Genomic DNA, 125,461 nt, shown 5'->3' on the forward strand with positions numbered 1-125,461 from the left:
AAAGAGATTTAATTGCGTAAAGAGCAAAAAAATTGCTACTTGCAAAATATTTGTTGGCTATATATTTTAACACGGCATTACAACAATTCAAAAACTTTAAACAATAAAATCCAAGGTTTGAAGCTTATTAGAAATCGTTGTTAAAGATTGGCCTTGCTGTAATAATCAAATATCTTTGAATACACTCTAGTATGAAAAAAAATTAATTGCGTAAAGAGCAAAAAAAAAATGGTGATTGCATAAATATTTGTATGTGTTTTAGCAAGGGATTGCAACAATTCAAAACCTTGAAAAATACAACCAAAAGTTTGAAGCTTCGTAGAAATCGTTGTTAGAAATTGGACATGTTGTAATAATCAAATATCTTTGAATAGATTCAGTAGGAAAAGACATTCAACTGAGTAAATAGCAAAAAAACTGGTAATTTCAAAAATGTTTGTATGTATTTAAACGAGGGATTACAACAATTTAAAAACTTTAAAAAATAAAACCAAATTTTTCCTAGCTCAGTAGGTTGTGGCACCGGGTGAATTAAATTTACTGGAGATGATCTATAGCATAATTTCAGACTGAGAACGTTCCTCCATACACCTATGGTGACCTTTTCCTACTTCAGGACGCTGGCTTTTCATGAACTAGATAAACAAGGATGAAATGAAAAATGAATGAAGCTCTTAGTAATTAATCTCCAGCCCAAATGAGGACCCGGGTGCTTCAACGGCTTTTGAAACACACCTGCTTCTTAGCAGTGGAGTCTTCCTTGAGGGAGCCCCTCAATAGGCACCCGATAAATACGAGCTGGTCATACCTGATTAGATAAGATAAGATTTATTCATAATCAATTAGTCATACAAGAAAATAAATTGTGCTAATCCCCTAAAGGCTCCTAGGCCTGTAATAGAGGGGGAATGCATATCGTTTAAATCAAACACTAAATCAATAGAAAAACATTAAAATAGGCCTACATTGAATAATCCAATCAATACATACAATCCAACCACAACACCCCTAATCCCCCTCGAAAGGCTCCATGGCCAGGATATATTATTTTAAGATATGAAGTAAAGCTGTATGTTGCACATAACATATTTAACAAAAGAGCATCACAACTTGAAAAATGCGTTTCGTGTTTTTTATTGATAGGCAGTCGTCCGTGGAAGGAAGATTTGTTTGGCATCAAAGATGTGGCAAAAACTATTTCAGTTTCAAAAACATACATTTCTGCTCACCTTGTGAATGTGGTACAGTCATTTATTTCAGGAGGTAGAGATATGCAAATTCTGGAAGAATTTAAATATTTATGAGTGGCCTTAAATGCAAAGGGTAAAATATTTAGTATGCACATAGGAAACAGTGAGGAAGTGGACAAGAGGTGTTCGAATCTAATTTTAAGGATCCAGGCATGTGATATAAGAGACATTATGATACAAGAGGAGATTTTAAAAATAAGAAAGTATCTGTGATGCATTATGGTTCGGAGGTTTGGGGGGTTCTAGAAAAGTGGCAAATTAGGAAGAGTGCCGCTAGGCTATTATAAGAAGTGGTTAGGTGTAAAAATAAACATTAATATTTTAGTAGTTAGAGGGGATTTGGGAATCTTTTCGCAAGGAGGTTGCAGATTAGTGAAAATGGTTAGGTTTTGGGAAGGTATTGTGACGATGCCGAAAGTACGGCTGCTTGAATCAGCCAATTTGGAAGCTCAAAGAGATGATTCGTCAAGTTCATGGACGTACCAAGTAAGAAAGGTTTTACAAGATTACAGAGTGGTGAAAATGTAGAATAGTGGACTGACTATGTATATATAATTGAGGTGGCAAATATGGTAGGAAATATTTTATGCAAATAAGAAGAACAGGTTTGTCAAGAAACCTTTCTGGTTCTCTGTAACTCTATGCTGTTACAAAGGAGACGTGAGGTAAAGGGGTATTTTTAAGGGAAATTTTGAGAATGGAGGAGCTAAAGCACATTATTGAATTGAAGGTGAATAATTTATCACTTGGGACAAGGAAATAAACTTAGGTAGGAGACAAGGGCAGGATGGTCCTTATTTTTACCCCACGCGTGGAGATATGGACGAGACAGTGTTTTATATGATGGGCAAGCGTGGAGAATTGAGTAAGGATTAAAAGGAAAGTGTATGGAGATTGTTGGTTTGATGAAAAATATATGTAGCAAATATATGTAGGGATTAGTGTTTTCTAAGTGTGGAAAGATTAGGACCTTTTCTCAGGCAAGAAATACAGCATATTTTTTTTAATTGATGTAATGTTCTTGTTTATGTTTATGTAGCGTCTACGTTAATTGGAATTGAATTTTTCATTTTGTATTAACACGGTCCTATGGATTTTAGAGTGCTAAAAATATTATTACTATTCCTATTATTATGTGGCATATTTTATTTTCGATCAAACAAGTCAGATATCTAATTGAGATATACACTCAGCCATGCTAATTCAGAAGCGTTATGAGACGTATTTGAAGTACTTAGATTTAAAACTAAATCCCTCAAACAAAATGAACTATATCGAATGTTCCATTTTCTTTTACCATATTTAGCTCCCAAGATATATAGAACCTTTCTCATATACAAGAATAACTATAAATCTGATCTTTTTTTTTTGCTTGGAGTCAAGCTTTTAGCTGAGTTTTGATTTTGACTTTTGCCACATCTCGGGTTTCCTTCAGCCGACCACTGCTTATTAATAACTGTCTAAAATCGAAAATGCATTTTTCAAGTTTTTACACTCTTCTGTTAAATGTGCTTTATGTGCTTATGTGCTAAATGTGATATATCCTTTGATTTGCCCCAATCGTACTGGTTTACACTTTATTGCAACAAAAAATTTACAACAAATCAACAAGCGAATAAATGTTTGAGTTTACTAAAGAATAGGGACAAAAAAAAACGACATGTTATAAGTGCACAAGGCAAGGCCCTATCCAGGGGGGGATTAAGGGAAACTGACCCTTCCCCCGAAATATTTTTCGGGGGACGGAAAGACTCCTTAAAGTCCGAACCGGCGGTGCTGATCTCTGTCTCAAGGCCCTTCAGCCGCTTTATCAAATTTAATCGCTGAAATTCCGCAAGTTTCTTTTTGTCAAAGAACACGTTTCTAGCTTAACTATTTGAGTCAGACTAAAGCATTACTTGTGGTATTTTACATGGTCTGCAATTGACGACAGTGAATGCACTCTGCAGACTTGATAGAAGGCCTTTTGGACTAGATGTTATTTGGTTAAAAATGGTTATTTTGAAAAAAATGAAGAATTTGAATTAGCAAGTAATGAGAAAGAAAATTTGATTGAATTAGCTTATGATTAAACTTTAAAATAAAATTTTCAAAATTTATCGCTAATTCTATTTTGGCTAGATTTCCACACCACCTGGGCCACACCCCCTGGGGGCGGAAAGCTGAAAAGCAAACGGTATGCAATAGCAGCTGCTGCAAAATGATGACGTAACTGATGGTAATGAAGATTATAATTGAGAAATTATAATATTTTTATACTTTTTGAAGTTTTTTTTTTAATTTGAGTTAAATTATCCAGACCGAGTTGGTTTCGATAGTCCACAAATTCAAATCAATCTGAAATTCCGTAGTGACCATGGGGGAGTACTCTTACACCATTCTCGAGCGCATAGACCTTGTCAGATATGCAAGACATGGCATTTTTTTCTACTCTAACTGTGAAGTTCCTGTATTGTAGAGAGTGAATTACCAGCACTTTTGCTCTTGGCACTAGACAGCTGTCTACACAGTTTCTGCAGACACTCATGTCAAAATTATTTTTTACAAAGTTTGTAGTCACCCCTTTGCACTCCTTATTTACATCCTTGCCGTGTCTTTCCACGCAGTAAACTTTGGGACCGGGGAACACCCCATTGGATATTAAATCACTCTCCGTCTCCGATTTTAACATTAATAGTTGATTGGGGGCCTGGCGTTTAACCAACTCGGGGTAGATGCTCTCATTCCAATTCGTGAAATCCATCCATGGGGTAGTGTGCATACCATTTTCCAAATCCTCCAATAAATCCTCAGTTTTGGCTTTTAACACCACAAAATACGTTTCCCCATAGCAAACTCAAACCTCCCCCTCCCTTGGTAAGCGTTTTGTGAGCAAATTTTAAAATAACACCAATTGGTAGTTTTTCAAAAATTCAAGTACTGATCTACCCCCGTCCTTATTCTTATTCAGAACAACATTTCTCTTTTTTCTGTGTAGTAGAACCAGATTCGACTCTATGCTCGTGAATATTTTAAAATTGGGATCGACAATAAATTGTGCACATTCTTAGGGGTATGTTATGACGTCACAACGTGATCTGTTTCGTACGCTTTCACACATTTTTCCAAAAGCTGAATTTAAAATAAGTTTATACATTTCTTTTTCGACTTTAATTTTTGCCTGTGAGCGTTTACTGACAAAGGTGTCAATAAAGGTATTCAAGTAGGGTTTCTGATTGAATTGTAGGTCCCTGTGTATTTTTGTGACCCTGAAGCCATTGCTCATCCTCCATCGCAATAGGACGTGATGAACAACAATATTATGTTCTGGGTCTAAATCTGCAATTAGTTTCTGCTTGGAGGGGGTCCAATGCATGCCCATATCATCAACCAAAGAACAATTGCATGGGCTCAAAGACTCCTTGGTCACAGGTCTATTCACGCACGGAAAAACAAAATCTTTTACAGTGTCGTGAAGTTCCACTGGTATGTGTCCGTCAATTTTAAAGAACCATTCTTGTTGACCATTTTCCTCGACAGTGTGTATGTAGGGGATGTCACAATGATGTTCAAACTATTTGTAATAGGCATTTTGTAGACTTTAGCGATACATCACCGAGGGGGTACAATGAGTTCATGTCAAGAAAAACAGCATTGGACTTTACACCATCAGCAGAGTTCTGCTAAGTTGGATCCGTTGTTTGGACGCGTTCCCCATGAAAAACATATCTCCCCCTCATTGATCTTTCTACAAATAGGTGTTGATCCAAATCGGTGATCAACCCTATTTCCTCCCTACTAATTTTTAGAATTAAGTCCATGACGAGGTGCGGTGTTGAAAAATAATAGCTAATGTCTAGCCCGAACTCCGAATAAATTTGATCTGTGTTTTTGCACAAAATATCCAACAGAGTTAACACATCACTGATCAAGTACATTCTACAATAATCCAAACCATTTTTACAATTACCCTTAGCCCATACCCTCTTAGCAAATTCATAGTCCTCATCAGTGCATTCACTATCGGTAAGTAAATTATAGAATGCATCAATGGGAGGGAGTTTCTCCTCACTTAACCGAGCGCAAGAGCAGTAATAGGCATATGCATATATGCCTTTGCATGTTAGTAAGCGCTTTCCTGTCTTGAAAGCGCTGTTTAAGCAGAGGGAAACTATCAAAATTGGCACTTTTCTGCACTTGAATGAGTTGACAGAGAACCTTGGGGGAAAAACTATAAGAATCTAAAAAACGAATTTTATTCCAACACGTATGCCCATTATCCACTACCTGCCATTTCAACTCTAAAAGCAAGAGCTTCTCAGCAGATTTGGGGATAATATTGTAGGTAAATGAGTTATTTACCCATGGACTATCTGCACCCCTCCTCTCTTTACATACGTGCCAAAGCCGGTAAAATAAATTTCAAATCATAATTTGAATTGTGAATGAAAACCGGTCTAAAAAAAAACTGTTGGCTTACATTAACATTGCACGATTGGTGTGCCACACTACGAAAATTACTACTCCCTGAATAATTCCCTGCCACAGGTGAACGTGATCCCTGACTTTCCCCTTTCCACCCCCTTAGTATTTTTCTCCCTAATGCCTTTCCCCTTAGCCCCCTCTTCAAATTTTCCCTTACAAACCCAACCTATTTTCTTATTTTTAATGACCAGGCGATCCTCTGCTGATATTATAATCGGATATTCGGTATTTCTCAATCAAGAAATAACTTCATTTGCAGTGACAATTAGTTTAGTCAATGCTTTGATCATGCAATCATTCTCATCTAACCTTTTGACTATTTCTAACAATTACATAGTGCTAGAGCTGTCTCGTTGTGCGTGAGCATAAAAAACTGCGATACCTTAATGTTCTTTGATACGATTCAGAAATTGTGGGCCATTCACATCCACCAGCTTGGCTTCACAGTCTAAACTTATTTTATCGCTTTGCATTAGCGTATTCTGAAAATTTTTAAATCGTAAAATTGCACGGACCCCCGAAACTGTTTCCACCGATTGATATCTGCGTCTTTTACAATGTTTCATGTGATTATGTAACTTTAAATCACTAAGAAATTGGGACAAACACATTGGTCAGTAGTAACGAACACTTCCCCCCTGCCCCTTTTTACCCTCCCCCAGAACTCTACTAATATCCGTAATAGGATTGAAATGGCCAATTGAATTGGGTTCACTAGGCGGTGTGTACAACAGCCAAACCCAGTGTTTCACCGATTCAATCGACGGGGCTCTTACTGGGATATTAAACTCTTTTTATTAGAACGCATACCCTCTTTAAATTTCGTTTCGTATTGGAACACAGTAACACCAACATTTAAATGGGCGTTGGCCCGTTCAAAAATATCTATTGCCCTGAGTGTTACAGGAATTTTTTCCGCTAAACAAGAGAAATCTACTGGAGGAAAATCAGATCACTCCTTCCCATGCACGGCCCAGTAGTCCAAATTTTTCTTTGAAGTTTCACGTGTTAGAGGTTCAAAAGGTGATATGAGGAAAGCGTACATGAAATATTTTTGGTCTGTTTCAAAACAGATTCGTTGAACGCCCTTGCATCCTTCTAAATCGGGATTATATTTTAAAAATATATTCGTTCCCTATGTCCCCCTCTTAAAATACATTTTAAATTTATATATATTTACACATAAAGTTTCAATAAATAAAACTATGGAACCACTACCATTCTCATTATAATTTTCGAGATGAGTGATAATATTGTCGACCCATTGGATAAATACAGTCTCGTAATTTTCCAAGTGAGGATACACTACTAATTTCTTGGTGTGTACATAATTCTCATACACCTCCCCATGACTCTCATTTAGAAAAATATTTTTAAAATAATTGAGGCCTTAATGGAGTCCTGACCCCCCACAACTGAATTCGGTTTTCTAAAAGTGTAGGATTTATTCCTACATATTTATGAATAATATAAATGGGGTCAGTTATAAAATTTTCCCCCATAAATATATTAAATGGATCACCAAATTTTGCCGTAAAAATGTCTATTGTATTAAATATCGAATTTGTTTGTTGAAATTCCGGTAGCGACGAGAATTGTGTATCATCATCTAAACCCTCTCCCCCTTGTATATCATCATCACTAGCTAACCCCCCCCCCTTGCATATTTCTATCTAAACCCCCTCTCCCGCTTTGTTCAACAATAGGATGGGTCAGTTTACTAAAATCTCCCAATTCACTTAGCACACCCTCGAGTGTATCTGGGCTGTGAGAATGTGCCCAAGCAAATTTATTTTGTTCTTCAATTATACTTAATTGAACGGGGACTATATCCATTAAATCAGTAGAGGGAGGATTCTCATTTAACTTTTTGGAAAAATTATCTAAAATTTGCATTGTATTCGGACTTAACCACGGAAAATCACCCTCTGAAGTAACTGCATTGTCTTGTTGAACTACACTATTACCAACATTCAAATAATTATTCAATAAAATGTCTGCCCATTCCATGTCATCGATAAAATTATCATTTAAATTTCCACTACCTTCATAGCATTCCCGCACCTGAATGTCACGAAACTCCATTGGAGATTCAATTGAAGCTGTCTCATCAATGCGAAAACATAGTTCATGACTTGTTTCTTCAGATGGAGGAGAAGGTAGTGCGTACGGAACCGTTGTAGTCTATAAAGAAACAGCCACTTATTTTCAGAGTACCTAAATCACCCTTTTTTTAAAGTTGAAAGTTGGATTAATAGTGGACTATATTTTCTAATTGTTATAAACATGTGCTTAAAAAAATAAACACTTAATAGTCGTAGCAATGTCACTATCTGTGTGCGCATAGTGTCATTTGGATAGTTTTTAAGCATTGTAATTGCGTCCATTTCAAAAACTGACATCAGGTATTTATTTCTATGCCAATAACAATAGTGAAACTATTTTTTCAGTTAAAAAATTGAATTTTAATGCACATAAATTTTTAATATTCATTATATTATCTCAGAGAATTATCTAGTAGACAGAAAAATAATAAAAACAGCGCAAGCGCTGCTCAAACACACACAATTAAATAGTGAAAATCATGACATGTGACATAATTAATAGCATCGCTATTTAGCCATAAATTTGTAATATTCATTATACTATCTCAGCGAATTATCTAGTAGACAGAAAAATAATAAAAGCAGCGCATGCGCAGCTCACGCACACACACACACAATAAAAAACTGAAAATCATGACATGTAACATACTTAATAGCATCGCTATTTACCATTGAATTTGCAATACTCATAGTTTTCTCAGTGAATTATCTAGTAGACATAAAAATAAGCAGCGCTTGCGCTGTTTATAATGAAAATGACTTTTTAGTTTCATCTTAATGTACTCAAAATGGAAAACAAATATCATATGAAACTATTTATCATAATCAGCATCTGACCCCACCTCTCTGGCAATTCATAAGATTTACTCTAGACAATATGACGGGAATAAAACGATCTTTTTCAGCGAAACCTTTGCTAAGCTGCTATCCTAATTTATTAGAATTAGCAGGTCGGATGCGTGCACTTGACAGGATTCAATAATTAAAACCTTTTTATTAAGCAGATTAAATAGCTTAAAAAAAGACCGTTATATTTCCTTTTGGGAGAAAAAATCATTATCGGTTACTAACTTTTTTTCGAGAAATATCAATAATTTTAAAAACTTACATTAAGGTCTACAGCTTGCATGTGAAGGACTGAAAGAGGCTCGTTCTCGCCTTGTATAGAGGGCATTGGTCTTGAAGACCCAGGCAACACTTGATAGAGCGTGGACGGAGCAGCAACGTCATAGCCATGTATAGGCGGGTTACACTGAGCAGTGATGTCATGACCTTGCACAGATTGGGCGGCGGCTTGTGCACGCAGAGCTGGTCAGGAAGAAGCTAAAGGTCTTGGACAACGGCCATACTTGACAACTGATGCCCTCACAGGGGTTTTATCAATGGTTCTTGCCCTCTTATTAGGTGGGGGACATGCTCAAAATTTTCATTAAAAGAAATTAAATTATAGTTTTTTTGTAGAGTAAAAGCCATAGTGAAAAAAACTCTCCCTATTACACAGCCCACCCCTCACCCCGCTTCTATATTAATGCAAAAACAAATTTCTACTCTAATGAAAACAAAATTATCAATAGCACATCTGAAGTTCAAAAGGGCGAAATGATTTTAAAAGTTAATCCCTCTCTAACCAAGATATCTGTTCTTAGATTTTGGAGTGTAAAAAATATTTTGACATCTTATACAGTTTAAGCAAAGGCACTTTGTTATTAAGATTCGGTGATGTTTTTAAAAATTTAATGATTATATTTAAACAATTGTTTTCATCTTGTTGAATGAAAACGAGTTTATCAGAGATGAAATAAGCCATTCATATACTGTCGGATAATAGGTGTAAAGCTGAAATAAGTTGAAATAAAGATTTTTTTTACAGTCATTAGCCAAGATGAGATAGTCAATAAACATTAAATAAATTATGTTTCTAAAACAGAATTAAGAGGAGATAAGTTTCATTGTTATTCTAGGCTACGCTATAGACCCCCATTATAAAACCTTCGAAATGTTATAAACTCTAGAAACAAAGACTATATAGTTAAAAAGACTCAATAACACGCTCCCACTATATAGACCTAGAATTAGAAAAAAAGCTCGTTAAAACACATCCTCATCAAATATGCATAAAATTTGCATCGACCGACATTTCACTGCGAAGAAGTCCAAATAAATTAATATGATCAAAGAAAAAGTGCTACCAGAGCTATATTTAATGTATTTTATGCTTTACCCAACCACCCCCCACAATGTGCAAATACATCCTGAGCTTATAGGTCTAAAATTTACATCAGGAATTATTTTCATTGCTAGGCTAGTCTAGGCCCCAAATAAATTAATATCATTAAAGAAAAATGCTACCTGGGTTACATTTAATATATATGCTATGCTTTACCCTTCTGCCCCCGAAAATGTGCAAATATATATACCCCGAATTTGTTTCTAAACTATTATTCATCCATTTTCATTTTATTAACCAAAATTGACTTTTTAAGAAGTCTCCGCATAATGCACTAGTACCGAAACAGCTCAATTGATTATTTATAAAATATACTTACGACACATAATTGGTTAACAATATTGTCAAGGTTTTCCATAGAGCTTATTTTTCATTAGCTTAAAATGAACTGTTACATTAAGCGAGATGTATAATATACTTATAGAAATGTTTCCAGAGAAGTCATATTTAAAAATAGAATTGTCTAACTTGATTTTCATCATAGCCTATATCGTAAATCCAGGCTTGAATTTCTTAGAAATGTGGATTCCCCCTCTATAATCAATACACTTAGAAAAATCTCTGATTGGTCTAGAAAGAGACACGTGATCATGTCCCGTTAGTGGATCAATAACATTGTCATGCTCGTATTCACTGTACATGTTGCGTCACCCTTCTCCACAGTATTCTAAGTCCCTGATTGGGATAGAACAAGACACGTGATCTTGTACAGCTAGACCGGTTATAGATGGCAGCAGAGGTGCGCTGTCACGAGTAATACCTCTCTCCCTACTTATATAATAATTTCTTTTCGTTTTAAGGTTTGATGCTGCTCCTTACTGTCAGTTGAAAAAACTTGCTTTTTTGAAATTTAATTTTTGATCGTTTTTAAATAATACCGGGAAATCCAGCAAGTACCGGAATGAAAAATTCCGGTACTTGAGTAATACACGTCAATCACTCAAGTTTACGATGTGTAAAACTCGAGAACAAACTGGTTTCTTCGTTAGTTTCTTCATTACTTCAGAAACATATTTGGGCTATATATTTGCACATAAGGTTGGGGGGGGGAGGTTTCCCCTACGGAAAAACTCAAATAATATTCTTAAATTTGGAAAGACTTATTTTCTCTAGGTGGGGGGGTATTTTATGGGGGGAGGTATTTACGGAGGGGTTTGCGGGAGGTATTTTTCACGGGGAGTATTTTCCGCGGTGCGTATTTTCCGCGGTGCGTATTTTCCGGGGGGTTGGCAAGCGCCGGAGGGGGGGGGGTATTTTCCCATGGGGGTTTAAATACTAGAATATTTTCCAGCGGGTTAATGCTGGAGGGGGGGGTAACCACCTAGAACCATAATACTCATCTATTGAAGCTAAAGCACACTAGGTCTTTGGTATTGACCCAATAACTTACTGAAGTACTTGTTGTGTTTTGTAATTGTTTGTTCTTGTTTTTATTGTGATTTTATGTCTTTAATATTTTGTTTAAGTCCTGTCTTAATATTTTTGCATAATGGGTTTGCAAATTAATAATCATAATAATAATAATAGTTATATTTAAAGCGAAAAAGATACCTTGAACATGATAACAAGTGAATTAAAGGTTTGATAACTTTCAGCTAATTTGGTTGGCATTTTGCCAAGTAATAACAATCAATTTAGGCTAATAACATACCAATGCCATAAATAAATGGCCATGCTATTCCACCCCGGTATGTCATGTTTAAGTCTCTAATGCATGCCAACACAAGGTCTATGTCCGTCATTTGTCGATGGAAAGCATGTAGAAGATAATTTAAAGTTGATGTTTTGGGGGAAACCAGATATGAAATAAAATAAAATCAATAATTGGCATTTTGGGAAAAAAATACTGTACCTGCATTTAATTAGAAAATAAGCAATACCAATACAGTGTATTTATGCAAGTATATCAGTAAATCAATACAGGTATCCAAACAAATCAGCAGATGACAAAAAATAGAGGAAGACGAAAAAACACATATACTTATCTTTCACATTTATTCTTTTATCTTGAAAAAACAGAAACAAAGAACACAAATCTTTGACGACATTTTTTGCTGCAACAACAAATCCCCGAACCCCCAAAAAAGTACAAATAGAAAAAAGACATTAGGTCACAAAGAGGCAAATAGCTATTTATGTCCTTCAAAAAATATCATGAAATAAAGATCCTGGAATTATAAATACAAACAATTAAAGAAAAATATAAAAAAATATGCTACTGTCATTATAAACGAGCCTTTGCTAGTTCTTGTAAATTTTTTAATAAAACTGCAAAATTAAAATAAAGATATATTCTTACTTTTTGTGACTAATGTCAGAAGCAATTACAAAGTAATAAATTGATTTTTCTGCTGTTTTAATCCCCCCTATCCCCGCAAAAATAAATTTATGTGTCGGTGCCTTTGTACTGGGACGTCCTAACTACCTATTTTCCACACATTTAGTAAATATAACTGCATTAAACTCTAAAATGATAACAAAATGCCTGGAAATAAAAAATTGAGCTGATATTCTTTGTCATCTCAAGATGCAATCAAGTAAAAATAGCGATTTACTTAAAACATAAAGGGCTTTATTGCTATCATTTAGTTATTGTTTTTATAAGAGATGCTCCTAATACATACAGGGTTGTCACCACGGTCAGTTCCTAAAATGCTACATTTGCCCAAATTTGCCAAAAACTACATTAGCAATTTTGAGTACGTGCTACAGTGCTACACAAAATGAAATAGTGCTAAAATAGCACTTTCGCGCTACTTGTGGGAGCTCTGAATACATATGACATATATATCTGCAATGTTGTGATTTCAGTAATTTTGTGTGTTTTGCATAGCAGATCATTACATCGTTTGCGCGAAGCAGCGCTTTCTCCTGCTCCACTTTATTTTTATAATCCTGCAATGCAAACCGAAATTGCCTTGCAGGTTTTCCCACGGGACAATTTTGTCCTTCAGTGTCTCAGCTCTTCTTACCTACACGCTAATGAGTCGCAGTTAAACACAAAACTTTTGATTGTTCCTATTTCGTATCTGCGTCTATTGATCAGCAACCTGTGGCCTTATTTATTGCTTCTTCTTCTAGAATTCTTTTTATGAGTCGGAGTTTTACACTAGCTCCATGGATGCTGTGGCAGCTCCATGATACGACGAAGTGATTATTAGTAGGCTAAATTATGTGCCCTGATTAAACGAGTCATGTTAGTTCTATTGGGTAGACGTTTCTATTAGATAATCTATTCCATTGGACTCGTTCTATCAGATGCTCGACAACGAGTCTATTTAAATTAACTGAATGTGTGTTTAAGGACAAACAGTTTACCACACCTCAGTACAGTCTCTGAGACTAAAGATAATATATAAATACTCTTTCAATAGTACTCAAGATTTTTTATCCATAAAATTTCGACCTTGCTCAAGCCAAAGCTGCTGTCTACAGGGTCAAAATACAAGAACTTGGTATTTTCCTGCGGCCTGATCTCTTCTGTTAATTGAAAATTAATTAACTTACTGAAGGCTCCTACCACGTTGGGGTGACGTAGAGAGCGTCACAACGCTGCTCCTCCAGGCTGACCGGCCTGCTGCTATTGGTGGGGCCTCGTCGACAGCAATGTTAGCTATCTCAAGGAAATGGAAAATTGAAAATTGCACTATATTTTTGAATTTTTCTTCGAAAATACCCACTTTCAATAATTACGGTGTGCTGCCATTTCGACTAACCGTCACAAGCACTAAACGTCATAACATTTGAAAGGAAAATCCGTCAGAACCACTAACCGTCATAACATCTGAAATAATTTTTAAGTTGATATAATAGTAATAAGTATATAATAGTTTATAAACAAGTTTCGGCTATATTTCTGCACATCAGGGGGGGGGGGGTAAAGCATAGCATATATTAAATACGTAACCTAACCTTGGTACCTTTTCCTCCCTAAACCCTAAAAAACTAAATTTTAAAAATTTTAGATGTTATCAAAATGTTATCGAATTTTCATTTGCAATTCGAATTTGATGAGCGACCTTAAAATTGATAGATATTGTATATTTAGAATCAACATAAATAAAAAATTTTGTTGTTACGTATTCTGAAATGAAAACTTCGTTTTTTAAGATTTTTTTTTTCAGGAATCATAATTAAGATCTTTGAGTTATTTAAGGTTTTTGCTACGAACTATTTGATCCAAGCCTCTCATGAGTGTGAGACATACTACCACTCCATACTTCAATACCTGTTTTAAAAATCCAAGTATGATATTCTTAAAACAACGGGCCGAGAATGACAGTAATCCCTGTACACCCTTTTAAATATCTATCTCGCAGGAGTATGTTGAAGGAGGGTGTCAGAAATATCACAATCGAATTTAGGCAAAGAAACCAAGAGGCAATACCAATCTCCCCCCTCCCCCTGGGTAGCAAGAGGAGATTAAAAGATGTATAAAAACATAGGAAAATAAGAAATATTTCGATTGAAATCTTGGCAAAAACAAGCACATGCCTATCCCCTCTCCATTCTCCGGTAAATTTCCTGGCAGTGCTCATGCAGGTAGGCATATGAATATAATCTTTTATGTTACGCTTGGAGTATTTCTGTAACAAGAGAGTAGCTATGACCCAGTAGCATACATATATCAGGCTTTGTCAAAATTTTTTTATTCAGAATGAAAGGAGACTGTAAACTGAATTCTACAGCCCCATCCCAAGTCTCTCCCTGTTCTAATTGTTTAACAGGGCAAGAAGAAGATTTAACGGTGCATCTCTCTTTTGGCGACCAGGTGCCGCAATTTTGTTTCAAGGCAAGTGTTCTGGATGTTTCAATTACTTGGTATGTAGTCGGGATAATAAACAAGTTCAAATAATAATGAAGTCTAATTGAAGTCCCTCGCACCTGTACAATGCGGTCAGCTGGCAAGATTTCAAGCGCAGCCCTCTGACGTCAAGATACGCACCCCTTTTTCCAATAGAATTTCTGTAACAAGCCCTCTGACGTCATGATACACTCTCACTGGTTTCTGTGACAGCCCTGGAAAAATTTCCATGACACCGCTATCCCTTTTTCTGTGACAAGCCCTGTGACGTCACGGTATTCAACCCTTTGTTTTTCTATGACACACCCCTGGTCCCCTGTGTATTTCAAGTGAAGCCCTCTGACGTCACGAAAGCCATAGGTAAATAGTATTGAATTTCTAACGGTACTCTGTGACGTCGTGTGACACACCCCTTTTCCGAGCACGCCTTGATTCTAGGCAAATCATGTCTAGACTTGTTCCCAATAGGCTAAAAGCCATATTGTTTTTCCCCTATGCTAATCGTGTCCAAAAAAATGCACCCCAGGTGCTAGAAGCCATATTTTTTTCCCCTATGGCTGTCCAATCATGTGTCCCCAGGTGCTAGAAGCCATATTGTTTTTCTATTAAAAGCCTAAGAGGGCTTTCCCTTTAAAGATCCGGGTGCGCGGGGGATTGTATAAATACTCTACTGAGGGAACGAAACACCATCAGTCTCTTATAACTACTTGAAGAGAAAAATAGCATCTAAAATAATGGATAGTTCCTACCATAAAGTAAGTCCCCTTCTCTATTAGAATTTTCTCCTGTCTCCGGTTTTTTGCTAACCGAGACCCCCCCCCCCAAAAAAAAAATAAAAAAAAGAAAATATATTCACTACGCTTTGTTTATAGTCGTTTGACAGTATAAAATACGCTCTTTTTTACCGTGTAAAAACCCAACCTCCCTCTATTCATTACCAATCAATCCTATCAAAAAAGAAATTATTCGTTTTTTCAAATGTGTGCAATTTTTATTTTTTCAATGTCCCCTTCTATATTCTAGCTAAAAGGGTAAACTAACACCCGTCAACTGTTTGGCATCGGTATTAATATACCGGCTCCGCTATGACGTTAAGCCGCTAACAGGTCAACCTGGCCTAATCAGTTCAGTAAGCAGGTTAAAACCTTAATTATTGAATCTTGTCAAATACGCATTCGGCTTTCTGAATCTAATCAATTTGCGCTTAAAAATAGCAAATGGTCAGACAAAAAGATGCTTTTTCCCGTCTAGGGTGGCGTGTATTTAAATTTTGTTTTGCTTCTGAGCCTACTTTTTGCTTTCTTGAAAGAGGTAGACCTAACTAAAAGCTGGAAAGGGTTTAGTTATTTATAGCACGAAAAAGGAATAATGTTTTCTATTTCTTTTATGGAGGGTTTCTAGACGGGAGTACAAATTTTTCTTCTGTAAAAGGAAGAAGCTATTTTTATACTAAATCCTGTAAGACTCTTTAAAAGCATCCATCACGTTTAAAATCATTAAAAAAACAAGTTATGGTGTTTTGCGCGAGTATCACACACAAACAAGAATGTAGACGTTGTACCCTATCCTACATAATTGGAGGGTGCCTTTTCAAATTGGGAGGGTGAAATTATTAATAGGATGGAGTGTAATAATAAAAACGAGAGTGGGTTAGTAGTGATATTTATAGAAAAAATAGAGGTTAATATTACTAAATTTAAGAAAGAACTTGCTTTAAGAGGCGGGAAGAGGAGTGAGGTGCAAAATAAAATAGTAATTTAAAAGGTACAAAGGGTGTACAAAGATTCGTTTTCGATACGGGCTTGGAGTGTTTCAAATATTCCGTCCTTGTTGCAGGGCATAAGCCCAAGGCAAATCAGGGAGTTAGTAAGACAATTTTGGACGATCGGGAAGTAAATGGTGGTGAGGAAGGTTCTGAATTTCCAAAAGTAGATTTTAATTGTTTAAAGGGATAATATCTAGTTACGCTTAAGAGAATAGATATTTTTGTGCGGGCAAATGAACACTTGAAAGTCGGGGTTACAGTTTTACAGTTTAATGAAGAATATGAAGACGGGGAACTTAGTGATAAGAAACGGATAATTTTTTTCTATAAGGGCATCGTCTATTGAATCGGTGAAACATTGGGTATGGCTTCTCTACGAACCTGCCAAAGATCCTGAATCAATTGGAAATTTTTTTCCTATTCCAAATATTAGCAGGGTTTTAAGTGAGGGTATGAAGGGGCATGGGGGGAGGGTACGTTGGCCTCCTTCCCTACGGACCTTCGCTCGCTGGTTGCTACGGTTTTGATAAAGTGCTTATTGTAAATGTATAATTTAAAATTTGTAGTGCACTTATGAATTAAATAAACTATGTATATTCTATTTCCTTTTGACTTTTTATTCAACAGATTAAGGTTAGGTTTGGTTAGTTACATTTTGACATTGGACGAGTATGTATCAGTTTAAAACACCATTCAGATCTTTTTTTTGCGGACCGTCCATGCCCGGTACCGTCTGAAATACTAGCATTGCACATAACTCGTGGTTGATTACTGACGATTTAGCTGAATCTATTGAAAAATGGTCGCAGGAAATGTTGCAATTATTCACGGTCTGGTCCCACTACGAAAAATTTCTGTAACTATTGTGCTCAATACAATGAAACAATTGCCGATGATGAAAAATTAATTTTGCTTCAAAATGCCCTTCGTAGTGTCAACAAACATAAACCTTATTGTGAAAAACCACTCAAAGTCAATGTCATTGATCAACCTTCTGAAAGTAGTGAAACACCGAAACATTTTTTTATTAACAAGTGTTGAAGACTTGTGGTCTCCATCCTATCGTGAACAAGGTAAACGAATATTGACGTATCTCACTGAAAATGAACAAATTGATGAGAAAAAGAACGAACTTATAATCCAGGGCTAGCCTTTCAATTGAAATAATTTTTTATCAGATTTGATTGGAAATCGAAAAAGAGTCAAATCCTTTAACGGACATTTATATGATTTTTTAAAGTCGTCAAATTTTCCTAAAAGTCTTATTACCAATAAGCAAATCCTAAAGCAATTAAAGGAACATAGTTATTCAACTACATTAAAAGTAGAAAATGATGATTTTTAATATTTCTTAGAAAATACTAGTACGCCCAGTGGCAATTTGACAACGGTATCTAGACAAAAGCGAAGACATATTGATTCAAACATTAGTATGCAAAAGAGTAGCGGACGGTTCACAACACGTTTACGGTCAAAATGGATCAAATTTTGAAAGGTGTTTATGAAAATATTGGAGAACCAGGAAGTTTAAGTTGTCCCAATCCACTTGCTAGGTGGAATTAAAAAGAAGGAATTAAAAAGAAGCTAGCAAAGGAGCATTTTCAAAAGAAACCCAGTCATACTCTACATCGAAATCATAAGTCTCGAGGTCGTGACTATCGAAAAACTAAAGCGTTTTACACTCTACATATATTACAAGCAGATCTTTTGACTCTAGACACGATTCAAAAACGTCATAATAAACCCTACAAGTATATTTTATCTGCAATAAGTGTTTTAGTAGGTATGCGTATGCAGTTCCATTGCAGTCAAAGAGAGGCAAAGAAATTGTTAAAGCTCTTGAATCCATCTTAGAACATGATTCATATAAAAAATTCCAACAGACCGTGGAAGTGAAATTTTTTATCCACATATAAAGAAGGTTTTATTGAAATATAATACAATACTGTATCATAGTCATAGTCATATAAAGGCGGAATTGGCTGAACGTTTAATACGGACCATTCCACTTTTAATTTCAAGATATTCTATATTAAAAAATACGTCTGTATTTATTCATGATTTTGATAAAATCATGTTGATTTATAATCAACGTCTTCATCGTTCCTTGTTCAATGCTAGCCCTCAGGAAGTTCATCATAGTGACAATACACATTTCCTGAAACAATATTCTTGAGAAAAGGCGGGGAAGAAAAATTTAATCCTGGTGATACTGTTTGAATCAATCGCACAAGAAATATTTTTGAAAAGGAAAATTATTTGTGGTCCATTGAGCTTTTTAAAGTGTCAAAAGTCCTAGATACTAAACCTATAACGTATCGTTTTCGTGATATAAAAGATGAAGAGATTCTTGGGGGTTTTTATGATTATGAATTACAACTAGTTGGAAATAGTGAAATTTAACAAATTGAAAAGGTATTAAAGACTCGTAATGTCCAGGGTAAGCGACAGTTGATTTTTCGCTGGCTAGGATACAACTCTGATTTTGATTCCTGGATACCCACTGAAGACGTTTATATTTTCTGAAGGTTTTTATGTGAAATTCATGTCCAATATTTCCGATCCTCTCTAAGGTGATTTGAATAAAACGAGTGATTTCTAGACAAAACTCTCCCCTGCCATTAAATTTGAGGGAAGGTATGAAGTTGCTCTTGTAGATTGTATTCTTAAAAATACATATGTTATTCTTAGAAAGGATCGTACATATGATATAAAAATTAGACCCCATGTTTGGCCAATCGTTAAAGATCGATATGTAATTGAAAATATGAATTCATTTGAATACCCCCTTGCCAAATGATTATATAGAGAGTTTGGGTCTATGAATGAATTGCGTCGTGCTATTAATAAAAAATTTCATATCGTAAAAATGGGGCCTTTCAATTCAATTATTCAAAGGTAGAGGGTAAAATCTACATTAGTCTACCCATTGAAAATGAAAAGGTTATTCTCAACAATAATCAAAAAGAAGTGCTTGGTTTTAAACATAATATAATCAATGGTAAAAGGGCAGGAAGCGCTAGTGGCATGAATCGCGTCATTTTCGCAGAGTATCCACCCGCCTTCTCCTCTGACAGTTGTATATTTCTCTACGCATACTTTGTCGAGAGATCAAGAGTTGGTAATACCAAAGTACCGGTCCTACGTGTTCTTGAACGAAAAAACTCTAAAGAAAACATTCATCACTACAATATAAAAACATCTCCAATACGTTTCAGTCAACATTTCGTACTTGGAGCTCTGTCAGTTAACATTAAGAAGTGAATTGGGTGATCAACTAGCAACAACAAAAGATTTGACTGTTATTACATGTCATTTTTGACCCATTCAGTGAAATGGCTAATAGAACTCAGTTTGTATTTCCTGATATTGATTGCTATGTTGCAATCAGTTGCTATGTTGCAATTCAGTTTGCTATATTGCAATACAGCTGTTATGTTGCAATACTACGTTGCAATACAGATTGCTATGTTGCAATACAGTTGGGACATCGAATGAAATATTCTAGGGATCATTTGTCAGTGTCCGGGTACGGTCTCGGCAGTTGATTTGCTAAGCTGTTTCGTTCTGCACTACTCTTGGGTAAAAAATATATTGCACCGGTTGCAGCGAATTTTGCGTCCTCTACATTACATGATTATGGCTCTGGGAAAAATATTCAAGAAAGTGTTTCGCAAAATCCAAGGTTGAGTGCACGATCCCTCGGCAAGCGATTGAAACAACGTGGAAAAGGTTTAAAAAGGAGGAGAAAGACTCCATCAATCATCAGTCTCAAGTCAGCCCGGAAGCATAAAGCATAAAAAAAATAAAAAGATCCAAAAAGGATTTCTTTTCCTCGAAAAATGGCTAACCTACCCCATTAAAATTCTCGTGCCTCAAACTACTTGTGCCTCATACAATCATGAATCATCGTCATAATGCTACAGGTACACGTACCTATACCGGTTTGTCATTTATCAATGGCGAAATTCCTTCAAAATTGGCATTGGCTTTTGTAAAAAGTACTAGCGCTGTTGGCTCATGGACAGATTCCCTGCATAAATTTGAACTGTTTGGACTTTCATCGGTTGTATGTAAAGTGAATGAGATTCCACTCTATAATTTATCCTTTGATAAATCCTACAGGGCCCTCTATGAATTGACAGTGCAATACCTAGATCGAGATTCTCAATTATTTGCAAATGGTATAAGTGAAGAAATGTTTGCGAAAACACATAGCATCATTGTATTGGATTTGTCCGGTTCTCAAGATATGAGCATTGTCCGGACGGAAAATTTGCATTTAGAGTGTACCTTTGCCAAAGCATTGGAGGAAAGTATTGCATTAATCTCGCTAAATCAATTTGAAACCTATTGGGAAATTTCCCCTGATGGTTGAGTTGTATTAGACTTGGCGCCACGAACATGAATCAAATAATCGATGTATTTAACATGGACTCCTACATGTTGGAATATAAATCCTATTGCATACCTTCATATTTCCTGGAGCATATTCAACAAGTTGCTAATATCCTAATTATTGTTATTAGCAGTCCATCCAGTGTAAAGACAGGGCATTGGTTATGCATCCTTCAAACAACAAGCAATATGGAATTCTTTGATCCGCTTGGCTTACCGTATAAATTCTACACACTTCATATTAAAAATTTCCTTGAGCAGAGTGGAAAATCTATTATTCAAAATTGGAAGCGGGTACAAGATTTATCAACCAAAAGCTGTAGCTTTCATGCCCTATTATCTTTGTTTTTCGATGTCTTGGACATACTTACATGGAATTCCTTAAGATTTATGGCAAGAATCCTCGATTGAACAACTTTCTAGTACTCTTTCCTACCCCTATAATATAAATTTTGATGTCCTAAGAGTGAAATTCTTTAAAAATATATTTAAATTTGTTTATTTTCTTAAAACTACCAGACTGTTGTTTCATTGTTGATTAATAAAACTTGTATATATAAAAAATCTTAGTCCTTTAGATTTCTTCTTCTACGTATAGATAATCATCAGAAACGATAAGCGGTAACAACTCGTCAGGATTTGACTTGTATTCATCTTGACGAGCAAAGTCAGGGTCACATTTTTTACAATATAGTGTAAATCAAGTTTTATTAAATCTCTTTGTAAAGTCAATACTACTACTCTGATTCATAATATAAAATTCACGTGTTTCAATTTGCTTATTTGAAGCAATGTCACATACAAAATTCTCGTATGAAGAATCACTTTCTGTAACGGCCAAATATTAGTCTGTAGGCTTATAATGAAAGTCGCTAGTATGTTCACAGGGATGTCATAAGAACCAGACTCTTTTATTATTCCAACAACTGAAGCGTAGACCAGGTTCTTCTTCCCAAAACAATTTAAACCTTGACGATGCCAGTCTCTTAAAAATAAACTGAATTCACACTTAGGGTTTTTCTAATCAGGGCAGGGTAAGTATTTTCCCATTAATCGCATTTATCATAGTGACAACTGGAGCATAATAGTCCTCTATTATGAGAGTCACAAATCTCTTCAAGACAGGAATTACAGTCTTTTATTTGCACTGCATATCCTCTATGTAATTGGAATGGATTGCATAATTTAAACTTTTCATTATAGTCATCAGCAAAAGTGCAATTCTCACAGAGTGACCAGCTGCCCAAAGTATACAAGCATGATGGGCATGTGTAAAACATTTTTCGATGTTGACACTCTCACTTCCAGAAGGAAACTGACTCTCGAACAACCAAAATGTCTCCTAGAAGTGTTACAAAATGGCCGTCTAAGTAGTGGCTAAGAGCAAAATTACAATATCATTTTGTTTTGTCTCGATTAAAACATCTATAAATTGAGTAAAACTTGGGGTCTACGACGACAAAGTTTCATAGTCCAAAGATAGGGAATCAGTTCATATTTTATCGTTAAGTTTATCTCAAGAAGATTTCTTTGAAGAGATTCTCAAGTGTATCCATTTTAACACTTTCACTACCAAATACAGACTAACCACTTTCTATAAATTGTCCTCCTCAATATATTTTGCCAGAACATTGAATCCATCTTGTAGTCTCTGTATTTGCACTATATTCACCTTAGCCGCAAAGCATAATTGTTCGTCTGACTTGAATTTGCTTAATTTTATAACATGTCTGCCATACATCTTATCCCATTTTAGAGCTAGTCGAGAACCCCTTGTAATTTCCACCGCCATCTTAGGTGCTCTAGGTCCCGTTTCATCAACACTTTCAATATTCAATAGTGTATAAGCATCCATTTGATGTTGACACTCTTACTTCCAGAAATAAACTGATTCTCGATCAATAAAAATAGCTTCTAGCACTTGGAGATGCGTCTAGACATGAGTTGCCTAGAAACGAAGCGTGCTTGGAAAAGAAGTATGTCACATGACGTCACATGCGCTAGAAACCCAATAATATTTTTCCTATGGCTTCCGTGACGTCAGAAGGCTTGTCACCGAAATTAAAAGCGGTGTATCGCATGACGTAACAGGCGCTTTAAATCCAATAATATTTTTCCCATGGGTTCTGTGACGTCAGAGGACTGCGCTTGAAATACAGAGGGGTGTGTCATAGAAAAACGAAAGGGTGTATACCGTGACGTCAGAGGGTTCGTCATAGGAAAAGGGATAGCGCTATTACGGGAATTTCACCAGAGCTGTCACAGAAACCAGTGAGGGTGTGTCAAGACGTCAGAGGGCTTTTCTTAGTAATTCTATGGGAAAAGGGGTGTGTATCGTGACATCAGAGGGCTGCGCTTGAAATCTTGCCAGCTAACCGCACTGTACAGCTACGAAGGACTCCATTTAGAATTCCCTATTATTTCTACTTGTGTATTATCCCGACCACATTCCAAGTAATTTAAACATCCAGGACTCTTGCCTAGAAACAAGTTTGTGGCACCTGGTTTCCAAAAGAGGGACGTGCCGTTAAATCTTCTTCTTGTACCGTTAAACAATTGGAAGAAAGGAGTAGCGCCTATGGGTCTCACAGAAGTAATCATGGCCCCACTACTGACTTGCCAGTCAGTAAAACCCATTGTCCCCCCTCCAAATATTTTTCGCTAGTACTCCTCTGCCTTTGACATGTTAAAACAAGTTCTCTTAGAATAGGCTTGCGCAAAATTTTATATTATCACAACAATCATTGTTTAAAATTCTCACGCTCATCACAATTATTTACACTGCCCAGATACTAGTTGAACCTTAAAGCTGAATTTGATATTAATTAATTAGTTAATCACTAGTAATATTAATTAATTAACTGTCGAGGCCAAAATTAATATTAATTAGTCTATCAATTAATTAATTCATCGCAGTTATTAACACGAGCAAGTTCAATCTCAAGGCCATAAAATATGAATGACTGTATTTAATTCGAAAATAAATAAGGTTCAGTGGAGATGGACATTGAAGGTCTATGTTTATCTTATGATTGGTGCAAGAGGATGACTTGGGCTGTAACGACGGTATGAAAGGCTTTCTAGAAAAAGCTTATTAATTTTCTTTAAAACTTATTAATTTCTCGTCCAGAAGTTCCATTTGGTGGTACTATGACAAGATAAGATTTATTGCAAAAAGCCCATGGGCCATAGCATCACATAATTCTGCCTACAAAAAAAGCTCAGGAAAAAAATACAACTTTGGATAACAAAAATCGAAAAAAAAAGAACAACAAAACGACAAAAAAAAAAACACACCAAGGTTCAACATTTTAACCAACAAACACTAATCATAGTAAAATTAAAATCCTAAAAAAAAAAAAAAACAGTAACAGGCTATCCCCTCAAACATAATTCCCTATGTTTAATCCCCAAACGAAGAAACTTACGCAACTGTTTAATAGCCCATGCGTTCCTCTCAGCCATCTGCTCAATTAACCAGCATTCACTCCCAAACACTCGTCTAAAACATTCATTCCGCAACTCAGACAGCTCTTCACACTCGGATACAAAATGAAATAGGTTATCATTCTCACATCCACACATTGGGCAAAAGTAAGGGCCATCCGCCAGCCCAAACTTTACAAAAAATTTCCTTCTCTCACCTAAATCCAAACTGTCCCCTCATATCAACAACAAATTCTTTAAATCCTCTTTATTCAACCAACATTTAAAATAAACCTCTTCCCCCCAACCGTCTTTGGCTTGGGAGTGAAACCTCAAAGACATGTTCCGTAACCTAACGTAATTCATTTGACTGCTCCGTAGCGCAATGCAGACCTCCATAATGTAAAATTCGATGTAGGGGTTTAGTCTATTTAATACTGCCATGTTACGGACAAAAACTTGCTCCAAAAAGTTACACAACATAGCGTAGTCTCAAGTAATGCTAGGGGGAAATGTCAAATGGTGTAGTGTGAAAGCACCGTAAGAACCGAAAAGGAGACCAAACCAGTTGAGACATCACACATAAATAAGAAATAATTTTAATAGGTGACAGGAAAAGAATGTCAGATGAGACTTGGGTTCTACTTATGCCCGTGCCACATCATAGTCGCATCTATCGATTAAAGAAAGCCAAATATCATGAGTGACATGGTAATTTTCTTGATTTTAGCGGCATGCTTGTATTTAAATAGCAAAAAATAAAAATTGCAAGAAATTAGTTTAAAGAGTTTGCTCCAACAGTAATTTGTGTCCAACTGTTCTCTAATAATACTAAGTCTTTTCAACTTCTGCCAGATTCCTCTCCCATATAGAAAAACCACTGTTCTAAGTTTCCATCTTTTCTATGTTCAAAAAGTATGTCTTAAGCGTTGATTCTGATTGGTCAGTCAAGAAATTTATCCTTGAAAGTTGAACGATGTTCAACTCGAGAAATTACGAACGGCGAACGTAATTGGCGCTGTAGTCGTGCGTAATTTTGATTTTATCGACAAGTGTGGCTATAATGTGGCACGGGCATTAGGCTTCTACTGAATTCAGCACAGCGTACAAATCTTTTATAAGTATCATTTCTTTTATTTATTATTTTTTACTTTTATATTTCTGAAACTTAAACCAGAGCTTTTGAAACTTTAACCAGAAAACTTTACTCGTAATTGCAAAATTAACATGTTCGTTTAATTTTATATACTAGCCTTAAGCTTAAAATATTATATTTTGTTGAGCCCCATTTGATTTTCGAAAACACTGAAACACAAGAACTTATGAATTTCAACTAGGAGTAGTCAACCCCTCAATTAGTGCATTAATTTATTGATTCTTTCTTTGGAAATCCTTTACTTAGTTTTTGTTCATTGTCTTAATAAAATATTTTTATGATTAAAAATTTACAATAAATATACATCAAATTAAATTTTAAACTTTGAAAATTTGTTATTGTTTATGTTATATAACAAAAGAATAAAAATATTCTATTTAGTTTTTAAAAATTTGATAATAATACCGGCATTTTAACCATAAGTGAAGAAAGGTGTATGCAATTAATACATTTAAATAATTCTTGAAGGGTTTTACCTTTTGTAAAGTTAAAGAAGAAACTATACAATTAGCCAACCCGAAAGAACTTTCAGCTTCTCCACCTCCACTGTTGCTATATAGCAAAGTATAAATACATACAACAATTACTGACAAAACCTATCCTCTCCACACAAAAAAAGTGACCCTTTGTCCGCGTCTGCGGAGACGATTCCATATCTATGCAAATCTGGGGGATAATATCCTAAGTTCCATAGGTGATTATACTTGTTCCGTAAAAGCTGTATTAAATTTAATTTATTGGCTTGGAGCGATTAAGTAGTACAGCACTTTGCGTCTAGAGGTACGTGGGGTCACTTTTGGAGAGTTTTGTCAGTACTTGATGCGTATACGGAACACGTACTACAAAACAAGTACTGACAAAACTCTTCAAAAGTGACCCCGCGTACCTCAGCGCCTCTAGACGCAAAGTGCTGCACTACTTAATCGCTCCGAGCCAATAAATTAAATTTAATACAGCTTCATGCGACGAGTGACCGGGAAATTATCGAATATTAGCAGCTTGAAATTAAAGAGTAAATCGTGAGATATGCATATGAAGAAGAAGTATTGCGCTTAGAAAACTGATTATTATTAAGTGCTGCCGGCTAACAACCAGAATGGGAGTTCGATGCTTTTTCGAAGGGTGTGATATTAGTCGAAAAAATGCAAAAGAAAAAGGAGTCAAATTACTTGCTGTGCCAAATAACAGGTAGGCTATGAAACTTTGGAAATGTTTTTTTTTTCAAAATTCAGAAAAGTTCTATTCTAGTACCATAATGAGATAGCTAAGAAATAAACATACCATGATCTACTTAGAATTCAATGTTGTAGGCTATCAAAATATAAATTTAGAATTCCAGAATGGCGGGATTCCTTTCATCCCCTAGATTCTATAAAACAAAGTTTTCGAGGAGACGGAGGGAATCGGGATAGGGCCCTAGGGTCTAGACCAAAACTACGAGAGAGCTGAAAACTAGAAAATACCGACCTAGTCTAGGCTATAGGTTATAGGCTAATGAGAAATCTGGAAATGGATCGTAGTTATACATGTTTTAGTGGGTTAATTCAAGGCTGTAGCCTAATCAGTGAGAAATATGCACGAGGCATTTCAAGGAAGAGCATTTTATGGCAGCAGATATTACTAAGCTAAAAAAAAAAGTCTGCTTGAAGCCAAACGCCATCCCGTTTATTTTAGTCGGTGGCGGTCAAAGTAAGACTTTATGTCTGTTCATTAGCTATCAGTGGTGTAGTTGGGTGAGAAAGTCGGAGGAATGTGATCCAGGCGGAAAGTAATCCACTTGTTTTCCTGCGAAAAAAAAGGCTCTTAGTTGTATCTGCTCAATTTTTAAACTTTGGTACATCAGCTACTATGAAATAGTTGCATTATGACGATGAAAAAGTGCAGCGGTCCCAACTCTTTTTTAAGGACAGTACGTCAAGGATAACCCATTACTTGAGATTCGCCAACATAAATTCACGACCGAATCAGATAAATGTTTTTTGAAGGTTTAACAAGCTAGGTTTGGAGAGTTCAGGCAATAGGATTATGCGCCAACTATTATCCGACTTCTTGAGGACAAGGTATTTATTTCAGTTGGTGACTCCCTGCACTAGTGACATTGCCTTTACCGGCATCAATAGCAACCAGTACAACCCAATTTCGGTGGAAGTTGTGAATGTTAGTGGTAAGTGCTTAATTAGTTCGTTAACTTAGTAAATCAAAAAGTATCACTTTTGCTCATTAAAAGCTTGTTTTTTTCCTTTCTCTCCTTATTTTTGTAAAAAAGCGTCACTGACGTAGCATTATGTAGAATCCAATTAATCATAAGAATTCCTACCTAACGTAGAATGGTTATTTGTGTTCAATGCATCTTGCAAAAAAATGTGCGTTTGCATCTTTGACATTGAATCCGGACCTTACGTTTATATTTAGTTTTTGTTTCTAACATACTTGTATAATTCTTTATTTATCCAAATATTTCAGCCTATCTCAGCATTTAGAGCGCGGCTCTGTGCTGCACTGCGCCCGCCTGTATATTCAGTCGAGCTTTTATGCGATATAACTTCTACACACCTCACCACTCCCCCTCTCTTCTCTACTTCTCTTCTCTCCTCTTCGTACATCGTTTTTTCCTTTCTTCTTTCTTATAAAAGTAGATTAGAGTAGATAAGATATGTCGCAGTAATAACAATAAGTTTTTTCCACTCTTACAGGGGACATTGCCTTCACTAACATCGGTAGCAGCTCACTCATCCTGAATTCCGTTGGATTTGTTAACCCTAGTGGTAAGTCTTGTTCAGTAAATTAGTTAATAAATCTAATAATGCTCGTTATTGCTCAGGCTCATTTACAGCCAGTTATTTACTCTTTCTCCCTACTTTATGAAAAAGACATAATTAATACTTAGAAACAAAAAAAAAAGCTATTTTGAATATAACCACTCATGATTTTGCCATTATTTTTTTTCTGTGATTTGATGGAGGGAAGGTCCCTGGGTTTTATATGCATCGAAGGAGTAATTAAAGCTTCCTTGGAAAGAAAGTAAGTTAATGGTTATAGGCTAGGTTTTTTTTGGCTTTTGCTGTTCTGATTGGGGAATAAGCTTGTCCACATAAGCTATAGTTTTGAACATTATTGAGATTTTTGCCTATATTGTATACTCATTGTTAAAAGAATAGTGAACAAATTCGCGCGCGTCTTTGCTACGCACTATGAAAAGAACAGCTTTCGACATTCCCCTCGTTGTGTTTCTCCGTCACTGGAGTACGATAATTAGCAATGACCAATTGTAATTTTTTAAGTAGGATGCTGGCTGAGCCTTAACCTTGAATGCAAACTTTTCAATACTCAGGATGATATTCCAGTATTTCATTTTTATTTTCAAGGTGATGCTGTATTTGAATTGGAAGACTGGGTGAACATGACCACTGATCTAATAAAGCTCTTGCCAATCTTGAGCCCCCAAGTGCTATCTCGTGTTCGGTTCTTGACATCTGAACTAGCTGCTGCTATCGGTTCTGACAACGAAAATGGTAAGATTGAGGCCCGTAAATTGTTGTTATATTTGTACCCCCTCCCCCTAATTTACCCCCTGGTTTCATAGAGTATTCCTTTTAGTCTTGTTCATGTGCCCAAATGTGTTGCCTTTCCCAATTCGCTTACAGAAATACCCTAATGTTAGGTGTTTTCTTTGACTATTCACTCACTAATTTAGGGCTAAGTCCCTTCTATCAGTCTTAGTTTTTAGATTTCATTTTTTAGCCGCATTAGTATTGCAGCGATCCTACAATATCCATCCATCTCATATATATATATATATATATATATATATATATATATATATATTTATATATATATATATATATATATATATAAATAAGAGCTGAGATAGGTACGCCAAAAACTAGTCACAAAATAAACGGACCAACATTAAGCACACCCAGAAATGCAAGAAATGCAAAAATTGATATGACCGACCATGCAATATTTTCATCTCCAACATCAACCAATACAAATCAGTCAACCAGCGGGAGGAAATATACCCCACGAAAGCTGGCATTAAGTCGGACAATAAAGTGCCAAGAAAAGAAAAGAAAATCTTTACGTTAATGATCTACTTTCATTCCAAATAAAGCACACTTTTATTCGTCTGTTTCGTATTACTCGTATATAGGACTACTCTGGTTTCAAATAAGCTCTGAAAAAGCGAGCTAAATTTGTGCGAAACGGAAAAAAAATCTGAATCAGTTGACGAGTGCTCCGTACTATAATTAATTTTGTAGCACACAACAATAAAAATACATGTAAAAGCTGCTCATGAAACAAAGCATCCCATATGTGTGTGCTTTCCTTCCGAAGAATATAGTGGGCCTATATCAGCATATCCCGGCCTCCAATCAAGGAGCTTAGGGGACACACAAGAAGTAAATTTCGTACGGTTCTGAACCAAATTAAATAAAAGTGGATTCTATCAAATACTATCAATACAATTTAGGCGGCTAATTTATTTAATCCAGTTGCCATGCAATGACAGGAAAAATGAATACTTTCGAAATAAATTATCATATTTTCAAGTTTTGACGTCAATAACATTGAGAAAAAGGGATAGATTAGAGGAAGATGAATACAATTATATTAATCAAAGCAATTTTCCATTCGATATGCGAGTAATTACGCGTAGCACTCTCAAATCGTAAATATAGGCGTGATAAATGGGTGTCGATAAACATCACATAAAATCTAATAGGGTAGGATGAAACTATTTCAAAATAGAAGGCATTAATTTAAATATGCTCCGCAATAAAGCACCCTCATTTTTTCATTGTCCTAATTCTAATCACAAGCTTTATGTCAGGATCCGTCTCTTTAATTCAGACCACATCTGATCAAAGCATAATCACCTACGGAACCGGTTCCGTAGGTGATTATACTTTGCATCATTCTGATCGAGACGCTATCTATTCTCCTAAGTTGTATTGAATTGTGTAACTAGGGTATTTATGTGCCAGGTTCGCATAGGTATGGAATCGTCTCCGGAGACGCGGACAAAGGGTCACTTTTTCGTGCGGAGAGGAAAGGTTTTGTCAGTACTTGTTCCGTAGGTGATTATACTTTGCTATATAGCAGTGTTTCCTCTTCTACTTATTTGGTTGTTTAATACTTATTTTAGGCTTTTCTACTTCTAAATAGTTAATCTACTTATTTTCGGGCACTTAAGTTTTTGTGCCAGTTAATTATTTTGATTCTGTTGAAATACAATGCTATAATATTTTATAAATGGAAGGGTGCAATTGTTTTTAGCAGTGGCATCTCTGTCAGGAGTGGAATCTTTTCATATCTCAAAGGTGGTTCTAGGCGTTTACCCTCCGCGAAAAATACCCCCCCCGGTGGAAAATAAGAGCTTCCAAATTTGAGATATTTATTTGAGTTTCATTTTTTCAATTTTTGTAGGGGGAAGAAATTTTGGTACTTGTGTATTATGCGCCGCTCACTCAAGTTTATGCTGTGTAAAATTCAAGAACACACCTTTTTTTGTTAGTTTCTTTGCTACTTTAGAAATAAATTTGGACTATGGATTTGCACATTAGGGGGAGGGGGGATAAAGTATAGCGGGTCTGCATGGAAAATGTGTTTGGCACAATTATTTTGCACTTTGATTATCCATCAAAATCCAAATAGAGATCATTGAAATGTTGATAGTTTTTCCTGCGCTACCAAAAGTAGCCTATTATATTCATAAAACTTTAAAGTTTCATGAATTGTAATTAAACAAATAGAAAATGTTTTTCAACTAAAGTAAGTAGCTAGTTTAAAACTTAGTGTATTATGAGTAGAATGCATCTAATGAATTCTACGGGACGCATAGGAAAACATTTCTACGAGACCTATACACCTTTTCAAAGAGACTGAGTAGTCCCATGCATATAGGTAATACTTCGATGGAAGCTCTACACCTTTTCAAAGAGCAAACGGACATGCATCAATTGATATGAATGGTACAAGACTTGGCAGACATATTTTTTTAAGTTCAATAATCAAATTAAACTTCCGATGGTTAAGAATGCATCATGGAATAATTATAGAACTGTGGATGATGAAAAGTTGAAAATTGTACCATTTTGCGTAAAAAATAACTCTATTTGCGAAAAAAGGGTATAGTATTTGCGAATTGAACTGTATGAACGATATTAATTGAATAATAGGGAAAAAACACAAAGCTAGATAACATTTACGAATTGGATCGTATGAAGGTGGTAAAAAAGGGTCAAACTGATTAGCAGCTAAGGTAACCCCGAAGGGGTTGTTAACACATAGCTTATTTATTATAAATTTGGGATATCATCAATCTATGGGAATGGTTAACGATAATAAAATGCTCTTGTGAGTTGACCTACCTTTACTTCCCCGATGTGCTCTGTATAATACACAAGTACCGTTTGAACAGTGTTGTCAATATAAAATATGGTCTAACGTTATAGTATACTAAAAAGTGGATACTAATACAGATCTAGATGTCAAGATAAGAATTTTAATAAAGAAATTCAGAACAATCCATAGAAATCCTTACAAATCAAGTAGTGAGGTGTATACGAGTATGAGCCGTCAAGGATCATAAGGACCAATGACCCTATCCACCAGGGACCTCAACCCCCAGAGGTCCCCTATCCCCAAACTCCAAAGGACTCCTCCCTCAACTTTTTGGCCCCCCTTCCCCCCACCATTTTTTTTAATTTTCTTTTGAAGTTTTTGTTTTAACTTTTTTTATTTATTTTTTTTAAATGATATATTTTTTCAACTTTTTTTGTACATCTCCAAATCATATCAGAAAAATAGAATGATACTTTTGATTTAAATTTTAAAACATATTCTTGTGCAAACCCATACTCCTCTTGGTGAGGACTGATGGTTCTCATTCAATATTTTTTCATGAAAAACAAAATATTTTTTAACTACATTTTTTTGGACTTCGAAATTATTAAACTTTTTTTTACTTCTCTAAATCATATCAGAAAAATAAGAATGACACTTTTGGTGGTGATCTCCACCGCAATGTTTGGTGCTCTTGTATCATTGCTACCAACTCCACTATAAACTTTTAATAAAGTAAACATTCCACTCATTATTACAAATATATCCTAATGAGTGAAGTCAAACTGTTCTCACTCCTTGAATTCTATTCACACACTAATAAAAACTATAGCAAAAATCCTTTCCTTATATTCTTTACAATCGTGTCCCGTCAATATTTCCGACTCCCTGATTGGCTTAGAAAGAGACATGTGATCTTGTCCCGTTAGAGTCAATCTATACGCTTAGAAACAACAAATAACTTGACCTTGAATGAGGTGGACCCCCTCCTCAAAAAGGAAATTTAAGTAGATTAGAACTTCGATAAATACAAATTAAAATTAGTTTAAGCCTGTTTCGACACACACACACACACACACATACACACACACACACACACACACACACATACATATATATATATATATATATATATATATATATATATATATATATATATATATATATATATATATATATATATATATATATATATATATATATATATATATATATATATATGTATATATATATATATATATATATATATATATATATATATATATATATATATATATATATATATATATATATATATATATATATATATATATATATATATATATATATATATATATATATATATATATATATATATATATATATATATATATATTTATGTTTGTGTCGGATTAAGCTTAAACTAATTTTAATTGGTATTTATCGAAGTTCTAATCTAATTAAATTTCCTTTTTGAGGAGGGGGTTCATCACAAAACCTTGCTATAGTAGGTAGATCTGTGGAAACTATTGTCTCTAGTTACGTTTTTAGAACGCAGTTTAATTTAAAACATGCACACAAACCACAATTTATTTGTTACTTAATAAACTAAGATACTGGTCTTAGTTTGGGAACAAAAGAAATGAAAATACGATATACAAGAAAATAATCACGGCAAATGTTTTAAATTTGGTTAATTTATTTACTAAACTTTAGACTCATTTTTCCTTCTATTTCACTTTATTTTTTTGTGATTTAAGAAAAGTGAGGCTTCTAAGGGTTTGCCGACTTGGTATATTGTTTGGGAACGCTGTCCTCTGAAACTTCATTATTTGCGTTAATCTCCAATTTGTTTTTGTTTTTTTTTTTTTGGGGGGGGGGGAGAAGGCTTCTTGAAACACACATTTTTAGGGTTTTTCTAGATAGATAACCTTCATGGTGTAATAACTGTTTTTCATAACTTGTTCTCCTTTAAATCAGTGTTTTCCGATAAACATAAACTCCAATTAATAAATAAATTAATGTTTGTCAACTTTGAACCTAATTTCTCAGGGGTCAACCCTGTCAAAAGCATGTGATAATTAGGTTTAAATGAAGCACCAAAATGAGCTTATTTTTCAACACATTATGATGTGGTTAGTAGGAACCTATCATGAGTTCTGATCAGTACATAATTTATGCATGTTTTTATGGTTTTTCTCACTGAGGATGTTTTTTCATGGTTTTTCTCACTGTTTGATGTTATGAGTGTTAGTTAATTTGTTTGTTGTTTTCTTGGATGTCAACATAAGTTCTAATCAACAATTGCTGGATTATTGATCGACTCTAACGGGACAGGGTCAATAACACCTAATTCAATGTCAATTTGTTTGTTGTTTCTAAGCGTATTGATCGAGTCTAACGGGACAAGATCAAATGTCTCTTTCTAAGCCAATCAGGGAGTCGGAATTGACGGGACAGGATAGTAGAGAATATAAGGAAAGGATTTTTGCTATAGTTTTTATTAGTGTGTGAATAGAATTCAAGGGGTGAGAACAGTTTGACTTTACTCATTAGGATACATTTGTAATAATGAGTGGAATGTTTACACTGTTAGAAGTTGATAGTGGAGTTGGTAGCAATGATACAAGAGCACTAAACATTGCGGTGGAGATCACGAGAGGATCACGGCTTTGTCTGGAATGGGATGAAGTATATGCAAGATATGTTATTGCCTTGAGCGAATTTAAAATGGAGGATCACTTATGCTTCGCTGCAAAAGTTGATATAGCGCATATGAATAGACTTCAAAGTGCTTTAAAGGCAATAGTGAAGCATATCGAAGACAATGAGCTATATCGCTAATTGTACATGTGTAGTTCTATTGTTGTAATTATACAATAAAATCGTTTCTAAATCGAAAATGTCTCTTTCTTTTTGCTAGAATGTTAGGCTAACAAATCATGGTCAGTCTAGAGTCAGCAGTGAGAGTGATAGGATTAAAAAATGAATAAATTTGAGAAAGAGAGAATTAGATTGAATCTGCTGATTATGGAAAAACATTTGATTATGGATGATGATTTTCTCGAGTTATCCCTTCAACGGAAGATATTCTCACAGGGAACACTTGACAATATAATGAAAACTGATTCTTCCCCATTGGACTATTGTATGAAACTTTTACGATTTGACTCAAATGCTTATACTCAATTTATTGATATATTAATTGGAACAAAGCAGAATTATATCGTGGATATACTTTTGAAATAATTTTCGTGGATATACTTTTCGGAGGTAATGATGCTCATCTGGAGTTAGTTCCCATGCAAATTGGCGCATGAAGAACAACCTCCATGTGCCTTTGGATACCTGGCTAGCCAACAGAGAACCAAATGCATCAAGGGATGGTTGAGTTGGCAGCCCTCCTCCTGAAACTTCTATTGCTACGAATGGAACCAGAAATTCAGCCTCGGATATATCATCTCAAACCCCGATCGACCTCGGACCGCCCAAGGAAAATCCCGTCTGAACATCGTTGACCAAGGTGGCACCAATGTGGCCACCTGCAACGTCCTGACGCTGAACCAACCCGGTTCGAAGCTTCTTTTAGCAAAAGAACTAAAAAAATATAAAGTCACAATAGCTGGAGTCACCGAAACGCACCTCCCTGGACATGGTGAAGAGGACATAGGTGAAGAACGCACATTGCTGTGGTCTGGCGGTAGCCAAAGAAGAGGAGGCGTTGGCCTAGTACTGAACAGTGCTGCACGTAGGACCCTCCTGTCATTCAAACCAGTATCTCCTAGACTCCTGAACGCAAGACTGGATGGGAAGCACGGCAAAATAACTGTCATTACGTGCTATGCCCCCACAAACGACGCTGATGAAGAAGACAAAGACGATTTCTATAACCTGCTTAGTTCTGAACTATATTCTGTACCTCCCCACGACTACCTCCTCCTCCTAGGAGACTTGAATGTAAGTGTTTCAAACGAATCAGGCCTGTGGGATCTCGCTGTTGGACCTGTTAAAGTGGATAGCCTAAACAATAATGGAGAGAGGCTGCTGAATTGTTGTCTGGCCCACAATCTAAGGATTGCGAACACATGGTTCCAGACACCAAATATAGCCAAGTACACCTGGTATAGCAATGATGGATCAACAAAGAAGATGCTCGACTACATCATCTTACGTCAACGATGGCTGTCGTCTGTCCAGAATTGCCGCACCTACCGTGGCGCCGAGCTCGGGAACACCGACCACCGGCTGGTAGCACCCAAAATTAAGCTCCGCCTCAAAGCTATGAAGAACAGCCAGTCTTCTCGGAAAATTGATGCCGGTCACATCGAACAGGACCCCGCTCTGGCTGAGCGGTACCATGTGGAGATATCCAACAGATTTGAGGTCCTTGGCCAATGCGATGATAGTGAAGTTGCATGGAAGTCCTTCAAAGAGAACACTCTTGCGGCAGCAACTGACGTTGTTGGAATGAGGCAACGGAAGAAAAAGGACTGGATCAGTAATCACTCCCTTGCCATCATAGAGCTCAGGCGAGAAGCATGTCTTGGCGGGGACATGGCTACATACAGACTGCTAAACAAAGAGCGCAATTCCATGTTGCGTAAAGACCGCAAGGCTTTTATTGACAGACAGGCATCCGAACTGCAAGAGGCCGCCAAGAAAAAGGACAGTGGAGCCACCTACAAGATTCTTCGTGAGCTGTCAGGTCAGCACACTCAAACTACGCCATACCTTCGAAGCGATAGCGGTGAGAATATCTACGACCAATCACAATGCCTCCGCCAGTGGGAGGACCACTTTGAGAAACTGCTCAACTCAGATCCACCAGACCAGACGGACCATGAGCTAGCAGCTGCTGCGGCTACTACCATACCTGCTCCTGATGGTCCTGAATTTACAGCGGAGGAGATAAAAGCTGCCACCCGCAAGCTAAAGAATAATAAAGCGCCAGGAATATGTGGCCTAACATCGGAATTCCTTAAAAATGGGGGTCCAGCCATGATCCTCTGGCTACAAATGCTGTTTAACCTTGTGTGGCACTCTGAAAAAATCCCCTCAGACTGGAAGAAGGGCCTACTTATGCCAACCTACAAGAGGAAGGGGAGCAAAGCAGAATGTATCAATTATCGTGGCATAACTTTACTCTCAGTTCCTGGAAAGCTCTTCGCTATGCTGCTTCTCAAACGGGCAACAAGATACCTCCATGCCCTGCGTCACCCCCAGCAAGCTGGCTTCATGCCAGGCAGGTCCACCACCGAGCAAATCCATACGATTAGACAGCTAGTAGAGAAAACTCTTGAATATAAGAGGAAGGCGTACATTGCCTTTGTAGATTTTCGATCTGCCTTCGACACTGTCGATAGGCAGTCACTATGGCTAATCCTCCAGTCTGCTGGCGTACCTACGAAAATCGTCCGTCTCCTCAAAGAGCTGTACAATAACACTGAAAGTGCGGTGATCGTAAATGGACGGCCTGCTGGATATTTCAAAATAAAAAATGGTGTCCGGCAAGGATGTGCCGCTGCACCTGAGCTCTTTAACTGTGTAATAGACCACATCCTGAATAAAACACAGCAGGTGCAGCCGTTTGGCATAGACTTTGCTGGAAGAGTTCTTTCAGACGTCGACTTTGCCGACGACGTGGCGCGAATATGCGAAAACATTAGTGACCTCAAAACTACACTGGAAACACTGGCCTCTGCCGCTGAGAAATTCGGTCTGAAAATAAATTGGTCGAAGACCAAGATAATGCCCGTTGAGAAAACGCCGTCCAACCCCCTGTCATCCGTGGAAATTTGTGGCCAGACTGTAGAGGTAGTCAAGCAGTTTACCTACCTTGGTTCAATTTTCTGCTCAAACGGAAGACTAGATGCCGAAATATCAGCAAGAGCGGCAAAAGCAAACTCTGTCTTCGGTCGCCTTCTAGAAACAGTCTTCCATAAACCCCAGATCAGCCGTCTCACCAAAGCACGAATATATTCTGCTTCGGTTGCCAGCGTTATGCTCTATTCTGCTGAGACTTCGTCGCTGACTCAGACACAGACGCTAAAGGTAGATGCCATCCAGACGAAACACCTCCGAAAAATCGAACGCTCCCGATGGCCCGACAGGGTACGAAATCCGGAAATCCTCAGGTCCTTCAAACTCCCACCCCTGTCCGAGCAGCTTGAGTCTCGCTCACTGCGTTGGTATGGTCATCTGCTCCGTCTGCCTGCCCAAACACCTGCCCGACTCATTTTCGATTTCGACCCAGCTGCAAATCGCTGGAGGCGTCCTAGGGGAAGACCACGCACCAGATGGGCGGACGTCATCCGTGATCGGTTCGCCTCCAGAAACATCAACCCGGCTGAAGCGACAACCCTCGCCCTGAACCGACCACTCTGGAGAAGACTGACGGCACTGACGACTGGTTCCCTCTACGCTGGCAACGCTGCCGAGCAAGAGCTTTAAGTAAAGTAAAGTATACTTTTGAAAAGATTGTCATAGATTCATTTTAGATGGCTTCCCCATTCGAAAGAGGTGGTGTCACAGAGTTACTCGTGTCCTATTCCTCCCTTTGAATTTATCAAACGAGGATGAGTTTCGTTTTAGCTGTTAGAGAGTTGACATCGGAAACCAAAAAATGTTCTATACATGTCCACTATGCATGAACACTCTTGGCAGTTGGACATCATGTGAGAATTGTACAATTATTGATGAATATAATGAAAAGTGCAAATTATGCAATCCTGTGGGTATTATGCAACGTATGAAATTCATTTTGCCGCTCGAAGCTATGCGTTCTATTTATTTCGCTCTTGTTCATTCTTATCTAAATTATTGCCCACTTATTTACTTGAATACTTTCAGATCCCATTTAATTCCGCTTCAGAGGCAACAAAATAAGGCGCTTCGTATTTTAAAAAGTTATCTTCCTTCCCCAGCGTCTTTCCCCAGTAAGTCTTCTACAAAGAGTTTATATTGTTTATTGAATATTCTTCCTGTTGAACTTGCAGTTACTTTTAACTCGATATTATTCAAGGTTAATCATAATCTCCTGTCACTACCCAGTTATTTCTATTCTTTTGATTTGTTCCCAGTTGCTCCGCCATCTTCTCATCTAGCTCGCAGCATACGCAAACTACGCCAGCCGTTGATAATTTCAGAGAGGTCCCGGTTTTCTCTACGAAATAGTGTGGTTGCCGCGAGGAACCAATATGAATCTATTTTTGATTTTAATGTGTCGATCAGAATTTTAAAAAATAGAATAAAATCATTCCTTTTGGACATTTATTAGTAAAATAATATTTTCATTTTTTTTTTTTTTTTTTTTTTTTTTTTCTCTCTTCTTATTTTTCGATCTCTCTCGGATCTTAATATCCTTCTTCTTGTCCCATTGCTGGTTGAGAGTTGTTTATGTATCGTCAGGTGGGTGTCTGCCGTGATGTGGTGAGTAATTAACCTTACATTTATTGATTTATTTATATTTGTTTGTGAAGTCTACCATTTTGAATGAAAATCCGTATATTTCTTTATTGTTTTTCTTTTTTTATCTGTGCAAAACGATCTTGTCTCACTGCCAGATATCTGTATATATTTAGTGTCATTATGTAAGATTGAATAATAAATGAACCTGAACCTGAACCTAAATGAACCTGAACCTTGTAAATTACATAGAGGATATGCAGTACAAATTAAAGAATTTAATTCATGTCTTGAAGAGATTTGTAACTCTCACCCTATAAGAAATCTGTGCTCCAATAGCCACTATGACAAATGTGATCAGTGGGAGAATGCTTATCCCGGTATGATTGGAAAGAACCCCAAACGTGATTTTAGTTTATTTCTACGAGAGTTGTATGGTCGTGGATTTAAATTATTTTGGGAGGAAGAATCTGGTCTGCGATTCAACTGTTGGGGTAACAAGACAATTTGGTTTATACGTCATCGTTGTGACAACACTGCCTATTATGACTATAAACATAGTGATTTTTATTTGGCAGTTATCGAATGTGATTCACCAATTGAAAACACTGTATGTGATATTGCTTCAAATATACAAATTGAAACACGTGAATTTCATAATATGAACGCAAATAGTATCATTGACTATACAAAGAGATATGACAAGAGTGAATTTACATTATACTGTACAAAATGTGACCCTGGCTTTGAATTCACATACATTTTTTAATCACTTTACTCGTAGGGCACTAAAGCCATTATTATACAGGTCTGATAGGATATTTTCCACCATATAGTCGTTCAGACGTGGATTGTCAACAGAAATGCTGAGAAACTGCTAGTAAGCATAGCCTTGACATCTGAACACGAAATATAGTAGTGCAAAGAAGCTATAGCTTTTAGTCGTCAGATCCTGCACTCTCTTCTGATTTTGAATAATAGTTTTCCCACAGCTCTCAATATAGTTACTGATGTGAGGAGTGTAAAATGTATAGGGTAGGCCAAGAGGATCCAAAAATTCTATATTCTTTGCTGTTTGAAAGATGCATAACCAATAGCCAGTATTCACAGTCGATAGACTGCTATTAACAATAATTAGAGTATTGTTGTCACTTTGAATTTTTCCAAGAAAGTCCGAGGGCAGACAATAGGATCTGTATTTGGACATGTATGAATCCATATTTAATACATTGATTATTTGACTGGTGTTCATGGTGCCAAGTCTAATAGAACACTGCCTTCGGGGGTGATTTCTCAATAGGTTTCAAATTGATTTAGCAAGATTAGTGCAATACTCTCAGCTAATGGGTCGGAAAATGTGCACTCTAAACGCACACTCCCCGTACGTACTATACTCATATCCTGGGTACCAAAAAAATCCAATACAATGATACCATGTATTTTAGCAAACATTTCTTCGGTTATACCATTTTCAAATAGTTGTGAATCATGATTTAAGGTTTGCATGGTCAACTCATACAATATTCTATAGGATTCATCAAAAGATAGATTGTAGAGTAGGATTCCATTTACTTTGCAGACAAGAGATGAAAGCCCATGCATTTCAAATTTATGTGGGCATCCAGTCCACGATCCTATAGCACTAGCAATTTTAACAAATGCCAAGGCTAGTTTTGAAAGAATTTCGCCATGATAAAGGATGAGTCGGTGAAGGTGCGTGAGCCTGTGGTAATATCACGCTGATTGGTGATTGCTTGAGTAACAAGTAGTTTAATATTATTTCCACTGAGTCTCAGTTTTTCCACTGTCAAAGCAAAAGAACTCATAACCTGTTGTTTGCGTAAATGTAGTATTGCCGAGGTGAGGGAGAGAGTTACATCAGGGTTGACAGCAAGTTCCTTTCGTAAAATGAAATTGGATGGAGCAAGCGTAAACTTTATATCCATTTTAATATTGGGTGGTAGCCATTGAGGTATATTAAATATTTCATGATATATTTTTCCAACTAGATGTAACTCACTAGTTGTAGCATTTTTAAGTGTATCTTTACTATCAGTATTAGTGATATATTCATATCCATTGGAGGTGCCTCTCAATTCCTTGTATAACTTGGGTGTCATCAGCATGAATTGCATATAGCTCATATAATTCGAGAGATTGTTGCTTGTGCTCACCAGTGTGCTATCTATGTAGACACTGTTTTGACGAAATAAATTATGTAATACACAATTTTCATAGGATATTCTCTCGGCAAGAATTGGCAATGTATTATTGGATTTCTGGACTTTCATTCGTAAATCTATATATGTCGAAGACATATTTATAAAGTAGTCTTCATTGGAATAAATTTGAAAGTGGATATTATCGGAGAGGGGTTGTTGTGGGTAAAATTGTTCATAGTATCCATGTTTTACACTCACATCAAAATTTTCTGCATTGAATAGATTCAATGAAGAGGTGATTGATGGTTGGGAATCCTTATGCGGTAGATAAGACATCTTAGGAAAAGAAATCTAGTTTCGATCTAACAATTCTCTTCCTGGGGCTTCTTCTTCTAGTGCTTTTTGTACGTCTTGCCTTTTTCCTTCTTTTCTTTGACTTGGGTGATGTCTTTCGTTTCTGACCTGAGTAGAGACTGATGAGTGATGCACTGTTTCTAGACCTTTTTAAACCTTTTCCATTTTATTTTAATCTCTCACCAAGGGTTCGCGCACTGGAGCTAAGATTTTCCGAAGTACTTTTTTTAAATCATTGCCAGAGCTCCAATCGCATAGTATAGAGGATGCAAAATCTGTCGCAGCGGTACAATATATTTTCTAGCCAGAGGTAGTGCAGAGCAAAACAGCTTTGCAAACCGACTGCCAGACATTTACGAGCAACCTTTGTAATAGTTCATTCCATTGCCCAGACCTCTTAGACCAAGATTATTAACATATCAGTCAATATCAGGACAAATAAATACCACTTTTTTATTAGACATATTGTTGTTTAATTGGTCAAAAATGGCATGTAATCACAACCAAACGTTTTGATATTGCTAGGGGATCCTAATTCAGTTCTTAGTGTTAACTGACAGAGTTCCAAATAGGAAGTCTTTACGGGAATATACTGAAGATGCTTTATATTGTAGTGGTGAATATGTTCTTGATTGGGTTTCCGTTCAAGAACTCGTAGGAGGGGAACATTGCTATTGCCGACCCGGGATATTTCCACAAATGAAGCGTAGAGAAATATAAAAGTGTCCGTGGAGAAGGCAGGCGGATAGTCATCAAAAATAAAATTGGTGTTTCCAGCACTTTTACCATTGATTATATTGAGCTTAAGGCCAAGAACATCTTTTAGATTATCATTGAGAATAACCTTTTCATTGGCAATGGGCGAACTAATGTAGATCTTGCCCTCCTCCTTTGAATAGTTAAAATGAAAGGCTTTTTCACGAGCGGAAATGATTTTCTTGCTAGAGCAACATAAATCATTCATACAGGTGAGTTCTTCGTAGGATAATTCAATATATTGATAATTCATCCAATTGATCTTTTTAATTTGTTCTTGATCACCTGAGGGTGGTGGCCAATCTTAGGGTCTAATATATATATATATATATATACATATATATATATATATATATATATATATATATATATATATATATATATATATATATATATATATATATATATATATATATATATATATATATATATATATATATATATATATATATATATATATAATGATAAATGACTTTTATCATTTAACAATAATCTATACACCTTCTAAATGCATCTAACTTCCCAAAAGTCTTATTGGCAATAAGCAAATTCTAAAGAAACTAAGAGAATATAGTCCTCAAACAACGTCAACACCACCATTTAAAAAAGAAGAAGATTCAATCTTGGAAAATACTAGCGGCAGCAGCAGCAGCAGCAATGGTTTTATAACACCAGTGACTGCTAGTCAAAAGCAAAGACGTATTGATTCACCCTCCAATGTGCAAAAGGGTAGTGGACATAACACTACGTGTTTGCATTCAAAATGGATGAAGTTCTGAAACATGTTTATGTTTAAGTTCCCCCACAAGGCTTTCTAAAGTTGCCTCTGACATAGATGGCAGCACATTATAAAAAGCAAGAGTATCTAGAAAATGAACCGAGTTACAGACTGCATCGGAATCGCAGGCTTCGTGGTAAACAATATCGACAAACTAAGGCCTTTTTCCCTCTGCAAATCATGCAAGCTGATCTTTTAACTTTCGACGCGATTCAATGACGTCACAATGCACCCTACAAATACATTCTAGTGGCAATCAGTGTCTTTAGTCGCTGTGCCTATGCCATTCCATTGCAGTCAAAGAGAGGTGTTGAAGTTGCTCATGCTTTAGAAAGTATTCTTGAACAGGATTGCTATAGAAAAAATTCATTTGGATCGTGGTAGTGAATTTGTTAATCCTCATGTGCAAAAGGTTCTATTGAAATATAATACAACACTCTATCATAGTCAGACCCCGATAAAGGCTGCCTTGGCTGAACGATTGATAAGAACTATTCGTCTATTAATTTCAAGATATTGCAAGCTGAAAAGTACTGCTGCTTTTATTCATGATTTAGATAAAAATCGTGCAAATATACAACCAGCGACCGCATCGATCCGTGTCCAACTCAAGCCCTCGGGACGTTCATTGCAGTGAAAATACATTTGATGCTTTTCTAAAGCAATAAACAAATTGACCTTGAAAGAGGTGTCATTGACCCTGTCCCGTTAGACTCGATAATCCAGCAGATGTTGATGTGAACTTATGTTGACATCCAAGAAAACAACAAACAAATTGATCAACAAACATAACCATCAAACAATCATCCAATAACCAGATGTCTACATTCAGCAACTTTTGTTGTTGAACTTGTGTTGACATCCAAGAAAACAACAAATAAATTGACCAACACACATAACCATCAAACAATCATCCAATAACCAGATGTTTACATTCAGCAATGTTGTTGAACTTATGTTAAAATTCAGCAACAGTGAGAAAAACCATGAAAAAACATCCACAGTGAGAAAAACCATGAAAAAAAATCCTCAGTGAGAAAAACCATAAAACATATTATAGATGGCATCAGTTGTGTTCGCCCAGGAACTCATGATAGGGCCCTACTCATGCGGACCCGCTCTACTTTACCCACTTCCCTAATGTGCAAATATATAGCCCAAATTTGTTTCTAAAATATTATATTTTCATCATACTTAGGTATATTTTATTAGGATTAACCTAACTTCACTTCTTGAGCGGTAGGGGTTACATCATAAAAGTACCAATTATAATTAAGAGCTACTATTTTTCAACAGTTTATATTGGTTTAACCCAGCTTGTACAAGAAGACAAGGATTTTCGGCATGGTGAACTATAATCAGATTTTTGACCTCTTATAGTTAATTTCTATCCCCGCTAAAGCACTATTCCAAAAGCATTCCAGCTCCTGGCAAACAAAGAAAAATAAATATGCAATGTTCACTCCAAAATTGGATATAGGATCGAACAAAAGGGGTTTCGAATATGGAATATTGGTTATGGACATTGCTAAGACATGTATATAAGCTAAAAAAAGCTTAGCTTTGGACACTCACTCACTTTGGGGCCTCAAAAATAGGCAGCTTATAGAAAGTACATAAATAATTTTCTATATTTTAAGTCAAAATAATAGTAGATTTTGCATTATCCCAATTTTTGTAAATAAATATTGGCCGTACTTTCTAAGGAGCTGCCAAAATATAAAACTTAATGAAATTAGAAAACCTTCAATTTAGCGCAACAGCAAACTTTGGAAAAAAAAAAATCACCACCACCACCATTCACCAATCACCACCACAAAAAAAAAATCAGTCAACACCACCATTTAAAAAAGAAGAAGATTCAAGCTTGGAAAACACTAGCGGCAGCAGCAGCAGCAGCAATGGTTTTATAACACCAGTGACTGCTAGTCAAAAGCAAAGACGTATTGATTCACCCTCCACTGTGCAAAAGGGTAGTGGACATAACACTACGTGTTTGCATTCAAAATGGATGAAGTTCTGAAACATGTTTATGTTTAAGTTCCCCCACAAGGCTTTCTAAAGTTGCCTCGGACATAGATGGCAGCACATTATAAAAAGCAAGAGTATCTAGAAAATGAACCGAGTTACACACTGCATCGGAATCACAGGCTTCGTGGTAAACAATATCGACAAACTAAGGCCCTTTTCTCTCTGCAAATCTTGCAAGCTGATCTTTTAACTTTAGACGCGATTCAATGGCGTCACAAAGCACCCTACAAATACATTCTAGTGGCAATCAGTGTCTTTAGTCGCTATGCCTATGCCATTCCATTGCAGTCAAAGAGAGGTGTTGAAGTTGCTCATGCTTTAGAAAGTATTCTTGAACAGGATTGCTATAGAAAAAATTCATTTGGATCGTGGTAGCGAATTTATTAATCCTCATGTGCAAAAGGTTCTATTGAAATATAATACAACACTCTATCATAATCACAGCCCGATAAATGCTGCGTTGGCTGAACGAATGATAAGAACGATTCGTCTATTAATTTCAAAATATTGTACGCTGAAAAATAGTGCGGCTTTTATTCATGATTTAGATGAAATCACGGAAATATATAACCAACGACCATATCGATCCCTGTCCAACTCAGGCCCTCGGGACGTTTATTGTAGTGAAAATACATTTGATGCTTTTCTAAAGCAATAAACAAATTGACCTTGAAAGAGGTGTCACTGAGCCTGTCCTGTTAGACTCGATAATCCAGCAGATGTTGATGTGAACTTATGTTGACATCCAAGAAAACAACAAATAAATTGATCAACAAACATAACCATCAAACAATCATCCAATAACCAGATGTCTACATCCAGAAATTTTTGTTGTTGAACTTATGTTGACATCGAAGAAAACAACATATAAATTGACCAACACACATAACCATCAAACAATCATCCAATAACCAGATGTTTACATTCAGCAATGTTGTTGAACTTATGTTAAAATTCAGCAACAGTGAGAAAAACCATGAAAAAACATCCACAGTGAGAAAAACCATGAAAAAACATCCTCAGTGAGAAAAACCATAAAACATATTATAGATGGCATCAGTTGTGTTCGCCCAGGAACTCATGATAGGTCCCTACTCATGCGGACCCGCTCTACTTTACCCAACCCCCTAATGTGCAAATATATAGCCCAAATTTGTTTCTAAAGTATTATATTTTTATCATGCTTAGGCATATTTTATTAGGATTAACCTAACTTCACTTCTTGACCGGTAGGGGGTATATTATACAAGTACCAATTATAATTAAGAGCTACTATTTTTCAACAATTTATATTCGTTTAACCCAGCTTGTACAAGAAGACAAGGATTTTCGGCATGGTGAACTATAATCAGATTTTTGACCTCTTCTAGTTAATTTCTATCCCCACTAAAGCACTATTCCAAAAGCATTCCAGCTCCTGGCAAACAAAGAAAAATAAATATGCAATGTTCACTCGAAAATTGGATATAGGATCGAACAAAAGGGGTTTCGAATATGGAATATTGGTTATGGACATTGCTAAGACATGTATATAAGCTAAAAAAAGCTTAGCTTCGGACACTCACTCACTTTGGGCCTCAAAAACAGGCAGCTTATAGAAAGTACATAAATATTTTCAATATTTTAAGTCAAAATAGTAGTAGATTTTGCATGATCCCAATTTTTGTAAATAAATATTGGCCGTACTTTCTATGAAGCTGCCAAAACATAAAACTTAACGAAATTAGAAAACCTTCAATTTAGCGCAACAGCAAACTTTGGAAAAAAAAAAATTGTAGATAAGAGATGAGCGGGACTTTCTTGGAAGCCCTTCAGAATCATGGACCTACTGAAAATAGAGAACCGATTTTCTATATTTCAGAGTCGAAATAACAGATTACATTGCATGTTTTTGTATATAAATATTGGCTCCTATTTTCTTTGGGGCCTCCCAAAACTAACAATCTATACGAAAGACGCTTTTTATGTTCAATTCAATGCTTCCATGGAAAGCAACTATAATTTGTAAATGTAAAAAATAATTAAGGCAATCAAATCATCATCAAATCATTTTGTTCAAAAAACCAATTGAATGGGCATCGTCAAGTTACACTTTGCGGCAATAAGTACTATTAGTCAGTATAACAAATAAGTTAAAAATGAAAACAGAAAACATATCATTTAATAAAAGGTACCATTCAATACTTACACAAAACTCGGAACGAGCGTTCTTTCATACCACATATGTTTTGCATTGTTTCTGTCCCCTTTGAGACTGGCTCCAAAACATCCCTTAGCACTGGCGGATCCATGGGGGAAACCACGGGCCCCCCAAGATTTTTTCTGACGCGCTCTTTCTCTATTTTTTTCTTTTTTTTCACTCTTTTTTTAGCCTCCTGAGTCCTGGGTATGTTCCTGAGTAGGGGCGAATATGGAATTTGGAATTTACCGATAAAAAATAGCACAAGATGATGTAAGGAAAGTCTTATTTTTTTTACGTCCTGGGGGCCTGGGGGGGATGTAAAACATGTTGGACATTGGAACTTAACTTTATATAATTTTCAAATACAAGTTACAAAATGCCATGAGAAATCTCACGATCAGCTTACATAACACACAAAATTATCCTTTATCATTCATGGAAATCCGAAAAACATTCTCGAACTTGCTTGCCAACCTGAAAGCAGAAATAGACCTGACATGCTTCGCAGAACACTTTCGTTCGCATTTCGCATCCAGGCGTCCGGCATCGAGCCGAATTCTTCAGTGTCGCGTCGAAGCGAGGAAGATGCTTTGCATTCAATTTCCTTTCCGGTCCGGATGGCAAAGAGCATCTTTTTTTCGTTTAGCCGACTGCTCGAGTTTATCTTCATCATTATCGTTTTCACATTTGCCAAAGTCGCCCTCGGTTGATCGCCGAAGATCTTCAACGAAATATTCAGCTACCTGAAATCTGAAGTCAATCAACTGATTGTTGGGTTTGTTTCCTTTGATTGAATCCTGCCTTTAGAGTAGCCAGGCATTCGAAAGAGCCAAATCAATGAAATGGTGAAGAACTCTAACTGGCCACTTCTTTGTCCTGCTGCTGAATCTGTAATAACTCACCATGCGGTCACAGAGATCGACTCTGCCCATGTTCTAGTTGTACTATCTTACCACAAGAGGACTGGGAATATCCATATATTTTCTTTCAGACTTGTTGTATCTTGACACAGGTAGCTCGGGTTCTTCGCCATAGCAGCTTGGAGCTAGAAAAATGGGCTTGTTGTCGTACCACTGCGTAACGGCTACAACTCGATCTTCTGGCGTGAATGTAATGGACATCCTACGTCCATTTCTCGGTAGTTCACGATCGGTCTTCATTGATGAACTTTAAAATTAATTATTAACTATTTTGCCGGTTCTAGTTATCCGCTGTTCAGATGATTGTTCAAGCAAAGACATGCTAGTGAAGTCCCTGTAGAAGAAAAGATATGAACCTTCAATTAGATCTTGGTATAGGTGTAGCACAGCAGCACTACTTAGACCTTTAGCTTGTAATTCTGGCACAAAGGTTGTCTTTCCTTGATAGATTACGAAATCATACACCGGACCTGATAAGCCTGCTAAAACAAAGTTCTTCAAGCCAAGAGGATTTGGCTTATTTGGTACGTACTGCTTCAAGCTGCATCACCCAGCAAAAGGAATCATTTGCTCGTCAATACAAGCGAATTGTTCTCGCTCAAGCTTGAGACACTCATCTCGCACAAAACTCAGCAAGGGGCACACTTTCCAAAGACGATAATTTCGTTTTGTATCCTCGTCAACCTCGTCATACAAAAGGAACTTCACATTCTGTCTAAGCTTGAAAAACCGATCTCGAGGCATTTTCTCGCAGATGATAGGGACTCGAAATTTCTTGCTCCAAAACATTCGAAGACGAGCAAACTTCAGGTTACTCATGATAATCAAAATGCCAAAGAATGCCTTCAGTTCGGAGGCACTAGCGAGCAAATATTTGTTTGTGGCCTTCTAGTAATGATAATTCATTGCGAAAGTCATTGTCTAAAAAAATGAGTCGGGGAAGTACTTCAAAAAGTATTCATGTGGCTTCCAGCTTTCCCGTTGACTTGAATATGAGTACAAGGGAATGTATGAATGATGCTCGTTCAAGGTACCTGAACTGGTCCACATTTTGTTGGGGCGGCGATTTTTTCCTGAGCGACTTGTTGATACGGAATCAGTTTTGAATGCTGGAATATGCTGCGCTAGTGGAATGTCGTCATTTTCTTCGTCAAATAGGACTGAGAAATCATTGAGATTAGCCAGATCTAGAAAGCCTTGAGACTCTTCTTCACTATCAGAAGACACTTGGTCTGCATCTGTTGCACATGTGTTGCCAGGTAAACACCACTCAGGGTCGTTTCAGTCTACGCTATATTACATGTCGCGGATATAGCTGTTTTAAATCAAAGACAAGGCTTTTTACAAGGATAATGCAAAAGAAAAAAAAACTGTTAGCGCTTTAGACCTCACAGTATGAAACTTTAGACATACAACAACTCCATTTAAATGGCCTCACTGAAGAAAAAAATGTTGGGATTAAACCGAAAAAGTGGCAAAAATAAATCCCGAAACGGTGGAAAGCTGTATAAAAAGAGTTCTTAATACGAATAGAATGTTGAGAAAAAAAGGTGTAGAGAAAACAGAATGTAGAGAGTATAGATACAAATAATTAAAATATATAGATAGATAATTAATTAATATATTATTTATTTATTTATTAAATGAAAAACCATAGAACTGACTGAGCAAAATATGAAAAAAAGCTAAAGAAAAGAAAACGATAGCACGAGATAAATATCGACAAAACCAATAAAAATCAAATAAGAACGCAAAATTATAAGTAGATCAAGGACAAAATAAGAACTAAATCAAATGAAGCAAAAGCCAATTCAAACATACAACATCAACATATTCATACATATATAAACAAAAAATAGATCTCCGCAATAAATACACGCCATAAACACAAATCACTTAAATATTATTGAACTAAAACGGGGTACCAGTCATTCTGTGATAACTGACTGCTACTAATAACTGACCACAACACCAAGCCAAAAAAATAACGTTATTTCATTGTTATATTTGGCTATAAGGAGCAGCAAAAAAAAAATTACTTAAAAACTATGTTTAAAATTGCATAGGTTAAAAAGTAAAAATAACAGACATCTTAAATAAAATTGAAAAAATAAAATTAAATCTTCCAACCCGTTGGACTTCAAAGGGAAGACCGAATGTACAACCCATTGTACAAGACTGAAAGTTCTTCTGCCAGATGGCAGCAATAACAATAAATTCGTTAAAAATCAAACCTGTCAATACTTCGGTCTTAGGGTATATCGACTGATTTTTTCTATTGTCTAGCCTATCTCTTTATATTTTTTGTCTAATTTCTTACCTTTTGACCTTTTTCGTAAGTTGATTTCCTTTATTTCACTTGCTCCTGGTTCGGCCTCCATTACTGTTACTGGACTGAAAAAAATCACAGATGGCAGCAAACGCCTCTTGCAGAAAAGGAGGCAATCTTTAAGTCCCGATTTGTAGTAGGTTGGATGATAAAAATTCGTAAACGAAGATACAACCGGTTGGACATCAGGTCCCAGGAGGTTAGAATACATTTGTCAATTCAGTCAATTATTGGCACCTTATTCACATCCCCCCAATATTTTGCTCATTAGTGAGCTTGTCATATTATACTTCAACCAATGTTTTGCTCTAGATCTGCCCTTGTCCCTTAAAGGTCCTTTAGGGGGGAAATCTGAGGGATCATCACAGTGTTTATAAATATCTAAGCAGTTTCTTTTTCAAAATCCATGCTCAGGTTCAGCCCTCTTTAATCCAAAGAAACTAAATCAAACTTAGCTAACATTTAAGATTTTTGATCTTTCAGGGTACACGAAATAATTAAAAGAACACGTTTCTGTTTTTTTTTCTTTTTTTATACCTCCGTATTAAACACGACACTCGAGAAAATTGCTCTGTTGTATCTGAGATAAGCAGTTTATAGCTGTCTGTATTCGGAGACAATTACACGTATTAGGCTGAAGGGAAAAACTACTTTGTAATGCTTTCTGGACGGTCTGCTTTCCATAATAATTTGTTGTATTTAACATAATTTTGTTACTAAAGTATTATATTTTCATCATATTTTGGTAGATTTCCTTATGATTAACCTAACTTCACTTTTTGAGGTTGTTCTGTATAATACGGAAGTAACTTTTTTTCAATGCGTTTTTTTTTCAATGCGGTTCACCTTTAAACAAGATAAAGCAAATTATTAAAAGGTGGGATTATGGAACACGAAATTGTATAATTAATTTTAACATTAGTGATCTAGCGTTTCTCCTTTTAGCAATTTTGCAGTGAGCACCTCCCATTTAAGATCAGGAGTGATCAGCACCTCCCATTTAAGATCATTTAAGGTCAGCACCTCCCATTTAAGATCAAGAGTGATCAGCCCTTCTCATTTAAGATCATTTAAGATCAGCCCCTCCCATTCAAGATCAGGCTATTCCTAGTAGTTTAGTTTTGTTTACAATTAGTTTTTCAGGACAGGAGGATTAAATGTGGGGTTAAGATTCTTAAGACATGAAATGGTAATATATTAATCTTAGTTTGATTTAGTCATTGGTGAAGACGTTGACTCCTGTCTCACTCTTTCAATGGCTGCTGCAGCTCTGCTGAGGTTACATTTATCAAATATTCACACTAAGCTTCAGTCATCAACATGCTTCTATTACTGTAAAAATCATTGGTAAAATTGCTGATCATGGCTAGGAACAAAATAGGGCCTAAAATATTCCCTTGAGGAACTCCAGGAGTAACAGGCTTAGGATCTGAGAAAACTTCCTTAACTTTATTATTTGAAATCGATTTCATAAAAAAAAACTTCGAATAGAAGACATAAAATTAGGATGTAAGGAGAATTCTGCGAGTAGTTTTTCAATTAAAATATTAAACTTTGTTGGACCGGAACTTTTTATAAAATCTATTGTTGTGAGGTTAAGCTTTTTACCTGGTTCATCCACTAGTTTGTAGAAAAAATCCAGTAGACAGATTAGGTAATGTCGTGTAGACATCTATCACATATTGTCAGACTACTAAGGATCAATAAGTGGTTCAGTTATTATTTTTACCAATTTTGCTAAAAAAGTCTCATAAATTAGCTAGAAGGGGGTGTCAAAGTTATCAGTCTTTCTCCATTAAAATCCAGCTCGAGTCTTTTTTGGGAATACGAGTAATGTAACTGGTTTTCCAAATGGGACGGTAATTATGGGGGGATGTAGGACGGTCTAGCTCCCCCCAATTACATTTGGCTCTTAAGAAGAGCACTAGAACTTATCAGTTTCCAAATGAATGAGGCCCTCTTAGTTGTATACGACCACCCTTTCCATCTAAGGGGTATTTAAAAAAATATATAGTATATTGCAAGCCTTATGGCTCTTTACTTCAGGTAGCGCTAGAGCATTGTCTCTGATTTTCCCTCATGTTCCTAGTAATTGCGATAATCCCACTCTCTTAGGCCCAATTCCCAATAAACTGTCTTTTCTGGCTGGGTATTTAATTTTATGTTCAAGCAGGGATAGTGTTTGTTTGCGTCATTTTGTATTGAAGCGAACTAAAGGCTGCTGAGTTTCACAAAATAGCCTCAGGAACAATTGGTTCCATCTATAAATTTGGATGAGCTTGCCAATTTTCTCACTATCATCAATGGTGTAAAAGTTTTACTCAGAAAAAATCAGAAAAAATTGTAAAACTCAGAAAAATTGTATTGGAGCGAACTAAAGGCTGCTGAGTTTCACAAAATAGTTTAAAAAAATTGATTCCATAGTTTGCAGATTTTCTCAGTATCATCAATGGTGTAAAAGTTCTGAATGAGGTTTGGAATACAAGGGAAACACTGGAACAAAATGCAGTTTTCGCTACGGAAACTCGTTTTTTGCATAAAATCTATCTATGGGAATATGAACTGATAATGAAAGTTATATAACTTAGACGTTATTGCATTCTCTCTATTCTTATTTCTGTTTAATTAATCTAATTTTCTTGAACTTATGTCCCCTTCTTCCTCACATAGATTTGTTTGTTTTTACCCGAATAGTTAGTTTAATAATTGAGAAATAGCAACATACTGCAAAAACTGCAAGCTTAAGAAGACTTTACTATAGTTCCACAGGAGAAGTACATAGATACATTTCTTTTGGTAAAAATGTGAGTATAGGTCTATCTAAATTGAAAGCCTGCTTGAAAAACTACTATTTTAATCCTTATTTGAAGTTCTGAGCGGTTATTTTATTCATAAAGCAGGGTTAGTCTGGTATGGAATCTTTCCTTGCAAGATTTGTGGTCCTTGTCCCATCGTGAATGACATTCGACCAGATTGAGTAATTGATAAAAGAAATAAGATTCAAGGATACCTTGTTAAATTGGCCCCATTGTCTATTATTTAAGTATACTTCAATTGTAAATTTAATAGCGTTTCATTCAAGGATCCATTTTCATTTCATTTTTCTTTCGCCTTCCATTTAAAATTGAAGCGATTGTGGATGAAATTAGAAACTTTGGTGTTAGTCAACGTGCACCAGATCTACACAACGATGTAAAACTTAAAACTTTTAGTTTATGTTCTGTTGTTATGTCTAACAAGCTAGACATTAATGTCTAGACAAAATCCTTCTGAATCATTTGGAAGGTCTCAAGAAAACGGACACAAATCATGACTGTTCAAAAATGAGTTTTACCCAGATATTGATGTCTAGCGAAGCAAGTGTGTGAGATCAGCCTTAGAGACTGGAAAGAAAATATGTTTACTTTAATAACATTAAAATTCAACAAACCCAAATAATAAAACATAACTGGGAAACGAATATCACTTTGTCAACACCGCGCAAAACAGCAAAATATACAACAGCAACAACAACCGTTAAAAAGTCCGTATCTTAATTTAAAAGCAGCGGATTGAAATTAAGAATTATAATCACTAAAGTACTTAGTTTCTCAGTAGATATTTAATCTGAATCACTAAATCTTCAAATATTAGCTGATAAGAAATCACTGTAAATCTTTAGTACTGAATTTCGATCCACATTCCGCCGTTTTCAAGTTTCCTATAAAATTTTGGTCGGCCATCTGGAAACACGGTTATTGCTGGAAACTGGTGCTTTCTAATAAAGTTCAATGCAGCACGAATTTTTTGGGAAAAATTTGGCGGTTCTACTTCTGGGGACGGGGATAAATGAGAAACGATTAGATCATCTGATTGTTGTAACCATAAATCTACGCCTCTGAGAGGTGGATATGTAAATGGACCTAGCCTCATGAGACCAAGTCCACAGTCATATATGTCCATTAATTGCTGTTGGCCGTTGGTGAATATTCTAGCTGTGCGAAGAGACATGTCTGGCCCTTTGTCAGGAAAAATTGCTGGGAAAATCTCGCCAGTTTTAATATAAACACCTGAAAAATATACAAAAAAAAGATAAGTCTGTTCCCTCTTTTGTAGCTCACAGAATTTCATTGTTTGAACATTTAAGTCAACATGTTTAGTGAACTGGTCATTTACTTTTGCCAGTCAACTTTCCCAAACAGAGGTTTTATTTTTGGCTTTCCAGGAGTTTGGGGGTGCGTGCTTCCCAGTTGACTTTTTTCAGTGAACGTCCGAATGTGATACATTACTTCTACACAAAGAATTGATTTTTTTTTTGGCAGGCTAACATTCTTTCTGGATAATAGAAAATGTTGCACATTTTTGGTCTTTTTGAAACCTACGTTATTCCATCGTGAAAAAAAATACAGGTCACCTCATTAGAACATAAAAAACAAACAAATGACGAAGAACGAAGTAAAAGCTACCACTGACTGAGTGTATTAGCTGTTACTAGCAATCATTGGTGGAAAGATACAATGTCTTGAATTATAGTTATTACCCTCAAGCACTTTTAGTCAGAGGACAGGGCTTTACTAAACAAATCGACTTATCAAAAACACGTGACAATAAGCCATTGATGGTAAAAAAGAAACTAGTATTGTATTGTAATAAACACCTCACACAAGAGCAAGGAAGAGGTCGCATAGTTTTTAAAGTTCTGATTCAGGTGGACTATGAATAAAATAAAAAACAAATTTTGGCGATGGAATTAAATAACCAAACTGAAGCTTAAACCGAACAAAATTATTGCTTCGGAGTTATTCGCAAGACCATTCAAACAAACTGACTCGTGATACTCCCTATATTTTATAATTCTGTAAAACTAGCGCTTTACTGAAAACACAAAACTGACACAAAAACAGGGAAAGGAGCGGAAAAGTTCTGAAGTAGGCTGTCGATCTAAAAAAAACTCGAGCAAACTCAGTTTTAAGAAAATTGCTGGTTTTACAGAATTCTAAAAATTCTAAACTTGGAAGAACTAGTTTTATTCTTTTAAGTTTCAACTTTACTCTTTACTTGCATCTGAAAAACACTGTTTTATCGACCTGAAAAAGTTGAAAAGTCGCAGATAAAAAACTGAATTGTTTATAAGATATTGTCCTATATAAAATATATAGAGAGTTTAGAAAATAGAAGGTCATCAAAACAATTTTAGGTTAACGGCTAATATAATTTACGGCAATCCATGTGATCATCGTTGCAATTTTTCTGCTGGAATGCTGCGAAGAATTTTGTACTTCTCATAGGAAAGTATACTTTCGTTATTTTTGCTACTTGAACTTAAACATTTTAAGAGACCTGATTTTTAAAATCATTGGATCTATCACTCCCTAATAGGGTTATTTGAAGTTTAAACATTGTTTTGCAGCAGTTAATTTATGATGAATATTAATCATTTAATTTCAAGAAATAATATTTTAAGGAATGAGGTAATGGAGTTGCTTAAATATGAAATTATACCCTAAAGCTCTGAATCAGCTTCAAATAGCGATATCTTCTACTTTTCGCCCCAGAGACCCGGAACTCTTACCTCATCGTAAAATTCAACTTAGCTGACCCTGTTATCTCTGTAGAATAATAAGTGTCTGTATATAATACTCGATGGCCAGCGTTTACCCCCCAGGCGTTTACCCCCCCCCACACGTAAAATACCCCTGCGAAAAATAACCCCCCCCGTGGAAAATAAGGCTTTCAAAATTTGAGAATTTTATTTGACTTTTTTCCGTAGGGGGAAAGAATTTTGGTACTTGTGTATTATACGCCACTCACTCAAGTTTACGCAGTGTAAAACTCGAGAACAAACCGGTTTCTTCGTTAGTTTCTTTCAGCTTAGCGTGAGACAAGACAAAGACTATTGGCAGATTATATAGTAAATATATAATTTGGCCTCTATTTTTACACATTAGGGGGGAGGGTAAAGTATTCGAACAGTTTCAAGTCAGAAAACAACTTTTACTTCATAATATGCAGAATCATTGTATCTAACACATTTTGCATGCAGACCCACTATTCTTTACCCCCCCCCCCCTAATGTGTAAATATATAGCTCGAACATGTTTCTAAAGTAAAGTACAGGTTTGTTCTCGAGTTTAATACATCGTAAACTTGAGTGAGTGGCGTATAATACACAAGTACCGGCTTTTTTAATTTAGAGAGAGCCGGATTTCCCTGTATTATTTAAAAACGGTCAGAAATTAATTTTAAAAAAAAACAAGTTTTTTTCAGCTGAAAGTAAGGAGCAACACCTAAACTTAAAACGAACCGAAATTGCTACATAAATTACAGAAGTTGCCCCTTGCACAAGCCCCTGCTCTTTACGCTAAAGTTTTGACCTTTTGTCCTAATTCCTTAAGAACAATTCCTGAAACACAATGGCCGTTTAATTACAATGATAAACTGTGTTTCAAAATTCTAAAAAAAAAACTTTAGCGTAGAGAGCGAGGTCTTGAAGAGGAGGCAACCCCTTTCATATACGTTATAATTTCTGTTCGTTTTAAGGTTTGATGCTGCTCCTTACTGTCAGTTGAAAAAACTTGATTTTTTAAAATTTAATTTCTGGTCGTTTTTAAATAATACTGGGAAATCCAGCAAGTACCGGAATGAAAAATTCCGGGGTAAAGCATAGCGGGTCTGCATGTAAAATGTGTTAGATACAATTATTCTGCATATTATGAAGTTAGAATTGTTTTCTGAATTCAAACTGTCCAAATACTTTATCCCCCTCCCCTTTATGTGCAAATATATAGCCCAAATTTGTTTCTAAAGTATCATAAAAACTAACGAAGAAACCAGTTTGTTCTCGAGTTTTACACAGCGTAAACTTGAGTGAGTGGCGTATAATACACAAGTACCAAAATTCCTTCCCCCTACGGAAATAACTCAAATAATATTCTCAAATTTGGAAAGTCTTATTTTCCACGGGGGGGTCGGTATTTTCTGAGACGGAGGTATTTACGGAGGGGTTCGCAGGGGGTATTTTCCACGGGGAGTATTTTCCGCGGTGCGTATTTTTCGGGGGGTTGGTAAACGCCGGGGGGAGTATTTCCCACGGGGGTTTATACGCCAGGAGAGTATTTTCCGGCGGGTTAATGCCGGAGGGGGGGGGTAAACGCCTAGAACCATAATACTCATCTATCGAAGCTAAAGCACACTAGGTCTTTGGTATTGATCCAATAACTTACTGAAGTACTTGTTGTGTTTTGTAATTATTTGTTCTTGTTTCTATTGTGATTTTTATTTCTTTTTTTTAAGTCCTGTCTTCATATTTTTTGCATGACGGGTTTGCAAATTAATAATCATAATAATAATAATGGTTATATTTAAAGCGAAAAAGATACCTTGAACATGATAACAAGTGAATTAAAGGTTTGATAACTTTCAGCTAATTTTCTTGGAATTTTGCCAAGTAATAACAATCAATTTAGCCTAATAACTTACCAACGCCATAAATAAATGGCCATGCTATTCCACCCCGGTATGTCGTGTTTAAGTCTCCAATGCATGCCAACACAAGATCTATGTCCGTTATTTGTCGATGGAAAGCATCTAGAAGATAATTTAAAGTTTAGAAAATAAGCAATACCAATAGAGTGTATTTATGCAAGTATATCAGTAAATCAATACAGGTATCAGCAGAAGACAAAAAATAAAGGAAGACGAAAAAACGCATATACTTATCTTTCACATTTATTCTTTTATCTTGAGAAAACAGAAACAAAGAACACGCATCTTTGACGAGATTTTTTTGCTGTGACAACAAAGCCCCCCCCCCAAAAAAAAACTAAAAATTGAAAAAAGACATTAGGTCACAAAGAGGCAAATAGCTATTTATTTTTTTCAGTCACGGTTTTTTCCCATCTATGTGACCATTTTTCAGATAATTCACTATTTCTATTTTTGCAAAAGAGATGCACAAGCAATTATTTTTTAAACTTGTCAAGTGTTTTGATTCAAAAGGGAATAGAGGTAATCCAGCGCATGGTTTGCAACTACATCCTTGGTAGATCACTAGATCCATATTCCAACCAGTGGTGTAATTTTGTCAAAATTCTGGTGGGGGGGGCAAAGTTGGAGTCGAATTTCCCAAATCAAGTGAAAATGTCAGAGAAAACTGAACCATACAGTAATAAAAAAGGAAAAGATGTACTAAAGAAAACTGACCCGTTTCTGTGGATGTTTAAATTATGTAAGTTTTCTTATTTTTGACAATATTTTTGGAAAAACTAAATTTCAGCTAGGAAGAGAGGGGAAGTTCTACTGTAATTGCTGCAAGAAAGACTAAAGCTGTTCTCAGGGTAAGGCAACCTCGCGGAAGCATGCCACAACGTCAGCGTACCTTACTAGTGAGAAAACCTGGATCTAAGCACGAAGACAAATCAGTTGAAGATCGTTCGTTGGAGATTGAAAGTAAAATTGCATGCTTCCTAGTAGAGCATGATTTGCCTTACAGCCTGTGCAACAGCCTCACAAAGTTAGCAAAGTCATTACCAGGGCCAGACCTACTGAATAGGCTTGCTATGGGCAAACAGAAAGTGACAAACGTGGTGCGTCAGGTACTTGAGCGACACTACAATGAAGAACTAGTGGGTATGTTGAAACAGTTCTGTTTTTCTATAATTGTAGATGAAACCACGGACGTGTCTGCTGATAAACAGCTGATGATTTGCGTCACTTTTGCTTATAGTGGCATAGAGACGAAATTTGATATGCTTGATATATTCTCTTACCCAGACAGTACTGCAGATGGGGTTTTTGACAAATTAAGCCAGTGTTTGCAAGCTCTGGAAAGGGAAGGTTTTGACTTACGGAACTGGGTTGGCTTTTGTACAGACAATACTAACTCTATGATAGGCTGTTGCTATAGTCGGTCATCACTCATCACAACCAAGTATCATTGGGTTGTGGCATTGAAGTGCCCGTGTCATCTTTTCAATTTGTGTGCTCAATATTCCTGCAAAAGGCTGCCTAAGGGACTTGAGGATCTTTGTTAAACTGTAATTTTAAATTTTAGGCATAGTACAGAGCGAATACATGCATACAAGCAACTTCAAATATTCACCCAAGTTCCAGAAAGAAATTTTGTTGCTCTTGCTCCTACATGATGGCTTTCTTTTCAACAAACTGTAAGAGGCTGTTGGAGCAATGAGACGCTGTGATACTTTACTGGCCGGATTTAGCAGTAGAAGACTTATCGCATGGTAACGAACAGTTTTATTGACACTAAGGAACCCCTATCAGCAGGTACTGATGGAGTTTGTAAAATATGCTTTTGAAATATTCAATGAATTCAATACGCTTTTCCAGAGAGAGGCGACCATTTTTTTTTCCAAGTTGGAATAGTACGTAGAATCTGTAGTGAAGAAATTCTGCATGAATTTCTTTGCTGTTTCCTACCTCCAGAAACACAAAAATGCAAGGATGTAAACTTGGTTAACGAAGACAATTACCTTAAGCTTTACCAGGTGTATCTTGGTTTGAACGCTGAATACTGCCTGTCGGATTTGATGTCTGATCCCCAATTCATCGAAATCAGAAAAACATCAAGAGTATGGTCAGAGAACTCTACAAAAAAGCAGAAACAAGTTTGTTGGGCTTGTGAATCTGTCTTTCACAATTTCAGGAGAAGCTAGACCCTGCAATCTTTTTTCACGTCCTCTGGACTTCCTTCGTGAAAAAAAAGCAAGCACTGAAAGGGAGTGCCCAGAATTGGCTTTAGTTTCCCCCCCCCCCCCAGATGACATGGACTGTCAAAGTGTTGACCCAGTTTTGTTCTGGAAATGTGTCGCAATTGTAAAAACGCCTACTGGACGTAAGAAGTTTGGAAACGTCTTGAAAGCAGTCAAATTTATCTTCTGTTTGCAACTTTCAAATGATGCAGTAAAAAGACTGTTTAGTTTCTTAAAATCGATCAAGACTGAAAAGCACAGTCGGCTACCCAGTGCAACCCTTTGCACCACTCTTCAAAAGAAGTGCCGACTAATGACGATTCGCTTAACAGCGTTTGAAGTGGGTCAAGTCTGACGCGACAGCTTTAGAATCTTAGAGCAGATATTTCCTCTTAAGATTTGAAATGTGAAGTAGTGTTTTGAACTTAATTCCGCCTTTATAGTGGGAAGTGTTTGAAACGTTTTTTGGTCTGATCACATTTAGGTTAGCTAGCCTGTATTTTATCTGATATTATCCGTTTCTAGTTTTGTGCCGGTTTTACAATAGGGCCGTTTTTTAGCACTAGGATCTTACATCTAAGATCTTTCATCTTTCTGCAAAGATTATTGGTTTTTCAACTCATCTTTGTTTTAAGATCTTACAGCTCACTGATGTAAGCAAAAAGCGTGAAAGACGCCATCTTTCTGCCATATAGAACAATGATGAGAGAACTTTGATGATATACTCATCATTGTTGTCCAACTGCAACTGGTGTATTTCGATGGTGACTGGCGGGAAAGTTTTTAGTCACCCCGCCAAGAAAAAATCTTGGCGTAATTTTGGTGTGAAAGGTTTTATCTGAAATAAAGTATTTTCCTCATTTGGATCAGGGTTACCAACTGTCGCACTTTAGCGGCCACTTTGTCGCACTTTTCGCACTTTATCGGTGCCCTTTTCCATGAAAAGCCAAAAAGTGTCACACTAAAGTGCTACGGTTTCTTTGTCCATTATAAAATTGACTTCAACATGTGAAAGAAAAAAAATTGCTAACAGCGACCTTTCTGTGTTCATAGTGTGACTAGAATATAGCGTCACCTCTAATTTGTTGACAGTATTCCAGTTCAAGCAATTCGGTAAAGAATAAAGCACTCTGATAAGATTGTTCTAAGAAAAATGCAGTAATGTGAAAATGATAAAGAATAAGAAAAAAGCAATCTGATAGAGAATAAAGAACCTTCGCCGCGACGAAAATAGGCTGAAAGTTTGAAATTGAAATTAATTAGTTCACAGCAAATTTGATTCAATTCAATCTTGTGTTTAATCACGGAACGAAGTAAGAGCCAACAAAAAGAAGAGAAACAAGAAAGAACAAGAGAGAAAGCAAAGTTTATTAAGCCTCAATATCAAAATTCTAGTAGCCTGCAAATGCTAGTGTTATGAGTTAGCTAGGTTAGCTTTAGTAGTTAGTTGACGTTAAACTTTAAGCATTACGCATTAATCAAGATTGTGGGGAGTGTCGTTCTTTTTACTAGGCTAACATACCAACAAAAGGCTGATTATTCTCGTAAGTATGCAGTTTTCAACATAAATTAGCTAGAATGAGACTGAATACATAATTTGATGCTGTTTTTTTATGCTCTTTTTTACTTCAATCATTGCTGGTTTTTTTTTTGAGGATATTACATTGTGAGCCCTTAAAGGGACTAAGAGGGTTCATATAGCGCATGGTAACCAAAAGTCTAAAAACATGTTTCTAAAAAAACTGTCTTGGGACAAAAATGGCCATCTCGGTAAACTTGTAGTTTCCAAGATAATTAGCAAGTCTGAAAATGAATAAATCACTTGATACCTTTTCTATCAAACAGTTCGTGGTAACAAACTGTAAGTAAGGAGTTACACAATACAATATTAGCCAAAACTCTAATAAACGGTATTTTGATATCAATAGATATATCAAAAGAATTGGCTTATTATGCTGATTCCAAATAAATGAGATTAATTAAGCTTAGTTTTACCCATCAAATGCTGCAAGTCTGAAAAAATTTGCCTAGTTTTCGAAAATGGGGTATATACTCCTTGAAAGTCAAAGAACCTTAAAAGAAACTACACCGCCAGATTCATCGTATCAGAGAACCCTACTGTAGAGGTTTCGAGCTCCTATCTGCAACAATGGGGAATTTAGTAATTTTTGCAAGACGAAATATCACAAATGCTTGTTTATTTTGTTGAGTTTTTTTTCCAGGTGCGATCGTATTGAACTAATTATTCTATAACATCGGAAGAAGGATCATTTGAACGGAAATTAAAAGTTCTAATGCCCTTTTAAGTGACCAAAAAGAAAAGACTGGAGAGCAGCTAGCCCCCCTCCCAATCCCTTTTTTCCCCAAAATCGTTTGATAAAAATTTTGAGATAGTAATTTGGTTCAGCATAGTTGAAATGTCAAAAAAAAATACCTTTGGAGATAACATGACCCTCATAGCCCTTGGGGAAAGGACCTTAAGTTATAAATTTTGCCCATTGTTTACCTATAATATTTGTTATTTGGAAGTTTGCATACATTTTTCGGATAGGGGAGGGGTGGTGAACTCTCTACTGGGAGGGATAGGGGAATTTCTTATGGGGAAGGAAGTTTCCGGGAACTGAACTTTTCAGAGCAAATTTTACACTCGGGGAATATACCAGAATTCCTATACGAGATTCTTTTTATTTGCCTTACTTTCTCTTTGCCGACTCAATTTTACGTGTGGAGATATTAAGGGTAGTTGTCTTGGATAAATTTTCACCGGGATTGAATTGTCTAGAGACTTCTATGTGTGTGGGGGGGCGGGGCATTTTTTATGTTTTGACGGAGCAAGATTTCTCAGTATTAGTCAAAAAACATCAAAAATTAAATTAAAAAAAACAAGTTTTTTCAACTAAAAGTAAGGAGAAACATTAAACCTTAAAACACAGAGATTTTTACGTATACGATGGGGGCTACCCCCTCTTCATCACCTCGCTCTTTACGCTAATGTCTGAATTTTGTCCCGATACTTTAATAACGACTCCTGAAACACAAGAGTCGTTTAATTAGAACAGTTACAAGATTTTTTTTAAAGTACTAAAAAAATTTAGTCTGACGAGCGAGGTGTTGAGGAGAGGGGGGTTTTAGTGTGAAGAGTAAGGTGTTGAGGAGAGGGTTACCCCCTTCATATACCAGAAAGGGCTGTAAGTTTTGAAATTTACCCATATTGTTTACAAATAGTATTTGTTATTGAAATGTACTGCAGATCGAGAGATCTTCGGTTCAAACGCGGTTGTTCTCCGATTTTAGTCAAAAGTGAAGTCAAAAGCTATGACTATGACATTGAATTTTACCATAAAATAATTAATTTTAACATAAATGCCCATATGAAATTTACCCATATTGTTTACAAATAGTATTTGTTATTGAAATGTACTGCAGATCGAGAAATCTTCGTTTCAAACGCGGTTGTTCCCCGATTTTAGTCAGAAGTGAAGTCAAGATCTATGACTATGACATTGAATTTTACCATAAAATAATTAATTTTAACATAAATTAATTAAAATTTTTATCAAAAAGTTCTAAAAACAGTTTATCAAACAGTTGTATGTATTTTGGTAATATTTGAAATACAATCAGAAATTAAACAAAAAACAAGTTTTTTTTTACTGAAAGTAAGAAGCGATATTAAAACTTAAAACGAACAGAAATTATTCCGGAAATGAAAGGGGATGTCGAGTACTTAACGCCTCGCTCTTAGTCATCCTCTATCTTTTTTTACTTTTAAAAAGAACACTAGGACTCCAGATTTCCAATTGAATGTACCGCATCCGAAGTTTGTACGATATACGACCACCCTTTCTAGAAAAAACCTTAAATGTTAATAATGGGCAACTACTAAAGCTGGTATCCCTTGCCCTGAGGGCCGTGAGGGGGGATGTAATCCCCAAAGATATAATTACCAGATCTTTCAAATATGCTTAACAAAATGGCTATCTCAGAAGTCTCAATTGTTGTAATTTGGGAAATGATGGGTGTGGATGGGGGGGGGGGGGCTGGAGAAGCTCTTGTGAAGCCAGGGATCAAAGATCTTATCAGAGAATGAAAAGTTTCCGTTTTGTTTAAACTAGTGATTTTTCTTGTCTGCTTAATGTATGATCTATTTAATATATGGTTTAATATATTATGTTTAATATTTAATGGATTGATTTTAATCACTGGGTTCCAAAAACTCTGATTAAAGATATCAGTGAATACAGAAATCAGGCTTGCACTTTTGTCGCTCTTTTGTACGACAAAAGCCCGACTTGTCGCACTTTTTATGTAGAAAAAACACTTTTTAGGCCCGCTTTGTCGTACGTTGACAACGTCGTCAGTGGGCAACCCTGCTTTGCCATCCACTTATGTCGTAAACACTTAAAAATATTGAAAATCTTTAGTGATTTAACAAGTACCCAAAATAAGTTGTGGTTGATAGAAAGAAGGTACTTAGATTTATCAACGTTTTAAATAGATTGTGCAGCAGCTTAAGGCTACTTTTTTGGAGCCAGATTCCTTGGTTACAAGTAAATATTTTACAAATCTTAGTTTTAGCACTGTCTAACTTAAAGATATTTTCTTTATATCTTTTAAATGAAATTATTCTGATTGATAGCGCTGATTTAATGTATTGAAAGTTTGTGAATTTTTTATTAATGTAATTTCTGCTTTTCTGATGCCGCATAATTTCTTGGTGGATCCAGTGGCCACGTTCACGTCTATCTTGTAAAGTGACTAGCCACAGTACTGTGATTGTTGCTTCAGAAGGCTAGTGGAGATAAAAGAGAACTAGTTCCTCCTCGTAAAACACGCTCAGACAGTGAATTTAAGTTCTCTGAAGAGAGTATAGAAAAGCAGATTATAATAATCACTAACCACCTGAATGCGTTAAAAGAGAAGTCTGATCTTTGGTTCGCACGCATTGAAAAAGATATGGAATTGAGAATCAGCGATGCAATTTCAAAAGCTATCTCTTTGCAGTCTCCCCCAGTCAGTCCAAGTGATGAAGTCACGGAAAGTATAAAGAATGATACCTATAACAGCCTGTCTCTGGATTTAGAAAAAATGGTTGAAACAAAATTAGCTGAAATGAAAAGCAGGCTCAAAAGTCTTGAGCAGCTAGTGCTTAACATAAACACGGTGAGTAAAGAAATTCAGACTACAATGCTGAACATAGAGGACAAACTAAATTGCCAGAACGACGTGATTGAAACAGAGATCTCTATATAATCAGATTTTGGTTTTTCGAGCATGGAAAATACAGAAAACAAATTTTTCGCGTTTTGTAGGTCGAAATTCCTGGGAATGAAAGCTGATGGCATTATATCAGCTTGGAGGATTGATTCAAAAACTAACACTGCCGTTCTTCTGATCGTCGTTCCTTTCTCCAACCCGAAGCTTCGATCGGCCATTTTAAAAACAAAAAGTATTTGAAAGGCACACGAATTTCAGTGAATGAATCACTGACTAAGAACACACTAACTCTCTTTTCCTGTACAAGGACTAAGCTGGGCTTAAGAAAGGCTTGAACTTTAGATGATATTATATTTATCAAAACTGATTAAACAGGTCCCCGTAAGATAGCGACTAAAGGTGATATTGACCGTGCTGCAGCATCTGTTCCTACCAGTCTCAACGTTAAATATGCTTAGTGTAGTTCTCGGTTTGTTTAGGATTTATTTTACTCTCAGTACGTTTTATTATTGGTATATTTATGGCTACTTTTCTGATACGTTTTGGCCTTATCTTTTTATATGCTGATTCTTCTTCTTGGAACAATTTGCAGAACCACAAAACCATACTTCTTTGACAACTTGTGCACAGTGCGTGCCGGTTTCCGTATATTCGTTGGCCTGTCCATTTGTCCTATTGGTTTGTTGATTTGGTTTGTCAACCACCAGTATTCAGGCGTGTAAGTTGACTATTTACACTCATTACACTCTACCACTGTAATTCGACTCTACACTTTACTGTCTAAACTCTGTCTTTGATTCCTCAGATATCTGATAGGTCGCAAGAATTCTCTTTTCTTAAGGGTAGATCTCTACTGCTAAACCAAATCTTCGCGGACCCTGAAATGGAAATACCTCTTTTGATCCTCTCTTAGAAGCTGTTCGCAACTTACCTTGCTCTTACCCACCTCCTGCCTCATATTCTGACCAGTTATTTCCACCTCTTCACTCCACTACATTTTTTCGTATCTACTGTCAGAACATACAGCGCCTTCATAATCGACGGGAGCCCTTGATAGATCATCTTAGTGAACATACATACCATACATACCCTACATCTCGGTGAACATTACATACCATTAGTTTTAGTCGGCCTTACTCAAACATGGTTTTGTGATTCTGATTAGTATTCTCAATATGACCTTTCTCGATTTGACGCAATACACGTTCACCGCCGAGTAACCAAATTTCCTGGCGGTATCACACTATGTGTCAGTATTAAAATTACATATAAAAGGAGGACTGATTTGAAAATAAAATTGATGTAATTCTCCAGTCACGATCTGTATATACGATTATTCACAAAATTTCATCTGACTCTGCCCCGCTTTTTAACCCTCCCTCCTTCGATTTCCTATGAATATATTCTGCCAACTGATTGAAAATCTTTTTATCAGTGTTGGTCACCCTTGGAAACAAAAGCGGATATGCCTAATGGGAGACTCTAATGTTAAAATACTGTCTACGGAAAATGATGCCCAAAACCCACAATTTTTGGTGCGTGAAATCAACCCCCTCACACACTTTGTAATTTTCGCTGATTAAACTAACAGTTTTATAGCTGCTAAATCCACTTCAGTATTTGAAACTAAAACAAATGACATGTTAAAGGATGTGCAAAAATGGTGCAACGTTAATTGCATGGTATTGAATGCCCATAAAAGTTCGTTCATTCTCTTTCCGAACAATCGCAAGAAAATTCAACTGGACCTTAATTTGTTTGTCGACAATAAACAACTTCCTCAAACACAGATTAAACAATTTCTTTGCGTTTGCTTTGACTCTGGACTAACGTTCAAAAAACACGTCAATTATCTCAACTCTGTTCTCTCTCGACAAAAAGCTATCCTCGACAAAGCCAATAGCTTTTCTTCATTATAAGACTCTGCTAATGATATATAGCGCGTTTATTCTACTGTGTAGTGTTTCAATGTTCGGGGCAACACGAGCATGTCCAATCAAAAATCACTAACAATAGCACAGAATAAAGCCGTTAAAGTTGGACGAATGTGTGATCATTTTCCTAGTCTGGGAGTCAACTTGGCGTCGTTGCTTGTAAAACGTGCTAGTGATGGTTATTTCACCCAATTATTGTCTGAAAGTAGTGACGTATCAATTTATTTGCGACTGGCTACTAAAAAAATAATTGAACGATGTGGCACAAGTATATAGCATATACTATATACTATATCCTGTATATAGAATGTAAAGTTTTGCTGCAGGGTCTGATTTTATGTCAGTGAAGGTATTTAAGGCATTTTTTCTGTCATATCGCATTATATTTCGTTTTATGGCCGCTTTTATTCCTAGTATACATTCATGACTTAAGGTTTTTTGTTATGAGTTTGATAAATAATACTCGAGATCTATGTACTAATTCTAGGGTTATTCTTTCAAGTTTTGCTGATGATGCCCATTTTACTTTGGCAGCGAAGAGTTTAGTTGACTTTAGTTGATTTTATCATGAATTATTCGTGTGTGAGTATTATTCCATATTAGTTTCTAAGGGTCTCCTAAATTTCTTTCTTTCTGTTGATGAAGTACACAATTATCCTACAAGATATGCTAATTACGTAAAGACATCTCAAGTTGTTAGAACTAGACATTTATTTTCAATACGTCATATTGGGCCATATGTTTGGAAAACATTCCCGGAATCTTCGAAAAGGTCAGCGAATGTGTGTGATTTCCGTAGAGGTCTTATAACAATTTGTCTCGCGTTGTATGGGTTTTGAAGAATAGCTCAAAGGAATTTAATTCGCTCTGAATAAAAAAGAAAAAAGGGAAAAATATTGTTTAAATTTTTGGTTGGATGGAAACAGGGATTTTTGGCTGTGTTGGTGGGTGAGATGAGTTGCTGTTAGGAAGAGTTGTTGGGACCAGGAGCGGCGCAAATATATTTTTTTCTATTTATTTCTTTTCTTTGTCTCTCGCTTTTAAATTTTATTCCTATGTTTAAGGGCAAGCAAACAAAAGCTAAAGGAGGGTTAAGTAATTTGTTGTACCGATTATTTTTGTATTTTTTCTTTTTTTTGAAATAAACCCAGTGTATGAGTAAGTAAGTAAGTATCAAAAACCCCTTTTTCTTAGAGTTTAGATTAGTATTACTACGAGTAGCTGCTTATTTACTGCTCGTTACCTCGAACGGTTTGCTGTAATTGCGTTTATAAAGAATTTGTTTTAAACATAACGTTTAAATATAAACAAAGAAATATTAATAGGTACTTTTGGCCTGATAAGCTTCAAGATCTCACAAAGACTTAGGAAAAGGTATTATAAATAAACCAAGAGGGTTTTGACGCCACCTAATCCACAAAGAAAGATTGATACCCAAAATATGGTGCATATAAAAGTGTTTTTGGGGTTTGCAGTTTGATAGAACTTACGTAGTATAGATATTGATAATCTTTCCGAATGTGCCCTTGGATCAGCAAAGCCTCCAATTAAATTAAGCTCTAATCTTCCTTCATATCCAACCGACATTTCTTGAATCCTGTTGACCAATATATGAACGCTTCCGTCAACGTCCGCACCATCTATATGGGCTAAAACAATAGCACCAGAACCTAGAAAGCAAACAAATAATACAAAACGGATAAGAAAAATTCATTAAAGCACCCTCTTCAATTTCTTTACTGGTAAAGCTGAATGAAGTCAAAATAAATCCTGGATAAAAAAAAAACACAAGTTTTTTCAAAAAAGAAAATTATAACACGTGGCGTGTTATAATGTTATAGAATACATAAAAAGATCCTTTTTTTGTCTTTCTAACGATCGTTAAATATGTTAAGAAGAGAGAAAAAAAAAAGATATACTACTCAATAGATACATTATGAAATTAAGATTAAGCAATGGAGTATAATGCCAATTAAGGCTATCCTGGCACGTATTTTACATGGAGGGATGTAGAGTCTGACCTCAACACAAAATCTCACGCACTTGCCTTCGGCTATCACAAATGATTTAAACGGTGGAATTAATGCAATCTTTACTATACTATACTTTACTATAACGCGATTTTTTTTTCGCTTTTTTAGTATTATGTCCCTCGCATAATTAGTAACTATTTCATATCAAGCAGTTCGTGGTAATGAACTGTAAGCATGGAGCGACTCAGCCCAGTTGTAACCATAACTTTAAGAAACAGAAGTTTTTATAACATTGAATGCATCAAAAGAATTAAATTTTTATTCTGATTCAAACTATTAGTGGAGGAAAGATACGGAAAAAAAAATTGTCAAACCTCGGGGAAATTACAGCAGAATTTTTTTTTTACACCAAAATGTTCAGAAAAATTAGCTTAATCGCAAAAAAAAATCCCCCCGAATCCCCCCTGCACAAGTATCCCAAATTCGCCCTTGAAGGGGGAAAATGAGGGGGGAAATCGATTTTTGTGGTTATAAATATTTTGGGGTTTAAATAGTTGTTTCCTATCAAATCAAGCATACTTAATCCAAATATGGATTCAGATTGTCCGAACCCTAATGCTCATTTCCACCCATAAGGGGCAGAGGGATGGGGGGGGGGGTAAATTTGAAATTAAGAGGCCCCTGGATTATTTGGTAATTTCCTATGAAATCAATGGCGGCGAATTCGAAAATGAAGTTAAAAACTTGATTTGACGTGGTCAAGTACCTCATCTTACCTAAGACAGCTGTGGAAGTTGACCAGCATGAACCAGTTATTTTAATCACTTGTCGGTTGATTCACCATTTCCAATCAAGCTAGGAATGGCACCTTAGAATACGAGTCTCGAACAGTTTAATTTCAAACCAGTATTTCAGACTCCCCTCCCCCCCAGTTTGCGGTTTCCATTCCATAGTGTCATTCTTTATGACACTACGGCGTGTTCAAGGCTATATACAAGGTTTGTGCCGTTTTTTTTTTACTTCCACAAAAAAAGACAAAAGAATAAACTGGGATCCGCGAGCGTTGAGTAGAAGTATTTTGTGAGATAGTGTTTAGGATTATGCTTCTGATTTTTGAAAAGAGCGGATATTCAATTCTGCTTTAAACTTCATTTGTGCAATGCCATCTACTGTGTATCACTCAAGCTGAGTTTGTTCTTCTAGGTGGCGATGGGTTGAATTCTGATTTGATTGTGCCTGGATTGACTGAACAAACAAGTGGTATGAATTAATGAAAAAACCGTTTGTTTCGGGATTATACCGAATTCCTTTTGTTTGGATCCACGGTGGGACGGTCTCCCACGCCCCTCTTGCCCAGAATTTCTTTCCTGTCAAGCATTTCTGTTCTTCCTTCTTTTCTTTTATTCCTTGTTTTCTAAGTTTTCGTTGTTATTGTTTTGTTTGTTAATTAAGTTAATTTTGCTATTATTATTATGACGAGAAGTTTTGTTTTGCGTATATCCCATTATTTACACACCCAACCTTACGAGCTCTGCTCTCTGTTGGGGATTATTTTTTTTTTTGTATTTTTGTGTATATTAAATAAATAAAATAAATAAATTAAGAAGTCTCTTTTTCTTCTAGAAACGTCAATAAAGAAAACATGGTCTGCCCGATATGCCAAAGAAGCATCAATCCCGGTGAAAACACTGCCATATTATCCAAGAAAGGAGCCGATGCCGTGAATAACGCAAGCAAAGAAAAAGGTAATAGCATGACTGTGACGACCGGAAATGAAGTCCACACCGCGGGGCGTCGTTACTTCTATGACAGACGAGTTCAGAAGAAATTTGACCAGAAAGAATCCATTGCAGCTTCCCCGACCAGATCTTCAGCTCCAAGCTTTGATTTTTCGAAGAACTGCCTATTCTGTGGTCAAGCAGTGAAATTATGCAAGATCACAAGTCGCAAATTCGCTGAAACTTATACAGTACGAACTCATAGCTTCGACTGCTCGATTAGTGAAATGTGTAAAAGCAGGAGCAATCAGTGAACCACGACAGTGCTTGGTCAGGTAAATTCAAAGACTTCTGACCTTAATGCAGAGGATGCCGTTTATCATCAAATATGCTAAGAAAAATTCAGGACAGGAAAAGAGATTCCACAAAATTCTGTGGTCAAGAAGAAGTGAGTGACGTACCTCCACCAAAGAAATGGATGGGAAGACCATGCGATAGTGCAAGGAAAGCCGCTCTCGAAGAGGCGCTTTGGTATTATGCCAACAGTGAAGAACCTGTACCTCTGACGATCATTTTAAGAAAGATGGCTCATATTCTCTCTAAAACGGACTGTGATAATTTGGCCTACAGCTTTCGTCAAGCCAAGGATTTGCTAGTCACTGAGTATGGCGAACGAGTGGTTGTGTCCGATTCAAACGGGAAAGAGACACTCGTAACATTTAGAAATACGGTTGACAAGATATTGCGAGAATATCATCAAGAGGTGAAAGCAGATAGTGAAAACGGAGAAATGGATCAGACCATCAAAGTCGTTGGAAGAATAATAAGAAGTGAAATCAAATCCATTATGACAAGGAAGGATTCCTATGAATTTCTTAACGAAATATCGCCAGTAGAGAAATGTTTGAACTTCGTGTGCCCATCTCTTTGTCTACTACTTTCATCGATAGGTGTTAACACGCCTCGTCTAATATCTTCTATCGGACAGGCTATAATGCAGGCATGCAGACCACGGAGTTTAATGTATCCTCTACATATAGGACTGGCTTCGCAGCTGCATCACTATTTTTCATCCCGATTTTTAATTAACACACTGCACAATCTCGGCTTCTGCTGTTCGTATTCAGAGGTAAAAAAAAAATTTGTGAGATGTGCAGCAGTAAATCAAACATTGTTGGAAGAGTCGAAAGAGAAAGCACATTTTTTTTTCAGTATGTAGGAGACAACGTCGATTATGATATTGCTACTATCGACGGCCTGAATACCTTTCATGGAATGGGTCTTATTAAAGTGTCTACACCTGAGTTGCCGGCAACGGAGCTTTCAGTGCCAAGAAAAGAAGTAGGGGGAGATGAGATGAAGTCAATCGGCACCGTGCCATTCTACACTTACCAAAAATCCTCCACGTCGCAACCGAGTACTTTTGTTTGCTTGACAAAAATAGTGACACTTATGACAATGATTGGGAGGTTGAAACGCTCTGGCGCTTCTCTGGCTTTTTCAAAAGTTCATACAGGAGCTGGTCGGCCTTTATGTGGTCAATACACCAAAAGCTACCTCATCCGGAAAAATCGAATATTCGTTTTTTACCAATTCTCCAATTCTATATTTGCCAAAACTAAAACCCAAGCGATATCTCTTGTGTTTATTCTAAACTTATGCATGCTAACGAGCGCGCTAATCGAGCTGGAAAAACTATAGTCATTACCTTTGACCAACCGCTTTACTGGAAGGCGAAGTGTATCATTGATGCAGAGCGCTTTATGAAATGCTATTGTTGTCCCGGGTGGATTTCACACACGCATGAGTTTCCTAGGAGCCATTGGCTTCCTTATAGCTGACTCGGGACTTTTGGAAATCCTAATTGAAGAATACGCACCTAACACTGGGCGTAGTATGTTACAAGGCAAAGCTGTCTCTCGTGCAGTGCGAGGTCATGGTCTGTTGGAGGTAGCCCTTTATGCGAATCTTTTATTATCAGAACTGGGTAACAGAGCGTTTGATGGAAATGACATGCTACCAGAGCCCCTTGAAAAGGCAAAGCAGCTGTACGAGTTGCTCCTTGAAGGAGATGCCATCGACGAAGCGCAGGTGTCGGAAGCAGCAGAGCTTATCTATGAATTAGTTCAAAGTGCAAAAGAACTATTGTCCGAGTGCAGAGATGCCCGTCTTTGTTTTCAGTATCCGGACCTACTTGGAATCCTGAGAAAGAACATGAGAGCTGACGAAGTGCCAACCTTGAGCTTTATCTACAGTCGTTGTTGGAAATACTTCATTACTTTGCTGCTTCCGGCCACAATATTTACATGAAGTCTACTTGGCTGTTCGTGCAGTCGATGTTTCAGTTGAGGAAAGACAACCCAGAGCAGTACAGAACGTTACAGGAGTACCTGTTCATCCGAAGAACTGACAACTACTGGGCAGCACTTTCTCCTGATTTGGTGATCGAACAGACATTAATGAGAAGTATGAAAACGAGTGGCGGTCTGACGAGATGTAGAGGCATGACTGAATTACAGCGGACAATTTGGACATCTGCTATGCCTACTTTGGTTCTAGTTAACGAACGCATGCAGAAACTGACTGGCCTCACGGAGTTGACTATTGAAAATCAAGCAGAATCTACATCTTCGAGGAGAGCTAGAGACATGGCAGACATCGAAAAGATAGTTCGATACATTGAGCACCTAGAACCCTTCAAGCAAGAATCATAGCTGTTGAACATGGTTACTGGTGTCCGCGCTTCATCATCTCTAAGCGCATGCGATGCCAAACCTGTGGGAGAAAACGATTCTGAAGGATATGGAAGCGAAAGACATTGACAAATTTGTTTTCAGGAGAAAGCAGAAAGCTGTAACTATGGCTGGAAAGTCATCTGTGGGGATAGATAGTGAGATAGTAATGGTCGACCCTGCTCTAATCTTTCAACGTCTAGCTGCAGTGGCTAGCACCAGTGTTCTGACTTGAATGAGGTTCTGTCTTTCGAGCTCTGTAATTTTCCACCATCGCTCTTTAATTCGTTTAAGTTGATGAGGATAGCTGACATAGCCTCTCTAACAAATGCACTGATGAAAATTGAGGGGCTCGATGGTCCAATGACATTGCCATCCTCCCAGAGAGTTTTGGACGGAGGCTGGCTTGTCCATAAAATTCCGTGGACTGCCAGATCCACATATTCTGAAGAGGCAGGATCTTACGTAGATTATGTAACAAGACATGTCGGCCAGGCAGCGGTAGTTTTTTACTCTTACACTGATACACTGACGACGAAAAATTGCACACAGTTGAAGAGAACCAAAGGTTTGTCGTGTGCAACGATTGAATTCTCTCCTAACATGAAGATCGTCAAAAGTAAGGAGGAAAAACTGAGAAATGCCAAAAATAAACAACGCTTCATCAACCTACTTACTGAGAGGCTGGCGAACTCAGGATACAAAGTTCTACATGCTCAGGATGATGCCGATGTCTTAGTTGTACAAACTGCAGTCAGTTGCACTGAAGCTTCATCGACCACTTTGATTGGGAATGATACCGACCTATTAGTCCTTCTGCTGTACCATGCCAAGCTTGATGAATGTGATATCTTTATGCAGACAGACATACATGGAAATAATGGACGAGTGTACGACATCAAATGGATCAAGAACAAAATAGGAACCAAAGCAGCAGAAAATCTACTCGTCTGCCACGCAATGTCTGGCTGCGATACAACATCTAGACTTCACGGCGCAAGGAAACCAGCAGTGATTTCCTTGTCACCTAAAGATGGGATTTTTAAGGATGCTTGCAAGATCTTCATGACACCAGGATCCAACCACCAGAAGATTGCCGAAGATGGAGAGAAAGCTTTGCTCTGCATATGCAAAGGGAAAAGCAATGAGAAGACCCTGAAGGATTTCCGAGTGCGAGCATTTATAATGCGGGTTGCAAGTGCAAATGCTTTTGTTCAGGCACAGCGGCTTTCACCGACTTTGGCTGCCGTACAGTACCACTTTTACAGTTGCCCTTTGCAAATAAGGAAATGACAAGACACGTCAAATTTGCTAAAGCCCGAAGAATGGGGTTGGTGCCTGTCTTCGTTACGGAATATGTATCTTTCTATTATGATAGATGCTTCAGTAGCAACGGAAAACCTATTGAAGATGGTGCGGTGCCGATGCACCAGCGGGTGTGAGTCGCTCAGATGCAGCTGCCGTCGGAACGGTTTGCCTTGGACCTTTGCCTGCGGGGAATGTAATGAGGCGTTATGCAATAGCGCTGCAGCAAGACAGGATGAGGACGATAACGAAGACGAGTAGGAAGAAGAATTAACTTTAGGTTGTGCTTTAAAATCAAAATATTCTTGTGATCAATTTACTTGAGTTCTAAACGTTTTTTTTATATAACTGATTAATCTGAAGCTTTGATATCGATTAAAGAAGTGGTTTTTCAAGATATTATACTTAGCAACCCCTCATATTACAGGCCCCTTAGAGGTGGAAATGAGGTAAATAGTAAAAAAACTGCTTTTTGACCTCATTTTTGGCAATACAGTATTTTATTTGATATAAAATGATCCTTTAGCCGCAGGAATCCGACAAATAATGATCTGCGTACTTTACCCGCCCCCCCCCCGTTCCGTGAAGGTGAAAATTGATACTGGGGTACGGAAAACTTGATTTCTGACGTCGGATTCGGATTATTCATGCTTGATTTGATAGAAAACGACCAATTAAACCCAAAAATACATCCAAATAGAAATTCCGATTTTTAGCCCTTCAAGGGAGATTTCGGGTAGTTGTGCAAGGGGGATTCAAGGAGATTTTTTAGTGTGATAAAGCTGATTTTTCTGAACATTTTGATGTAAAAAAAAAATTCTATTGCAATTTCCCCGAGGTCAAACCGTATTTTTCCTCCACTATATCTAAAAATCATAAAGTTTAATGTTATCCGGAAGAAGCTGAAGGTATGAGGAAATTTGCCTGATTTTCTAAAAACAGGAAACACCCCCAAAAAGTCAAGTGACATTTATGGAAATCACACAATCAGATTCAGTATATCAGAGAACCTTACCGTAAGCTTTCAAGCTCCTATCTAAAAAAAAAAGTGAAATCTGATTCGAACAAAATCTGATCCGAATGGAAATTAAAGGTTATTGTGCCCTTTTTAAGTGATCGAAAAGATTCTGCCACGGGAAAGTAGTATTTCCTTTCATTTTATGGCACCTAACTACAATTTCAGAGGCAACACTATAGCGTTGCCAGTAATAAAGGCCATACGGCTCCAATGTGTTATTATTCATTTATTTCCCCAGAGGCACTTCATATGGAGGGGGTCGTCGTAAAAACTTCAAAGGGGGCTCATTCGATTGGAAATCGAAAGTTCTAGTGCCCTTTTTAAGGATCAAAAGTGATTGGAAGGCAACTAACACCCCTTCCATGCCCACCAGTTCCCCAAACATATCCAATCAAAATTTAGAGATAAATATTTTGTTCAGCGTAGTTGATTTCCAGAAAGAAATTATGTTTTTGAGGAGGACACTCGCCCACAGCCCTCAGAGCAACGGTTGTAAGTTATGCCCTGGGGGCATATACTGTTTTTTATAGAAAGCTTTGTCGTAGAAACTTCAAAAAGGACTCATTCGATTGGAAATTGAAAGGGCTAGTGCCCTTTTTAATAGTCGAAAGCGGTTGGAAGGCAACTAACCCACTCTCACGCCCACCTTTCCCGAAACACATCCAATCAAAATTTTGAGATAGTCATTTTGTTCAACGTAGTTGAAAATTTAGGAAATTAGGTTTTTGAGGATAACACCCCCCCCCCCGCCCCGACAGTCCTCTGGCCAAGGGTTGTAAGTTATGCCCTGGGGGAATATAAGGTTTTTATAGAAAGTGTTGTTGTAGACACTTCAGAAAGAGCTCATTCGATTGGAAATTTAAATGGCTAGTTCCCTTTTTAATAGTCAAAAGTGATTGGAAGGAAACTAATACCCCTTCCACGCCTAGTATTTCCCCAAACACATCCAATCAAAATTTTGATATAGCCATTTTGTTCAACGTAGTTGAAAGTTCTGGAAATAATATGTTTGAGTAGGACACTCCTCCCACAGTCGTCAACGAAATGATTATGAGTTATGCCCTGGGGGCATATATGGTTCTTATGAAAGGAATGCTCGTAAAAACTTCAGAGAGGGTTCATTTGATTGGAAATTGAAAGTTCTAGTTCACTTTTTAAGCGTCAAAAGATATCGGAGGATAACCAGCTTTCCCCCCAAAACCCTTTTTTCCCAAATAAATCCGATAAAAATTTTGAGAAGGCCATTTTGTTAAGAATAGTTCAAAGATCATATAACAAAAATTTTAGTATCGAAACAACCACCCAGGGCCCGGGGGAAGGCGTTGTAAGTCTTTTCCTTTGGGCATATATGGGTCTTATGGAAGAGATGCTCGTATTAGCTTCAAAGAGGGTTCATTTAATTGGGAATTGAAAGTTCTAGTTCACTTTTTCAGAGTCAAAAGAGATTAGAGGGCATCTAGCCCCCCCCAATCCCTTTTTTCCTCAAACCCTTCCGATAAGAACTTTGAGATAGTCTTTTTTCTAAAAATAGTTCAAAGACCATATAACGAAAATTACCGGGTCGACACAGACCCCCAGGACCCGAGGACAGGTGTTTCAAGTTATGCACTGGGGGTATATATGGTTCATATGGAAGGCGTGCTCGTATAAACCTTAGAGGCCGTTAATTTGGTTAGAAGTTATCCTTTTTAATTCAGTTTTTGAGAGTCAATAAAAATTGAAGGACAGATGGCCCCCCACGCCCCTTTGCCCTCATATGTATATGCTAAAAAATTGTAGATAATCATTAAATTAAAAGTTTCTAAGAATTCAGGTAACAAAAACTCATGAGTCGACACAACCACCAAGTGCCCGAGGGCAGGTGTTGTAAGTTATGCCCTGGGGTATATATGTTTGTTAGGAAAGGGATGCTCATATAAACTTCAGAGAGGGCTCATTTGATTGGAAATTGAAAGTTTGAGCTCACTTTTTCATAGTCAAAAGAGATCCAAGGGCAGTTAGCCTCCCCCCCACGCCTTCTTTTTCCAAACCCATCTGATAAAAATTTGAGAGAGACTTTTTGTTAAAAATAGTTGAAAGGTCGGATAAGAAAAACTTTGGTGTCAATACAATCACTCCGAGCACGGGAGCCGGTTTTCTAAGCTATTCCGTAAAGGCATATATGGCTCTAATCGAAGGAATAGTTGTATAAATTTCACAGATGGTTAATTTTATTGGAAATCTGCTATTCTAGTTCACTTTTTAAGAGTCAAAAGATTGAAAGGTAACTAGCCCCCCCCCTCGCCCTCTTCACCCCAAACCCATCTGCTACAAATTTTGAGACAGTCAGTTTTTTGGAAATTGTTCAAAAATCAGATAAAAAAAACTCCCCCCAGGGCCTAGGGGATAGGTTTTGTAAGTGTTGTCCTGGGGGCGTATATGGTTCTTATGAAAGGAATGCTCGTATAAACTTCAGAGAGGGCTCATTTGATTGGAAATTGAAAGTTCTAGTTCAATTTTAATAGTTAAAAGATACCCGAGGACAACTAGCCCCCCCCCCAACCCCGCTCCACACACTCTTTTTTCCCAAGTCCATCCGATAAAATTTTTATAATAGCCATTTCATTAAAAATAGTTCAAAGATCAGATAAGGAAAAATTTTGTGTCAATAGAACCCCCCAGGTCCCGAAGGCAGGCGTTATGAGTAATGCTTTAGGGTCATATATAGTTCTTATGAAAGGGATGCTCGTATAAACTTCGGAGGGGGCTCATTTGATTGGAAATTGAAAGTTCTTGTTCACTTTTTAAGAGTCAAAAGAGATCAGAGGGCTACTAGCCCCTCCCCTCCACGCCCTAAAAGTATCAGATAAAAATTTTGAGATAGATATTTTTTTTAAAGTAGTTCAAAGTTCATATAACAAAAAACTCCGTTGTCGACACAGCCCCCAGGGCCCGGGGGTAGGCGTTGTAAGTTATGCCTTGGGGGCATATATGGTTTTTATGGAAGGGATGCTCGTATAAACTTCATAGAGGGCTCATTTGATTGGAAATTGAAAGTTGTAATTCACTTCTTAAGAGTCAAACGTGATTGGAGGGCAGCTACCCTCCCCCCACACTCCATTTATTTTTTTTCCCAGAGGCACATCATATTGAAGGGGTTGTCGTAAAAACTTCAAAAGGGGCTCATTCGATATGAAATCGAGAATTCTACTACCCTTTTTAAGATTCAAAAGTAATAGGAGGGCAACTAGCTCCCCCCCCCCAAGCCCCTTTTCCACAAATACATCTGATAAAAAATTTGAGGTAGCCATTTTGTTAAAAATAGTTCAAAGATCATATAGCAAAAACTCCTTTACGCATGACCATTCCGTTAAAAATAGTTCAAAGGTCAGATAAGAAAAACTCCCTTGTCGACACAACCCCCTCCCCCGCAGGGCCAGGGGTAGGCGTTGTAAGTATTGCTCTGGGGGCATATACCGTTCTTATGGAAAGGATACTATTACACACTACAGAGAGTGCTTATTTTATTGGAAATCAAACGTTCTCGCTCTTTTTTTAAGAGTTAAAACCGGTCGGAAGGGAGCAAACTCCCCTCTCCACGCCCTTTTTTCCTCAAACCCATCCGATAAGAACTTCTAGAGAGCCATTTTTTTCAAAATAGTTCAAAGGTCTGATAACAAAAACTCCGATGTCGACACTACCCCCCCCCCCAGGACACAGAGGGCAGGCATTGTAAGCTATGTCCTGGGGCCGTATGTGGTTCGTTTGAGAGGGATGCTCGTATAGACTTCAGAGAGGGTTCAGTTGAATGGGAATTAAAAGTTGTAGTTCATTTTCTCAGAGTGAAAAAAATCAGAGGGGAACTAGCCCCTCCCGCCCTCCTCGCCTTTGGGTTTGTCGGATGGATAAACCCATCCGATAAAATTTGAGGTGACCATTTTGTTAAAAATAGTTCAACGATCAGATATTAGAACTCCGGGGTCAACACAACCCCCCAGGGCCCAGGGACAGACGTTGTAAGTTATACTCTTGGATTTATATGGTTCTTATAAAAGGGATGCTCGTATAAACTTCAGAGAGGGCTCAGTTGATTGAAATAGAAAGTTCTAGTTCACTTTTAAAGAGTAAAAAGAGACCGAAGGTTAATAACCCTCCCCCCCCCACCACGCCCTTTTCCCCAAAACCATCCGATAAAAATTTGAGATAGCCATTTTGTTAGGAATAGTTCAAACATCAGATAACAAAAACTCCGAGGTTGACACAAACTCATTTTTTCACTTTTTGATATTGTCACTTTGATACCAGTTTTGATACTTGATGAAAATTTGATTTAAAAAAAAGAGTTTGATTTTGAAATAAGGAATTTTAAAGAACTTGAAATTTTTTGCAATAAAAAAAGAACAAAAATTAATTTAAAAAAAACTTCACGAAAATTAAGTTTTTCAAATAAAAGTAATGATCATTTTAAAATTAAGATTAGCAGATACAAATACCTGTTAAAATTAAAACTAAAGACGACCAGAAATGATTACAATAAAGAATAAATGAAACCCAAAACGAACAGAAATTAAATAAACAATCATAGCAAAAAACATGCAACAAGTAATAATATAAATGAATAAATAGATCTTAAAGCGAATAATGATTATATTGAATATGAAAATCAAGCTTAAAACGAAAAAAAAATTTTTATTGAAGTATAAATGAAACTTAAAACGAACAGAAATTTAATAAACAATCAATGCAAACAAACATACAATAGATATTAATGTAAATGAATAAATAAATCTTAAAACGAGTGAAACTTAAATTGAATATGCAAATCAAGCTTGAAACAAACAAAAGTCACTACAAACAAGAGTTTGGGTGTCACCTCCGTCTCTCACTGTAGAAGTCTAAAACCTATTGCGTCATTGGCGCTTTACTGAAAACTATATGTGTCTTGAACAGTCTGGGAAAGTACAAACAACATCAAATTGAATATTTGATGTATAATGATATTGATTGTTGAAAGATCCATCAGTTCGAGAAATTATTTCACTGTAATTTTATTTTTATTTTCAGTGCTGTAAGAACTGAAAAAAAAATATATATTTGTAAAATAAATCGTTTTCAGTTAAGTGCCTTCGACGCAGTAGGCTTTTGGTTTTTATTTACAGTTAAGGAAGGAGGCAGTATCCAAACACTTGTTTGTAGGGAAACTATATTCGTCTTATAGACTTTAAAAAAAGAGCTAATAAATTAAACTGAATATTTGATGTAGGTCTATAATGATAGTAATTGCTGAAAGCTCATCAGTTCAAAATGTTACTATAATTTTAATGTTTATTTTCAATATTAAGTACAAACGAAAATATTTGTCATAAAATTGATTTTCAGCAAAGCGCCAATGACGAATTAGGCTTTCAGCTTTTACTTTGATCAAACTGGGTCGTACTCGAACTCATGTTTGTAGAGACTTTTGGGCATTTTAAGTTTTATTTTTATGATCAATTTAAGCTTCGCTTACTTTAATTTATATTTACTAACTTAGATTAACGGGCATTACATTCTTCTTTGCATTGATTCTTTATTTAATTTCAGTTCTTTTTTAGTTTAATTTGTGCTTCAATAGACACGTATTTTTTTTCGTTTTAAGCTTGATATTCATATTCAATCTTATCATTACTCGCTTTAAGATCTATTTATTCATTTATATTAATACTTGTTGTATGTTTTTTGCTATGATTGTTTATTTAATTTCTGTTCGTTTTGGGTTTCATTTATTCTTTAATAGTAATTTCTGGTCGTTTTGAGTTTGAATTTTAAAAGGTATTTTTATCTGCTTAGCTTAAGTTTAAAATTGCCTTTACTTTACTTTGAAAAACTTATTTTTCGGAAAGTTTTTTTTTAATTAATTACCCAAAGAGAAGCAAGTTGCAATTGATTCAAAATTCTGAGATTGGCAATCCATTGAAACTATCAAAAAACTATGTATAGAGCTTCCCATTTGCAGGAGATGTAATACGGCATGGTAGTGTATTCGTTCCTGGATAGCACGTAGTTCATACAAGATAAATGGTTAATATGGACATCTATCTTAATGCTTAATTTAACTAAGTTGATTCAGTTGATTCTTCATGAAAGCCCAAGTCGTCTAACTCTCCATGAACCTTCAGATAAATATTATGGGGTATGAGGGGGGGGGGCTAGGAATTAAGCATTCATCTCCCTTGATTTAGACTAAGCCTGAATAAGGGTGCTGCGGGTGATGTCTCCATCCTTGCTGAAAAAAAAATTCTGACATTTGTTTTAAACCTTCATTTAACTAAACTTATTTGTTCTTATTTCATGAACAAAATTATACACAGTGATGTGTTAGCACACATCAACAATTATAAAGGGAGGAGGTCCTTTTATAGGCAGGGGGATCAGATGACTCAAAGAATATGTCTTAATGGCTGAATATCCTAACTCTCATTGAGCCTTCAGATAGATATAGAATGAGTTTTGAGGAAGACGGGGGAGGTGAGGGGTTGATATATAATTCCTTATGGTTTCTGGACAAATTTTGGTCGGTACCTTCATTGCTGGTGCTAGTGCAGAGTGGGGTTATAGTACCCCCTCCCATTACAACCTTTTTTTCTTATGTAGCATAAAACATAAAATTTACGTACCTAACGACACTGAGGTGGAAAAGGTGAGGTGGGTATCATGAGCCTCGCTAAAAAATTTCTTGAGGACGGGGTAGGCAAGTACTACCAGGAGCATGAGATCCTGTATGTATCCGAACATGAGAGAATCCTATTTTAGAGGTTACGATAGCTTCAGCCGCGTAGAAGATCATAATTCACGCAGAATTTCTATTCATCTGGACAATAATACGCCTTTCCTTCTGCCCAAACTTCTGTAGTGAAAATATTATTGAGGACTTATCCATCAAAACTACCTGTTCATCAAAAATTTCGACTAAATATTTTTATTTTGTAAAAAAATTTTATTATAATTCAAGATTTTAATTATCAAGCAAAAAAACTGAAATAGTCGAACGCTACCGAACTACTTAAAAGTATTAATGCAATACAATTTAACAGCAAGAAGTCGGGATTGGGTCTATGGGTCATATACGGCAGCTTATATCATACATTGGTTAGGCCTAGGCATGATTTGAAAAACGATCAGAAATTAAATAAATAAAAAAAAATTCAACTGAAAGCAAGGAGCAACATTGAAACTCAAAAGAAACAGAAATTAATCTGTATATGAAGGGGGCTGCCCCCTCTTTAATCTCTTGCTCTTTACCCTACAGTATGACCTCTTCTCTCATTTAAAAAAAAAAAAAAAAAAAAAAACAACTGCTGAAACACAAGGGCTGTAGAATCAAAATATGAAGCTTTTTTTATAGCACTGAAACCTTTAGCGTGAAGAGCAAGGGATTGAGGAAGGATTACCCCCCCCCCTCACATACAGAATAATTTCTGTTTGTTTTTAAGTTCTAACAATTCTCCTTACTTTCAGTTGAAAAAGCTTGTTTTTTTTTCAAACTTAATTCTGGTCAAGCGTAATCAAGCTTAATTCTGGTCAATTCTGGTCATTTGTCTTTCATTTATAGAGATTAGCGTCTAACGAGACGTAATGGAAACTAAAATGGGAATGAATAAAATTATTATACTGGGGATAAGATGATGAAATTTTATTTTCGCTTCAAACTTTTTTAGACAGGGGGGGGGGTGATAGCCAAGATCGAATATATCCCAAAATGGTGTTTCTCAACATGGCAAAATTCTAGCGCTAATTAATAATATTCGGAAATTCATATTAATTCCTTAAGAAGCTACAACTTTCAGAATCAATGAATTATCATATTGGTTTTCAACCCTAATATTAAACAACAACTTTAATAGGCGCGTTCACATGATCATTATGTTCAATAAATGAAATACGCTCTATAGAACAATGGGTTTACATTTCTCCGAAACAGTAACAATTATAGTACGGAAGATCACATTTATTCTTAATTGAATTTCAGGATGACATCAACGAGCTATGAAAATGGTAGGCTACCCACAGCATACGACCCAATAACGTGGGAATCCATGTGTGTCCATCATAAATCAGCAGCAGTCCTTGGTGAAAGGAGTTGCCAACTTTGGGATTTTGCAGTTCATTCCTTCCAATCGTTATAGCTAAAATAGTTGCCTTTACTATTTCTATATTTACAATTTATATCTTGTAACTTAGTTACTGTTTTCTATAATTTAGTTTTAGTTACTTTTACAATTCAGGCGGGTCACAGTGGGCCTTTAAGGGTGTCAGATTGTCTCTGACTTCTTTCAACCCTTAAACGGACCCTAGAACAGGATTTTAATGTCCAAACTGAAATTTTGGCCAAACGTGCCAAAATGCTATCGAGTGAAAATTTTAGAATGCAAAATAACCTGATATTTTTTTCCATGTATGTGTATAGCCTACAAGTGTCAGACTTCACCATAGCAAAGTGCCGATTTCTGCATTGCTGCAAAACAGAAGTTTTGGCCCAAACAGGGCCATAACGCTATTGAGCGAAAAGTCTGAGGCAGCCGATCGTTCTAGAACTATCAAAAAGCTATAAAAGCATCTTCCTGGTTCAATAAGTCATTGTGGCACATGGTGCCGTATTTGTCCCTGAACATGCATATACACAGTTCATACAAAATGAGTTGTTTTCATATTATATGTTGTCTTCATTAATACATACTAGTGAACGGAGAAGGGTGGAAGGTCAGTGGGTCTTTTGTGGCTAGAAGGAGTTGCCTAAATTGTCTAAAAGTGATTTTTTGTGGAAAATCCTCCAGCTTTTCGTGAGACGTTCTTCTGGTCAATATGGGGAAGGAATTTAATCTCGAGCATGCCCTCACTTGTAATGATATGTTTGGATTGAGCGCGTAATGCAGGTGCTAAGAGGAAATGGCTCCTTTATTAATGTAGAAGAATATTTAGCTTGAAGTAAAAATTAATTTATATGATACTATTTGGCAGCTTGGGAGAGTCATCTTGAAAATTGAGGGAATTACAGACAAGTTTTTATGTAGGCTAAATCTATTTATATGATAAGGTATTCATTTTTTGGTTATTTTCACTATTTTGTTTTTTTGCAGTAGCCCAATGGCTGTTTTTGGTTGTAACTTTAATCTCGCACGCTTGTCTGCACAAAGGCGAAAGAGGGGATGGGAGCAACATTTTTCTAACGTATCTTCTCCTTTAAATTTAAATATCAATTCCAGAGCAGATATTTCTGTATTTTAGCCCGCTTTTAAACCAAGCTTAATGGGTTGTGCTTTTCAAGGGGGTTTTCCTTTCAAAGGCAGATTTTTATGCAAAAAATTTAACTGCAGCATAAAGGCCACGGTAAGTTGGGTTGGTAATTCCTCTCATATTTATATTGCACGAAATATAATATTAAAAACGAACAGAAATTAAAAAAAAAAGAACAAGTTTGTCAAATGAAAGTAAGAAGAACGTTACAACCCAAAACGGAGAAAAGGTATCCTGCATAGGAGGTCTTCTGCCGCTCCCTCAATCCTCACTTTATACGCTAAAATTAGATTTTTTTTTTCCACCGATGTTTCTAGAACAAAAAATAGAATACAAGATTAATGTAATAAGAAAATTTCTACAGTGCCTCAAAAATGAAAGGGTTTATTTATTAACATTCGCTTTAAATCGTAACGCTTTTAGTTTAAATCTTTTGAAAAGCAATTGATGAATAAAATGCCTAAAATTACCAACAGATAATTTTGTTGCACTCTCACATGCTTTCTGTCAAAGTCTAGTTGAACTTCAGCGCAAATAGAAGGAGGAGGGTTGAGGTAGCAGCATCCTTCCTCATATGCCCGGTATTTCTGATGGCTTTGAGCTTTAATGCCGCTCCTTATTTTGATTTGTAAAATTATTTTTTGTTTAATTACAACCCGTCCAGTTGGTTTACGACCCTCACAAGAGAGTTAACCTTCTTTGTCTCACGACTGGTGGATCGAGTTGAAATTTCTGGGAAATCTTTCTTTTGTCAGGGAGGGGGCAAAAAGAATTATTTTTCATGCTGAGGGGAAGGGGGCAGTATATATTGTCTCTGGTTTTCACAAAGAGAGCACACGCAAGATTATATTCCTTCCTATTTATGCCAATCTTTCGAAAGGCTCTGTAGGTACTTTCTTAGAAGTGCCCAAGTTTTGTAAGTATCCATCTCCTGAACTAAATATGGTAATCAGCAAATATGAGTGAAAGATCGCGACTCTTATTAAATGGAATAAAACGGGTGGTAATCCCAAGAGAATGGACGGTTATTAACAGTCATGTTCGATATAAAGATGGTCTAAACATTTTAAAATTTAATGATACCTTTATAAACAGACAAAATGCCGTGTAATAACATCAAGTCTACAAGCTGTTTTACTTAAAAGCTTGGTGATACAAATTACAGTTATTTAGCTGCAATTAAAAGAGAAAATAAGAAGTTTAGCTGCTATTAATTTAGTACGTTCTTGACTTTGACTTTTAATTTGATATTTAAAAATATAGGTGTTGTTCTACGCTAGAACTACATACTTTTTAAACATTCAATATTTATTTCCTCCTACACTGAATGGCCAGCCAAAGAATTACAAAGTAAATCTGCTTTTTTTTAAAGGTTTTTGCCCAGATGCAAGATATAGGCTTATACTACTACTACTAATACTACTAACAAGTCACTGCAGCACCAGATCCGTCCCCGTTGAAAACAAAATGCTGGCCGCTGTCAGAAGCCAAAGCACTCCCTAACAAAAAATAAAACTTTGAGCAGTTGGTACATCCTGCTCAAAACTTTAAGCAGGATGAATATATAATAATTTATAAACAAATTTGGGCTATATATTTGCATATTCGGGGGGTGGGAGGGGGGGTAAAGCATTGCATATAATAAATACGTAACCTAACCTAGGTACCTTTTTCTCCCCCTAGACCCCCAAAAACAACAGTTTAAATATCGTCAACGCATTGAAAACCACGCTAAGCATTCATTACTGCATAGCAGTGTCTTGAATTAACCCGTAAAAAACGGGTTTTCTGTCGCGTCTCCAGTTTGATATATATAAAAGAGTGCGTTTAATATAAAAGTACCGAGCAGTTTTAATGTCGAAAAATGTCAAATATCAAAAACTAAAAAAAGTTATAAAAAAGAAAAGCTATAATTTGAATAGACACCTCTTCAACATTTTATGTATGTTTGATTCTTACATCACTGTTTACCATTCAAGCCATCAAAGTTAATTTTTAATTTTCCATTGTGCATTTATATAGTTTTCCACCCAAGGTTCATGGGAAAGTTTTGACTATGAAGGTGGGTCTGTAGGCAAGTTTCGACAAAGAAAATTGTGTTCGGGCCGTTAGAGCTTGGATAACAGCTGAGCAAGAGTATTCCCTACGAGTTAACTTAAGCCATAGAATAGAATAATACAATTTAGAACAACCTTCTACAAGCGTAGATAGATGGCTTAGTCATCTACAGCGATTTCTGCAGCTTTAATTTGTGGATCTAATGCAATCTACAGTAAATATCAATAAACCACTGATGATGGTTTCTACTGCTATCTGAAAAGACAAAACAAAAGACGCAGTCAAAAGAAGCTGACAAAACAAAGTAATAAATGTCTGATTGCACCTATTGTTAATTTAGACAGACACAGAAGTGGTGGTTCCTTCAAAGAGTGCAGAATGTTCGAATCCCCCCATTCTTATAATATTTTGAGATTGGCGTACAGTTCATTGAGTCTATCCACGTTTAATGAGTAAAAACGTGCAGCGTCATCCTCACACTGCAGCGTTCGGAAAATTCTCATACAGGGTTCTTTAATTGTAGAAGGTGGAGATGTTGTTTTTCGATGACTCGGTTGAGTTTGCCTCAAAAGAACTATATAACAATTATTTAGTGTGTGTAATTGGAGCGCCTGAAGCTGAAACGTCGGTCTCAAGCATCTCTTCTTGACCTCGCATGTACAGGCGTCCTCCACCTCGTTGTATTTATGACTATTTAGGAAGTATAATTAAAGGACTCGAAGCAGGAATATTTCTGTTCATTTTCAGTTTTAATGTTACTCCTTACTTTCTGATGAAAAACTTATTTCTTACATTTAATTTCTGACCTTTTTTTCAAATAATACTGGGAAATCCGTCTCTCCCCTCCATGGCACATTTTCTCCAAAAAGTCCTCTATGGAAGGTTCCCTCGCTTAAAATCCACCTCCCTGGAATAATTCTATCCTCGCTGAAAACCCCTCCTAAAAAATTTTCAATTCCACCTGGAAAATCTTCCTTAGGCTACTTTCATTTGAAAAAAAGAGACTTGTTTTTCATTTAATTTCTAATGGTTTTTCAAATCATACCGGAAATTCCTCTCCGTGGAAAACCCTGTGCATTCCCTCTCGCGTGTTTCTTTCTCGGAAAATTACCACCTGAAGAATTTCTCCCGCTGGAAATTCCCCTATGGAGAATTTCTCCCGCTGGAAATTCTCCTATGCAGAATTTCTCCCGCAGAAAATTTCCCCACGGAGAATTTCTCTCACACAAAATTCCCACGGACAATTCGAACCACTTTCAAAATTTTCCACGGAACATGCCCGTTAAAATTTTGATGGTAAAGAGAAAGTAAAACATATAAAAAGAAACTTTGTATATAGATTACTGCAAATTCCCCCGTTAAAAATTTTTTCTTAAAAGTTCATCCCCAGAAACTTCCCTCCCCACGGAAAATTCTCCGTGTGGAAAATATCCTCTGGAAACATTAGGCCAGTTTCATAAATTACAGTCTTTTCGCCAATGACTATGGGGGTCATGTCATCCCCAGAGGCGTGGTAATTTGACCTTTCAACTATGCCGAACAAAACAGACATGCAAATGTTGATCGAATGACTTTGGGGAAAAGGGGGCGTGGAAGGGGGGCTAGATGCCCTCCCATTTTTTTGACTACTTTAAAAGGGCACTAGAACTTTTAGTTTCCATTCAAATGAGCCCTCTCCCGACCTTCCAAAACTATTGGTTCGATACGACCGCCTTGGTGAAAAAAACGCATCTGTGATCTTCTTCTGGCAAATATGCAAAATTCCACATTTTTGTAGATGGGAGCTTGGAACCTCTAAAGTAGGGCTCTCTGATATGCTGAATCTGATGGTGCGATTTTCATTAAGATATCTTTACTTTCTAGGGGTGTTTTCCCCCTTTTCCGAAAAACACTCAAATTTTTTCAGGGTCGTAGCTTTTGATGGGTAACATTAAACTCAATGTATTTTTTATATCTAGAATCAGCATAAAAGACAATTCTTTTATTGCGTCTATTGCTATTAAAATTCCGTTTTTTTTTGTTTCGGTTATTATTTGGCCGAGTCGCTCCATACTTGCAGCTCGTTACCATGAACTGTTTCATCTTGGCTTATATTCCAATGTAGAAATCCGAAATCAAAGCTATTAAGCACAATACTACTACTACTGCTACTAACAAATCACTGCGCCACTAAGCCGCCTGAGGCCAACATAGCTACACATACTCCTCCTTCATCCCAATCTATTCATATCTCCTCTCTTTACACCCTCCCAAGAAGTTCCTATTTCACTTAAATTTTTCCTTACGACATCCACCAACCCCCTTCGGGGACGCTTTTCGTTTGGCCCTAAACGTTTGACCGACGAGGACAATCTTTGACAATTATTTAGCAATTAACACAATACACAAGCAGTATATTTCTGTACATCCTGCATACTATTTAATTATACGTGTTGTTATGCATGGTATACATGTAATTATACGAATAAATCTAATATGTTGCTATACTTTACTAAAATAAATCGGTTGAAATATAACCCCTTTGATAAACTGCTTTTTCTGATGGTGGTTCAGTTTATCAAGCAATAGTCGTAATCTAATTTCTCGGTTTTCAGTTATTAATCACTTAACAGCCAACTATTATCACGCATGCGGAGGGAGAGAGCAAAAGCATAGAGCCACAATATGTTAGATTATTCTGTCAGACTGACATCATTTCCCTGGGTACAATTAATTATCCATGAAGCAAACTAATTAAATCCGGCAAACTCAAAGTTGGGGCTAATATGTCACTTTTATATGTTCGAAATACGTACTTCCATAGTTCTTTAAAAAAAAAAACCTCTGCTGGCCAAATCGGTGGCCGGTGTTTACCCCCCCCCGGAAAATACCCCCACGTGGATACCCCCCCCCCCGGAAAATACCCCGCGTAAAATATCCCCGCGGAGAATACGCCCCCGGAAAATACCCCCACGCGGAAAATACCCCCACGCAGAAAATACACCCCCCCCCGGAAAATACCCCCGCGGAGAATACCCCCCCCCCCAAATACATCCCCCCGAAAATATGCCCCGGAAAATGTCCCCCCCCCCCAGAAAATACCCCCATGGAAAATAAGGCTTTCCAAATTTAAGACTTTTATTTAATTTTTTTTTATTTCCGTAGGGGAAGGAGTTTTGATACTTGTGTATAATGCGCCACTCACTCGAGTTTTTTCGTTACTTTAGAAAGAAGTTTTAAACGCATATAGCGACGAAGACCACACTGCCTTTCCATCATGAACAAATAAGTAGAACAACAGGGAAATTTTTATACAAGACAGTGGAACGCAACTTTAAATGAATATTTCGACCATATATCCAAGGGCCGTCCTCAGCAAAACAGACGAAGAGAATAAAAACAATATAAAAGAAACTTACATTAAAATTCAATCATTAAAACTGAAAGGTTTTTTAAAAAAATGTTTTAAAACAGCCCCAATATCATTACTTCAAGGAAGTTCAACCAGGACTGGTACTCCAAACGAAATGGACAGAGAACAATTCATTCAGATGAAATTAAAATACTTACAGACAAGCTTTTAAAGCTAATCTCGCCTTCTTCGCAGCCAACCTAGATGGTCTATTCGTAATAGGTTGATTGGAGTTATTTACTGGTTTTTTAATATAATTAGTTAAATCATTTTTAATTAAATTTGTGTATAGGACATTAAGCGAATATTCCCCCAAATCTCAATTTAAATAAATATTACTATTTATTTTGATTTTAATTTCAATTGCCTCTCGAACAACCTGTTTTATGCCTAAATCATTGCTAATAAGGCAAGTTTCTTCAAAAAGCAATTTATGACTAGGGTTATCATATATGTGACTGCTTAAAGCAGAATCAAAGGAAATATTTGTACTATTAGAATTTAAAGCTTTAGTTATGTCATCCTTGTGTTGTCGCAGGCGTTTTTCTAAATTTTGATGGGTTCTACCAACATAAAAATGGCCACAGTCACATAGTATTTGATAAACCCCTCTCTGGCGAGTAACTGGGGTTATATATTTACCAGAATTTAAGAAATTCATGATTTTAAAATTATTTGTAAATACGAAATAAAAATTATTGTGTGTGCAAACTTTTTTTAAACTTGTAGTGACTTCTGGAATATATGGAAGGTAAATTATATTTGAGGGCTTGACGGGAACTTCACATTGCAAAAGACCCTTAATTTTACGGGAGTGTCTTGCCAATCTTCGGCTAATTGTATTGTTAATAAAGACAATAGGATAACCGTTTCCAAAAAGTATGTCTCTAGTAAAATTTAGTTCATCTGTGATGTAAGATTCAGAGCAAATGTTTAGGGACCGGTCAACAAGAGATGTAACAACACATCTTTTAACTTATGGGGGGTGATTGGATTTAAAATGTAGATATCTGTTATTTTGTGTGGGTTTTCTGTAAATTGTAAAATCCAGTTTATCAATGTTACGAATAATTAAAACATCCAGAAACGGTAATTTATTTGCATTTTCATTTAAATATATATATATATATATATATATATATATATATATATATATATATATATATATATATATATATATATATATATATATATATATATATATATATATATATATATATATATATATATACATTTGATTACTTCAAACAATTTAGCAATAATCTTTGCTTTAGCTGCCCGTATTGGTGTTGTGGCAATTGATTAAACTATATAAATAACTATTGCGTTGGAAACTCAACAATTTCATTTATGGCTATGCATGACATCATATAATAAAATTCTTATACGATGCTATATATAATGTCATTAGAAATGCTTATATGATGTAATAACGTAGTACATGACGTCATTTGCAAAAACCAAAATTAAGGATCGTAACGATTTTTCTCAGACTTCTGACCTATCTAGATCGTTTTTTATGCGAGAATATCCAAAATACCAATTTTCCTGAAAAAATATGGAGCCGTTTTCGAGAAAAAGTTCATACATATACAATTATTACTCACATATACAGATAGTAAATTGACTGATTGGATATTGAAAATTGATATAACTGAAATTTGTTGAAACTATACCAGAAACAGAGGCATCGATTGGGAGGGGAGGCAGCAGGGCTACTGTCATATAGACATATTTTAAAAGGCATTCTTCGTTGTTCCATTGAAAAAACCGAAAACACATCCTGTGTTTTCACATCCCCTACATTTAAAAATATTTTTTTTTGCATCTTCAGTAAAAAAAATACTGAAAAAAATCCATCCCCCCTCCTTTCCCACCTTACATTTTCGTGATATGTTGCCCCTGATCAGAAATACTATATTACGTTTCGCTTGAGACAGCCCCCGATTCTAACTAATTTTTTTTTTACACTGAATGGTTTTCTTCATTACACTGATTTAGAAGAGTCTCGAGAAGAAATCCCAAACACCAGAAATTCGAAATTCCCAGAAATTCCGGAAATTTCGGAAAAGAAAATTCAGAAATTCCCAATCACCAGAAATTCTGTGTTTTCACATCCCCTACATTAATTTTTTTTTTTTTTGTATCTTCAGTAAAAATAAAATACTGAAAAAAATCCATCCCCCCTCCTTTCCCACCTTATATTTTCGTGATATGTTGCCCCTGATCAGAAATACTATATTACGTTTCCCTTGAGACGGGAATTCAGAGAATTTATTAAGCCCCCGATTCTAACTATTTTTTTTTACACTGAATGGTTTTCTTCATTACACTGATTTAGAAGAGTCTCGAGAAGAAATCCCAATCACCAGAAATTCGAATCGCAAACGGGTTAAAATCTCTACCTGTATGTCGAAGAATCACAATCAAGCAAGTGGTACAATCATCCGAGCCAATGATCGATACATTCTCTACAAAGGAAAAAATAAGTTAATTTATTGGCAATTGTATACAAATTTTTGAAATAAATCTACCGACGAATGAAGACATAAAATAGAACATTGCTATGGTAAATCAACCAGGGTATTGTGCTACAGCCAATAAATCAAATGTATTTTGTTGAAGGAAATTCCAGTTTCAGTTTTATTCATTGCATAATAAAGCTTTAGTTCAATAACTAATGCTACATGATATAAAACTAACTTTTATTGATTAAGATAGAAACAAAACAGCACTTTCATGTTTAATATTATGATATAAAATAAATCGTAAATGATTTTATTACCTTACCTGAAAATGGAGGGAAAATATACAAATTGGTACGTAATATAAAAACCAGCAGTAGAGCCCGTCGGACGAAAGGCATACAAAAACCGATGGATAAACTATTTTATGGGAAACTAAGAAATATACCTTGGCCCCTTCACCCCAGCAGAAGGTCTCCTTACTATCCCCCTCTAAAAAAAGTAACGTAAGTTTCAACCGGATCCCCCAGCCGTGAGACAAAGCAGGGTACACTTGCCTAATCTAAGCGTAAAATTCGTCGCAGATTTAATGGATCTTACCGACTGTTTAGTGAATGTTTAGGAGTTTACCCACTTAGACAATTATAGGTCTCCGGCAGTTATAAACTTCCGAGAGTTTTTGCAGTCCAAGTTTCTAATCTTCCTGGGTTAAAATTGGCTATATATTTTAACACGGCATTACAACAATTCAAAAACTTTAAACAATAAAATCCAAGGTTTGAAGCTTAGTAGAAATCGTTGTTAAAAATGGGCCTTGCTGAAATAATCAAATATCTTTGAATACACTCTAGTATGAAAAAAAATTAATTGCGTAAAGAGCAAAAAAAAAAAATGGTGATTGCATAAATATTTGTATGTGTTTTAGCAAGGGATTGCAACAATTCAAAACCTTGAAAAATACAACCAAAAGTTTGAAGCTTAGTAGAAATTGTTGTTATAAATCTGACTTGTTGTAATAATCAAATATCTTTTAATCGATTCAGGATGAAAAGACATTTAATTGCGTAAAGAGCAAAAAAACTGGTAATTGCACAACTATTGGTGTATTTTTTCACAAGGGATTACAACGATTCAAAAATTTTAAAAAATAAAACCCAATTTTTCCTAGCTCAGTAGGTTGTGGCACCGGGTGAATTAAATTTACTGGAGATGATCTATAGCATAATTTCTGACTGAGAACGTTCCTCCATACACCTATGGTGACCTTTTCCTACTTCAGGACGCTGGCTTTTCATGAACTAGATAAACAAGGATGAAATGAAAAATGAATGAAGCTCTTAGTAATTGATCTCCAGCCCAAATGAGGACCCGGGTGCTTCAACGGCTTTTGAAACACACCTGCTTCTTAGCAGTGGAGTCTTCCTTGAGGGAGCCCCTCAATAGGCTCCCGATAAATACGAGCTGGTCATACCTGATTATTTTAAGATATGAAGTAAAGCTGTATGTTGCACAATACATATTTAACAAAAGAGTGTCACAACTTGAAAAATGCGTTTCGGGCTTTTTATTGATAGGCAGTCGTCCGTAGAAGGAAGATTTTTTTGGCATCAAAGATGTGGCAAAAACTATTTAAATTTCAAAAACTTACATTTCTGCTCACCTTGTGAATGAGGTAAGTCATTTATTTCAGGAGGTAGAGATATGTAAATTCTGGAAGAATTTAAACATTTAGGAGTGGCCTTAAATGCAAAGGGTAAAATATTTAGTATGCACATAGGAAACAGTGAGGAAGTGGACAAGAGGTGTTCGAATCTAATTTTAAGGATCCAGGCATGTGATATAAGAGACATTATGATACAAGAGGAGATTTTAAATAAGGAAGTATCTGTGATGCATTATGGTTCGGAAGTTTGGGGGTTCTAGAAAAGTGGCAAATTAGGAAGGGTGCCGCTAGGCTATTATAAGAAGTGGTTAGGTGTAAAAAGAAACATTAATATTTTAGTAGTTAGAGGGGATTTGGGAATCTTTTCGCAAGAGGTTGCAGATTAGTGAAAATGGTTAGGTTTTGGGAAGGTATTGTGACGATGCCGAAAGTACGGCTGCTTGAATCAGCCAATTTGGAAGCTCAAAGAGAGGATTCTTCAAGTTCATGGACGTACCAAGTAAGAAAGATTTTACAAGATTACAGAGTGGTGAAAATGTAGAATAGTGGACTGACTGAGTATAGATAATTGAGGTGGCAAATATGGTAGGAAATATTTTATGCGATCAAGAAGAACCGGTTTGTCAAGAAACCTTTCTAGTTTTCTGTAACTCTATGCTGTTACAAAGGAGACGTGAGATAAAGGGGTATTTTTAAGGGAAATTTTGAGAATGGAGGAGCCAAAGCACATTATTGAATTGAAGGTGAATAATTTACCACTTGGGACAAGGAAATAAACTTAGGTAGGAGGCAAGGGCAGGACGGTCCTTATTTTTACCCCACGCGTGGAGATATGGACGAGACAATGTTTTATATGATGGGCAAGCGTGGAGAATTGAGTAAGGATTAAAAGGAAAGTGTATGGAGATTGTAGGTTTGATGAAAAATATATGTAGCAAATATATGTAGCAAATATAAATACAGCATATTTTTTTGTAATTGATGTAATGTTCTTATTTATGTTTATGTAGCGTCTACGTTAATTGGAATTGAATTTTTCATTTTGTATTACGGTCCTATGGTTTTTAGAGTGCTAAAAATATTATTACTATTCCTATTATTATGTTGCATATTTTATTTTCGATCAAACAAGCCAGATATCTAATTGAGATATACACTCAGCCAAGCTAATTCAGAAGCGTTATGAGACGTATTTGAAGTGCTTAGATTTAAAACTAAATCCCTCGAACAAAATGAACTATATCGAATATTCCATTTTCTTTTACCATATTTAGCTCCCAAGATATAAAGAACCTTCCTCATATACAAGAATAGCTATAAATCTGATCTTTTTTTTACTTGGAGTCAAACTTTTAGCTGAGTTTTGATTTTGACTTTTGCCACATCTCGGGTTTCCTTCAGCCGACCACTGCTTATTAATAACAGTCTAAAATCAGAAATGCCTTTTTCAAGTTTTTACACTCTTCTGTTAAATGTGCTTTATGTAAGATATATCCTTTGATTTGCCCCAATCGTACTGGTTTAAACTTTATTGCAACAAAAAATTTAAAACAAAACAAAAAGCTATTAAATTTTTGAGTTTACTAAAGAATAGGGACAAAAAAAAACGACATGTTATAAGTGCACAAGGCAAGGCCCTATCCAGGGGGGATTAGGGGAAACTGACCCTTCCCCCGAAATATTTTTTCTACTCGTAAAACTCAACTAAAATGCATATAAACAAATTTTGATGCGTTTTTTCCAGTTTTTTTGTGCCCCTTCCCAAACAAAATTCCTGGATACGACCTTGGCGTAAGGATGAAATTCGTTTATAGGAACCTTAACATTAGTATTTGACTCAATTCCTTCCCTTCATTTCTTATTTGGTAATGTTTAATAATTCTACGTGAGTTCTTAAGTCATTAAACCGTATGACAAGTGAAATGCAAGACGGTTGACCAAAGAAGTTAAGCAAATTTCAATTTTTACTTACATTAATGCTCAAAAAATTAATATATTTGATTAAAACTAATTAAATTTATGGAAGCTACGTATTATTTGTATTTATTTATTTCAGAATAAAAGTCTTTATAGAAGAAGGTTGCAATCATAGTCAATGAAGATGATGAACTTACGTCAGAATTGAAAAGGACAGCTGTGTGAAAGGACTCGATTAGGGAATTAGACCAAAGAAGCAAAATATGAAACTTAATAACTTTGGGATTAGCCACAATGGAAAGTCTTGCATTTTCAATGGGAAGGGTCCTTCATTGGAAAAGACCGAATAACTGCTATTATCTAACATGTTTTTGAGCATGATTTTGCCATCGTGGTCCTGAGAATAAGCAAATTGTCATCTGCCGAGCCACGAATACCAATAAAATGACGACATTTTATGGGAGAATCCAGGAAAACTACTGAGTCTGGGCTCCCCGAAGTCCTAAATTGTCCCTGAATACTTGTCTATCCTAATTGTCCAATTTAAATTTATTTTTTTAATTACACCCCCCCCCCAAGAAAAATCCTGCGTCCGTACCTAATCATGGGTCAAAGCTAAAAGCTAGGCTTTTTGAACAGGTAAAGAATAGAAATATTTAACCAATATTCCTTACCAGAAAAAACTTGCGTTTGTGGAGAAAATAAATTCTTATTAGACCAAAATGTGTGCGCTAATGGATGAAAAATGTGATTAAATACCCGATAAGTGTATAATTTCTCTTTGTAAATAAGCATCCCCACAGTTATTTAATTTTATGTCGACAACCACCATCTGTTCAATGAACAGTTCCAGTCAAATCATTGATTTTGTCTTCAAAGTACAGAGGAAAATGATAGAAGTGATTGTACGCGTACACAGGATAGCTTCAAACAACGCTATGTTTAGCTCAGTGGTTTCCAAACTTTATTTTGCCACGGCTCCCTTAAAAATGTTTGATCATATGGTACCACCTTCCCCTTTTAGAAAAATAATACAGACACGAAAATTTTTAGTACTACAAAATTTATTAAGTCAAACTTTTACAAACGAGGGAAACGAATAACAATTTTATATTGTTGTCTTTTAATGAGATGGATCTGCTTGCCCATAATTAGCACAAAGTTTGTGTAATTTTGATGTCAATAATGAGAAGACTGCATGAACCTCCTTTCTTATAACCAAACGAACATGATTTTTGGGTTTCATTTCAGCCAATACAGAAAATCTTGTTTCGTATAAATAAAATTTTGCGAACGGTATCAATGCTTTTTAAGCTTTATTTGACAAAATTTTATATTGCCTTTTAATGTTTAGCCAAAATTTAATTAGAGCTACACTTTAAAAATATCATATTAAAAAAGATCATAATCTAATTAAATCAAATTTTCTTTCTCATTACTTGTGAATTTAAATTCGTCATTTTCTTCGTTGATAAATGGATCCTGTATCCATGCATATTTCGTAAAATCAAGATCATGAAAAAAATTTGATAAAATAATTAACAGAGCCTCCAAGTGTTCAACAAATGGATTTTTGTTTGCTTCTATGTTATCTTGGGTGCACAAAGTTAAAAGTAGAAGCATGTCAAACTTATTTTCTTCCAAATTTGCCTTTCATACCATTTACTCAAAAATCTTAATTTTCCTAAAACATCCACTAGACATGTCAGTTTTAATAATTAAATTACCATCCCTAAACATACTTGTGTCCTCGTTTTTATTTTTTTCGATAAGAATTGCAATTTCTACTTTAAGTTCATGTATCCTCTGAATCACTTTGGCACGAGGTAGCCAGCATTCTTCACAATCAAACAGTTCGTGGTAACGACCTGTAAGTAAGGAGCGACCCGGATCAATAGTAACCGAAACTCTAAAAAACGGGATCAATAGATACATCAAAAGAATCAAATTTTAATACTGATTTCAAATATATAAGTTTTATCACGTTTAGTCCTACCCATCAAAAGTAACTCGCCTGAGAAAATTTGGGTGATTTTCGAAAAAAGGGGGAAAGACCCCCTAAAAGTTATAGAACGAAAGCTAACGCCTCACTCTTTACGCTAAAGTTAGACTATTTCTCACAACTCTATTTTTAAAACAATAAAAAACTTTAGCGTAAAGAGCGAGGCGTTGAAGAGGGGACGGCCCCTTTCATATACGGAATAATTTCTGTTTGTTTTAAGTTTTAATGTTGCTCCTTACTTTCAGGTAAAAAAAACTTGTTTCTTTATTTAATAATACAAAAGAGATGTGTAAATAGTTCCCATGTTGTTACACAGCTTTGTAAATAATCTCACTTGTAATAAACTGTTTTTTATGCAGTTAAAGTTATGCTTTTATAGAGACGTCTTTAAGTTCCTCACTCATATTACTGGATGTGATGTGGATTTTACTGGATGTGGCTTTGCCAGGAATAAGTTTACAAAAAAAAAAAAAATCTTCGGTTATCTTATTTTCTTCAACACATCGAAAATATCCAATAAAATGTGCGGTTTTAGCTACTTCAGTTCCTTCTTCTACTTGTAATGTGAATTTTGTAGTGCGTATTTGAGAAACTAATTAGTCACAAAGATCGTCTAATTGATCGTCCTGAAAGGAGTGTTTAGTAGCATCGCGAAAGGGTTAAGCTATTTTGTGCGACTGCGTAGTTTTAATTTTCATTTGATTTTTTGTCAATCCTGACTAATGTTCGCGCCTCCAGTCCATGCGTCCCTAGTTTGAAAATGCTGCCCCAAGTTCCCCTTTTGGCAAATAGTAAATGTCAAATTAAATGTCTAGCGCTTGTAAAACATCGGTGGACACTTTGTGGGCAACAAAAATGTATTTTTCTACTAAACTATTTTTCCCTAAAAACAATTTACAGGCTTGCCTCAGCCTAGGAGAAGTTCATGTAAATGTCTAGCTAAGATTGCTGGTTAGCAGTATGTTAGTATTCTAGATGTTTTATTGATGGGGCAAAAACAAGCCATCAATCTTATTGGCCGGAATTATGTCTTCTTGATTCTATTGAACTTACTGTCATGAGAAACGGTTGAAGCAAATTCCCTCTGTCCAACGTAGAGCAACCCATGGGAGCCAACCATTTTGCTCGGTATAACAGTAAACTGGGCAGCAGCATCTTTCAAGTTTGGTGCGCCAAGGAACAGAGACCTCGTATCGGGTGGTGCTTCTTCAACAGGCACGCCACTTATGACTATGGGCATCTTCTTAAAAAAAAACAAGAAAAGATGATTAATTGGTTTATTATTTTCTGGGCATCATAGGCTGCGTAATAGTGCTGCCTTAGTAAATAGTGATGAGGATCAGATGCAATATTTTTTTTTTTTTTTTTTTATTTCTTCTTACTTTTTTTCCACCATGGCACTTCGTATAGAAGAAGTTGTCGTAAAAACTTTGAAAGGAACCCATTCGATTGGACATTAAAAGTTCTAGTTCCCTTTTGAAAAGTCAAAAGTGATTGGAGGGCAATCAGCCCCCCCTAACGCCCATCATTTCCCCAAATACATCGAATCCAAATTTTGAGACAGCCATTTTGTTCAGCGTAGTTGAAAGATCCAGAAATTATGTCTGAGGATGACGACCCCTTCCCCCGCAGGCCTGAGGGTAAGGGTTTTATGTTATACCCTCGGGGCATATATGGTTATATGGAATGGGTGGTCGTATAAGACAGGTTGTCCCGGGACAGAACAACCTGGAGAAGACTGATGGTGCTGTCAACTAGTTCCCTCTAGCTGGCAACCCTGCTGAGCAAAAGCGTTAAAAAATGGTCATATTAACTTCGTAGGAGGCTCATTGTATTTGAAATCAGAAGTTGTATTGCCCATTTTAAAAGTCAGAGTGATCGGAGTCCAACTAGTTTCCCCCTTACTCACGTCCTATTTTCCCCAAATGCATCCGATAGAAATTTTGGAATAGCTATTCATTCAAAACAGTCCAAAGATCACACAACATGGCTTCTGAGGTTGACACAACCCCCAGAATCTGGCAGCAAGGGTTGCAATTAATGGACCAGGGGCATATAAGGTTTTTATGGAAGGGGTGGTGTATGAACTTTCGAGGAGGCTCGTTTGATTGGAAATTGAATGTTATGGTTCCCTTTTAAGAGTCAAAAGTGATTGAGTGCTTCTAGCCCCCCTCCTTCCTGACGCCCTATTTTTCCCAAACGCATCTAATCGAAATTATTCCGTATATGAAAGGGACTGTCCCCTCCTCATCGCCTCGCTCTTTACGCTAAAGTTTGACTCTTTCTCGAAACTCTATTTTTTAAAACAATAAAAAACTTTAGCGCAAAGAGCGAGGAGTTGAGGAGGGGAAAGCCCCTTTCATATACGGAATAATTTCTGTTCGTCTTAAGTTTTAATGTCGCTCCTTACTTTCAGTTAAAAAAAGCTTTTTTTCAATTCAATTTTTGAACTTTTTTGAATTAATGCAGGTTTCTATTTTGTCTCACCGTACATGAACAATTAAAACAAAATTTGCATATTCATTTTACTTTTATTTGGTTCAATGGCTTTCTCGAAAGTTGTTTAATTTTATTTACGAACGTTTTTATTACTAATATATATACATAAGTTACGAATTAACTTACGTAACGAACTTCTATATTCATATATTTTTAATACGTCTATTAGGGTGTTCGCCCACTAATCAATACCTCGCTCTTTACGCTAAAGTTTGAATTTTGCTCCAATTCTCTAAAAATTACCGCTTAATCACAAAGGCCGTTAATTAGAATAAATAGTTCTTATGAAAGTGCTAACAATTCTTTGGCTTAAAGAGCGAGGCAATGACTAAGGGGCGAGCCCAATTGTATGAATTATACATTTTGGTCGTATCAAACTTTGATGTTGCTACCTACTTTTAGTTGAAATATTTTTTTTTTTATTTAATTTCTGATTGTTTTTTTAGATAATGTTGGAATATCTGGTGCCCCCATCATAGCAATGTCCATTCCCCCATGAAACCTTCCTCCATGGAAAGATCCTCCCATATAAACCCCGAACCACCCTACCCCCCACAACCAGAAAAAAATCCCCCTGAAAACGTATATTAGGGGGTTCGCCCCCGAGTCAATACCTCGATCTTTACGCTAAAGCTCGAATTTTGTTCCAATTCTGTAAAAATGACCCCTTAATCACAAAGACCGTTAATTAGAATAAATATTTTTTTATGAAAGTGCTAAAAAATATTTGGCTTAAAGAGCAAGGTATTGACTAGGGGGCGGACCCAATCATATACGTAACAATTTCTGTTCGTTTTAATTTTTGATGTTACTCCTTAATTTCAGTTGAAAAACTTTTTTTTTATTTAATTTCTGATCGTTTTTTTAAATAATGCTAGGAAATCCGGTGCCCCCTTCAGAGCAATGTCCCTTCCCCCATGAAACCTTCCTCCATGGAAAGATCCTCCCATATAAACCCCGAACCACCCTACCCCCCACAACCAGAAAAAAATCCCCCTGAAAACGTCTGTATACTTCCCAGTAACCAATACTAAATGTAAACATTGGGTAAAGTTCATAACTTTGAACCCTTTCCCCGGGGACTTTGGGGGATTAAGTCATCCAAAAAGACATAGTTTTTATATTTACGACCATGCTGAACAAAATGGCTATCTCAAAATTTTTACCGGGTGACTTTGGAAGAAAAATGAGCGTGGGAGGGGGCCTATTTGCCCTCCATTTTTTTGGTCACTTAAAAAGGGCACTAGAACTTTTAATTTCCGTTCGAATGATTCCGCTCACGATATTCTAGCACCACTGGGTCGATACGATCACCCCTGGAGAAAAAAAACAAAAACAAATTAACACGTATCCGTGATCTTTCTTCTGGCAAAAAATACAAATTTCCACATTTTTGCAGATGGGAGCTTGGAACCTCCACAGTAGGGTTCTCTGATACGCTGAATTTGATGATGTTATATTCATTAAGGTTCTATTGCTTTTAGGGGGTGTTTCCCTCTTTTTTCGAAAATCAGGCAAAGTTTCTCAGGCGCATTACTTTTGATAAGTGGGACTACACTTGATGAAAATTATATATTTCAAATTAGCATTAAAATCTGATTCTGTTTATGTATCTATTGGTATCAAAATTCTGTTTTTTAGAGTTTCAGTTACTTTTGAGCCGGGTAGCTCCTTACTTACAGATCGTTACCACGAACTGTTTGAAAAAAAAGACACAAGGTATTATTATTTTCCACGAAAATATTATATCAATAAAAAACGAACATAAATGAATTTAATTTTTTTCACAAAACAAGTTTTTAAAGAAATTAAAGAGAAAATTTTGACTAAAATTAAATTTAAAAATGAGGAGAAATAAAATCAAATAATCTTCCAAGCATAAAACTACCACAAATCACCATCAATAAATAAATAAAACCCCAAACGAACAGACATTACAATAGATAACCGAGTCAAACTCAAAACGAGCAAAAATTAACTTGAGTAGGACTGACAACCTCCATGCCTACTCAAGAATAGAAAAAAATTGCACTTTACAGAAAACAGAATATATTTTAGATGTTTTCACTTTTTTAATTTTAATAAATAAAAATTATTGAAAACTTAAGGAACAAATATCAGTATATTTACACAAAATTGACAATCCACGGTCATTTTTTTTTTTTCAGTAAATGCAAATACATAAGTAAACTGCATTATAGTGCCTAACTTATTAGCATAGAGACAATAAATTATCCTTGTATTTTGGTGTCAATTTAGGAGAGTGTCGATTCACTCCTAGGTTTTCAATGTATTAGATCATAAATACCGACAGCCTCAGAGGGAAATTTATTCAAAAGGTTCAATCAATCAGATGCAGTTTGGAACAAAACAAATAAAACGACATAATCAAATTTTCTCAATGGTTTTCCACCCAAGTGGTGCCCTTCAAAATGCAAAACATTCAGCCTATTTTGATCTATTTCAGATTAAAATAAACAAGGTGCCACATACTTACAACTTTGGAACAGTCCTATAATACAGTAGTTTTATAAGTTGAAGTGAATAAGTTTTACAGTCCTCCCCAAGCCCTGCCTCCATTAAGTGGTAGTTACCATTACTGTTTCCTTTTATTCCCTTCCTCGTCTTCCCTACATTCGTTCACAACCACAAGCGGATCTTATAGTCTTCTCAGTGATTCTGGTATTTTTTCATTTGTCTCTTGGTTGTCTAAAAAATGTCGGTCCGACATTTATGATCTAAATAATCTTGATGACAAAATCCTTACTTTCCACAAAAACACTGAATGACAATTATGTGGCTCAATTTCCCGAAAAAAAAGTTAAAAATATGCTCTAATGATAAATCCGATATAGGCTAAATGATTACATTCAAATACTAATCCGGAAAAAAATGAAATTTTTCAAAAGAGGTAAACTAGAGGAAACAAATAAGTTAAGAAAAGTATTTAAAAACAAATTAGAAAATCTGCCAGAACTTATTATAAAAATAAAGTTAAAGACCGATGCCAGGATAAACCCAAAAATTGGTATTCCCAAATCAAAATACTTGCCGTCAAGAGGCCAAAACCACTAAACTTTAATTTAGATGAGCCTCCAAAGACAACAGCAAATAATTTTTCCAAAGCCTCCCTCCCCTATCCTATGTAACTCCTGGTGTTGCAACCCCTTTTAACTTCCCTAAGATTTCCCCATTTGACGTGGTAAAAAAAATGAAAAATTAAGAAAAGCAAACACTTGCCCATTGGATATTCCTGTCCCACTTATTAAAGCCTTTAGTGATAACCTCTCAAAGCCCGTTTCTATTCTCTTCAACCAATGCACTCAATCTGGACTGTTCCCTTCCCTTTGGAAATAAGGTTTCATAACTCCAATAAAAAAGAAAAACGGTAAGCCTGGCTTTGATGGCATTCGTCTTATCTCTCTGACTTCTAATTTTTCAAAATTATATGAAAGCTTTCTTACTGACTGGCTCAGGGACCAAGTCCATCCCCTCGTTGATCCTAGGTAGTTTGGAAATCTTAAATCTACATCAACCTCACATTAGCTTACCCACCTCGTTGCTTCCATAGGGAAACTACTTGAGAGACCAAACACCTGGCTAAATCTAATTTCTGTTGACCTACAAAAGGCTTGGAGGCGGATGGAGTTCGTCCGAAATGAGGCAGACTATGTCTGCTGACCAAGTGCCTCTGGATATGGGGTTTTCCCTAACTAAACGCTCCATGTTAATGGGTAGGCTCAACCTGATGAGGTGGGTGAAGCCCACCCCAGGGACTCTCAGTATCTAGGCAAATTCTAGCTCTAATTAGATCCCAGGCCTAGGGTCGGTTGGGCCTGCAACCCTCCACCCGAAAATTTTACTGCAACGAAAAAACGATGATACTGCCTCGGATGACCTACCCCCCCTTCACCTTCCACGACCCCAGCATGTCCCTGGACCGATTTCAGACCATCGAATGAATCTTATTGACGAAGGTGGAATACGTCTCGCCACCTGGAACGTACTCACACTCAACTTTCATGGAGCTAAATCAATGCTTGCCATGGAACTAAAACACTTCAATATAGCTGTGGTTGGTCTTACGGAAACCCGCCATGTCGGAAGAGAGTCCGAGGATATTGGTGAAGGATATCATCTGATCTGGTCTGATGACCCAAAAAGCAAGACAAATGGTGTAGGCCTCGTGCTGAACGCTAGAACCTAGATATGCTTTCTTTCTTAAAAAAAATTTTCAGACAGAAAACCACTGGCCCAACTCCAGAACAAGCATGGAAAGTGATAAATTATGTTATGTTATGTTCCCACCAATCTGATTTCTGCAGAATTGCATGATCAGCTATACGCAGAGCTTTCAGCTACCCTGTCTACGAATCCCACCCCACGACATCGTCACTCTTCTGGGAGACCCTAACGCGACGGTAAATGACAGGGAGGGCGTGTGGAGAAGTGTTTTCGGCCCTTTGACTCCAGATTCACTGAATGACAACGGACAAAGACTCCTCCAGCTCTGCAATATGCATAATCTGGTCATATCAAACACGCTCTTTCAGAGACGAGATATACACAAATACACTTGGTATAGTAACGACGGCCAGACAAAGAAGATGATCGACTATGTTATGATCTCGGGTCACTGGCGCTCGTCAATAACAAATTGCCGGACTTATAGGTCGGCCGAGCTTGGAAACACAGACCATAGGATTGTAGTCGCCACACTGAGGCTACGCCTGAGAGCACAAGGACAAGAAAGACGGCCTCCCAAGCTCAATCTGAGTAGTCTGGCTACATCTGAGATGCAACGGAAGTAAGTTGTCGATATCTCTAACCGGTTTAGCTGCCTCCAAGTTCTGGAGGACCCTGAAGTAGCATGGAAGTCTTTCAAAGATAATATACTCGATTCTGCTGGCAGTACCATTAGCCGCAGCAGACATAAGAATAAACTCTGAATATCCCAGGAGACTCTGTCTGTAATCGAGCTGCGCCGGAAGGTCCAGTTGGCAAAGAATATGCCAGAGTACAGACGACTGAATGGCCTGCGCAATAGCCTACTGCACACTGATAGGAAGACCTTTGTCGACAAGAAAGCCAGCGATCTCGAAGATGACTCAAGAAAAGGAGACACCTGCTCCCTGTACAAACACCTCTGTGAGCTGACAGAAGTGAAGACTTCCACCATGAGCTGTGTTTTGTCTTCTGACGGAAGCATGCCGGATGACGATGCAGGCCAACTCTCTGCCTGGAGGAGTCACTTCTCAACGCTTCAGAATGCCGAGGTAGTTGCTCATCCTGACCCTGATCTGATTCAAGCAGCCATGACCACACCCGAGGCTAATTCCGACCTCGTATCGCAACCGTTTACCACCTACGAGATCCAAAATGCTTTAAAACGGTTAAATAATAATCGAGCCCCCGGCGTCAGTGGTATTTCTGCAGAACTCCTCAAGTACGGGGGTGCAGCAATTATTCTGTGGCTCCAGCTAATCTTCTCAGCTGTATGGACGACGGAAAGCATACCGAATGACTGGCGTACTGGCATCATACTGCCGCTCTGGAAACGTAAGGGCAGCCGTAAAATCTGCTCCAACTATCGTGGGATCACGCTTCTCTCCGTTCCTGGTAAACTCTTCGCCATGTCACTCCTGGACAGGTGTTCCACCTTTTTGCGGAGAAAAAGAAGAGTCCAGCAAGCCAGATTTATGCCCGGCAGGTCGACGACGAAGCAAATGTCTACTGTGCGCCATTTGATCGAGAAGACGCGAGAGTTCCACCAAAAAGCGTACATCGCATTCGTGGACTTTAAGGCGATTCTGTTGATTGCCGTTCACATTGGCTGATACTAAGAACTACGGGTCTACCCAAGAAATATTACTCACTTTTTGAAAAGCTGTATGAGGATACGGAAAGCTGCGTGCAAGTCAATGGAAGACGCAGTCCCACATTCTTGGTGAAGACTGGCGTCCGGCAAGGTTGCACCGCTGCTCCCGAGCTTTTCAACTGCGTCATAGAACATGTTATGACCAGCACGACAAATCGCCTTCAGTTCGGTCTTCAGTTCGGAGACCGGATACTTTCTAATTCTGACTTCAGCGACGACATAGCGTTTGCTACAGGCACAGTTGAAAAGGTCACCAAAGCTCTCCAGGTGCTATCAGAAGAAACCTTGATAGTTGGACCGAATATCAACTTGCAGAAATCCAAAATTAGGCTCCTTGAGCTCCCCACGTCGCGTTCTATTGTAAAGGAAGTCAACATCGGAAGCAACCGAGTAGATGTGGTTGAAGACTTCACTTACCTGAGATCTTTTCTGTCAAATGATGGCTTGATCACAAAAGAGCTTACATCTCGAATTGCCAAAGCTTCGGCACTGGCTGGGAGGCTTAGTAGTATCTGGTAAAAGCCAGAAATAAGACGCTTTACCAAAATGAATATTATAATGTTTTATTAAGCACTATCTTGATGTATGGAGCGGAGACGTGGCCCGCTGCAAAATCTATCCTCAGTACCGTCAATGTCGCACAGAGAAAACATCTTCAAAGAATTAAAAGACTTCACTGGACTGACTTCGTTAGCAACCAGACTCTCCTGCCACGTACCGCTCAAACTCCTTTCTCGACGCAGCTCTCCCAGCGTACTGTTCGGTGGTACTGCCACCTCCTTCGCATGCCACACGACGCCCCAGCACGGGTCGCATTTGACTTAAACCCCACCCTACACGGATGGAAGCGACCCAGAGGACGCCCACCCACTAGGTTGAAAGACAAAGCCGATGGATGCCTCGCCCAAGCCCACATCCCGGTGGAAGAAGCTAAGAGCCTGGCAAGCGATAGGTCAACCTGGAGGCGCCTAGTCTCATCGTTCTCTACGCCAAACCCTCGGCAGGAGCCTTAAGTCAAGTCAAGACAAAAGGCTTTCGATCTGGTTAACCATAATATTATGATGGAAAAACTTATTGAAGAATTCTAGGTCAAAACATTTTTAGTTAAGCTCGTTACCTTATTTCCTGCAAACAGATCACAGGCAGTCAAATATCAAGATGGCTACTCCAGCCACCTTCGCATTCAAAATCGTATTCCCCAGGGTACTATTCTTGGCTACCTCTTGTTTTCCGTCATGATCAACAGCCTTTCAATGAATTACCCTTACAGGTGGAAATTTGTCGACGACCTAACAGTTGTAGAGACATTTTACAAAAATATTTATAGCAATCCAATCGGTATCCTCCATGGAATTGCAGGCGACGCTTTTTCTCTTGATATGACTGTTAATCCTTGTAAATCCACCATAGTATCTGTCAGTTTCCTCAAGTTCCCTCCTCTTTTCATTCATCCTATTCCTCCTGAGGTTTCATCAACTTCCTTTAAACTCCTAGGTATTTCAATATCTTTTTATTTGAATTGCGTCTCCTACATAAATAATATCTTCCGTCAAGAAAACTTCTTACTTTCTCTTCTGAAACTTCTGAATAAACTTAGTTGCCCCCTATCTCAGTTACTAAAGGTATATATTTCTTTTGTACGTCCTTTGGTCGTGTACAATTGTCCTTTCTGGCATCCGGGCCTCTCAATGGTAGCAACCAAAACATAGAAAATGTTCAACGAAGAGCCCTGAGGATTATTTATATAGAAGGCAAGGTCCCATATTTCTACCTCCTTGATACCCTCAAACTTGATACCCTCGAGTTCAGAAGAAAAATTTGTGCCTCCATTTTGGGAAGTCAGCACAAATAAACCCCCATACTGAAAACCTCTTTTCTAGCCGCCACTCACCCATAAGAAATCGTCATCCCCGTATTCTATCCCAACCCATCCCCATCCTTTCTTCAAAACCCTTTTCTACTTACAATATAAAAAAACTTTTATTCCCTTTTTTTCCAATAAAATCAAACAAAATCAGGACCCGTAAGTTTGCTAAAAATTTAAATTGTTTTGTATATATTATTTTTTTAATTTTTGAAAATTTGGTTATTTATTTGTTATTCTTTTCAGCTTTTTATATCATGACCTGTAAAATACTTTATAATTATGACCTTCTTCTTCTTCATCTTAAAAAAAGCACCTGGAATCCTAAACGGGATCCTTTCCGCTTAGGGGCCCGACCTGTATTTGTGACCTTTGTATTTTGTATTTTCTGACTGTTACCTGTTGTGTTTTGTTACAGTGGTAACTATATGTTGTTATTGTATTTGTTATTTTATTTTTTTATATTGACTAAGAAATGTGAATTCGGCCCACTAGGGATTGTAATAGTCTTTTTGCCAATAAATATCTATCTATCTACCTATAAAGTGCTTTATGTAAATACTGTATATCAAGCGACCACTAAATAGCCTTTAATACCACCATTACAGTCTAGTAAAATATTATCTTGCATTTGAATCGAAAGGTCTCCCAACCAGTGGTTTCACTACCCCAAAATTTTAAGGGGTTCCCCAAATTTTTCAGGACTTTAGGAAATTTTTCCAAAGAAAAATGCATTGATCTCGAAAAATTGACGTCAGCGAAAACCAATAGGTTGTATTTCAGGTTATGATCGTGTATCCACAATCATTAAGTTTTAGGAAAATTCTGGAGAACGCAATTCCTTTTGGGGAAATCAGGGAAACTTTGAAAATAGGTGAGAGTGGGACCTTAATTCCTGAAATGTATCATGCAAATCAACATTAGCAGTGCCTCCAAGGCTGTATCCTGGGGTTTGAGGACTTAACCCCCCCCCCCCGAAATTTTTTGGTCCGACTTATAAAAACGTAACAAAAATGGGCACCACAACTTTTGGTTCTTGGGAAATCCAGACCTTTTTGATTAATCCAAAATGCAAAATCTAAAATTATGTCCACTTTTGTCGCTTATAGAAATAGTGAAAAAAGTAGAACTTATTATATACAAAGGGATTTTACCGTATTTTTGAGGCATAGAAAAATCCTTCGAACCTGAAACTTATTCTCTGGTTTTTCGTTCTCGTATGAAACTTTTAATGTTGAAGATAACTTCTTTTGAGTTAGCATACAATGTAAGAATGTAAGTTGTCCGGCTTGGAGTACCTGGAGGGCAGTATAATGCTTGTTAATGCTACATTTGTAACAACAAATTTGAAAATGCTGCCTAAAAGGGTGTTCATTTAAATATTCTTACGATTTACCCCACTTATATAATATAGTACCAGGGGATCGGACTTTGCTCGGTAAAGTGGATTTTAAAAATAAAACGATGTCCTGTGACCCCCCCCCCCCCCTGCAAAAATGCGTACGCCCCTTACACTGATTCACAGAAGAAAAAAAACTTGTTTGTGCATTTTTTTTAGATTTGTTTTTTTTAACAAAGATACAAAGCAGAAGGCATTTTTTCAAACTCTATCGACCTTTCCAATTGGCATCACTGGCAAGTACAGAGGCTGGAAGATCTTATTCTAATTCTTGGTTGCTTATAATAAATGCCACGGGGTTTTACAAACGACAGAAATAGAACCAAACCCAAAATTTTGGAAAACTAAGGACATTTAAAGAATTTAAGATGTTCTAAGGTGTTAATTCAATCCAAAGATTAATAATTTATAGAAATTCATGTTATTATTATTGCAATTTTTCTCACGTAATTCCGGAAAAAATTTTGAGCTGCTCATAAAAAAATATACTTTAATTATTTTTGTTTCTTAAATTTGAATATTTTAGGGGAACTGGTCATTAAAATCATATTATTATAAAAATACACGGTTAAAAAAAAAAGTCACTGCACCTTCAGGGTGCAGTGACCGATTCATGCTTTGCCTTAAAAAAAAACCTACAATTTTGTCATATGAAGGGTGCACGTGGTATATTACCCTTGGCATCTTTGAGAAGTTGTAGATAAAAAAAAATCGATTATTTACTAAGTATTGCGTTACATGAAATTCATAAAGATTTTAGAAAACTGAAGGAAATTAAAAAAAAGTTTCGTATACGTAGCTAATATGATATATAGGAATTTGTGCTATTATTATTGCAATTTTTCTCCCGTACTGCTGAAAAGAATTTTGAACTTGTCATACGACAGAATGCTTTCATCTCTTTTTATTCTTGAATTCTAACACTATAGAAGGGCTAATCATTAGGAATGAGAATTGTGCTACTGGAATCACCATGGTCGAAAACCCTATACTGGATAATTACAGTCCCACCTTGAAGCATTGAAGTGCCTTATTTTTGTATTCTTCTTTTTCTTCAGCACTAGAGGGGCGCTGGAAACTTCAAATTCAATTTCAAGTTCACTCACTATATGAATTCTAACTAATGTCACTCACTATAACACTATAATACACTATACAACAGAAAAGAAGAATATTTAAAGAGGGTGCCTACAAAGTGAGTTATACTCGAAAACCGGCACCCTTAGAAAAAAAAAATAATAAACAAAAACATAATTCTTTGCAGCTTTGGAGGAAAAAAATTGCAATAATAATATAAAAAAAATTTATGTTTATTATTTTAGCAAAATAACTTAAATTTTCTATTGTCTTTCAATTTTCTAAAATGTGCATGTATTTCAAACAGGACAATGTTTAATAAATAATTGATTTTTTTTATCTTTAACTTCTCAAAGATACCAAGGATAATATACCCTATGGACTATTTATATGATAAAATTACAGTTTTTTAGGTAAAGTAAAGAAATGTGAAAAGTAAAACCTACATTCGATGCCCTATTTAGAAAAGTCAGGTTGACTTATATAGTTTCTTTGCCTAAGTTGGACTAAGATCTTTTTCCATCGTTTATTACGTGTAATTTGAAAGCCTAAAATCGAACAAGATTAATTAAAACATATTGTTCTAATGAAGGGAAAATTGAAACTTTAGAAATGAACAAAATTACTGCTTCGTGCTTTATGTAACATATTTCTGAAGAACGTTATTCAAATATACTGGTTCGTAAAAACATTCCCCTATATTTGTAGAATTCTGAAGAACTAACACTTCGCTGAAAACTAAACTTATCTAACTATTTTATAGATAATTGAAATTGTTTGGTAAAATGTATTGATCTTATAGCCGGTAAAAGTCTATTGAGAACTTTATAAATTTGTCGTTTATTTTTTAAAGGCCACTTAAGAATTTTTCTATTCATAATCTGTTGTTTTTTTTTGCCTAGATTTGTGTTTCCAGTAAATTAAGCACTGAACATCTTGAAAAACATATTTGGTGATACTGTTTAATTATACGGAACACACTCAAGAATTTTGCTCTGTAAGATCTGATAAAAATCGGCTTGCCTCACTGCAATCACTTATGTTTTGTTTATTTTGACCAAAAAAAAAAAAAAACTGCGATATAATATATTTTAATAAAATATTTAATATAAAGAGGTGGTTAGGGTAGGTTGCGTTAGGTATTTAATATAATGCGTTCTGCACGGCCTGCTTTCAATAATTCTTTGTCGTATTTTAAAGGCCGTACCCAGAGGGGGTTTCGGGGTTTGACCCTTCCCCCCTCCCACAAAAAATGTTTTTCCGACTCGTAAAAACCTGACAAAGATGAATATAATTACATTTTTGATGCGTTTTCTGACGTTTTTTGTGAGCCCCCCCCCCCAAAAAATAAAAATTCTTTGTAACACACCTCCCCCCCAACCGCCGGAAAAATCCTGGATACGAATTTGCGTAGTTTCCATAATCTTGTTTTTAAATTATCATATTTTCATCCTATTTTGGTATATGTCATTAGGATTAACCTAACTTCACTTCTAAGGTGTGTTAGGTATAATTAGCAAGAACCTATTAGGTACACATTAAATTTTAATCTTTTTCATGCATTGACAGGAGGCACAAATAGAGTGTGGGAAGGGATAGGGCAATTACCACCGAGATATTGAAAAATACATCTTATATCCATTAAAAAATAGAAGAAACAACAAAATTGCCCGCTTTGAGAATTGCGTCTCCCAGAATTGGCCTCTGGTTTGAAAATACGTCTTGCCTCCTTAAATTTTCGTAAATTGCCACCCTTGACTAGTAATACTTTAGAGTAAAAAAAAAAAAATCAAAAGGATACCATCCCTTTAATGCCGAATTTATATTTTTGAATTCTTATTTGGATCTCACACAGGCTAGTGAGGGACGGGGGAGGGGCAGGTTAAAAAGATAAATCTTCTTTAGCATTTTCAATAAAAAATTGAACAAACAAAAAACTCCCCTCCAAGATTTTGACAAATACATTTTTCGTATCGTTATTCTTTTTTCTCGTTGAAAAATTCTCCCCTTTTCCCTTCATTTTGAAGAATTGACACAACTGATTCCACATCCATCCAAGATTTTTTTGTTCTACACAATTAAAACTCCCTGAATTTTAAGACATTAAACTGGAACAGGTTTCCAAATTACTGATTTTTAACTCTATAGTCAATACACTTTAAAAATAAAGTCTTCCTAGCATGCAATCCATAATTACGAGAAGCTCCAAAACTGATAATCAAAGCAAGAAAGAAGCGCCGAGATTAAAAATTGAATTCTCTGTGAAAATTACAACCATAGGGTATAGACATTAATTTCCCAAGAACAGAACCGACCAGCCTCCTGGCATAACTGACTTCCTTTTGTCCAATTCCCACAGAATGGCCCCCCAATAATTTATCTACAATGGACATTACGTTTGCAAAGGGGATTCTCGCTTGACTGACATTTTGGATAAGCTGATTATATTATTTAGTTGGGTTTTAAAAATAAGTAAAGGATTGATTCTGGGATAAAATTACTTTGAATCCTTTGAAAATACAAAAAATAAGATTCTCGGTGGGTACAACGAAGTTGAAGCTTGGTCATCTACAATTTGGTCTTATTTGTAATTGAAAAAAAAGAATTAAAGGGGCGAGGTAGGTTGCAACTAGTAGAAATTTAACCAATTTAATTCATTTTTCAATTCATTTATCTAATACTAAAAAGTCTAACTCTAATGCAGATATATAAAATAATTGACGTTAAAAATAAATATTAAATTTTCTTTATCAAATGGAGGATCTAGTAACTCTTTCCATTTAAGTTTGTAAGAGTTTTTTTTTATTATGGAATGCCATCCTAATATGAAGGGACAGGAGCAATATCTTTAGGCATAAAAATAGTCGGTACTGATGCATTATATGGGCACCTCAAAAAAGTCAAGTTTGGTTAATGCTAATGAAATAAAATAAAATATGATGAATATATAATAGTTTATAAACAAATTTTGGCTATATATTTTCACATTAGGGGGGGGGGGGGTTAAAGTATGGAATATATTAAATACGTAACCTAACCTAGGTACCTTCCCCCCCTAAACCCCAAAAAACAACAATTTAAATATCGGAAACGCAATGAATATCACGCTTTGCATTGCATTTCTCTAATGCGGTCTCTTGCAATTAACCCATCTGGTGGGTTTTTCGTGACTGGTTTCCCTGTACAATATATAAAAGTGACCATATAACGCACCAGTACCAAATAGTTTATTGACGCATCTTTTTTTAAAAGAATATTACAAGTTTAAGTTTTCAAAAAAATCTTATCTTCCTCAAAAATGCATTGTTTCTCTCCAAAAATTAATTAGAAACATGTTTTATTCATTTCTTTTGCTTTCCGTTTATAATTAAAATGAAAAAAAAAATGTAATAATGGGTATAACTATTGATTAAAACTGTTAAAAATATTGAAAAAGTATACACATTAACAAACTCCCGGATAATTTGGTTTCACGTCTGGAAACCTTTATCGACGAATAAAAAGGAAAAACTTGTTTAAACAATCAACACATACAAGAATATACCATAAAGAGATGGAAAAACGCTTACACGTCAGAAGTTTCTTTCTCTTTTTGTTTTTGTTGAGTGACGTTTTTCATCTCTTTGCCACTTTCATGTATGTCTTAATTCATTAGTCTAGTTTTTTCTTCTTATAGGGCTTTCATGTGTGAAGTAAAAATTTGAGATTTTATCGGTCCATATATTGTTTCACCATCAACGACTCCTCACCCGCAATATCAACCCAAACGAGGCCCCGTCACTAGCCCGGAACCTGAGAACCTGGAGAAGACTGACGGCACTGTCAACTAGTTCCCTGTACGCTGGCGACCCTGCTGAGCAGAGTCGCCCCTAAGTCAAGTAAGTCAAAGTAAGTCATCTTGATTAAACGTTTTACCATCACTGTATATTTTCATTTCATTATGATCTTGAATTGATAGCATTTGCTTGCTATTAATTTGCTTACTCGTTTGACCTATTCTAAGAACCGCAAGAAAATCGAACTCAGATTGTCTGATATCCAAGAAGATGGAACTACTTCCTGTCGCTGAATTGTATTTGATTATTGATTAGTAAGTACTGTTTTTTTTTTTATTCAACAGCAAAATCCACCCCACATGTAAAGCTGTCCAATTTGAAATTACGGCCCTGAATTATATTTTACAATATATTTGCGTCGTCGGAACAACCATTATTTTTGGTACTTGTTTAGTATCCAGTAAACACGCGAGAAGTGAAGTTTCGTTAATGCCAATGAAATAAAACGAAGTATGATAAAATTATAATAGTTCAGAAGCAAATTTGGGCTATATATTTGCACATTAGGGGGGTGGGTAAAGCATACCTAACCTAACCTAGGTACCTTTTTTGGCCCCTTCAGCCCCCAAAAACTAAAGTTTAAATCTTTGTCACAGAGTGAGTAATACTTCACTAGGCAGCAAAGACCTGTTTTTCATATAGTATCTTTGAGTTTTCGATGCGGTCTTTCTCGCGTGTTTACTAGATTTTAAACAAGTACCTTATTGTTTTTGCAATTCTAAGTCGAGGGCGTATAATTTAATCACCATTAAATGTTTGTGCGTAGGTTTATATATTTACTTCTTTACAGTTTGACGTAAAAACAAAACTAACAAGAGAAATAGTAATCAGTTTGACGACAAAATTTCACAAAGAAGGCTATTAAGCCCTTTTTGGTATTCAAAGTGCCCTTTTGTGGTAATCCTGGACCCCATTCTATCCCTTCGCTAAAGTTCGCGCTAATCTTGATAATGAATCTTTTGGAAGGGGTTTAGCTCCGTCAGAATTTCAAGATATTTACAGTGTTCCTCATCATTCCCTTAATTTTGACGGATATTTCCCATAATTCCCTAGTTCAAAAATCTTTATTAAGAATGAAGGAATGCAATTTCTAATTAAATCGAAAAATTATGGCACCTCATAAATTGTATTTCTAGGACTGGATACTATTGCTGAATTTAGGGTCGGATAAGGTATTTCAAATTTCTTGCCTAAACTCTTCCCTATTTTCAAGGCAAGACAGATTTTGCTAAGAACACCCTAAATTTTGAAACATTAAATAAAAATCTCAATTTTCACTTAATATCTACTTATCTCAGACTGTAGACTCTGGAAAGTTGCTTTGTTAATTAATAATTAACGACAAGAAAAAACGAGTCAGCAAGAAAATCCTAATATTTATTTTCATCCCCCTGTTTTAATGAAATGCCCCTCTCCAAGAATTAATTCATGCGCATCTGCCTATCCCAGATCCACCCAACCCGAAACACAAAATTAACACTATTTTGAGCATTAAGATAACCACTAACCTTTAGCTGAAGAAGATCCTTGCTTGAATATTTACCTTCTCCCCCTTTTTGCCACTTTATAAATAATTTTCCTTAGCCTTCTAAAAATCGACATAACATCAAGAACTGCACTATCTTTCAGCAATTGAAACACGATCGTTTTCTGTCAAGCAATTGAGTTCTTCATCTCTTATTGGCGCTCTTCAGATGAAGCAGGAGGATGCGCTAACAATCCGCTACAACTTCTCCCAATCATCGTCACCTGCGTTTCAACAAGTAATCTTACGAAAACAGTGCAAAATCAATCATTTAAAGAAATGGTACTTGTCAATCGTACTGAACATACTCAAGAAATGCAGTTAGTTTAATTACAATGAAACATACCAAAATCTGAGGAAAATATAATACTTTAGTAACAAAATTATGGAAACTACAACAGAGAATTATGGAAAGCAGGTCACCCAGAACGCATTGTATTAACCCTAGAAGGATAAGCATTCATAAAATTAACGACATCAAAACGCAGTTACCATGGAAACGGTCGCATTGCACAAACTGACCTCCCCAATATGCTAATATTAAGATTAGCCAGTTTTGTGCCGTCACTGAGTTTTAATTATCTGAACCGATTGGAGAAATATTAAGGGTGAGTTGAGAAATTTACGAAAGCTTATCATCTACGTAACTTTTTCACCTATTCAGGAAAACTCATTTTTGTTTATTAAAACTGTGTAATTCTTACGCTTTTCCAGTCTATAAGGTAAGATCTGTTTTCTATCGTCGTCTATAAGCTTCTTAGCAAATTTCTTCGGTTATAGCATATGAAAATACTCAATTTGGCCATTTTCTTATTTAACCTGTTTGTTCCCCTATCCAGGGGCGAATATCCAGCATTATTATTGTGGGTGGGGGGGGGGCAAGAGAGGTCCATATCCGGATAGTCAAAGGGCATGGGATATATAATATTTTTTTCTCCGTATTATTGATTGGAGTGCAACCCCCCCCCCCCAATAATGTGGAGAAAAAATTGAGGCAACTACCTCAGCTTTGCAGTATTCGATCAGACTCAAAATCAGTCAAACAACGGAAGTGACAGGTGAAATACATTAAATGGCATCTATAGAAGGAAAAGAACGACCCGTAGCCTTTGTCCAGCGTGCATTCGTTGAATGCCTACCAATTTTTGCAACCACTGAAAAAAGCCATTCAGCGGTGAACACCATGTGAAGTCATGCTTATCATGTCCTGTTTAATACACTGTTTGGAGATCTGTTTTTGATAAATCTCACTTGCTTTTAAAATATACTTTTATGATGAGTTTTAGAAGTCAATATTTCTTCAAGTAGTAAATTTTACGAAATCTTTTCATCTACGTAACTTTTTGGGAAGCTTACCTTTCTAGGGTTAAATACTTAACCAACACTATGTATTAAATATTAAATTAAAACATACCTGGATAGTAGTTTATCTCACTCAGGTTAAGCTGATTATCTCTGAGTGCGCACAGAGAAACCAGTTTTAAACAGATCAAGGACAACAGTGTCGTCGGTATAATACACAAGCACCTAAGAAATGAACCAATCAAATGAAACTCGAAAAAAATACGCGTAATATATGAAAGCTTACCGAAAATTTTCAAGACGCAGTCAGATGTGAAGTATTGTTTCACAAGGGGAGGGGGGATACCAAAGATTGAAAAACAACTTCCTGTCCGAAAAGTATCACATATTTTATAACTTATTGCGAAATATATTTTGGGTCTTCATTTAAGAGGGTGTGTGAGGCGGTAGGAGAACCTCATGGCTGCCCTGTGCGACCCATGTGTTTGTAACACATTTGTGGATATGTCGAGCCATTGACAAAGTCATATTATAAAGCATAAGCAAAACCAAATGGTATATACAGCAAGGACCTAACTCGAGTCTTAACAGAAAAAAGTACTTTTTAAATAAATAATTATCTGATAAGTTTGTGCTTGCATCCACATAATAAAATTTGCGCAATCTCGTTGCAGTAATAATGGAAACTACCGCTTTGATTACATATTAATTTGAAATCAGATATGTTACTGCCATATCCAAAATGCAATTGACACGCTGTAATGCTTTTGAAGTACCTAAATTTCGAGGGTTTATGCGTGCCAGAAGTGCTTTAAATTGCCTTGCACAATGAGTAGCAACTTCTAGGAATCAAGTAAAGCGTTTTTTTGCAGGGTGCATATTTTTAGCTTAAAACCATCTAAACTTCCCAGTACGAGGAATCTTGGTCAATATCAGTCTGTAATATGTTCAACATAAATACACCCAATTTTGGAGAAAATCAATAAAGCATAACCTGACGGATATGAAAACTACAGCCCTTATAATTGCTGTAAACAGCAATTATGAAAGTTTATAATACCCAAACAAAATTACATCCACGGGAGATTACATTCATAGAAAAATTCTACCTACGATACGAAATGATGATACGAAATGAGGAAGGACAGGCTCTATAAAAACATAGCATACATTATATGTGCAAAGAAAGTATCAATTGGTAAACCCAGCTGAGGTTATTGAGAAGCGTATTTGTGATTTCTCTACTGAATGCCAGAAGTCTTCATACCTTTGGTCAGCTCTGTTTATCCCTTGTTTGTAGTTGTGTGTGTTTTTATTTCCGTTGTTTCTTTTTTGTTTTTCTTGATTTTTACTGTCTTTTTCTGGCCTCTGCCCAAATGATATTGATACTGATATTGCTTGTGAGATGAGATGATGATTGATATTGCTTGTGAGGATTGGAAACTTACTGATTGTGTAAAGGGAAATATTTAGCTTTCAGAGCTGAGTTGCGGACATAGTCGATTGTATAGTTGGCTAATATCCAATTATTAGGTTTAAGGTCACATTAATTTTATATAAGAATCTCCACCACTTCTACCTTACTTTGAAGGAGTGACACAGAGTTTAGACAAGCGGGTCAGTAAACAGAGGTATAAAACCTTATTGTTCTTGGCTGCATTGTTTCCTAATACTTAAGATGTGATCCTAAATTTCTGGGTATTCTGACATTCAACACCTTGGTGTTGAAAACTAAAGACCTCTTTTGAAGAGGACAAGAACTGGAAGAAAGTCACTTGTTCGTGCGAGCCTGTTTTTTCGTGCCTGATTCGTTCAACGGTACTTGTATGATATACGCCCTACCTAGTGTTCTTTTAACATGTTTCTCTGACACTCAATCCTAATGAAATATACTAAAGTAAGATAAAAATATAACACTGAAGAAAAAATGGGCTATATGTTTGCATATTAGGGGGTGGGGATGGGGGTAAAGTAAAGCGGGTCTGCATACTTAATGTGTTAGGTACAATTATTCTGCGTATTATGTAATAAGGATTGTTTTTGTAACATAACATTGTCCAAATACTTTACCCCCCCCCCCAATGTACAAATATATACCCCAAACTATATATTTTCCATCTATTCTGTCACTCCTCTTTGCCTTGTCTCACGCTAAGCTGAACAAAACTAACGAAAAAACCTGTTTTCTAATCCGTCAATGAATGAACAGCTTGAAGGGTAGGGCATTTATCATTCGTGTACCCATTCAACTAAAGCATGTTTTTCTTTTGTCCTTCTCTCGTTGAACTAGTCGAAGCACTCTAACTTTGCTTTAGGGCTCAGCTTCTATAGAATTTCCGGGACGTAAAAAGTAATTTTTCTTCTATAAAAAAATTACATATAATAAAGCAATAAAAGGTGGAACCTGGATCAAAAGTTTTGGGCATCCCTTTTTCTTCCTTTTTTGCTTGTGTATACTTAGAGATGGACAATAAAATTACAATGGGATATATCCAAATAGATCTCTTTCATTTTCTAGCCTATTCTCTTGCCCTGATTTCTTAAACTTTCAAAAAATCTTTAAAACATTTTCATCCCTGAAAGTTTCATATTTCCTGAAACTTTCAGTGTAATACCCTTAGCTTTAGTAGTACTACTAGTAGTAGTTGTAGTAGTAGTGGTAGCAATCGCAGCAGTAGTTTCAGCAGCAGTCATAGTAGTAAAACCAGTTGTAGAAGTAGTAATAGTACTATGTACATAGTGCCTTTTGGCTATTTGCACATCCCCCTTAACATGCCCTGAAAATTTCTTTTTCAAACCCTTAGTATCAGTAGTAGTAGTAGTTGCAGTATTAGAAGTAGTAACAGTAACATACAAATATTACCCATTGGTTTGATTGATTGTTCAAAGGCAACGCTATGCCGCTGCCTATAGTAAAGGCCATACGGCTCCAATGTTTAATTATTTATTATTTATGGGTTTTTTCCAGAGGTGCTTCATACGGAAGGAGTCGTCGCATAAACTTCAAAGAGGGCTCATTCGATTGGAAATCGAGGGTTCTAGTGCCATTTTTAAAAGTCCAAAGTGATTGAAGGGCAAATACCCCCCTCCCTTCTTTTACCAAATGCATCCGATAAAATTTTTGAGATAGCCATTTTGTTAAAAATAGTTCAAAGATCATATAACAAAAACTCCGGTGTCGATACAAACCCCAGGACCCGGGGGTAGGTGTTGTAAGTTATACCCTGGTGGTATATATGGGTCTTATGAAAGGGATGCTCATATAAACTTCAAAGAGGGTTAATTTGATTGGAAATTGAAAGTTGTAATTCACTTTTTAAGAGTCAAAAGAGGTCAGAGGGCAACTAGGCCCCCCTCCTCCAAGCCCTTTTTTCCTCAAACCCATCCGCTATCAACTTTGAGATAGCTATTTTTTAAAAATAGTTCAAAGATCATATAACGAAAACTGGGGGTTTTCGACACAACCCTCAGTGCCCGAGGGCAGGTGTTGTAAGTTATGCCCTGGGGGAATATATAGTTCTTATGGAAGTAATGCTGGTAAAAACTTCAGAGAGGGCTTATTTGAATGGAAATTGAAAACTTTAGTTCAGTTTTTGAGAATCAAAAGAGATTGAAGGGCAACTACCCCCACCCCCCTCCGCCCCTTTTTGCCAAATGAATCCGATGAAAATTTGAGGTATGCAATTTGTTAAAAAACAGTTCAAAAGTCAGATAACAAAAGTTCAGATGTCAACACAGCCATCCAGGGCCCGGGGGCAGGCGTTGTAAGTTAAGCCCTGGGGTCATTTATGGTTCTTATGGCAGGGATGCTCGTATAAACTTCAGAAAGGGCTCATTTTATTGGAAATTGAACGTTTGAGTTCACTTTTAAGAGTCTAAAGAGATCTGAGGGAAACTGTCCCCCTCCTCCGCACCCTATTTTCCTCAAACCCATCCAATAAGAACTTTGAGAGAGCCATTTTTTTTTCAAAATGGTTCAAAGATCATATAACGAAAAGTCCGGGGTCAACAAAATCCTTCAGTGTTTGGGGTAGGCGTTGTAAGTTATACCTGAGGAACATATACAGCTGTTATTGAAGGGATGTTCGTATAAACTTCTGAGAGGGCTCATTTGATTCGAAATTGAAATTTCTAGTTCAGTTTTTAAGAGTCAAAAAAGATCATAGGGCAACTATCCCCCCACGCCCCGTTTCCCCCAAATGCATCCCAGGTAAATTTTGAGATAGCCATATTGTTTAAAATAGTTCAAAGGCCATATAAAAACTTCCGTGTTAACACAACTCACCCGGTGCCAGGGGAAGGCGTTGCAATTTATGCCCTGGGGGCATATATGGTTCTTATGGAAGGGATGCTCGTATAAAACTTCAGAGAGGGCTCATTTGATTGGAAATTGAAAGTTCGAGTTCACTTTTAAAGATTTAAAAGATGTCTGAGGGCAACTAGCTCCCCGCCCTCCATGCCCTGTTTTCTTCAAACCCATCCGATAAGAACTTTGAGATAGCCTTTTTTTTTTAATAATTCAAAGATCATATAATGATGGGGTTGTTTCGACTCCGTTGTCAGAACAACCTCCCAGGCTCAAAGGGCAAGCGCTGTAAGTTATGCCCTGGAGATATATATTGTTCTTATGGAGGGTATACAAGTAAAAACTTTAGAGTAGGCTCATTTGATTAAAAATTGAAAGTTCTATTTCAGTTTTTAAGATTCAAAGAAGATTGGAGGGCAACTAGTCGCCTACCGCAACCTCTTTTCTCCAAATGCATCTGATAAAAATTTTGAGATAGCGATTTTGTTAAAAACTGTTCAAAAGTCAGATAACAAGAACTCAGGTGACAACACAACCCCCAGGGCCCGCGGGCAGGCGTTGTAAGTTATGCCCTAGGGGTATATATGATTCTTATGAAAGAGGTGCTCGCATAAACTTCAGAGAGGGCTCATTTGACTGAAATTAAAAGTTGGAGTTCACTTTTTGAAACTCAAAAGAGATCCGACGGCAACTAGCCCCCCTCTTCACGCCTTGTTTCTCAAACCCATCCGATGAAAACTTTGAGATAGCCATTTTGTTAAAAATAGGTCAAAGGTCAGATAAGAAAAACTCCTGTGTCGGAGCAACCCCTAGGGCCTGGGGACAGGCTTTGTAAGTAATTCTCTGGGGGCATATATGGTTCTTATGGAAGGGATGCTCGTATAAACTTCAGAGAGGACTCATATGATTGAAAATTGAAGTTCTTGTTCACTTTTTAAGAGTCAAAAGAGATCAGAGGGCAACTAGTCCTTCTTTCCACGCCCTATTTTCCTCAAACTCATCCAATAAGATCTTTGAAAGAGCCTTTTTTTCAAAATGGTTCAAAGATCATATAACACAACTCCGGGGTCGACACAATCCTTCAGGGATCGGGGTAGGTACTGTAAGTTATGCCTGGGGAACATTAGCTGTTATGGAAGGGATGCTCGTATAATCTTCAGAGACGGCTCATTTGATTGGCAATTGAAAGTTCTAGTTCAGTTTTCAAGAGTCAAAAGAGATCAGATGGCAACTATCTCCCCATGCCCATTTTCCCCTAAAAGTATCCGATAAAAATTTTGAGATTGCCATTTTGTTAAAAATAGTTCAAAGGTCAAATGAAAAAACGGTGTCGACACAACTCCCAAGGGCCCGGGGGCAGTCACTGCAGGTTGTGCCCTGTTGTCATATATGGTTCTTATGGAAGGGGTGCTCGTATAAACTTCCGATAGAGCTGATTTGAATAGAAATTGAAAGTTCTAGTTCAATTTCTAATAGTTAAAAGAGATCCGAGGGTCGCTAGCCCCCCAATGCTTTTTTCCCCAATCTTCCGATACAAATTTTTAGAAAGCCATTCTTTTTTAATAGTTTTAAAGTCAGATAACAAAAACTCCGGTGTCATCACAACCCAAAGGGATCAGGGGGCAGGCAGTGTAAGCTAGGTCATGGGGCCGTATATGGTTCTTATGAAAGGGATGCTATTATAAACTTCAGAGAGGGCTCATTTGAATGGAAATTAAAAGTTAATTAAAATTCCTAGTTAATTTTCTCAGAGTAGAAAAATTGATAAGAACACATATATGCCTCCAAAGGATGCTCGTATAAATTTCACAGAGGGCTCATTTGATTGAAAATGCAAAGTTCTAGTTCACTTTTAAGGAGTCAAGAGATCCGAAGGGAAATTATCCCCCCCCCACGCCTGTTATTCCCCAAACCCATCCGATAAAAAATTTGAGATAGTCATTTTATTAAAAATAGTTCAAACACCGGATAATAAAAATTGCGAGGTTGACACAATCCCATTTTTTCACTTGGATATTGTCACTTTCGCACCAGCTTTGATACTTTGATGAACATTTTGATTTTTTTTTAAAGTTTGATTTTAAAATGAAGAATTTTTAAAAACTTGAAACTTTTTGCAATCAAAAACAAAAAAAAATTAATTAAAAAAAACTTTCCGAAAAATAAGTTGTTCAAAGAAAAGTGTAGGCCATTTTAACTTAAGCTTAGCAGATACAAATACCTGTACAAAATTCAAACTCAAAACGACCAGATATTACTATTAAAGAATAAATGAAACCCAAAACGAACAGAAATTAAATAAACAATCATAGAAAAAACATACAAAAATAATAATATAAATGAATAAATAGAACTTAAAGTGAGTAATGCTTAGTAATGCTTAGTGAGTAATATGAAAATCAATCTTGAAACGAAAAAAAATATTTTCCTATTGAAGTATAAATGAAACTCAAAACGAACAGAAATTAAACAAACAATCAATGCAAATAACATACAACAGGTATTAATATAAACGAATAAATACATCTTAAAACGAGTAAAATTAAATTGAATGTGTAAATCTAGCATAAAAGGAACAAAAATCACTACAAATAAGAGTTTGGGTA

General features: G+C 36.4%; 1 protein-coding gene across 2 annotated transcripts; it reads right to left on the reverse strand.

Moving 5' to 3' along the window:
- Window positions 1-54,229: 54,229 nt before the first annotated feature.
- LOC148956741 (protein N-terminal asparagine amidohydrolase-like) lies at window positions 54,230-117,390 on the reverse strand. 2 transcript variants are annotated; one of them, XM_089087170.1, is made up of 6 exons: window positions 117,231-117,390; window positions 100,223-100,412; window positions 93,528-93,593; window positions 69,166-69,345; window positions 58,297-58,404; window positions 54,230-54,887 (listed from the first exon to the last, which is right to left on the reverse strand). In XM_089087170.1, the coding sequence occupies exons 2-6, from the start codon at window positions 100,407-100,409 to the stop codon at window positions 54,496-54,498; spliced, it is 933 nt and encodes a 310-aa protein (XP_088943296.1). In that variant the 5' UTR covers window positions 100,410-100,412; window positions 117,231-117,390; the 3' UTR covers window positions 54,230-54,495. The 2 variants fall into 2 exon arrangements, with proteins under 2 accessions (XP_088943296.1, XP_088943301.1); XM_089087175.1 differs by having other exon boundaries at window positions 100,223-100,409; window positions 117,231-117,386.
- Between the last annotated feature and the right edge of the window lie 8,071 nt (window positions 117,391-125,461).

The sequence above is a fragment of the Artemia sp. Qi Xiang Cuo genome, chromosome 1, assembly GCF_049724085.1.
Source record: "Artemia sp. Qi Xiang Cuo chromosome 1, ASM4972408v1, whole genome shotgun sequence".
Classification (NCBI taxonomy): Eukaryota; Metazoa; Arthropoda; class Branchiopoda; order Anostraca; family Artemiidae; genus Artemia; species Artemia sp. Qi Xiang Cuo.

Bases quoted from the DNA above. Each gene is read 5' to 3' on its own strand.
- LOC148956741 (XM_089087170.1), bottom strand. From the start codon at position 100,409: ATGCCCATAGTCATAAGTGGCGTGCCTGTTGAAGAAGCACCACCCGAT. The intron at 69,346-93,527 runs GTAGAGATTTTA...TTTGCTTTCTAG, and splicing joins TGTGATTCTTCGACATACAG to GTTCTGGTGCTATTGTTTTA. The intron at 54,888-58,296 runs GTAAGTTATTAG...TATATTTTTCAG, and splicing joins GCCATTTATTTATGGCGTTG to GTGTTTATATTAAAACTGGC.